This window comes from Echiichthys vipera (genome assembly GCF_963691815.1).
Source record: "Echiichthys vipera genome assembly, chromosome: 8".
Classification (NCBI taxonomy): domain Eukaryota; kingdom Metazoa; phylum Chordata; class Actinopteri; order Perciformes; family Trachinidae; genus Echiichthys; species Echiichthys vipera.
In genome coordinates, this window is record NC_139833.1 from 8,068,622 (window position 1) to 8,212,800 (window position 144,179).

Genomic DNA, 144,179 nt, shown 5'->3' on the forward strand with positions numbered 1-144,179 from the left:
CTAACCGCTGAATAACTGATGTCATTATGTCTCGCTGCTCGATGGTCTAAAAGAGGTGTGGAGCTGACAAAACAGTCTCATCTCAAGTGGCTGCTGTGGAGCTTTCAATCATATTACATCATCCTGTTTGACGGATGGAATTTTTTTTTCTGACAGTTCTTGCAACCGGTTGAGGTTTAATATCTGATTCATATGCGGTAGAAGAAGCCAGAATATGAATTTAATTTTAATGTGACTTGTAAAACTTTTTATTTAACGGGGGTTTCTAATAGAACATGTCTCCATGCTAATAATAATAATCTTTAAAATCACATTTTCTTACACTGTCTGACTGAATATTCCTGTATTCACCTTCTGTCTGGGAGTCTACGGTACTAACATTTGGCCCAGTTGATCCATGCCGTGCTTAAGCTCGATTTTCCCCCCTTCCCTCGTCCCCCGCGGGCCAGGCCCCGGCCTGCACTCACATCACTTCAAAAGTCCTATGTTGGTGATAGACAGGCCAAACATATCAACCAATCAGATCAAGGAAGCGTATGATATACTAACAGAGCGTCGAGGCAAAGTAAACAACATGTCGGTAAAGAATTTTTGCAGTTTGTGTGACGTGAATTTACGGATGAAAGGCACAATTTCAGGAGCCCGGTCCATATTCCAACCAAGAGAAAAAAGTGTTGTTAGATAGCTGTGCTCATCTCATCCAAGGAAGCTGCCATGTTGTTTACACTGAACAGTCCCTTCTCGTTGCGTCACACTTCGAGCAGCCTCAAAACCAACGCTGATTGGTTCCTTTGAAGCAAACTTCTCCAAATTATCTCTGCCGCAAGTTAAGAAAGAATGTCTTTATTCATGTAAGGGGAAATTACATTATTTCAATATTTTCTGGTATTATATTATTCATGTTACACACACACACACACACACACACACACACACATGCACAAACAGGACCTATATACATGCAATTAATTGAGAGATGTCAGAGCGAGGGGGCTGCCAATGCATCGGCGCCTCGAGCAGTGACCAGCCCACACTCCATTCATGGTCTAAACAGGGACCCGAATCGGCGACCCTACGGTTCCCAGCAGAGTCACCTATGGACTGAGCTACTGCCGCCCCAAGTCACCAGACTGATCTGCGAATAAAGTTCAAGGGATTGCCTACGTCATCACCCCTCGGAGTTTTAGTTTCGTCTAACTGTTTTTGAATGTTTTCATCTGACCAAATCTGCAGTAAACATTCCACCTGACCATCAGACCACCGCAAACCCTTTGGCAGAATTTTCTTTAAATGTCTGTTGCGGGGAACAGTTGCATATAAATAGTAGACCAGGGCCGTCGTCAGTGCTCCCGCTCGTGCGTGTGCAATCGTGCCGTGAAGAAGCCCACCTCTCTCTGCAAGGCTGTGGCCGGGAAGCGCGCCATGCCTAGGTTTTACTCACACTGGTCAAACGAACCAGACTTTAGCCGTAAATCGTGCTCGGGCACTGTATGAATAGTAAGTGTAAGTAGACGCTGGGACGCTCTGTTTTAGCGACTGTCTCTTTAAGCTCCTCGCTTAAAAAAAGCTCAGTCTGCTGTGATTGGTCAGCGTTTTGTTCCTGGTCCTCTGTATCTGCGCTCTCAGCATCTCTGCACCATCATATCAGCCGGGGAATGACTGCAACAGCACTCTAGCAGAACTTTCTTATTATAATGTAGTTGTGCATACTCTCATCGACATGATTGTATGATATACCAAAAGTTCTGCACAAAAATTCATATATCTCATGAAATACAATGTTCTATTTCTATATGGAGAAGTGGACCGCGACAGTTGAACTACATTTAGGAAACAAAAGATGACAGATTTAGGCACCAAAGCCACTTGTTAGGAGTAGGAAGAAAGTACTTCAGGTACACAAACAACGGTCCTTCAGGCTTAAACACCGGATTTCCTTCCTTGCTCCGGATTTAATTTAATGTAACGTAATGTAATAAATGTGTTATACACAACATTTTGAGTGCATTACTTTTTATAGTTATATGTACGAACAGTGGACGAGGACAGTCTGAGTTTCGACACCACAACAGTACAGACGTTCTTACAGCTGGTTTCAAAAGGCACAGTTTCTAAATAGGGACTGCATGCACTCCTCTGTGTTTGTTGTTGTTTCATTTACTTTCACCATATTTATACAGCACCTCTACCTGCTTTATAATCAAAAACAACTCCAACAATATGGGGCCTGTTAGGTTTTGTTCTCCAGTTTCACAGATTGAATATTCCCAGTGGAACGAGGATAAAATCATCAGCGTCCCCCCTTTATGTGCTTGAAGGTGTTTCTCTATTGCATGCCAGAAAAAAATATTGGGGAGAGAAAAAAAAAAGAGCAATTCATGTATTACCTCGTCTTTACAATCCAAAGCCAAAATGTATTGTGTCTGCAGGGCAACAGTGTTTGTGCGGGATAAGAAGCCTGCAGTACAAAGCCTATTTCATAATGAGTTCCAACATTGTCAATGGCTTCCCTTCACAAGAATACTTCTGCATTTTATCTCTGTTTACAAACAGTGCAACAACAGTGGTGTGAAAATCCAAATCGAACACGTCGCATTGTTGTGTGAGCGTGTGTTTGGACACAGGTCAGAGGAGGGGGGGGCGAGGTGAGGTTGGCGGGTTTACAATGGAAAGTTCATTTATTTAAAACACAAAGCAGAAAGAGGCCTTTACTGTACAGGAAGCGGGGAGTCGGGGAGGGGAGGAAACCGCTTGAAAACAAGGTGACGCCTACGGTACGTGACTCACTGACTGGACCTGACATACAGGCGGAGAAAAAAAGCAGAGCAGGGAGAAGAGAAGAAAGTCCTGAAACACTCCCGTTTGATGTTGTTCGCAGTAACAACTGTAGATCCAGGAACTGCCATCTCTAACTAGATTATTTCTCGCAATGCGATGGCGACCGCTTTGAAGATATCGTTTTATTTCAGGCCATAAATCAATTCGCAGACTCAATTGCGCTGCACCTTAACCTCTGAGAAAGTGAGGAAGACGATCACTGGGCTCCACTGTATTGTTTGTCTCAATTTAGGAGAGGTAGGTGAATTTCACTCTGGGGCCTCATGATGTGGATGACTTCAAGGTAAAAATGAAAGGGAATTCCAGGTTATATGTAATGCATGCAGGTCAGGTTGTGTCTCCGTTATCACTACTTCCTCACTCTGTGTTTTGTGGTAGCAGCCGCGCTCGAGGGGGTTCAGTTGAGTTCTGGCAGTAGACGCGTCCCTGATTTTAGTGCAGTCTGCAATGCCAATAGTGTTGCTCTTTGGATATTTTACAAATAAATAAAGGGAAAAAAATGAATACCCTAAACATTTGGATTACAGTTTTCTGTGTTTTTATTTGTACTAGAGACACGCTGCTTTAATTGGTTTTTGCTTTCATTTAAATTTTACATTTTCTCTGAGGGAGGTGTTTTTATTCTGGCTGTAGTGGCACCCCTGCTGCACAAGTACAAAGGAAATGGTGTGCTGTTGCTGAGGTCATGGACACTTTCCTCTCTCTGTTCTCCGTCTATCAGCAGGTGTTATGGGTTTGCAGTATTTCCTGAGCTGGAAAGTTATCCTGCTGCTTCTCTTGGGTAAGACCTTTTGTTTTATAACCACCATCTTAATGATTTATGTCTCAAAACATGCTTGAAACTACGAGAAGAAAACGAAATATTTCCAGCACCCTGGCACAAATGCTAGCTGTAATCTGCCCTTTGCATTAATGCCCACACTTCCTCCGTCTTTTGCCTATCAAGTTAGGACGTGTGATTAATACCTCTTGTTGTGAATGCACGGAGGCTTACAGTACCACGCTCTGTTTTGACACAGATTTTCTGATATTGATGTAGTTTGATGGATATCACATTAGTCATGGCTGTCATGCGCTATAAATCATCTCTTGATGTTGTTTGACAGAAAAAAAGCCATACATATTCATAATGTCGAGGATAGAGATGAAGTATTGTTTGTTTTATTAGCTTCCTGTTCTGCCCGCAAAATGCAAACTCTCCAAAAGCCAAAAGGTTCTAACTGATGAATATGAAATACTGTGGATCATTGAGTCATCGAAAAAAAGAAAGTCAAACTGAGGCACGTAAGCACAATTCTGATGCAATAACAAATGGTCTAATTTCCGTCCTCAGTGCCGTGTGGGCTCCAGGGTCTGTCAGTGCACATCCTCAATGAGGAACCTGTGCATGTAATGCCGGGTTCCAGTCTGGTTCTGAAAGCTCGGATAGAGCACGGACCCCTGGAAGAGGTCTCCGTGGTAACCTGGGAGCGGGGCCCCGAAACTGGAATCAACCCCAAGAGAGTGACGCTGGCCACGTGCCCCGGCAGAGGCTCAAAGTGTGCTGCTTCGAGGCCAAATGTCCATGTGAGCATGGAGCAGCAGGAGACAACACTTCAGATTAATGGATACAGCGAAGCGGACAGCGGTGTGTACGCTGTGACTGTGACGGATCACAAAGGGGCCAAGAACACTGCACTCTGCATCGTCAGGAAATATGGTACAGTGCGATACGCAGCATGTGAGGGAATTTATTGGGAAGTCTCTAAGAGGTCCCATATTGTGCTCATTTTCACATTCATACTTGTATTTTGGGTTTCAATTTTACGTGCTTTAATGTAAAAAACAACACATCTTTCCCACAGTGTTTGTCTGAATATACCTGTGTTCACCCTCTTTCTGATGCGTTCCATTGTGCTGCCTGTCTCTTGCTGACCTTGCACATACAGCAGCTGATTTATTGCGATAACACAAGATCACGCATAACTCGCATTCACATCACATGGGAATGTATCTTGTCCAGCTCCAAGTAACGTGTTTGTGCTGGGAGGAGCTCCTGGCAGTTGAGAGGGGAGCGGGGCTGACGACGACACAGGAGGGCTCCACTCGTTCAAAACAATAACAGCTCCTAAAGAGGTTAGCTTATATGCTACAACAGCATCAGTTTTATCAGAACTGGAGAGTTTTTCCTTCACTGAAAGTAGGAAACGGCACTGAAGGCCTTTCACGATGGAAAAGATGTTCTGTTTGATAGACCATGGTTCATCCAATCACCTGCTAGGTGTGTTTTGAAAGCGCCAGTCTTTTCCTGATCACTTTCTAATGACGCCTTCTGAGATGGTTGCGTGAAACAAACCATTTGAAGAGTCAGGTAAGTCTCATGCCCCCCCTCCTGAAAAAGTCTGCTCTGATTGGTCAGCATTTCCAGGTCTTCTATATCTGGGCTCTCTGTGTCTCTGCACTGTCATTGCAGCCGGGGAATGACATTGTAGCTCCACTTTCTACTAGTTGTGACATCACAACCTTACAGAAGTCCTGACGGGTCGTTTAAAGGCCCAGTTTCTGAATACGTGCTGTGTGCATTTCTCTAGATTGAGCGTTTAACAGTATTTTTTATAGCCCCTGAACCTGTTTTATAATAATAATTTAAAAAACATGGAACATGGAAATCTAACTTTACAATATGGGACCTTTAACATTACAGATATTGCTGAAATAATTAGTTGATTCTCCAATGAGTCAATTGATAGTTTTAATAATCAACTCGTGATTTTCAGTGCAAGTTCATTTTAAGGGATACAACACAATTATTAGCTGAATACAACAGAAGTACATTTTTCTGGTAATTCTGTTAAAAAATAAAGAGCCGAATGGATAATTAACCTTCAAGAGGTAGTTTATGTAGAAATGTGGTATTCTGTAAAACTCAAATATCTAATGGTATGAAAGCATTTTAAATGCCCATTAGCTGGCGGCCTTTCTAGTGTTTACTCCAACAATTACCAACAGATGAATGAATGTGTTTTAATTCACGCCAGCAGGCATTGTTTCCTTCTGATTGTGGATGTCTCATTTAATAATGAAACACTAACCAAATGAATTTGCCTATAGGCTTTGCTTGCTGGATCTTCCTTTTGTCTCTGGGATTCTGGATGATTCCGGCGTTGTTGTAGATTTCTTTTAGTAGTAGTTTTTTTTTCTCAAAGCTTCGGCGCTTTTACGCTCATCCGTCTGCTCTAACACCATCAATTCATCAGCTTCCCTCTGCTCTACATCTGCTCTCCTGCTCTCTCTTCCAGGACTCTCCATCATCTCATTCCCAGACATTATGACTCATTCTCCGGTGTCATGATTGTGTCTGAAACTGAGCCAGTTCCTCCTGACAGCAATAAACGTCTCTCATGAGTCTTTGTCTAACACCTTCTTGGACAGCCATGTGCCATCATTCTTATTTTATAACAGAGGGATGCGCCCTGCTTTTACCTTCGTCCTTATTTCCTCTTTTTACTCTTGACCTCACCTTCTCTCTTCTGTATTTACAGAGGCAGTGCACCACGTCTCGGTGAGCATCAACGTGTCTCACTCCTCGCTGGTTTGTGGCGAGGCCTGGGGCACGGACCCACACTTCAGCTGGCTCCATGAGAGACTCGCCATCACCACGACTGTCGGAAGAGTCTCCAATGATGGAACTACACTGTTTGTGACCAAGACTCCCATCTGTGGCCACTACACCTGCATGGTCAGCAACAAGCTGGGCCACAGTTCTGCCACCTACACTGCAGGTACTAGACATCGTTCAATTAAATTCAATCCAAAAAACTTTATTTGTCCCCGGGGGGCAATTCAGGGCACACAGAGCAGCAAATAACGACAGTGCAACTATACAAAAACATTTTAACCTAACACAAGAATAAAGTGTAAAAGAAGAATAAGTGTCAGGATGTTAGTGTGTTAGTACAGGTTAGATACGGAGAACATCGTCGGCGTGAGATGTAGAAAGACATGCGTGTATCAGATGTAAGCAGACATGTGAACGGGTGTATATGATGTAAACAATGTAAACATGCAGGAGACTGTTAAAACAGGTATGAACAGAACTGTAGTGCAGAAAAGATATAAGTGGACAGTGATCGGATTCAGATGTGGTCAGACATGATACATGTGTGTAATGAGCAGACGTAACAGAACTATAGTGCAGTAATAGAGTATAAATAAAATGTATAACTATAAGCTATGTGTAGATACTAAATAATAATAATAATAATAATAATAATAATATCATCTGTTCTTTTACAATAACAAAGGAAGAAAAACTGATTTTAGAAATGTACTGCTAGGGCAGTTTGGAATAACAAAGCTTTATTTAACTTACTTAAATCTGTTCTAATCAATATTTTTGTATTAGAAATTAACTTATGATTAAAGATAACACAAAGGCTCATTTGAAGTGACAAACCCCCAACTTTTAAATGTCTCTCTGCTCTAACAACCCTGTCTACTTAAAGATACATTTCCATAGAAATAAATTGTGTTCTCACAGTTATGTTTTAACTTATTTTTTGAATTACTTTTGTTTCAACACAGGCGCAGGTTGGGAAACATGGTTAACATTGAGATTGAAACGAAACTACTTGGTTAAGTTGGGAAAAGATCATGGTTTGCTTTCAAATAAGTCTAAGTTACATTAGTAAATTATGTACATTATGTCCACGACGCAAGTAAATGTACATTATTAAGTCAACTTAAGTACATTTTGAGGTACTTACTTTACTTAAGTATCTCTATTTTATTCGTCTTCCATGCAAATAAATTTCGGAATAAAATTGTGCTTTTTACTCAGTTTTTCTAATGTGGCATCTCATGCATCGTTATGGATTAAACTAACCAGCTGTCTGTAGCCGTGAGTAGTACAATATACTCAAGTTTGACCGGGTTACAAAATTACAAATACCGCACATCCCTGAATATATCAATAATAATGACTGAGTGATATAACAATACAACACTTAAAGAAAGATATTCTGCAATAATAAACTTTGCGTTTCGATGGACTAAGTACATTTTCCTGATAATACTTTTCATTAGCCTCAGAAAAATGTTTGAATGCAAGACTTTGACTTGAACTTTTACTTTCATAAAGAACCTAAATATGCATTTCACCACTAAAGATTATAACATCATTATAGTAGTTGATGCGTATTTGTTGATTGGACTAACTTCTTATTTAAAGTCAGCTCTTTGTGTTGCGTCATGGATATTCAGAATCAGCTTTGTGTATACCGTGCCTTGTGTCTATCGTGAGCTGTGTCCTGATTGCACTTTGGTCTGTGTACTGTATCACCGGTGGTGTTTCAGTGATAAAGGATTTTCCACAGTGGGATCAGTAAATTACTACCTCCACTATACTGTTGCCGCTGCTGTTGCTAAACAAGCGAGACAATTCTCCGTATCTGCCAAGAGGTGTGATGATCATAAGACAGGCAGGGAGGACTACTCCTGTTAGCTCCTGCCGTTTCACTCAGTTTAGTAACTTTGCAGACTTGCAAGGGACCTTTCTGGCCTTTTAGGGCAGACAATGTCAGATGATGTTTTTTGTGTTTTGTTATTTTTTCCCCGGCTGACAGCACCTTGTGAGACAGAGGGCAGAGGGACAACAGCGGCTGTAGTGTGTCTTCTCCTACTCCTGCTACTGTTTGGAGGAGTGCTGGCATTTCTGCTGTGGAGGTACAGTAATGTACACAGACACTGGCAGACACAGACACAAATCTCATTTCAGGGGCTGTGCTCTGATAATAAAGCCATACGCAGACAAAAAATAACACACTGGTAGAAGCTGCTATAAAGAACAAAAAAACAACTAAGGGTACAAGATGAAAACAGACCAATTCTGTACAGCTAGCAAGTGACACACATGAGGCATGACAGGCCACGCCGTGTCTGCTGACAAAACCATTGTCATGTTTACTCGAGCCAGTGTTTCGGTTTGTCACTGCTGTTTGATCTAAATTGGACACTTGTTTTTTTCAGGCGACACAGGCACAGAAACAGAGGGGAGAGGCTGCACGAACATTTGGATGACACAATCTAAAAAAGGCCCACAATACACTTCTGTTACTTCAGAATGGAGAACAGGAAGTGGACTGGACTTGTGAGACTGGAACTTCCTGTCCGGTGAGCAGTATGACCTTATAGTGCATTGGAACAATGTGACGAGTGAACTGCCTGCTGGCAAATAAAAAAAATATATCTAAAAATGGATATTCAGCTTGAAGTGCCAGCAATGTCTTACACTGCCTCCTGCTGGGCTGCACCTGGCACTGTGTATTTGAATATGTAATCATTTTTGTAAGCTTTATCAGCTGTGCACTGTATTGAAATGTGCCTTCAAATGTAGCCTTCTTAATAAAATCCCTTCAAAGAATGTGACAAACCTTTCTTAATGCCCTCATCTATTAAAAAACTCTTTCAACAGAGAGAAGACAGTAGATGAGGAAACAGAATTGCATAACATAATTCAATGACAGAGATTAGGAATCAGAAGAAGATGAGATGTAAACAAGAATAAGACCATATTGAAAAAAATCAACAAGTCAGCTGTATTCATAAAAGTACATCTTAGCTGTCAAATTATTCACATTGTCCCTCATGCTGGGAAGTCACAGGTGAGTGTTATCAAGCCCCTGTCAAGTCTGGCCTACAATCTAGAAAGTGCAGTGGGCTATTTTTTTTAATCCATTAGTGTATTTGTCAGGGACAGTGCAAAAGAATATGCGTTGAATAAGATCGTTTATCATTACCCAAAGTTAAACTGAGCACCTAGGGACTTTTGACTTCAGCTCTGGTCCTGAGGTCCGTCCTGTTTTTATTCGTACAAATTTCTGTGCATAGCCTTTGGTAGAATTTGGTATGTTCCTGTTCATGACAACACTTTGTCGTACAATTGCCAATGCCAGAAAACATAATTCAATTCAATTCAATTCAATTTTATTTATAGTGCCAAATCATAACAAAAGTTCTCTCAGGACACTTTACAGAGTAGGTATAGACCACACTCAGACACATAGAACCAATAATTCCCCCGTAGAGTACGGTGGCAACAAAAACCTTCACTATAACAGGCAGGAACGTCAGACAGACCCAGCTCTGTGGAGGACGCACATCTGTCTGCACCGGTTGGGGAGGAAGAAAAGGAGAGAGAAAGAGAGAGAAAAGACGGACAGATGGACAGAGAGAGACAAAGACAGACACAAAGACAGAGACAGACACACTTCCAGTAACTATAATAATATCTATAGTAATGTGAATATGACTTATATGTTATGGCAGTTAATACAGCAGAAGAGTAGAAACAAGCACAGCAAACAAAGTGTTATAACCAAGTATAACCATGTATCAGTGTAATGGACAGCAAAATGCATGCGAACGTTTACAAAATACTTACAAGGAAAGAAATATTAAACTGGAATTTGATTATATATATATGTATAAAAAGATTGTATCCAACAAAAGGTGACAGTTAGGGTTAGGCATGAAAAACACTTAGGCCCTAATTTGACCGCAAAAAAAACACTTATTTAGCCAACAAAACAACAACTTTAGCATGAAAAACACTTGGTTAGGATATGAAAAAAGGCCATGGATTGGTTAAGTATGGATGGGAATTGAACTCCCACTCCCCTGGCATAAAAACCCTGTGTCCTGAGTGTTTTAGAAGCCAGCCACCACCTTTAACCGTCCTCCAATCATTGAGATTTCAGTTTAATATGTTTCCACTGTGGATTCAACTTCACAGTGATTTATCTTCTGGGATGCCTGATACTTTCTGTTTTGTTAAAGTCCTCCTGGGGTTCATCCAGAATCTGAAAAGTGTGTGTGAAAGATAACACTCTGAATACACAACCATCCACACTGGCTGTGTTAACTTTCACAGTACACCCATCGCACCACATAAATGAACCCTCTAACCCCCAGCAGTGTTATGGCTCTGCTGCAATGTGTTCACATTGGACCACATGTTGAAAAGTGGATCAGAGGAGCCAGAGGTGAAATGCAGGGCATGTTATATTGGGAGTGGGAGGAAAAAGCAATTGAACATCTGCCATGAAAGTTTAGGCGTGCCTCTGAGAGTTTTCATCTTCAGATAGTTTCCAGCTTCTATGACGGTTATCTGAAATATATCAAAGAAGAGACAATCCATTTGCAGCAACAAAACTCCTCAATTTTAGACCTTATAACTAATACAAGAAGAGTAGATACAGCTTATGGCTCCCTGAGGCTAAGTCCCGAGGGGGAAAAGACAATGATGAAATAATATGAAAATGGATTGAAAGCTGTAGGAGCAATAGATGTGGAATACAAATCAGTGACGACTAAAGACAGACTGTTTGAGTTTATATGCACCATATACGTATATGCATCTATATATGAAGCAATTGTCAGCTGCATGCACGTCTATACAGTTGCAAATGTGGAAAATATATAAAAACATTCTGTGTGCAGAACATCCCTCTGAGGAGCACTTTTGACAGTATAAGCATCAAAGAAGGGCGGATTTGTGCCAAAATCCCCCGTCACAAACCCATTAGCAGTGTTCCCATTGTATTGTTGGTCTACCCTGTGCCCTGTTGCCTTCACATGCAGAGGAGATGGAGGTGCATGTGAGGCTAAAGCTGCAAGCGACGGAGCCTCCTCTGAAGCTGGCCCAAGGTGGATACACAAAAGCTTCATTGTTGTCTAAAAACGGGTAAAAACGCATCCACGAGGTACAACATCGCACTCGGTTCTCCTTCTTTGTGATGAACACGACCACTGCAGTTTATTTTGAGTCAGTCCATCATCCACCATCCTGCTGTTGTTTAACAGAGCACTAAATCCATGGCTGTTATCTATTCATGGCCCAATTTAAAGATCCACAGAGAGGGTAGTGAGAAACAGACTAATTTGTTGTTTTTGGTCTTTTCATGGGATTTGTTGACAATAAGGTCAGAAACATAAAATGTCAAGTCTACAATTGAACTGTGTTTCTTGCAAAAGTTTCATCAGTAGACCCATGAAAGTAGCTGAATTATCTTCACTTCATGCCAGATTGGAGCCGTCTGCAGAGAAAAGGTCAAAAATATCAACTCCACTGAGCTGCTGTTGTAAAAGAGAGAAAGAGAGAAAGTCTACAGCTGTGTTAGCAGCTGTGTGAGGCTCTACGCACAAAGCTAAGACAGTAAATATTGGTATCGTTTACCATCTTAGTTCAGTATGTTGGCCTGGCAACATTTAGGGAATACTAAACGAGTGATAGGAAATGTCCCACATAAACCAAACCTGAAATTCAGACCTGATGACACCATAACTGTGCCATGTGACTAAATAACACTGGAGATTTAATTAAAGGCAAGCCACAAGATTAAAAGTCTAGGGTCCTATCGCCTCTCTATAATGCAATTCCCCCCCCCCCTTCACTATCAAGTGTTCAAGTGTGTATATACTCCAGTTAATGCTTAATTCCCATTGTGAATATGAAAACATTTCTTCAATCCTATCTAAATTTATGAATTTATGATTTATGATCAGTCAGATTTTTTTTTCAACCTGTCACAAAATGTATCTCCTCTCTAAAATGCACAAATATTGTCCTACCACCAAGTGTTTTAATTTATTAGTTCTCCAGATTGTGGCTAATAATCTTGGTCAATGTGGAACGTGAAAGGGTATACGAAGCATTTACCATTTGCCATGAAAAACGTATCCATCTCATCTCATCTCATCTTCGGCCTCTTATCCGGGGTCGGGTCGCGGGGGCAGCATCTTTAGCAGGGGACCCCAAACTTCCCTTTCCTGGGCCACATTAACCAGCTCTAACTGGGGGATCCCAAGGCGTTCCCAGGCCAGTGTGGAGATCTAATCTCTCACCCTAGTCCTGGGTCTTCCCCGAGGCCTCCTCCCAGCTGGACGTGCCTGGAACACCTCCCTAGGGAGGGGCCCAGGGGGCATCCTTACTAGATGCCCGAACCACCTCAACTGGCTCCTATCCCCAGTCCATTATATACAAATGATGCCCTACCACCAGGAGTTTTATTTTGTATTTATTTCAGTTGATGCTTAATAATCCTGGTGAATATGGAGAAGTTTCTTTCCTTTCTATCAAAGGTTATGAGGAGATACATATTCTGTCCACCTGTTTTTCAACCTGCCGGAAAATGTCTCCCTTCTCTTGGGTCTGCTACACTAAGCATCCCGTCCATTACACACACAACGATGCCCTACCACCAGACATTTTCTTCTGTGTATACATCGGATTATACCTCATAATGTTGGTGAAGTTTCAATAACCATCTATTTAACACTGGGGTGGACCTTTTTTAAACGCATGCCTTTTGCAATTTAACACTGAAGAGGGGCCAGGGCTGAATTTTTATTTTTTATATTTAAAAGCTAAACCAAATTCAAGCAAACAAAAGAAAAATCCTGTGATTTACGTAATGTTACACAAAAGATTATGCTGTTATGTTTGTCATTACACAGCCTACGCACATGCCTCTTGATCAGAGTAAAACAACATTTAAATAAAATAAGAATACAACATAATTGAGGCTATTAAACCTGGACTGCTACATATCCAATGTGTAATACTGTTGAATAGGCCTACACTCTTCACTCACACATATATTCTTGTATGTATAGTAGTACATGTTGTACATGTTGTATATTTTTTGTTTATGTCACTGTATCTTACATCTTATTCTCGTTCTATGTCATTTTCGTCTTTATATGACTCGTGCTTTTATTGCTGAGTTGACCCATCCTCTTGTCCAATACATTTTATTGTACTGTTGACCCTTTGTTAACCTACATACGACTAATAAAATAAAACTGAAGACACTGACAGATATTGAGGCCTGAAAAATGGCTTGGAAGAACCAACTGTCCGTCCTAGTTCACACAGTCCATAAAATAGAAAAGACTGTCTGCTGATCCCTGGCAGATCAATAATATCTTATCACCATCTCTGCCCTCAGTCGCACACGCACACACATACGCGCACACACGCACACACACACACTGATTCATAGATTCAGATTCTTGTTTGTGGCGTGCATTGTTCTCTGGCGCTGTACGGAGCAGTGCACTGATTCATGACACATCCATGAGAAACATCAGTGACCGGTCTTCCCTCTGTTGACCCCCGATTATTCAACGTCTCTGTGTAAATGTGCATTGCAGCCATGTTACTCTTATCACAGCTGCATTTCCTTGCAAGAACTATACGTATTCATGTTTGTAGATAAAGGGAGCAGCGAAGGACTAACAAAAGGAGAATGGGTGGTCTGGTGTGATTAGAGAAAAATGTGGCCAGCTATTTATAGTCAGAGACTCAGGGTTTCATAATCTTAAGCATGTTGTTCGGAGCTCCTTAGTTCTTAAAGCATAGTTTGACATTTAGGGAGATGTATTTGCTTCCTTGCCGAGATAAGAAGCTTGATACCTCTCATAACTAGGGTAAATATTAAGCTATGGGAGACAGTTAGCTTAGCATAGCAGAAAGGCTGAAAATGGGTCAACAGCAAACATGGCTCTGCCCGTAACAAACTGTATAACTGCAATAACTGCTTTACATTTTATACCATTTTTGCACTTCAGGTTTGTACAGAGATCTCCACACTGGCCTGGGAACGCCTCAGGATCCCCCAGTTAGAGCTGGTTAATGTGGCCCGGGAAAGGGAAGTTTGGGGTCCCCTGCTAAAGCTGCTGCCCCCGAGACCCGACCCCAGATAAGAGGATGAAGATGAAATGAGATGGGATAAAACAAACAAGAAAAGGGAGGGAGCTTTAGAGGTGCTGTTCGGTTAAAAGTCACTTGGTCAGAACTGTAGGGCCGGGCATGATTTTAACAGTGTTTTTAAAGTAAGCAATATACCAAGAGGATTCTTCTTTGATACCTTTTTTTTATCTACTTTATCCAATATCCATCATGTGGATAGAAGCATTCAGTTGTGTAAAATGCCATAAATCCTTTAAATTCCATTTTATTTTTATTGCACATCTAAAACAGCGTGAGCTGAGCAAAGTGCTTTTCAAATGTAATTAAACCGTGTAAAAATATGTCAACACCACCACCATATACCCATTTACCCAGGCAGAGATACGATCAATGACTTAATAAACAACCATCGTAAAATTATAAAAGGCCGGATAGTAGTGGCATTTTAATTACATTCAAAAGCCGAAGAAAATAGGTGGGTGAAGGACTCAGTAGACATGAATTATGTAGGATGATAATGTTTTTCCCTTCTAGATCTGAATGCTAGTATCGTTTGGGTTTCGTTCGATACCACAAAAAGATATCAAGTACCCATACCCAGCCTAGTTAGGACCCCTCAGCGCCAAGTTTATAATTCTCTGGGTATCCATTTTCCAACTTTTCAACATGCAGGGTAGGGTTAGGCTCAGAGGACAAAACTCATTTGTTAGGGGAAGGGACAGGTTGTGGTTTGGGTTGAAATAAGAATGTTTGTTATTCATTCATTCATTCATTCATCTTCCACCGCTTATCCCGGGGTCGGGGTCGCGGGGGTGTTGGAGCCGATCCCAGCTGACATCGGGTGTGAGGCGGGGTACACCCTGGATAGGACGGCAGTCTATCACAGGGCACATAGAGACGTACAGAGACAGACAACCATTCACACCTACGGGCAATTTTAGACTCAACACCTGCATGTCTTTGGATTATGGGAGGAAACCGGAGAACCCGGAGAAAATCCACGCAGACACGGGGAGAACATGCAAACTCCTCACAGAAAGGCCCAGGCCGGGATGCGAACCTGTAACCTTCTTGCTGTGAGGCGACAATTGATGTTAATTAACGTTAATCCAGTTAACGTTCACTTTTGGTTTCCCAAAGGACGGATTTGATGTGTTGAGAGAGAGAACGGTTTGGGTAGGTCAGTAGATTTTCTTAAAGCTGGACAGAATTGAGTAGTTGGCTAGTTGGTAGTAGTGGTTTCCATGAGCGAGAGAGTTTTTTTGTCCATCCATCCATCAATCCATCCATCCATCGTTGAATGCGCTCAAATATCACACTTTAAAAGTAAGTTTGCTGCATATTAAAAGTGACTGACTTAGGGGGGAAAAATGACTCAACCAAGTTGTAATAAACTGAAATTACATTTACTTTTGACGGCCGTAACACCAGTCATTGCACGTCAAACTGAGCTTTCTGAGTTTAGTGCCCTGTCAGTCAGTCTCAGTCAAATTGGAGGGTATTGGAATATAGTGTACATTTTTGTAGGTGGAAACTCCTCTTATGCTCCATTGGACATAAATCTCCCAACACTGCCAGCTGCAGCCATATATTTATATGGACAGACAGAGTGCTATAAATCCTCTCCATCTTCTTCCATAAGTGATAAGATTACAGATAAGATAACATTTTTGCTCTCAGTTATTTAAAAATTCATGAAGTTGAAAGTGCATCAAATTAGATTTGTGTTACCTCATCACTTTCCAGAAACATTCTTTAAAAAGCCAAAATATTTACTCAGCAGATAGCTACTGTACATACAAAGATTGTGGTTTCGCCTATTCAATATCTATTGCTGACTGTGCCCAGCACACGCCAAGTCCTGTGCGAGGTTGGCCTTCTGGGTGTCTTTTGCAGGTTGACATCTGTGATAATTCCCTGTGCTACCGAGCGATTTGTCATCTGTGGGACGGAGGAGATAGGAAGTGTGCAGCCTGTGAGTCAAGTTGTTTTCCCCTGTATATCATCGCCCACCCTCCTGACAGAAGCGCCGGTGGAGGTTAGAGGTAAAATAAAACCGTCACACACAAAAAATACAGCGCTCAAATAAAGACGTCAAACATCCTGCGATGTTTGGGAAACCTGCCATCAAGCCTAATCGTGTCCACAAGTCTCCATCTACATGTCCAAACATCCCTCTGTCCTTCTGTGCTTTTTCCAATTCAGCCCTCATCGTGACTTATCTCTGGCGTCACTACATACACACACACACACAGACGCACACTTTACATCCTATTGTGCTTATTTTCCATGAGCCCTGACAGAGGACACAGCACCTCATACCTTCCTAATCAGACCAGACTTTTCTCTTGGTGAAGTGCTCCCACTCCTGGTGAGAGGTAAAACTGCAGGGGATGTTGTTCATCCAGGCTAGTGATGGTTATGAACCAACAAGACAGAAGACAGATGTACCTCATATTCACTAAATTCTGTACATATCCTCATTTAAAAATGAGCAACCATGACACCGAATCACAGGCCTGGTGAGCTCTGAAAGTTCCTCATTCCAGCTCTTAACATAGTCCAGTACTATGCACAGTACTACAAGACTTAACTGCAAAACTATCCTTTCAGACTAATAATGATCATTTTAATTAAAAGACTAATTTTGTTGTAGTTAATTCTGATTGTTCTTCGGTCTTTCTTTCTTGTAAGCCTGATCTCAATCAGATTTCCTCGTGCAATCATCAAACTTGTTTACTGGGTCCTCTCAGAGCCGCTCTCGTGACAAAAGCCTCTTCGCTGAATTTCAAACCCACGTTCTGTTTTGATTGTGAAGCCACAAACTGTCACTTTAATGCGGTTTGCTATACTGCATTTTCGTGAGGGCTCATCCATATGTTCCCATAGTTCTATTTTTGTATATAAATATAAAACATTGTACAAAGAGATAAAGGCTTTACACCTCAAATTGTAAATGAAGAGAGATGAGATGGATGATTCAGCCACTGTGGACATGTCTGTCTAAAGTAAAGTTTGCCCATAAATTTGAGGGTGTAAGTTTCAGGGAGTGTAACATCAGTTAGCTATAAACTGTAGGTGGGTTTCAACAAAATGACCCGGGGAAACATGATACATTGACTGAGGGGGGAAAAGCACTGCAGAGAACATAAAACCTTTTGAAAGGTCTCCTAAATAAGTCATATTAAGAGGTATCGAGGTGGGGAACAGGGGGTTTGTGGATATGAAAGTTGCTGCAGTTTAGCTGTTGCTCAGATGAAACTGCTACATTTTAAAAACATGCAAGTTGTGGCTTAGCTGGACCTGCTCCGAACCACAGCTGAACTAGTTGGATGTTAAATGACGGAGCGATCATTCTGCACAAAAGACATCATTTACAGATTTTGTGTATAATGCCTAACTTTCCTTTTGGTAAAAGATACCCTATGTTATTGTTTTTTTCCCCAAGATGAAAATCAACAACCTTGGATGTTTTTTGTTCATTTTTAAAGGGAGAAAATGGACAAGCAGAAACGGCGAGCACACCAAAAATAAAGCTACAGCAAAGAAAGACACAGCCTTGCGCAGGGCACCCCAACTCCTTTCCCCCAGATTCTTCCTTTTATAGCTGCAAGGTCAAGGTGTTTCAGATGCAGCCAATCATCGTTAGCGCTTCAAGGAAACCTGCAGAGAGCAAGAAAAAAAAGATATCAAATGAACAACAGCAAAACTGGCACTGGTAACAAGCTTTAATGAGAAAGATAAAACAGTAAATGGAAAGAATATGTAGCTGTTGGTCCCATTCACCTCCTCTGTATGAGATAACTGTGCAGTTCAGGCCGTGGCTATCAGCCCTGTTTGTACATTCAGTTGTCTTGTTTCTCGTTATACAAATGGAGATTCAGAGCTGCATTAACACTGACACATATTTGCAGTTGGTATTTATTTTCATTCGAATTAGAAAGCATTTATGTAGCTGGTAATTTCATAATGTGTTGGCTGCCTGAGTTGCTGCTGCATCAATATTTCACTTTCCAAAATGATATAATGTGGCAGGGGAGAACAAACATGACAGGTCCCCCCACACGGCGTGAAACACAAACAAACCTCAGCCTCAGGAATTATTGAATTGACAGACCTAAGAAATAATAGAAACCCGGTTCCAAAACAGCATCAGGGCTTGGCTGGGATTTGCATTTCACTCCTACTTTGATGAGGGTGGTGGATGAATTCCAGCCTGACCTATATATTATGCTGTTTTACAAAACAAACTGTTTGAACAAGTTATCAAAAAAATGCCAGAGTGGCTGTGAGAGCTGACAAACTAATGTTTATTTCATTTGATATACTGTATAAAATAGCGATAATTTGGGTTTTTTAAAGTGAAATTCTTGCGTAAAATCCTCCCAGGCTCTTTTTAGGCAAATAATCTTCCAGACAATTTCTTTCGTGTATGAACTACTAACGGAGAAATCCGGGACAGGCGCTAGCAGCCACTAACAGACAAATGCGGCTAACATGGATTAGCTCGGGGCGGCAAGTTGAACACATTAAAACAGCTTTTTTAACCACTTATAAGGCTCATGATGTCGTTATATTAACGACATCTGGAACTCATACTTTATATTAACGTACCCAAATCACATGTGTTATATTAACCCCTTCCTTTCCCTGGACACTTTAACTTGCACATTACCACCTGCACTGGTCATACAAATACAGTCACTTATATTTCATGTATATAATTCAATGCCACATGTTTAGTCTTGCTTGTGTTCATGTTTATATTTATGTAGGCACTGTCAAATCAAGTCAAATTTCTTGCAATGAAAATTGTCTGGCAATAAACCTGATTCTGATTCTGATTCTGAAACCTCTGCAGTAGCATGAAAAGAGTCCTTACGCATTAAACGAAGCAAACGACGTAGTTGGTGAACCCAGTGGTTTATATTTGGAGTTAATATTATTTTAATTGTATTTTTTGTCTTCTCAGGTTGTTGCTCTAGATTCAGGGTTAGAGTTTAACCCAAGCCTGACCTTAACCCTACTCATCTTATGCCTAGCTTTGCTCATGTGTGCGAATATGCAACTGCACTGTGACTCTTTATTAGACAAAAGTCAGAGTGGAAAATCTGATCTGACACCACTGACTGGCCTGAAGCCCTTCACCGCGCAGTGCGTTTTCTGTTCCATGTGATTAAGTGGTCATTAAACATTTAACAGTGGATTTAGTCACAGCACTGCTGTTCCATTATCACTGTTACAGCGAGGAACTGTAGCAGCTGCATTTAGGGCCACAGAGGGACGCCTGGTAGACTAGGCAGTGGATCTGCCTTATTTAAATGATGTGCAGAAATGAACACCATGCTTTTGTCAGCTAGATGTTGCTGGGTGCAGGGGGGATTGAGCTGTTTATGACAGTTAGGAAGTGAACATAATCAGTGTTGAGCTCAACCCTGCAGAGAATCTGGTTTCTCACAGAGCATCCATCTCTCCATGTTTTTAATGATAGGGAGTGTTGCTGCTCAGCAATGATCATTTGCTGTTGGTTATTGTTCTCTCATTACGCTGCGCTGCAACTTAATGCGACCCTATTTTCTTTTTCTGAATGAATGATGAATGACTTATACTGATACGAGAGTGGCCAGAATATTACAGTCATAATGCTAAATTTTAAAGCTGCAGTCTAACAGATGGTGTTGACTCGTATTTTGAATGTTTTCAACTCTCTGGCCCCTCCCCCTCTACCCCCAAGCTCCTCAGCTCCCTCCCATTGAGTGCCATTCAGTGCGTGTGCACCAGATTCCTGTGAACGCGCCCACGTCTTCTCTCATAGATAAACACCATGGGGTACACGGAGGTAGGCTGGGTAACTTACTCATAGATAGCAAATGGTAATGTCATTTAGCGTAAGGCAAGTTTATTTGTATAGCACAATTCAACAACAAGGTAATTCAAAGTGCTTTGCATAAAACATTAAAAGCAACACATAACACATAAAACATGTGAATTAAAACACATGAAAGGTCATTTAAAACATATAAAACATGGTTACAGTTACAGAAGTGACAGTGCAGTTTACTGAAAAGCAGCGTATGCCTAGCTTAAGGCGTGTGCCTGTGATATTGTTACATGCGCAAGCGGGGAGGTCGGATCTGTGGCGCGTGCACCAACTGTGAACTGCGCTGAGTGGACAGGATGATACGGGCGCGGTGGATTTTTGCAAAACACGTAGAGGTGCGTTTTTTTTCTTTCTAAAACCGGATGATTTATGTTGGTCTATCGGAGCATAGAACAAAGAGGCTTCAGTGAATACGATCTAAAAAATGTCGCAGACTGCGACTTTAATAAACTATATACAATATGCAATTGACTAATTCTGACAGAGCACCATTTAAGCACAAAATGTAATGATGATAGAAAGAAAACAAGAGCCAACAGACTGTGACCAAACTGGGATTGCTGAATTTAAAATAAATAAAATAAATAAATATATTCTAGTGATTTCTTTTCCCAGTTACTGTAAAGGAGTCCAATAAGTGAGGTCTGAGGTTATACTTAGCATGTGTGCTAGTATATGAGGAGCTCTTTTCCAAAACGCTATAAATCCATTTTAATAGTTTTCAGGAAAATTAAATTTTTTACCCAGACCCACACATTTGGTTAATATTCAGTGTATCTTGTCAAAATGGTTTATTGGCTCAGTCTGAACATGTTGAACGGACGGACGAAACAAAAAACTCTCCCTCTTCAGAGCGCCGCCATGTTGGATCACATAGAACGCTCACTGAATTCTGATTGGTCGAGAGGACATATCGCATTTAGGCTAAAAATAGGTTTGACGCTGGTCGCGGTTTGGAAAGGAACTGCATCTTGAGACCATTTTAAACAAGGAAATAAAGCGATTTGGCAGAAACATTGATGAAGCAGTGAAAAGGTTCTGTATACAGCAAAGTGGCATGACACACTCATTTTTTTTTTATTTGGCTTTTATCCCGTTTTGGAAAAGACCTCTTCATATAAACAAGCGCACATGCATTGGGGCTTTAAAAGAACAAATAAATAAGACAAATAAAATACAGTACTTATCGACTAATAAGTGTGAATTTCAGAATCGGCATGCACTCAGTCTCTGTTCTTCCTTTGGTCTTTGTGATAAAACTAAAGCATACGACATTAACAGTTTGTTAAACCTGTGCACATATAAAACAGATTGAAAGTGCTTTTATTGATTCAAACATCACTGTTTTTCCTTATTTCTTTAAAGGCAACTTTGCACATTTTAAAAGCGCCACACACACTCACACAGGTGTTTCAGTTACTGTGGCTGATCGAGCCTCTGCTCAGACGGCCCCCGTTGGGAGCTTTGTTGGAAATTCTCTGAATTTTCTTCTCCGTTTATTGACAAAAATAACATAAGTATAATTTATAAGAATGAACAGGTGCAACAAAGTGTTCAGAGAGGGGAGGAAGGATGGTTTTTTTAGACACATACACAGTCAAAGAGGTCTAATCAGGCAGAATAAGTGACAACACCTGTGTTCACCACAGCTGTGTAGAGGAACTTGATAAGCTCCCACTACTCCTCAGGTAGACTCTACTCCTTTCTACCCCACACATCACATACGTGGACACTTGTTAGGGAAAACTGCTTGCGAACTGGAGTCGGACGCTACAAAGCATCAATGAGGAAGTGGGGCCTGGCGGACAGAGCAGCGTGTGAGTGTGGGGAGCCTGAGCCGACCGCTGAGCACATAATCACCACCCGTCCCTCTGTATAAACCACCCTCAGAGGCCGGACTCTTAGATGTGGGACCTGAGATGTGAACGTGGCTAAATTCTACTGAGCTGGACCTTTGATGACGACACACAAAAGGAGACGAAGAAGTGAAAACTGCTCTCCAGGGCAAAGTTGTTTGTGTTTAGGTGCTTGAGCGTGTAGTGAAACCTCTGCAATATGTGTTTATCTGACTTAAAAGTAATTTTACATATCTTGATTTTATGTTGAACCACAGAGTTCCAACAAACAAATGCAAAAATGACAAGAAACCTTTAAAAGATGAATTTTTTGACCATACTCTTCATGTGGCAATCCTTTAAGAAATAAAGATATCAGATGGAGCCACTGACAACATACCGTGTATCCTATTAAGGCGTTGTTCTTCCCTGCTCAGGGATGTTGATGTCAGTCGAGTGGATAGTTTGTTCGCCATTTTAGTCATTTCAGATGTGCCCTGTGTTTAGTGCTAAGAAGCAAATGTTAGCATGCCAACACGAAGACATTATCAGTGTGTCCTGGAGTGTTGATTCTGTGCCCGATCAGGCCTGACCTGACGCCTTGGGTTCAGGCCGGGCTGTAGTTTTTCAAAATTCCTCCGGTCTTGAATCGAGATGGGCTCATGCAAATTTCCTGGATATTTATTCAACACACATATAAAAAGCAGTGGAAAATCTGTATACTGGGGTTTTAAAATTAACTTTTTATCAACCAGCCACGACTCTTCAAATTTTACCAGCCACTCAATTGATTGCCATTGTTTTTTGTCAGATGAGTGAAGCAAATCTACTAGCCACTAACATATTTTATTATTTATTGTTTTCACAATTTCAAAACATTCATAAAAATTACCTAAAAAAGACAAATACTAGACTGTGCAGGAAGAGGAATAAACCCCTAGAGGGCCTTTTTGAATCCTCCACCAAAAAAACAATTCACAAAGTTATTGAGGTTTCAAAATGCACAAAATGCAGAAAATAATAGAAGTAATGGTAAACTTACTGTATGGCAAAATGAGTTTGGTAGCAACAAGAAAGAACAAAAATAATTTCCATTAAAAAAAAAAAAACCCTGTGTAATATGTAAGGGAGTGTATGAATGTTACTTGCATTTGGCAGGAAAATGGTGCCTATTCTGTGCCCTGCATGGATCATATCCCCAAACAGTGACCTTGGCCTTTATTTACCTCTACTACAGGAAGTAACAGGTCTTTATTTGAAGCCAGCTTGTATTAGCTGCTTTGTTTCTAATTCCCTCTGTTTGAATATGAACTATCGTGATTGGTCATATTTTAATATGAAGCCTCCTTGTTTGCCCTTTTAGATTTACTGCATTACTGGTTATGCAAACTCAACACTTCCTGTAGACAACAAAGTACTAAAAAAACATGCTTATATTGTTGAATTTAAATTGAAGCTTTGAAAAGCATTATGCTTAGTCAGCTTGCATATAATAACTGCCACCAGGAGTACTCACCATTGTTTTTTCCCCAGCCATAATTTGATTCAGGACTAATTAACTATAAATAACAGGCTCAGTGTGACAAACCTCAGCCTAAATCAATCAATATCTGCGTTTTGTTGTTGTTATTGTCACTGCTGCTATTGAGTGCAGTCCTTAATAGTTGGCTACTTTTTAGGTATTTCTCATAACCTGTAACATTTCCTGCAATTTCACTTCATGCAAACAATCAAAAAACATTTGATTTTCCAATCACTCAAGACAACCAAGGTAAAGCAAAGCATTTTATTGCAAGTATTAGTCAAAGATACACTTCAAACTGAAGCAAAGCAACACTAAAAGGCCAACAACCTAGAAGAGAGAGTTACAAAAGAAAGAGACATTTTAAAACCGAGAGGAATAGAGCTGTTGGTACAACAGAGCCTTAGCGACATACAGAGAGGCTGAGACATGGATCATCTGGTGGCGAAGGTTCACTGTTGAACGTATACATCCGTTTGCTGGTGCATCACTCAGAGGTATCAAGAGTCCAAGATCTTTAGTTTGAAATATGACCGACACAAGAGTGATGCTACATTGAGAAAAAAACAAAAAAACAATTGGACATAAATCATTTTAAACCCTTGGCCACTGTCAAATATCTGTCTTCAAAACCATAGACAAGGGAAAAACGGCACCACGAGCCTAATCTCTTGTGCAATATTTGGTTCAAAGTCATTATTGGAATGCTAATGGGATGAAAACAGGTGGAACATCGGATAGCCATGGTAAACATTACAGTAAACATGTATTTAACCATTTGGTTTAAAAGGACAGAGGGCCTTTACTTTGGGACAGGGTTGACAACACTCAAAAGCTCCATGTCTCTGATCCTCCAATGAGGTGAGGGGAGAACTAACAACAAGAAAGAATAATGACAATAATAATAATCATTACAACGCAGTTCATCCTTGGTTCCTTATACAGGCACAGGTTTCTGTAATCCAGCACTCTGGGAACCTCCTGGTTCCTGTCAGGCCCGGGTCAAACTGAATCGGAAGATAGTTCTTTGGGTTTGCAATAAACGACAATACGATAACCAATAGGCTTAAGTGTATAAAAGTCAAATTAGCAAATGTTTTGAGTGTTTATGATGCTATCTGAGGCCATAAGCACTGTTGATCAGGTTGAAACAAAAGCCAAGAATTGTTTCCAAATGCAGTTTGACCCGGACCTCGTTTCTATTCTGACATCAGTACAAACGGGATCTTTGAAAGCTTACACTTCGTTCGTACGTCAGAGTTCAGTAAGTTCTGTAGCAATGTTAGTGGTTTTAAATGAGAAGAGATGAGGATGCCAGGTTGGGGAATCGGGGCAGATCAAGAACGTAGGCTTGTTTTCTCGGTAGGCCACCCGACACGGGCATCGGAAAGTCACACAGAAATCGGACCGTTACGTAAGAACGCACTTAAGGCTGAGGCATGTCTTTTGTTGTGGAATGACACCTGTTCCTGCTGTAAAATCGTATCACGCAAGGAAAACAAAAAATGGACAGGAGACAATTTAAGAGGAAAGAAGTGAAGGTAAAATTTTTACCATGATCTAAAGAATTTAGACTTTCCAACTTCTTCCCCTCTGCTTTCTATGTTTTCATTTTTACACCACTCCACCTGCCCTTTTTACCGGCTCGGAGAGATTACATGGCTAACGTACCAGCGTGGGATTAAAATTGAGAAAGAAAAGGAAAAATTCAGCTTTTTGACACTCTGGTCAGTGTGTTTCAGAAATGGTTCCCTTCGTCAGAGATGAGCTGCAACATGTGGGGGTTGGCGTTTGGCCTTCTCGGGTGGTAGAAGAAGAGCGGAGGGTAAAGAATATAAAGAAAAGCAGGAGGTAGAGTTGACCTGTAAATATCGCCGGGTCAAACCCACCTCTTCCCTTTCCTCCACCTCGCACCCCCCTCCATATTGTTGTGCTTGCGTGTCTCGGAGAATAAGGCATCAACATGGAGGGGGAGGGGCTAAAGGCCTCATCCTCCTGGCATCATCCTCCCCCGCCATGCTGCGATGTGATGCGGAGACTCCAGCCGCTCGAATGCGCTCTCAATAAATACACCATAAAATATTCCGCATATATATATTTCATATACAAATTTAAAGAACGACACATTTAAATAGGACAACAAAATAAAAGTCGGCTCAAGAACAATCTTTCAAAATCGGATAAGTGTTAAGACAAAACAGAGAATATTTTTTTTTACAGTTATACTTACTTTGACTCTAAAATAGTTACCGTATAAGAATATCGCAATCAGGCATTACTCAAGCATTATATGTCATAATAAAAGCAATTTGCAGTTTTCTTCCATGTAGTATAACATATGCAGCATACCAAGGTAAGTGAGGTGCAGTGTTTTTTGAGATCTCTTGTAATAGAAAGATTTCACCCCCTGGACTGAAAAGGTACCCACAGAACTACAGACCACCCTTTAGGTTTTCAGTCAAACCCTACTGGCTCAAGACAGGGATACTGCTGGGCACGCGTTCCCTCCATCAGAGGCAAGACACATGGCAGGGCATTGCACTAAGATGAAAGAATGCCATGGGCTGCTACTAGGGCTGGGCATCGTGAGAGAAGTTTCAATACTGACACTGGTTCGGTTCATTTCATCTCTATATCTGCTGTAAAATGACACTATACTTCAATTTGCAACAGACTAAAGTATTTTCAGTCTTCCATGCTTTTTCAAGAAGTTTTCTAACCCATCGTATGTTGCTTTTCTTAGTAAAAATGCCCTTCAAGAAGAAAACCTTGATTTCTCAGTGCAAGAATTTACTAGAATCCTCTGGATTGCTTTCTTTTTCTAAGTTGGAGATGCTTCAAAAATGTTGATGCCAAAAGTCTGGGAGGTACTGATATCATGTTGTGACACCCAGCCCTATCTGTAACAAAGTGTCAAGTGGCAACTCCAGAGGGAAAACCACCACCACCCCGGAGCAGGCTGACTCAACCGAGCCACCAACAAAGTCACGAGCGCGTGAGGCACACTTTTAATGACCGACCGCTTTGTTTGGTAACACACATCCCTTCGACTCGTATACACTTGAGGTTTGGATCCTCTCCACCTCCTCTGGAGGAGGAAGAGGACTGGAGGGACTAAGATAGAAACCTCTTGGCTGTGTGTCTGAGTGAGAGTGGCAGTCTCTAAAGTGCTGTGCTATGTTTGTCATTTGTGGGCTGGGCTGTGTCGCACCACGCTAGTGTCTACGCTATAACCCCAACCCGCCCCCCACCCACCCAAACGCACATTCCACTGTACTGTACCAACGACACCATTGGTCCAAGACACTAAATGCACTAGGAAGCGAAAAGCTCAACCACAACCATATACTTGGTATATATTCTATTTCTATGTAGGCTTAATGTCTAAATACATGAAACAGAGTTTGCATTGCCATCTCTAAAAAGACAAACGTGTACAGTGAGTGTGTGTTAATGCAGACTTTCCTGCACTGCAATGTGTTCTTGACAAGGAGATTCTATTTCTTTGATTTATACATCTTTCAATTTACAGCACCATCAAGAGGAAAGGCACTTTCTGTGGACTTGTTCTCACTCTGTTGCTACCTTCCACTGCAAAGAGAGCAACCAAAATCAGTGACATTGATCAATTACTCAAAATGGAAAACATCTTTACTTCCAGTTGAAAACAAAGGGAGACGTTGACCTTTTTGGATTGAATTTAGCTATTTTTCTTCAGACAGCTCTCACTTTGCGGGTACCATGTTTGTTCTTCAGCTTCCATTAAAAAGACCTGCCTGTATTGTTAGCCATGCTAATTGAAAGCCAAAGGCCACAGCTAGCTGTAAGCTGTGAGTGCCTTTTCACTTCAATCAAGTCTAACAAGTCATTTTAATAGAACAGGAAGGACAAACAGGTCTGTTCCCTTTCTGTGTAACAAAGATGTCTGTTGAAGACAAATTGACCAATTAAGTAATGTCTTCGTATCCCTTCAAGCGCTCACTTCCACAGGCCCCCGATTGGTCATGTTAGGTCACTTCTCTACGAGCTGATATTTGCAAAGCAGAGCGGATGACATTTCAGTTGTGAGCAACACATCTGCTATGTAAACATGTGTTCAACTGCCCTCAAGAGTGTAGTTTATCCACAAACTGAACATCCATTACCGACAGCAGAGATAGTGAGTTATAAACAGATTCCAATTCTCGCAAATCAACCTTCATACTTGTTCAACTTCCAAGTAAACGGCTGCATAAAGTTGTCGTTGATCAGCTTTGACTCCATCTGAATCGCACATACTTGAATAAGTAACAGAACCCACTGTATCTTACTGAGCAGACTCCACTATTGTCCTTTAACCCTAAACGTTCTCACGCCTCCCAGGGGGATCGGATCGTACGGTCGTGGAATGTAGTCCTCTGGCACAGGGGAGTAAATGTTCGGAAGCAAAAGGGAAAGAGCAACAATAAGATTACAGGCTTTGTCACACCACAGATTTACCGGGAGGGTAACTCTTTGTATTTGTGAGCACATGAAGAGGCTCGGGTAAGGAGAGGAGTTTGAAGAAAAGCAACAGAGGTTGCAATCTGTCGTAAATCCCCCGAGGCTTAAACACGAAAGAATGGAGAACTACTACCCCTTGTTACGATCTTCTGTCCTTGAAATGGATCAACAACACTTTCAAAACCACTTGCCCGTTCCTTTTTCACTCTCCCTCCTGATAAGGAGAAGTCATCAGCACCAGTTGAAGAAAACCAGAGAACATTCGAGAGCAGACACTCTGCTCAATACATCGCCGTACTCTTCTTCTGTGACGACTACGTACCGCTTGTCGTCACAATAGGTCCTAATACAAAGCCTTTTGGAGTAGTTTGTAATACTTTCTTGAGATTCTCTCCTCTACGACAAAACTCAGACTGTACGAGCATTTACACAATCAAAAGGAGAGTAATGAGCATTCAACATCTTGCAGCTTTTTTTTTCCAAACATCAAAGCAAGAGGCGGTTTAAGTCCACATCCCTATCAATAACAGTATGACAGTCCAAACACACGTCACAAGTTTCAACAACCCCACCACTGTTCACACATAAACTATACGTCACACAGTGACACAGGAACAAGTCAACAGTCTATTGCAATAATTAAAACTTTGTTATTCTACCTTTTTAACCGTTACTTATCATGATACATTTATTACTAAGATTAACAATTCGACTACATTTTTTTCTGTTAGCAAAAATAAGTGGTGTGCATTACATAATTTAAAATGTACAAATATACTTTCGATCTGGCTTTTAAAAAGGCTTTCAGACACTGGTGAAATCATGAAGGCTCAAACCCACCGGCTTCCACACTGGAAGGCTAGCCTGCGAAAGGCAGCAGCAGACGCAGGACCCTACATTATAGCTCACTGTCCGAGGGAACATCGGCCATTGTACCGTTTACAGGTTCTCAACGCTGATCATATCTACCGATTGAAATCCTAAATCTCCCTCAAACCTTAGCAGTGGGACCTTCTCCTTCCCTGAAGCGGGTAAGGTTTACTGTTTTCCTTCTACTTCTCCCTTCCCACCTGCTCATCCAGAGTCACATAGAGAGATCAAGCATCAGATTCTAATTCAAACAGAGTAGCACCACACCTGTGTTCAGTCCCCAAACACAGCTTCTTTTAGTGCAGATAACTTTTAAAAACACCCCCCCGACGAGCTTCAGCGGCACACAGGAGCTTAGTTGTGACTACAATCTTGGTGCACATTTCGTATCAGCAGCCAGCTGTACCTCTGCTGCAAATTCTGGTCATTAACTTAACTCCTCGGCATTGTTCTGAAGTAAGTCAAAACTATGGGCCGGTTTCATGGACAGGAATTAAACCCCAGTCCTGGACTCGTGATTTCTACAGAAAGATACAGTTAAAGAATACGTTTATGACTTCTGACTCCTTGCCCATGAAACCCGGCCTTTTAGGTACAAACACACTTTAGCAGCAGCTGATCCATGTCTGGTGAGGATTAAGCAAGAAAGACGACTCAGCCCGCTTTGCTTGAACGCTGCTCCGAAGCAAAGCAAACAGCTAAAACTGCTGTGTAGGCGACAATAAATATATTGATCTTAGGATGATTTAAATGAGATGTATAGAAAAGTCAGAAGAATAAGAGGCATCGGGTGAAACTTTCTTGCTTTTAACCATCTTCTGCTGTCCATTTGTTGGAATATGCTTTTTGATTATTTTACCCCACTGAAATAGGATCTTATGCAGCTTTTGACCATTTAACACTTAACTTCCACCAGGCACTTGAATACTACCTCTTTATGGCCCTCACACTCTTACTTTGTCACTCTTAGGAATTAAGAAAATCAGCCTCATTAGCAAACTGATGATCAGGAATTCTGAAATTATGCCTATTGATGATAAAGTAGTCTCACACCACAGAGGCGCATAAAATCCTTCGATTCAAGTAAAAGCATGAAAATCACCAAAACCGCAGTTGCACCATTTATGCCCAACAACAAGGGCAAACTCCTAACACATGCTGATCAATCGTCTCGCAGAGGAGCAAGACATGAAAGTGCCTAACAAGTGGCAAACTGTTCTCCTTTCGAGGACACTCACTCTCGGATGAAATGTCTAACTGTTCTTTTGGATCATTGAAGTCCCCTAAAATCCACTTCCCTTCGTTCAACTGATTATTGCACTAGAGGAAACCATCAACGTGATCTCTATTTAACCTCTGTCTCAAACTCAAGAGAGAGAAATGTGAGATAAAGCACTGAGGGAAATGAATGCATGACTACTAAGATTAAAAACAAAAGCTTACATAATTTAAATGATTAAAAAAAAAGTCATACTCATAAAATGTTTCACATGATGTAGAAGAAAAATAACAACCAGAATCAAATAACAGTGTTATACTTTAAATAAAATTCATAGATGGCTGCAATTGATACATCAGCCAATATAAACTGCCCGTTTAAATGTGACAGCTGACTGCTAAAGATAAATCAAAACTGATCTGAAACCTTACAAGACAACAACTTGTTGTTGTGACTTTAAAGGGGCATTTATACCTCGTCGCCAACAGGTGGCAGTGTGCTCAAAAGAACATGTGTTGCTCCATACAAGAAATTGGTGATTTCACACACTAGCGAAAAGTGATGGAACAGAGGAAACGAGAGGAAATAGGGAAAATTAAAAGTGGCAACTGGGAGGACCTCTGGTCCATGAAACAACTATATTCCAATAGAACAATTCCAGTAGACCCTTCCTTCTCTGCTCCCACATTTGAAACACTGGGGAGAGTCGATCGAATGTAAAAGTGCTGCTGCTCAAACTGACTTGAGGTACTCTAGATGGCAAAGGAGCAGATTAGTAGAATATAAAGAGAGACTGTGCCAAAGGAAGGGAAAAGTAAAAACAAACAACAAAAACACCCACTAGGCCACAAGTAAAGGAGACAGGGAGGAACAGATAGGAGGGGCAACGAAAGGGGGCCTGATGAGGGTAAAAATAAACTAGTTGGCTGGTTTAATATTGCATAATAGTGCTGAGTTTCTCTCTTGTTTGTTTTTAAAGCAGCGTTTACATCCTCAGTCCAGTGTGGAGGTGCCACCTCCCCTCCCTGCTCCTTGCTTTCCTCTGCACAGTGTCAGGTCCGGATTGACTAGGCGTGTGTGGGTTTGGGGGACTTGCACTTATGAGGACTCCTTGACTGGCAAGCCAGGTGCGCATGATTATGTCTGTGTGTGTTTGTGTGTGTGTAAAGGGTGGCAATGGTTGGGGAGGCTTGGTGTAGCTCATGCGAAGTACATGGTCCTCAGGGTGTCGTGGTGAATCTGAACAGCTTTGGCCAGCGCCTGGGGGTCCCGGCCGTTACTCTGTCCGGACACATGGCTGCCCTCAGCACTGCAGAAGGGAGAAGAGGACTAGTTATGATTGATGACAGATAATAATGGCATGAATGTAGGAAAATTGGGCACATTCTGCAAGTAATCAATCATCATAACACTTCTCAGACCTCACAGTTCAAGACCTTGACATCCACAGTCAAGAGAAGAGACTCCGTTCCCCTTTCTCACCTGTCATGTTCTTTGTCCACCAGATGGTAGCGGGCACGGAAGGCCACCAGGTGGGCGTAGTAGGCTGGCGCAGGGATGGAGACTGAGCGGGTACAGCGCACGTAGGTGTGGCACAACTGGTAGGTGAGCAGCTGGAACTCGTCAGCGGTAAAACAATTGTCGTCCCACAGTACATGGTAGTGGGAGGGCCGACTGGTGCCCTGGGAGAAGGGTATTAAGTGACACATTTGTACAATTAGATTCACATTTAATAAAATAACACAATTGCCATTTAAACATTGTCAATAGGAGTTTGCTTTGGTGGACTCAGACACCTCAGACATGATATAACTACACTAAGACATTAAACAAATGGTAAAATAAATAAATAAATAAAACAAGCATATAAAGATGCTATCAGTACCACAAACCAACTATGAAGCATACTGCTGCATGGATACTATAACAGTGTCTTCTAGACAACACTCATAAGAGCAGAATGAGATTTGGAGTAAAAGTGCTGTTGCAGAACCTCCCTGTCCTAGTTAAAGTGTAATATATTTTCAGTCTTTTAAAAAAAAGAGGAAGATAAAAAAGATGATTAGCCGGAAGACAGAAGTCTTGCAGAATCTTGTGTCCCATTTTCTATGGCATAATGGTACATTGCAGTAAGGGATGCTCGCTCCTGGCATATGATTTTTGATGCAGTTGGCACAACATTATCAACTCGGAGGGATCTTACTTCAGATAATTACAGGAAAGTGAAAAAATGGGGAGTGTTTCCTCTTTACTCTTGCAGACATTTTTTTCTGAATCCTGTTTATCTTCTATCTGCGAGAATGCTCTGCGAGAAAGGCACACAGTCTTTAGACTTAAGATTTTAGTGAAGGACAGTGTGATGAAATACTGCGGACAAAGGTAGCAGCCAGGGCAAAGAAGACAAGAGGTTGGTCTGACCTGTATTCCAGCGTGACTGCAGAGGTAAAAGTCAAACTCGTAGGGATGTGTGATGTCCGTGTCCACGGTAGTACCAGCAGGAATGTTTCCACTACGTCCAACCTGAAAACAACAAAGTTAAGGTCCATTAGTCCCTTCGAACGTCCATGACTGTTTTTTTTTCTTTCACATTTCACCATTAAAACAAAAACAACTAGAACAGTAAATGGAAGATGCAGAAAAAGAGCAGTGGAAAACAACGCTTTTAAAGAACTACATTATTTCAGGAGGAAACATTTTAATCACTGGAAAAATAACTAGTTGATGGTCTGAGCCAGGCAAAGGTTTACCAAGTGCTTCCCAATCAACCCATTAAAAGCCTAATGCTCTAGAGAGCCTAATGCTCTGCTCTGAAAATAAGGTTGTTACTAACAGAATCTTACTCTAGGGGCCTTGAGTGCCACTCCAGAGCTCTGGAGCTCTCAGTTTGCATTGGGCCCTAATGCGTTAATCGAATGCAATTACAGGGGTTAGGAGGGTGAGCAGTCCAATTGACAGAAAAGGTAATTAAGGAAGCCCATTTCCAGTGCTTAATGTGCTGCCACAGCGCATAAAAAGAATATGGACTAACACATAACACACTGTACTGGCTGTAATGGGTACCATCGCTGTCACACTTAAAGAGAGTAGGTGTGCTTCTGTTTGTGTGTTAGGGGGGACTCACTCTCTCATTCCGGTCGGCACAGAATAGGCGTGTGTGGTGGCGTTTTTGCACAACAATGTAGGTGATGCCTGGCTGGTACTCCTTCTCCAGGCTGATACAGGCCTCACGGATGGCCAGCAGCTCATAATACAGCACCTGAGGATGGAAAAAAGCATTTTTAGAAACTACCCTTGAGAAAAACTCTGTCAACATTATCCTTCATACGCTGTACATTATATATGTCCCTATCTATGTGTCATTTTTATGGTGTCCTATTATATATGGATAATATAGATGTTTATCTGTGCTTCTCTTTAAGTCTACTGTGCAACTAATCATATTAACTTTGTAGTTCAAATGCAAGAAAACTTGGGAATGATGTCGTCCATTGCCAAAGTGTTTTTTCATTAAATCATCAGTGAGATAAATATAGAAAATTATATAAAGAATTAAATATTAACTCAAATACACTCGCATATTTTGATTTTGAGTTGAAGTGAATTTGAACTTGGAGGCAAAACTACCCAAACTTACCATCTCCATCTATAACATGTAAACTCTGACCCATTAAACAGAGTTTACTCTGTTTAATGGGTCAGAGTTTACTCTGTTTAATGGGTGACCCATTAAAACATTTTTTAAGTCAGGCTCAACAGAATTTTGGCTGGTGTACAATCGTTTCATGAGCGAAAGTGAGATCTGACCTGTCTGAACTGGCCTTCTGAAACTCCATCCCTGTAGAAAATGATTCTGGTGGGCTTGTAGCGGGTGGACTTGTAGAACTGGATGAGCAATTCCCGCACCATGGAGGCCAGGTCCTGGATGACTTCCTGCCTGGGCCTCTGGACCCGCACCGTGGCACAGTACCTGCTGGGGTGGGCGTCCATACTGCCTACAACCTGGAAGAGGAGGGGGAGGAGCAGAAGAAGGAGTGAGTTAGCGGGGATGGTGACAGATCGCAAGTGGAGAGGGAGGAATAAAGGAGGAAGAAAGAAAGAGGAAAAATCAGATAGAAATGTCAATCAAATGAAGAAGAAACTCACTGCAGCTATTGAAGGTTTCTTCCCATCTCCAGCAGGTGGATGTGTAACATCTGCTCCCAAGAAGATAACTGGCTGCTGAAACACTGATGGTCTATTGACATAACAAAGACATGGATTAGTATAGGTGACGTAACAAGATTCCTTCCATGGTATCATGTTTGTTACTATGTTGTTCGTTTTCTTTTGATGGGACCAATAGTCATATTCTGACACAAAAAAGCAATAGTTTAATTTTCCAAGCTACATGCCATTTAAAATCAGCATCACTACAGCAGAGCCATATTTAATATAATATAATAATACCTTTATTTATGTATATAGCACCTTTAAACACAGAGTTTACGAAGAAGAACGTGATACTCAGAAGACATAACAAGAGAAAGCCAAACAAAAGCAACACAAAATTAACTATAAACAAATAAAAGCAATAAAAGACATAATCTATATATCTATATGGGGTCAACACTTCTGGTATACAGCTTGGGGCCAGACCCAGAGATGCTGTAAAAGTGATCAGTAAAATCTTAAAATCAATTCTAAAATCAAACATGGAGCCAATGGACATAAGCCAGGATTGAGTTGATGTGATGCAGTCTGTTGAAACCAGTAGGAAAATAAGCCTAGCTGCTGCATTCTGGACTGTATCTACATATGAGGAGAAGGAGAGCACGACTGACCGTTGGTGAGGCACCAGGATGTTGTTGATGCCTCCCAGCTTCACATTGATCTTGAGGCAGAGGTTGGAGAGGGTCTGAGGTGACGTCTTCACCACGTTCTTCACCTGGACGCACTGCGTGGCCATGCCCAGGAGGGTGTCTCCCACACGCTTTACCTCCGCTATGGGGGGTTACACAAAGTAAGCATAAAAAAATAAATAAATCGTATAATTATTTGAATTAAAGAATAAGTCATCCTCGCAAAAGTAGCAGAGACATTATAATGTTAATGTAGGTTCTCAGAATTTAGAAAAAGCCGTGTACTACAGTACTCGACTTATGATCAGCAGTTCAGTATAAAAGATACAACAGAGCAGTCATATATCAAACAATAGGTACGTACAGTCTGAAAAATATACAAAGATAGAAAATATAATAAAAAATGAAAAGAATATTTTTTGACAAGAGCTTGAAGTACATTCTCAAGATGGTTCTTTCATTGACATACATTTGAGAGGATATTGCACCAGCACTCAGTCCCAGAAAAACCTTAACCACAATCATATCTCTGGGCACTAATATAATATTTATTTTGAGCAGTTTCCGAACCATAGACAGGAGTTTTTCCCGGCAGAATGACAATGATGAGCTGCAGTCCGGCGTAGGTGTTTTTCAGGTGTCTGAACATGGGCTCCACGCTGTCCGCTCCCTGGGCGTATTTACAGAAACATGGCTGGCCCTGGATGGGCATCCCAGCGTCCTTAGAGATCTTACGCAGCTGATCTGTGAAACCCCTAAAAGTCATTTGAAACAGAAATGAATAATTCATGCGAGATTACAGTCTACGGAGGCAAAAACATACAAATAAAACAATCTCTACCATTATAGATTAAAGGGATAGTTCAGATCTTTGAAGTGGGGTTGTATGAGGTATTCATCCGTTGTCAGTGTATTTCCTACAGTCGGCACACCCCAGGTTTGGGGAAACAGGGAGGAAGACAGGCATGGAAGGTAAGCAATTTACCGCTGCGGATGGGGGTAACCTCATGTTGAATTTTAACCACCTTAACGCACCACTAATGACCTTAGCCTTTTTAAATCGAAGCTGAAGACACACTTTTTAGATTGGCATTTAACTCTGACTTGGGTAGTTCTATGCTCTTATTTTTGCCTGTGTGCACTTTAGAGAGCCTTTAACACCCTGCAGTACTAGTAGCACCTCTCTTGTGTTTTCCTGCAGCAATGTAGCACTTTCTTGAGTTTTTATGTATTGTTGTTATGTATTGTTTTATTCGTTTGATGTAAAGCACTTTGGTTAACATCTCGCTATTGTAAAAGTCTATACAAATAAAATTTGATTGATTGATTGAGTTGCTGGTAAACTTAAACAAGGCTGTCTAACGGCACGGCAGATTAAGACTTAAATCTGAATTTAGATTACACATAAACAATGACACTGATTTTTCTAGGAGGCTAAATTACATTAAGGGGCTACCATCATACGACCCCACTTCAAATAATTCAAACCATCCCTTTAATGAGAAAGGCAAAATAGATGGGATAGTGATTTAAATAGTAATCTTACAAACGTATTTTTAACGTTCATGGATATATTTAAGTGATTATCATCACAGCACACACAGCAAAATCTCAGAAAAAGCACTTTTGAAAACAATAATCATACTTTAGTATTTCTTCCCGACACTGCCTCTGTGTGGCAAAGCAGGCGATGGCCCACATCTTAATCTCCACCCCGGTGTGGAACTGCTTCCCCCTCATGTCCCACACGCCGTGGCTGGGCGTGGCTACAGTGCGGTTCTGAAACAACATTGCAGTCTCACCACATGTACTCGTGATTATGTGGGCAAACACTCACATTCATACTGTTCATACAGACTCACGCTTGAACACGCAGTGTGCACTCATACACAAACACACATTTACTTTCTGAAAACCCACAGAACCCACATACACTGTTCATCCATACCAAAATGTATTACCACTCATTGTCATACATAAACTCACACTTTGAAAAGAAAAGAAACATGACAGTCATGCAAGCATGCATGCAAAAAATACTTTGTGATCAATGAAACATTTAATTTTCAGGTCAAATAACACATCTCTTAAAGTTGAGTTTCATGCAAAGGCATTATGATGCCCTGTGTGATTGAATCTACAGTATTTAAGATGCCATTCAGTGAGTGCATCGTGCACAATGGTGTCATCGTTCTCACTAATACACACATCCAAATGTATCATAGTAATCAAATCAGATTGTACTGAACTCAGCTGCTAGGCATTTAACCACAGCCAGGATGTATGATCACACCACACCTATTTTAGCCTTGTTACACTGGCTCCTTGTTTGTTTTAGGATTGATTTTGAGATCTCATCTTGTGCATCACCTTTAAGGTTTTTCATGACCTGACTCCAGATTATAGTTAGACCTCTTGATCTCTTATGAGCCTTTGCATAGTTTGAGTTCCTCAGGCAGTGGTCGTCTGACTTTGCCAGAGTCCAGGCTGAACACTAAATGGACCAGGTCCTTTTCATTCAGGCCCTGAGGCTCTGAAATGACCTGTCTGATAAAATAAGGCTGCCTGAGTCTGTGTCTTCTTCTAAATCTCTTCTAAAAAGGTACTTTCACTGGAAAGCATATCCGGATTTTATCCGAGCTGCTTGACTTTAATTTCAATTTCTTGTCTATGATTTTAAATTTGGCCCTTTATGTATTTTATTACATGTTTCTCTCTGTGAAGCATTTTGTTTTGATAAGGGCTCTATAGATAAAGTTTATTATAATTCTTCTCCTTAGAGAAGCTAAACAGACTTGTTAATCCGCACTGTGGTTCAGTCTCTGTAAAATGCTTCTTTATGCAATTTTTGGAAACCTCTTCAACCCACCTCTTTTTGACTTCATCAAGGATGCTGGCAATCACTATTACAGTATGATTTGCATATTCAAAATGTAAAATATCCTTTGTCAAAGAGAAAAATTATTTTCCTGATTAAAAATATTCAAAATTATTGTTATTTCAGGTGGAATAAAGTTTGCACTACTGAGACTCAACCACAGAAAAAGCCAAAAAGACTGACACCATGAAGTACAAACAGAAGCCAGTGAGTTAGTTCCCCTTAGAGACGGTGGAATAAAGGCTGAGGAAGGGGAGAGCGTGTCAGACAAACAGATAGAATGGGCGTGATTTAAAGGAAGGGTACCATAAAGTGCTCTGTGCTCACCCTGCCGCCGTATTGCAGCATGGGGGCGGGTAGCACTCGCCCCGTCACATGGGCCATCTCGTCGCGCACCTTGAACTGGAATTCCTGCACAAAAGGGTCTGCCTCGTAGTTGGCACTGCGCACCTGCCGGGAGAGGGGGCGGGAAAATTAGACACAGGGTCAGGCCACAGTAGCAAATGACGGCAGGAGTAAAGACCATTGCAGTATTGTACAGGTTTTAATTTTCAACCTTCATAAGATGGTGAAGAAGCTGATGATCTGGGCTGATCATGCAGCCTGGGCTTGCACCTGACTACCATTCAATTTTCCTTCTGGCATCATATCCAAATGCATTATAGAATTCATTATGCAGTTCTGACAGACACAGCTTATCTACTTGTTTTGTCCTGTGCTGTCTCTCAACCTCTGCTATCCCACCCACACTGCTCTGTCAGTTTCAAGCGACTGTGTGCATCTAAATGAAAACACCCCCAATGGTGCTGTCTGTCTACAATGATTTCCTGTAAGCAAGTCCAGTCATTTTGCTCCGGAGGGAAGAGATAAGGAGACGTGGTTTAATAAGGTAACAGCAGGAACTAAATGTGCATTGCTAATCTGATGGTGGTCAGAGGCAGTGTGCAGTCCGGCAGTCTTTCCATAAACACCGCGCCACAGACACTGTAGCAGCCCCACGCACATTAAAACCATTACAACTCTGGTATTTTGTTGACCCTAGGTAGGCCTGCCTTGTAATTGCCAAATGCAATGGACAAGCATGCACACATGCCTCTGTTATACAATATGAGAATCTGGGAGAGGTGATTACAAAACAAGCAATTTGATATCAAGATGAGCAGCATGGCAACCGAGTGTGGACAACATTAGCAACACCGCAGCCTTCCAGGCAGTGCTGTTTCTTGACTGCGTCCACACCCGCCTACTTTAACATTAGAGCCCCAAAAATGGCCTTCAACCATGTACGGTATAACCTAAACCTAACCACTTGAATGATGGTGCATGCTAATAAACAAGATGTTTTGCCTAGTAGACACATTTCACTGAGAAAATCCAACAGTAAATGATGCACTAACACTTTTTATTTTTGTGTTGTCTAGCGATTTTTTCACCACCAGCAAGAAAATACTTTCCATAACAGTAACAAAGAGTGATAGGAGAGCTCTTGGTCCAACTCACCAGTCTGCTGATCTCTTCCTGCCTGTCAGGTGCAGAGCGAGCTGTGGCTTTTATCATAGTGGAGGTCTGATTATCTGTCAGCTTCTTGATGCACCGTTGACCAGCTACAATGTTACACACCTTCAAGGAAAAAAAAGGCAAACATTTAATAACTTAAGTTATTAATTCGCCAGCAAAGGATGCTTTTTTCATATTTTGAGCTGTGTTTAAATTGAAACCCAATAAAAAAGAAATAAAATAGAGAAACGGCAACTTGTTTTCTCTCACCTCCAGGGGCAGGTAAGTGTGCTTTTGCTCCTGGCCCACTTGTAGACAGGGCAAATGTGGATACTTAAGCTGCAGGTTATACTTCTCTCGGAAGTACTGGGCTACAGTGCGCTCTACAGTCTGACCATTTTCCAACTGTAGAGGGAATCTGCAGAGAAAAGACCACCTCATGTCAAAACACAGACCACTACTGAATTAAGATTGTGGTTTTTTTAATAGCACCCTTAGGATACCAATAGCTGATTAAGAAATATTCTAATTGATCAATAGAGGTTGAAGCTGTGTGAAGCTGGATCAGTTCAATATTTTTGTTTGCTTTATATGTTCACAATATAAAACTATGTATGAGAGCAGTGATGCACACTGTTCTGCTATAGATTCAAATGTATTACATTGTCTATCATATCTTAAAAAAGACTTGTTTTACTCCCTTTAATGTACTTTAAGTGTTCACTGGCAGAGACAGAGTCTGATTGGGGGCAAAACAATTATGACTGGAACAACAAAATACGATTTGTAACTAGTGGCACTGGAATACACTTTGGTCATCTCTCATATTTATAACAGTATTGTGAGGTAAGGATGGTGAAGGTTGGACTTCCCTGGACAGAAAAGTGCCCGTTTCAGCATGCATGTACTGGACTACTGGATTGAATAGAAAACAAACAGTGACTGACTTATAAATAAACTCTTTTTCCAGTTTATAAAAATCTAATACAACAGTGCTGCAACTATATTTGCCTTCATTAAGGTTATAATCTTCAATTGTTTTTGTGTTGAGGTATTGATAACCTAATTTATTGATACTGTTGTATTACGCTGCATTTAAGTCAATAACCATTTATAAAATCAAAGCCATAGTACGCATTATCAACAATTTAAAAGTGCGTAGCTATCTATTATCAAACCTCACAGTCTTTATTAATATCATTATCATTACCATAGGTATGGACATCCTTTTTTGATGTTAATATGGTGATGTATTATTTAAAGTATAATACACAGCAAGGTATTCTATTGTGAATTGTTGAGACTCTGGAAGCACTGAGGATTAGCAACCACACACAATGGCTACTTCACTAATGGATGACTAATGCTGACCACATAGTTGTAAGATGAGTCAGCTATCATCTGGTTTGTTTGGTGGTGAATTGGTGATCACATCCTGTGGCCTGTGCTACCCGCCCGCAACATCCCATCCACACACCCCGCCCAAAGTCCCCTGTTCCCTCCCTCGCCCTCCTGGAGGCTGACTCACGTTTGATGGCTGGCAGGCCGACGGGTCACGTTGCAGACGCGGTACTTCCTCCGCATGGTTCCACAGTGCGTCACCTCTACCTTCAAACCTGGTGAATAATAGAAAGTGTTGGCAGCATTCAGAATGTGTCTGTGTGTAAATGGCCCCGACATGTACTCTCCCTGTTCCTGCTCAAACTCCCCCTCTCCCACACACGTAACACACTTTTTATTCATTTGATGGAACACTTTCTCACATGCTGGCACACTTTACACTTCTGTCTTCACCTTTGATTTCTTTGGTGAATTTGACCCGGTGCGAATCTGTGAGAGGCCGAGGCTGCTCGTCTATGTTGTGGATGTCCAGCACTTCACACATGAACTGGATGACTGGCTGAGCCTTGTAGAAGGCGGTGGCAGACACTGCAAGATGAAGCAGATAAAGAGTCATTTAATATTTCTTTTTAAACTGTCTCACATTGTGTGTGTGTGTGTGTGTGTGTGTGTGTGTGTGTGTGTGTGTGTGTGTGTGTGTGTGTGTGTGTGTGTGTGTGTGTGTGTGTGTGTGTGTGTGTGTGTGTGTGTGTGTGTGCGCCATCCAGGCTTGTGAGATGTGTCTGCCAGCTTGCTTCAGGACTGTAAGTAGAGACTCAGAGGTTCTAATGAAATTGTTACTATCTACACAAGATAAGGTATTTTGGCATGAAACCTGCAATTTTGATTTCAGTATCTGGTATCTTAAATACAGGTCTGGCATTGTAATAAAAAAACCTTGAAAATCAGTTGAAAATAAATCTGTAATTTAATTTAATAGTGGATAGATGTCCTGCCTCAATCGACATACACATACTGACACACACACCAGATTAATTGTAAGCCTGTGGATATTCTCATTTGTCCAGGTCATCGTTATCCCCAAAGAAATTTAATTTAATCGCAACTGGACTTGTCTAGGAAGACGTTTCACCTCTCAGCCAAGAGGCTTCATCAGTTAATTTACGCATCTGACCAGGCTGTGACTGGTCCAGTAAAAATCCACAGACACAAGGATCACAATTATACTAATCAGAGCCACAATGCAAACTCAGTTTAAATCAGTGTATTACACAATGAGCTACACTCGGCATCCAGAAATGTATTTTAAATGGTTGTCCAAAAGGTCCAAATAATGTTCCCCAGCAGATACAGTCCAAAGTTAAAAAAAAAAAAACGCTTTTCTGTTTCAAGCACAACAAAATAAAGAAAGAATTTCTCTTTTTGTTGTTTTTTGTTTATTTCTTTTTAGTTGTTTTTTGTAGGAGTGAATCATCTTCTCAAACAAAATTAATAAAGGATCTCTGATAAGTTTCCATTTAGTTTTTCCCGTTAGGAGTGAAGCCTCTTCCCAAATAATTTAACAAACAATCGTTGAACAAGTGAATCTCCAAACTGTCAAGAGTTTTCTGAGTTTTGTGAAAACGCAACCATGTAGAGTCAGAATTGACATGCCGCTGTGCAAATAAGTTAATAACATAAGGCTATTTAGTTGGTTTACTAAAAGGACAAGGTAAAGAGATGTTCTATAGGAAAGGGATCCTTAAATGACTCCTGTTGGGATCTGACACTTTTCAGGAAATACAATTAACTTGACTTTCAAGGGGGGCGGGGGTGGCGTTGTGGGGGCAGGCGCCCCCCTAATATAATGGTAGAGGAAACACTGAAGTCTGTGTGGAGATTCTCCCATTGTCAAACATAGGCAGGTTCAATTTATTTCTGATGTAATACTTTCTCTCAATAAATGCAAAGACTGAGGCGCTGAGAAGGTGGGTGCAACAGCAGGTCAAAACATTCAGAAACTTTGAGGAAACAAGAATAGGTAAAATAAAAAGAAATTCAAAAATGCAAAGACAGAGATGAACAGCGTGGGTGAGTGCTGAGAATGTTGTTGATGAATAATCTGACTCAGCTGCTGTGATGTAAGAAATCGCTCTCTGACGCGGCGTTTGATGAAAGCACTGCATGCGCACATCCACGAGGCAGCGTCTACACTGTAGACACTTTCTTTCACCTCTGGTTTGCATCCTTGAGTCTTTCACCACCAACAGGAAGTGACATCACTCCTTTAAGTCCTCTCCGCACATTGTGATGTAATTTCTGTGGAAGTTTGAGTCATTCTTGCAAATGTAAAATTGAAAAGGTCTCATTCTCTGTAAATACAGTTATACGCGCTATTGATCAACCCTTGATACCGAGCGTGGGAAGCAGTGTTTGTTCATGCAGATGTGTTAGATATGCTGAATAGTTTGCATTTCCAGTACACAATACCATGCAGAAGAGCTGGAAAAGAAATACGTTGCAAAAACTTGGAGTCCTAGTTTGTTATTGGAGAGCAGACAAGAGACTTGAGCCGACCAATTGACTCTGAAGGATAATGGGCGGGAAAATTAGACAAAGAGAGAATCGGAGAGACGAGAGGGAAAGATTCAAATAAAGACAGAGGCATCAAAGACTTGGAGAAAAACAAAAGCTGTCTCAAGGAAATGCTGCACAGTGCTACCCTCCTGACCCAGGCAACACCCACCAGTCTCACTCATGCCGACACAACCACACACACAGCTGCCCTGTCTCCACAGCAACCGACTAGTCAGTTCCCATCACAAACACACGCACACACACACACATGCACAGTGTGCGTGCAAATGGGAGAACACATTCTCCCTCTACCTTTGTGCCAGTTATATTCCTCAACTAAGTGAGTTTGTCCTGACAATAATCCATTGTTAAAGACAATTACCATACATCTTTTTTAACTTTTCCATTTGTTTCCTAAAAACTGGTTCTCAGCCGAAGCGGAACTGGCTCTGTTCTGTCAAAGTGGTCGACAACTAAACAATGAGTGATGTCAGAGAAGGAACAATGCCATCACCATGTAAAGCTAAAACTAATTTAACAGCCTTTACAAGTTATGTAAGCAGCAAGTATAGTTCAGGGTTTAACTCTCGAACTGAAAATAAAAAGCAAATATATCTGGTGGTTTCACTTGACCCTGTAGGTATGCTGCTTCATAAAAAGATGACTGGCTTACTATACACAGTACTTCAGCCTGGCTGATGATGTAGCAGCCTTGAAAGTATCCTTCAGATCTTGTTCAGCTCCAACGAGATTGCTTTCCAATGAGCTTAATATCATCATGTTAGATTTATGTTAAATACTATTACATTTCCTCAAACATAACACTGTTGAAAGTAAACTCCCCATGCACAAATGTCTAAACAGCCTGTATCACAGAGGCTCCCTGGCATTCTAATTTATCTGTTTATTAATGAAAAATAAAAACCCCAGATGTGAAAGAGGAACAAAGAAACAATTTCTGTGAGACTGTGTAAGACAAGAAATGTTTTCAAACAAAGGTTGAATAACAAAGAAAATAGTATCTAATAGTAATAATTGATCATATGTCAATAATTTGAAATATGAAAAGCTGTATTAGCAAAAATATTTTTTACTGTGTGTGAGGCAGAAGGCAATAAAAAACAGCTTTTATGTTTACATTGTTGTAGCTGTGAGGCTGCATTGAAGCCCTGAAGGTGCCGTCACAGCAAAATAAATGCAAAGTAGAATTTAGCTCTCACCATCAATATTAAGCATCATCTTCCACATGGCAGGGCGCACAGATTGATGGAAACCAAACCAAACCTCCCTCCCACCTCCAAGGGGATGGTCATAACCCTCTGGAGCCGAGAAGAAGGATCGACCCACCGGAGTGTACCTAGACGAGGAAAAGGCGCAATTATAGGAAAAAAAAGGGGAGAGATTGAAAGAATGAAAGATAATGGGGAGATTTAGACAATCAAAGATTGTGAAGATGACACAGAGGAGAACATGGGGCAAGTAAGGAAGGGCGGATGAAAGGAGACAGGAAATGTAAGATCAGTTCCAACATCCTGAACCGTGAATGTAGGTCAATATGTGTTTAAACAGTGTCACTTTCAGCCGCTCTTCAATATGGCATGAAACTACGTGAGTGAAATAGGAAGGTGGTGACACTGCCTGGGCCCATCCACCTCTTATTACTCTGCCCAGGAGACGCATTAATAATCCTACATGGGCTCCATTTTTCTTGGTGAATCCTGGACTGAAAAATCCTGATGCCATTGCGAAGCAATAACGGGCCCCTGGTGGCTGCGCACAGGGGCTAAATGAAAGGTGTCGATATAACCACTTTTTAATAATGCTGTGAAAAAGATTTTTATTAAGGCACTGCTGATATTGTGTCCGACTGTGCTCTTGCTGGGGCTTAGGAAAGTGATATTGAGTGGAAGATGGTACGAGGTCAAGTACGGGGCTACGTGAGAGTCTATATAAGCTGTGTTTGATTTCCGTTGGGATCAGTGAGCCGATATTGGTGCCACTATGACAAAACAAATATAAAGTATTTACTATAAGTATCAGAGGGATCATTTTTACAATGTGTTCTCTATCTTTTGACTTTATGTGTGCTGACTGAAAATTAAGGTGGGGAGATAAGGGAAGGACTGGATCTGCTGTTAAAGACTTTTAAAGATCATTCTTAATCATTATAATAATTATAGGAATGCAGCTGCCAATAAAAGAGTGAACCAAGAAGTCTGAACCTGAAGAAAACAAACAAAAACATCAGCGAGCTCACTTCATGGAGGGTAGGTGTCGCAGCACCACATCCACTGCATGCACGGGGTTGGTACTGATGGGCTTGTCCAGTTCAAGGGGCTCAGGCATGCTGCGGCCAGTCAGCACTTCGTGGAGCATGTGCCAGCTGACCAGAGACACAAACTTGATGGAAACTTTGAAGGGCCGATCTTTCCCTCCCTCACCTGGTAGAGTGACATCCAGGTCCACCTGTTAAGGAGGGGGGCAGAGTGCATTCAGAATGGTGGTTCTTAAAATTTGTGTCGGCATGTGTGTATGCATGGGCATGTGTGACATACTGCAGGTATGTTTTAGTTCAGGTAATGCCGCAAACTGTTGAGGTTGTCTGTACGTACACTAGATGTCACACTTGGTTTACATTGTTGTGCTGAAGAGACATGTCTGTGTGTCTGAGTGATTTATCCAGCTCACCCCTGCAGGTGCCACGGGCAGTGGGTTGGCTGTGTACAGGCTCCTCTTTCCATCGTAGACTGGCCTGCGATCTCCAAAGATTGTCACCTTAAAGTGCTGCACCATTGAATCAACAACCTCCCTGCACAAGATACACACACAAACACAAAGTGAGTTCCAGTGATACTGTAGGCAGTAAAATGCTGACATGTTTAAGACTTCACAAACACTAAATCAGGAATTATCAAACAAATCATTATTGAGACTACCTCCGTAACAAAGGTCAAAGATTTATCCCAAACTATATCTAATGTGTCCATCAACAATTTGATTTTGGCAACTCTCCAAAACCATGTGTATTCACTCACTGCAAGATGCACAATGTTGGATCAGTTAAAAGCAATTTCTAAATGTAAAAACTGTGAAAAAGGTGTAGAAGAAGTTTGAAAGTTATTATTTCAGAGGGTCCAGCCTACCTGTTTACTCGCCGGGGGCACTTGTCAGGCTTGATGTCCACCTCGTAGAGGTAGACATCCATCTTGGGGATCTCCACCTGGAAACAGTTGGCCAGCAACTTGATGGGCTTCCCCATGGTGCCATAGCCAGGCCGCCGAGGCATGGCGAAAAGGGACTGGGCCCCAACGGCTCCTGAGAGGAGAATAAGAAGAAAACTTAAGTGTACATCTGAGTCAGGTCATCAAAATCAACAACTCTCCCATGATGAAATAACACAGGAAAGTAAACACTGACACGTGCATGAGCATTTGAAGGCACGTCAACTATAAAACACAAGGACATACACGTAAAACAAACGTACCATACAGCACCTTAATCGGGAAGTACATACTTGTTTGGAAAATTATGCAGTTTTAATGGCAATAAAATATATTTATGATGCAAGATAAATGTTTGCAATGAGGCGATACAGCAACTAATACAATGGCTGAATAACGTGACTTTGTCAGAATGGATTTCCACTAAAAACCATTTCATTTCATTGTTGCGGCAGTAAAAACCACAGCCCTCTAAGATGACAGACGTGAAAATGACTCTAATATTGTGGAGACAATTTTCTTGGTATTTGTTGATGATAGGATTTTACTATTGGAGGACCAGCAGGCAAACATCAATGCATAATGATTAACCTAAAAAAAAAAAATAACTGCAACACATTTGCTTTTGGAATTGTTCTACAACAGGGCACAATTAATGACTGTTAACAGTGTGTACTGCTGCTCAAAATAGAAAACGTGTCTACATACTAGGTTACACAATTCTCACATTTGTTCTTAAAACAAAATGGTACCATTGTGCATGTACACACACACTCACGCAAAGTCCATGAGCTGTCTTAGACATGAGTCACTTTGATCCAGAAACAGTGAGTTCTGTTCATGTGCCACACTCATGTCAGTGCTATTTTGGGGTCTGCTGAGGCTTGCCTTCCACAACACACTTGACAAAACAACAGTTTTGCTGATGTGCTAATACAATGTTTGGATGACGCTATCATAAGTTACGCAATAACCATCTTTACTCAAAAACTCATGAGATGAGACTCATCCGTTTGCTGTGCAAATGTTATTTTGTTTATGACCCCTCCAACCCACGCAGCATCTTTTTCTAGTTTAACTCGACTGTCTCATTCCATCTCCACAGCCACTCTGCTGCCGCTGGCTCTCTATAGTCTCTACTTAAAAAGTGCCCCAAATGTGTCATTGATAAATGAGAGTCATGGTTGAGTGTGATTCATCGCCGATTTGACTCATAGGCTGTGTGTGGGTGATGTTGGGGTTGAGGGCCCGGCTGAGGGGGAAGTTCATAAAAACCTCCCCACAACAGAACAGAAACCTTCTGTGAGGTGGCAGCAGACAACATAAGCAATCCTGTTTGTTTACAGTCAGGCTCTGGAAGTGTGTACGTTCAGTCCCACTCTCTTTTTCTGTTCCTCTTCTAGGCTGTGAAGTGGAGGCTAACAGGGTTGATGGAGGGTGAAGACCTCATGTTTGAAATAGCCTGCTGGGATAAAATAATGAAAAAGAGAGGGAAGTCTGGAATTCCTGCCACGGCTGTCCCTTTCGCACAAAACCAAGCACACACACTTTTGTAATGTTAATGCCAATGGGGCCTCAGTGAAACTTGTGAGGTAAGCCTAATTTCACACATGCAGAGGGAAAAAAGAGGGAAGACAGATATTCTGGTAAATCTTCATTAAGTCTACAGAAATAAACTTGTCTACCACGGATTGTGATCTGTCCTGATTCAGTCCCCCAGAGCTCACTCAAGGAGCCCTTGATACAAATTTCAAGAGGGTCCGCGGTCACGGAGCATGTTTTTCTGATAGTCCTGGTAAAGTCAGCGAGTAGTAAGAGGAGGAGGATAGCAGGGAGTGGCATGGATTAGAGAGTGGGCCGGGTGGGTGTTTTCCGGCTTTCATCTGCCTCTCAGAACTGGCCTCCAGTCAGCATGAGTCACAGAGCCACCATGGGCGGAGAAGCACACACTGGAGCATCCTTGAGTCCAGGCTTTTGGATTCAGTCATGGATTCATTATAGTAGCAGGGTCTTACAGTGAGAAAAAAACGCACGCAGCCAGTTGGTTTGGTTTGAATATGAAGCTGACACACAGACATTTGAAAATAGCATGATAGAATATATTTATTTTCTATATTACACACGGTTTTTCGAAAACAGATGCCAACTGCTATAAATTCACAAACAAATTATTCCTGACGCATTTAAATTTCCAGGGCCAGACCTCCAAAAAAAGGCTCCGATTGCACAGACAAACCTGTGACACAGATTAACCTGCAAAAACAAATTGGACCTTACGATCTCCACGCACATGGCAGGCAACATTCTGTGATAGTGAAGATCAACGAGGTCACACAGATGTGTTCTGCAGCATTTTCTGAATAGCTAATCTGACCCTGATCATTCAGCGACACATCAGATCCCTCTTATCTGCCCTCCTTGGAAACCGTGTGTCTCTGTTCCCTCTGTAAACAGACACAACAAATGTGCTTGTCCACAGGCAGGAGCGAGGGGGTCAGTGAGGGATTAGAGGTTAATTGTATAGCAAAGAGAACAGACTACTTCAGTGTCAAACTTCCACAGATTTGATTGGGTTTGTCCAAACATTACCCACTGCTACCAGCAATTAAAGGGAACTCATTAAGTGATTAATGAAAACTGAATGTTTGCGACCTGAGTGCAGTGTTATTGTTTTGTGATGACTAAGACCTTGAAGGTCAAAATGAACAGTCTCTGGGATTGTTGGGTGTGTGGGAAGCCGTACAACCCCTGACACACAAAAAAGACTCCTTCAAGAGTTTACAGGAACATCCGAATTCTGCAAGACTAAACACAGAATACAGATCAAGAACTCGTCAGGGATACATTGACCTCAGCTATTGGTAGATGAGCTGATGCGTTTCAGAAATAGTGAAAACTCCACCGCAAATCTACAGACACATCAAAGGCGTATTGACTCTTTGCAGAGTGAGTGCAAGAGTTCAAGGAAACCTTCACTTCATGAGTTGAAAAATGCCCCGTAGAGTGTGTGTGTGCATGCGTTTTCAGAAAATTACAGGAAGGACACGCTTTAACAGAAAGGAGAGAGTAGATTTGAATCATCTCCCTTTGCTCATTTCCTGAGCATGTACACTCAGAGGGCGAGGGACAACAAAAGGAGGGCAAACCCTTCTTCAACATGAATACAGTTTACTCCATTAGTCTATTTTAGTGAGAGGTGGATGGAAATTACCTCTCAAGCCTTGGTCCTATTGCATCATGCAGAAAAAGCAGCTTAAGCGTCCTCGTTACCCTTTAATGTGCAAGAAACCATTCATTCTACAATTCACGTCTGGTGCTGGCTCATCATTATGTAATATGATAATGGCATTTTAAAACATCAGATGTAAAGTATAGTTCTTTCAAGTAAACCAGATATTAGTAAGAGTAGCAATAAAATGAAATATTTTAATGTTTTCAATATTCTACAAACTTTATGGGGATATGCTGACTAAGATCTATGTTTTAATATGCTTGAACCCTGCGGGCTTGAAGGGGCTTTTAAATATTGGTAGTTTCCTCTTCCAAACAGCCGCTGTGGTCAGCTTGAATTTATGTCACATACACTGCACTTCAATAGCAACATGGTTTCATGGCAGAAATACAGTATTAAAACATCCCAAGAAACTCCCTAAATACTTCTACAAGTCCTGCAACCTAACCAACTTTCCTGCTGTCCAGCAGCATGTTCCAAACACTCATATTTCTGCCATTTCTTTGCTGAGCACACAGCTTCAGTTTGCTGCTTGTGCACTGGGCTGATTTAGTGTGTCGCCTGGGCGGTTAGCTGGCAAGTACTTTTGGACATATTGCTCAACTTTTTGCGGGTGAATCAATTTTACACAAGTCAACTGGCTAGGTGAAGAGTTGCTGGCGCCTTTTACAATTTTAGCAAACCACAAACGTCTGAGATACACAACATACTAATGAGGGTTAGAAATGCTTTTTCAGTGCAGACTGTAACTCACAGCTTATTGATGTTTAGTATCTAAATGTTTATGAATTGTTCAAATTGGTGCAGCTCTGGTTGAGTGATTAAAAGTCTCAATCTCTTCTCTAAGATTCATTCTTTATCAGTCATATAAAAGGACCAAAAACATCAAAATCCACATGCAAATCTTTGGAATGCAGCGCTAGTAACATTACATAAGTTGTTAGTGTTTTTTTGTATCAATGGAAAATGTGTAGCGATCACAAGAGTTGAGTTACATTTATTAATTGTAAACTAAGCTGTGTTATGCCATCCAGTAAGTGAAGCACCAGTTCTGCTACAGCACAATTATGCACATGAATAAATGAAATAAATATTATAACACAACAATAATTGTGATGTCTTTCTTAGCATATGAATATTTCGCAGAAACATCTCAGCAATGTGAACTCGTTCCACTCTGCAGCTTTGCTTCACAACACAGTCACACTGTACATAGTGGGCTGAGAGCCAGCAAAACTGGATACTGAGAAGCTAGGCTGACATCCAGCGCCTGCAAAACCCCTCAGCCACATCCCCCCAGTACACAAACGTCCACGCTGCTAACGAGAGCACATGTCCACACACTGTATATACAGGCCCACACACCAACACACACACAATACAGCTGTTGTGTTCCTAATCCAGAGAGGCCTGAGCCGTAGGAACAGGGCGAGTGCTCAGTGGCGAGGCACAATGGCGTCAGTCACAGCAGGCAGGACCTAGAAACACGCACACATGCACAGACGTACACAGAAAGAATGATAACTGGGGAGGAAGAATTGATGCACGTCACACGTGGTCAAACTCCTCCCTCCTGTTTCCCTCATCAACCGGTTTCATTTGGCACCCATGGGAGTCGATGCCACTCTCTGCCACAGGTAAAAACCACAAGGCAGCCGCATACTGACAGGCTGACGGGGTCCTGGTAAGTCACAACAACATGCAACAATTTTGAGTGATAGAGTGCATGTACAAGAATGAAGCGAGCAAAGGACAGTATATGACTGAGAGATATTTTCAGAGAGCAGGAGTGAAGTGTGTGTGTGTGTGTGTGTCTGTCTGTCTGTGTGTGCGAGGGAAAGGTGTGAATACACTGAAGTGAGAAGATGTTCTGACTCGGAGGCATAATGGAAGGCCACACAGTCTTACCGACACAGGTAGGGGATACACACACACACACATGCACACGCACACGCACACACAGGCACACACACACACAGTATATTCATGCTCACAAAGTACTAGCTCTGTTAAACTGACCCAGAGATTCTACTCAGGCAGGTTAAATGGAGCCTTCTGTGCTCTCAGTCTTGCTAGTCCGGCCTTAATGGAACAGTGGACAAGGGCCAGGGGCTGTTGAATTTTTATGTTGACTTTGGCAGGATGCAAATGAATTTGAGGGTTTACACGCTGTCTAATAAATTACTTAGAACCAGAACAATAATGCTTATTATTACAACTGTAAGGTCAACGTCTTAATGAGAATTTCTTACTTGCATTAGTTAGCCCAAGTCAGAAAATTACGGAGGTTTTGAAGGTATCTGCTGCTGACACTACAGTCACATCCTGATATAACGGAGTCTAATTTGTCATGCTCGTCACACTGAAAAATTAACATCAATATGTATTTCCAGACACAATGTCCCTGTTTCTCTGGACAGTCCTCACCCCTGGCTGTATACAGTTTTCATTGGGACTGTTTTACATGTGAGAAATTGCCTCAGCAATAGTTTGATTTGAGATGATTTTTACAGACTTTTTATTACAAGCATATACAAAGGGGTCTACAATCTGATTGGAGGAGAGACAATCTGAATTAAGAGACCGACAGATCTGTGTGGAACGACCTCTAAACTTCACAGAAGCAACTTCTTCTGCAGCTTGAAATTGAATGGTTTTGACAAAACTGAGCAGTGTACTCAATGCATGGTAAGGTGCATTAAGGTTTTGACAGATTCATGACAGGAGCCTCTTAAATGTCTCCCTACGGTCTTTTTTGTTGCTGTTAAAACAGGGCTACATGTTTAATAACAATCAATTGAGAAACATTGAAGTCAAACTCTTCAATAATATATAACAATACTAATGATAAAGGAATATATTCTTTTTGTTATGTGACAGGAAACAAATAACTGATTGTCCCTTTAAATGTGGAAAGTAGATGCTGCCGAATTTTATTTTAACAAACATAATTTCAAGGCTGTATGGAATAATTAAGAGATACTTGACATCTTTCTTTCTGCCAGCGATAAGCAGACACTGAGACACAGACTTCCCCTTCCAAGTCCCTCTCTTCCTGTCCATAAGCTCTCCCTAAAATGAGCCCCTTGCAGTTCCCCCAAAAAACAGATCCCAGGAAGGGGAAAAGCAGGAGGAGGAGGTGGAAAAGAAGTGTGGTCTGGCTGCTCTGGCTTCTAATCTCTGTGACACATCACAACCTCCAGCCTCCCTCTTCCTCCTCCTCATCCCCTCCCTTCTCCTACACACGCCCTCCATTCCTTCCCTTTTCCCTATCTCTACCCCGCCAAATTAAGTAAGAGTTTACTGTCTGCCCCACACTCTGACATCAGCATGTCCGCCAGAGTTACCTCTACTACACCAGCCCATGACTAAGACTTTCAAGGGAACCTGAGAAATTCATCAAATATATGACACGGGGCTACACGATTCCCAATACTATAAAATACAGAAACCGCATTTAGACAGCATGTACTTGTTGGTATTTACTGTGTTCCAACTAAGTAAAAGTACGCTGAAAATACTCAGCTGAAACGCACACTTTTCTTCATATATAAGGAACACGTACATATACTGTAGGTAAGGTCAGTAAGCAGAAAAATAACAAGAACGATGATGCATCAGCGGAGATTCAACATCAAGCTGCACCTGCCCAGGTTCAATCCTGGTTCATGTGGTAATAAAACCAGCAGGCACTTCTGGTTCAACAGCAAAATAAATGAGGACGGCAAAAGGGGATATGTACTGTTATATTATCTGCATCTCCCTGTTGAACTACATCCTTCTGATTGATAGAATATTACTGCCAACATTAGCCAGATGTTAATCATAAAATATGATCTGAAGGGAAAACAGTATAACGCATGACAAATATCTAAGAAAGGGTCATTGGACGGGTAATTCATTTTCTTCAGTACAATAAAGGCTCGGGTAAATCTTTCTTTAATACAATGAGCCTAGAGAGCAACGGCAAACGGAATTCTCCATAGAAACCTACAACAATATGCCAGTGATTAGCCTTACGGAGGTCTGCGGTTGAGGATGGGGGTTGTCTATTGTCAACGGGCCGCTTGAATAGACTGAGTATTATGGGGAGAGACTGCAAATCAAGTGCTAAGTCCTCCCTCAAAGTGGACCCCACTGTCTGGACAAAATCCACAGAGAACCGGCCTACAAGGAGAATGACAGAGAGGACAGAGTTTCCCACTGAGGCACACAGAGGGAAATAGAGGCAGTAACCAAGGACGGGAAAAGGGGGGGTGGTAAATGTCTGTGAATCAAAAAAAGAGCGGGAAGCACAGGAGTGTGAGAAAGAAGCGGGGAAAGAAATGGGGAGAGAGACTGGCTGAGTAAGACATCATCGGGACAAACAAATAGAAAGTACGCCAATTTTCATGTCCTCAAAAAACAAACAAAGAGACATTACCATCCATTAAACTTGTACCGTTCCACTTAAGTGTTAGCCAAACCACTAGAGCTGAGTCATCTCCAGCCAACTGAAATCCCACCTGGTTACAAAGTGTAGTTCGACAGGGACGGGAGCCCCCCTCGCTGTACTGTCTGTCATTTGTCGTCCAGTAAGCTGCATCTCTCAGTATGCATTGTATGTTTATGTGTACAGACGTTGCCACCAATGGAAAGAGTTTCTATGATAAAAAAAAAAAAAAGCTAAGCAAAATAACCTTGTACAGGCGACACGTCACAGGTTTCCCATCCTTAAAGCTCAGTCATGGGCGATGATGTAATTCAATCAATAGTTTGACATTTTCAGACGTAATCTAAATTAAGCCCATAATTTGACATGTTTGACCAGTTCTGACATTGCAGCTCAGCTATAATGCAACATCACATCAATATCAAGTGACAAACTGTTTGTGGGCATACTGCAGGGTTAGCACATCTAAATTGATTTGATTTGCTTAAGGCTTGAGAGCCTTGCACTCATTATATCCCTCGTGCTAAGCTCTCCAGAGCCATGGCTTCAATGCCACATGTGCTGCTGCTGCTGCTGCTGCTCGGACTGCTACCGGGGAGAAGAGCGACTGTCAGTTTCTCGGAGGGCTGTGTAATATATTTGCATTTTCTCACACGACTCTCTGGTCCACTCACTGACTGATGGCGTGCCCCCTTTTAATCATTCAACCAGGCATAGTACTCACTGGTTGGCCTGTGGTGGACAGTCATTTGTAATTATGAACAAACAAAAATAATATCAAGGCCCTGCAAGGAGCTACATGGACAAGCCACAAAGTCCTATAAAACAGCATGCCTCTGTCTGATTGCATTATTGCATAAATGTCTTTAAGTAAAAGTACCAAGCACACTCTTTAATACATGCAAGACTGGCTAACAAACTGCTCTCAGACTGCTGTGAAATGCTTTGCTGCAAGCAAACACCAATACAATCATGGTGAGTCTCCAGATCTGTTTTTATGGCGTCAACACTAATTGAGGAGCTTAAGAGTTAAGGTAGAAGATGACACAACTCAAGTAAATGTAGAATTATCAGAAGTTGGAAGTAAAACATACACAAACACACACACACACACACACACACACACACTTTAATATAGTTCAGAGTATACTATAGGCTTATTTTACACACCTGCCCAAACACTGACACAAAACTACCAGTCTGTTTGGCTTCACTGGAGGTGCTTGGTTACTAGGAAAACACCCCTCGTTCCCTTATGCTACCAACATTGGGAAGTGTCCTAACGGAGAGAGGCAGAGATGTTTTTAATTGAGACAGTAGGCAGCAGAGAGGGATCTCCTCTAGAGGAGGAGGGGGGCTGGGCTAAGAAGCTGCTGTATCATGTGTCACTGGCTAATCAAGAGTACCTGGCATTCGGTTTACGGTCACATAAGTGGAAAGCTTCCGTTACACTTGAGCCAAAGGCAGGCAGTTCGGACTGTTTAACTGCCACTACGACCAAAAAAGGAAGAGTTTACCGGCCATGACTTAGACAATTTTACCACCTGGACTAGACATGAATTTGCAAGGTTACATGAAGTTACTGCTGCAGATGAACACGCTTAGTAACACGGTTTTGCAATTATTTAACCCAGGCTGGTGTGTAAAAAAAACTGAATATGTAAACTTAAACTTTGCAGGTTAAAGTTGCAGCTAATTTGTTTTAAAGACAACTGGGTCCTGCCATTGTTCTTATGAAAAACACAGCCTTTAAGGAATTAGAAAACAGCATTGGCTAAATTTTTAGCCACAAAACACAGGCTGCAAAACACAGGATATATCTCAGGACTGTATATTGTGAGAAAAGGATACTACTAAATATGTTGAGGTGAGTCTGGGGCCACAAGGTGACCTGGGGGTCTTGAAATGACAGAGTATGAGCAGGGCAATGTCACAAGTTTTCAGATGACTAGCCAGGCTAGGTTTAAGCTGAACACAACATATCATTCTGCACTAGTATGACTAAAACTATTAAATAAATAGTGTAGGTGTCTTCCTCATAATGCAGGGGAATACCAGCCTCAACCTCTGCATAGTTTGATGGTGCCCACACACACCTGGCTGATGATGCGAGGGTCTTTACACTGAGTGAGACAGAAAACTAACTCCTCTGTTCCCTTGGGGAATGACTAATAAATTGATTACAAATAGCGAAATCTTCTACTTTTCAGTTCAAAGAAGTTTAATTCAGTCTTGCATGACGGGGAGTTTTATTAACCAGCTCAATTGTGACTCATGTTTAGACGAAAAAAAAACAGAAGAGGCTGGTTACAGTTAGAGTTAACACCTAGAAGCCCCAACCAGGGCTGTCAAGCCCCGCTGAAACATCCTCCATCACCCCGGTGTGTCATCTGTACTAGCTAATGCAACCCCAGGGAAATGTTACTTCCAGTGACACATGTACTGTAAAATAGTTGTTAACAACATTAATAATATTAATATTAATAATAATAATAATAACTATTTATATGGCACCTAAAAACAAAAGTTTACAGGGTGTTTTGACAGCAAGAACCAGGCAAAAGCACATAGAAATCAATCCACATACACACATCAACAAAGCAATATAGAGATAGGACACCATTACTGGAGAATGAAAACAACAAATAATTAATTTTAAAAAAGCAGACAAGGTAAAAATACAGTAAAGAGGCAATACATAAATAGATCAAATAAATAAAAAGCAAGTCTATAAAAGAGTCTTTTAAGAAGTGATTTAAAATAAGTCACTGATATAGGAAGCCTTAGATCCTAGATAACAACTAAGTCAAAAGAGAGGTTGTCGCATAATTTACCTGTAGTTCCGATTTCCATTCATGAGGTCTCTGTCCGGATCACTACCCGGATCACAGTACTCAACCGTCTGGGACTCTTCCTCCGTTCAACCCGGTGTCTCCTTCGGCAGAGCACCGCCTCTGGCCGAGTGTCCTGGTCTCTGCTAGCTCCAATCAACAGGGGCCCTTCGGTACGGTCGTTTTTCGCCGGCCAGGGGGGGGGGTGGTCTTCGGCGCCCCCCGTTTCCGCACAGAGCAAACGGTCAACGTATCCAAGCGGATTTCACTGCCTCGGCGAAAGCTACTAGTTGCTCAAGGCGAAGCTGTGGCAGTGGAAACCAGCTAGTTAGCCAAGTTAGCTCGTAGGAAAGTGACAGGACCGGAGGAGGGGAACTGTCAGGATATCATCACAGCGGGGTCACTGAGTCCCGATGAATTCCTGCCGACACACGAGCATCAACAGACACGACATGAATTAGTGTCTAAATGCAGCGTCAGAGGGAGCAGCTAACAGTAATGAGCTAACTGGTTAGCTCGGCTGTTGGATAGTTGGAATTCTGACAGACGACGGTTACTTTTTATCGCGTTAAAAACAGCCGCTGCACACGGCCCCGTTTCCCCGGCAACACATCTCATCGACGTCGTCTTCTGTAAGTTTGTATCCCGGTGCCGAAATAAGAAGCTGTCAAACACCGGGGCAGCGTCCGCCGGTAACTGTCGGGGTTTCCAGTCCGGTTGACAGATCAACTCTGCGGGGCTTCGGCAAAGCCAGCTAAATATGGTGAAGTTGCCTTTCTGACACCGACAGGAAGAGGTGGGCTCTGCCCCCAGACGTCAGGCGAATCAACCCCGCCTTCACCGAAAGGTAACCCTATGTTGGATTTTTAATTTTTTTAAGAAATCAAAATTTAGGGAAAATATTATTTTTTATGACAAGAATGATGTATATTTTTTAACCTATTCCTTTTATATGAAAAACTCTTCATTCACAAATGCAAATGGACTCAAAAGAAACCATGAAAACAACAATTTAAAATACAATTTGGACATAATTATATATTGAAACATTACTTTTATTTGTAAAGCCCGACATATTTTGTCTTTAATGTTTTTATTTTTGTTATGATACCCTTTTGTATTGTATATGTTCGTCTTGTCTATTTCTGTATTTGTTTTGTGTGAAAATAATTGTATGGTTAAAGCATGATAAAATAAAGATGAGTAAATAACCTAAAAGATAAAATATACATTGTTTTTATACAATTGACTGTGAATTATTTGCTACATTTGTTTTATCACTTCAATTTCACGGCTACATCTTTGCAGTAGCTCAGTCTATAGGTGACTTGGCTGGGAACCGTAGGGTCGCTGGTTCATAGAGACTTCCCTGTGTGGACCATGAATGGAGCGTGGACTGGTGGCTGGAGAGGTGCCAGTTCATCTCCTGGGCACTGCCGAGATGCTGTTGAGCAAGGCACCTAACCCAACTGCTCAGGGCGCTGGTCACTGGCAGCCCCCTCGCTCTAACATCTCTCCTTAATTGCATGTATAGGTCCTGTCTGTGCATGTGTGTATTTCAGGCCTGTGTGTGTAACATGATTAATAATAAGAGTGAAAAAATTCAATTTCCCCGTTGCGCAATAAATAAAGTAATTCTTCTTCTTCTAATGTAAAATGTGTAAGTTCCATTTCTTTTTTCTGTCCTTACTTCTTTCGTTTTTGAGTGTATTATAGTTAAAGTTATAACCAAGAGAGGAGGTAAAAAAAAAACAGGAGTAATAAAAAACAATTTTATTTTCTTTAAAAATAACCTGCCCCAACAGAGTTCCCATACTATCACATACAGAGCCAAAATAATATGCTTCCATGTCCTTTCATTCAAATCTATCGGGAAGTGCTATGACAAGGACTGTTCTTGATCAGTGGCTTCAATATTGCTTAGTCAGACAGTGAGGCTGTGTGGAGAGGAGTGGACTCTCAGGTGTCCACATGATGCATTTCACAGGGTGACTGCCATTTCGTCTCCCCCCTTTGCAAGGTGCTTTGTGGCTTCAGTGAGTGAAGAACTGCATCTGGTTTCAGTGGTACTGGGAAATGCCCCCAGACTGATTTTTCTTTTCTTTTTTTCTTTTTTTAGCACAGATGGAGGGGTAAAACACTGGCCCCAACTGTGAAAGGCCTGGCAACTGGTGAGCCAAAATACATAACAGGTTAATATTATATATTTTATATATACAAATCACCTTGGACACAACGTAGGATCAGTAAAACGGTGTACAAAGGCATTTTGATTATGCTAGTTAATAAACATGATTTAGAAATCATCTGATCCCTCTTTTGATCCCGTTCGACTCAAAGGGGGCTCCGACCATCAGACGAGATTTGAGGCGCTTAAGGGGCAACTGAGGTGGAATTTTGAGACCGTCTCCACAGTGCCCTCTTGAGGATACACTCTGACACTAGTCACAATATTCACAATAATAATGACAAAGAAAAATGCAGTCTTTATAACCATTACACAATCGAGGCAAAACGACTGACAGGCAGTGGTGAGCGCAAAGGCTCCTACCTCTAAGGAAACCAAAATAAGGTGGCTCAGAATATCCAGTCATAAAAAATAATTACATGCATTTTTTTTTCCATAAACCCAGAAAGTGACTAGATGTATAGGCAGGGCATATTAAGTAGTAGTAATAGTGGCCCACCCTCTCCAATGTAGCAATCCCCTATCTGTGCCGCCCATGCACACAGAGCACCAATGGGAATTGGCTAACACAAGGTAGGGGATTGGGGCAGGGGGTGCTGCAGGTGTGCGATGTCAAAAGTGAGAATAGACAGCAAGGAGAGAAGAAGGGATGATGGGAAGTGTGATGAGGGATAGCTTGGACTGGAGGGGGATAAGGGGACAAGTGCATTTGAAGAGGTTGGTCTCTACATGCTAAGAGAGAGACGGAGAGGGCAGATGTGTGTGTGCTTCTGCTGTTCAGGCTGTGAGTTGTAAATGCCTGCAGAGGGAAGAGCTTTGTGTAAAAATGGGGATAGGTGTGTGTGTGTATGCGTACGCAAAGAAGTTTGCAGTTGGAAGTTTAGAGTGCACTGCGTGTCTTCAATCTCCACTGATACATGTTGGAATGTGCAGAATGATCGGAGCAAGGTCAACTGCCGAATGAGAGTTCAGCTTTGCAGCACCTAAGTGATCACAGACTTTATATTTGCCTGCATTCAAATCTACAGGAGTAGATTGACCTTGCCTATTGCCTTAGTTACCTATTTGTTTTGAAAGCTATGCAGGTATGAGAACTTCAAACTAGTCTGTGTCAACCCTCAGGACAGACAAGTCTCACCATTCTGAAGTAAGACAAATCAATAAGTAAATTAAAAAAAAAAAAGTGCCTCGTAAACCCTAACAGAGCAATGCATACAGAAACACAAGAGTATCTTCCTGTTTAAGTGCCCCTTTTCCATTGGTTGGCATCACTTTTGGCTGGTTAATAATGCTGGTTTAGGTGCATGGGGTGCAAGTATATTTGATACACTCTATGCAAATGGTCCCTCTATTGTTACGCTAAGCTTGCATCTATAGGCTAAATCTCTAAGGGACTGACCAACCAGCTCAGAGAGTGCGGCAGGACTTCGCTCCTGTATCTACGATATGCTACACCTGCTCTTTCTGTCTCTGCTAATGTCAAGACCAGAGGGCTAGCCTCACATGTACTAACAAACTCTTATGTGCAGGACTGGTGGCACCTATATGCTAACACTAAGTGCTAATGTACCATACCTCAGACTCCTCAAAAGCAGTTTAAAAAAATAACATTATTCAAAAACATTAAAAACATGAATGTAGTTCATGACAGCAATAAAATGATACGTGTAAGTGTGCGTGCCCAGTACCACCCCTCTGGAGGATCCCCATACTAAGGGGCTTGGAACACTGGCATCCGGCATTCGGACTGGTGAAGAGGCAGCATCGTGGTGGCAGTTAAAAAAGTTTGTCTTTTCGTCGCCTATTTTCCTCCCATCCATATTGCATACTTACATACACAGGAGTGTGAGGGTAGCGTACAATACAATTACATGATAATACCCATGTTTAAAAATTCGACATAAAAAGAGCAATCGTCCTGGTAAAGTAAAAACAACAAAATGACAATAATAATAATAATAATAATAATATTCATAACCGTTTGAGTGCATGAGGCTGTAGAGTCTGCCTGGGTTTTACAGGTGAAGGGCTTTATGTTTCTTGGATTTTGGCAAATGACTGGCAGGTCTGTGGAGTATGCGTGGTGGGCAATCATTGGGAATAAGGGATAGGGATGAGGTGGTGGTGGTGGTGGGCCGTATGCCCACTCAGGTAGAAATGAGGTGGGAGGGGTCGATGGTGGTGGTTGGTGTAGCTCAGGCGAAGTACATGGTCCTCAGGGTGTCGTGGTGAATCTGAACAGCTTTAGCCAACGCCTGGGGGTCCCGACCGTTGCTTTGACCAGACACATGGCTGCCCTCTCCACTGCAGAGAGATGACAGGGAGAGAAGTTAGAACAAAAACACCGAAACTGGACAATTTTTATCTCCAAGTCAGCTTTTAAGAACTTTATTAGGGACATTATTACCCAACATTCCCTGTCTGCTGCTTACTGTCGTATTGACTGTCGTCTGATGCATGTGTGCTAGACTGCATGTCATTCATGTAATGCTCGTTGTATGTAGCCTGTATGTTGGTAATGTGTGCTACTGTCTTTTAACCTTTGACATATCTTTTAAGCCCCTACCCCTCCCCCAAGAGGCTTTGCCTTTTGCCAGGCCGCCATTGTAAATAAGATGTTTTTCTTAATGACTTGCCTGGTTACATAAAGGTTAAATAAAAAAAATATATGTGTATATAATTAAAAAATAAAGGTTGTGCTTCATATGTGGTTATCAGAATACAGTCACTCAAACTCGGGGACCAAACCCGACATGGGGTCACTTCATATGCAGACAGACTGATTTCACTGTACTTAATGTTTACTTTATGTGTGATAAGGAAAGTAAATGTTTCAAAGATATCACTGCTTCTAAGGACAGAATAGAGAACAAGGCCCTTGTCAGACTTCAATTTACATTACAAGACTCAAAATATCTTATTGTTTTGGTTCCTGAGAATTTTAAGGAACCAAAAACCACATCACAAGCGATCAGTGTTTGAGAAACCCCGTGTTTCATCGTTCATAACCTCCCTAACCTGTCATGTTCTTTGTCCACCAGGTGGTAGCGAGCACGGAAGGCCACGAGACGAGCATAGTAGGCTGGCGCAGGGATGGAGACTGAGCGGGTACAGCGCACGTAAGTGTGGCACAACTGGTAAGTTAGAATCTGCAACTCATCAGCCGTGAACCGATTGTCGTCCCATAAGACATAGTAATGAGACGGCCGGCTGGTACCCTGGAGGCAGAGAGAAGGCAATGTGAGATGTAGGGTTTTAGGGGCAAAGGCATTCAGTCTTAATAATCTCCTGCGGGATTTGAAGAATTTACACATTCTGTTTTTATCATCATACCTGTATGCCCGCATGGCTGCACAGGTAGAAGTCAAACTCAAAGGGATGAGTGATGCTGGTGTCCACTGTAGTTCCTGCAGGGATATTCCCACTCTTCCCAATCTATCAACAAAAAAAACACACAAGAGGATTATTATTAGACATATGAAAACAAGTAACTATAGGAGAGAACATATTTTAAATATATGTGTTAGAAAAGAGAAAGCACACCCTTTCAGACTTGTCAGCACAGAAGAGGCGTGTGTGGTGGCGTTTCTGCACCACAATGTAAGTGATGCCTGGCTGATAGTCTTTCTCCAACTTGATGCACGCATCTCTGATGGCCAGGAGCTCGTAGTGGAGAATCTACACACCAGAACATTATTTATAAGCATTCACTGTGATATAATCAATTTTATGGTTAAAATGCACTTTGCCAGCATCAGGATAATCCCAAAACTGAGCTAAACCATCAAAGGAATACCATAAGTTTCAAGTGCCATAACGTCGTATTACCTGCGGCAACTGTCCCTCAGGAACTCCATCTCTGTAGAAAATGATCCTGGTGGGCTTGAACCTTGTCGACTTGTAGAACTGAATTAACAGCTCTCGCACCATGTAAGACAAATCTTCAATGATCTCCTGCCTGGGCCTCTGGACTCGCACTGTGGCACAGTATCTGCTGGGATGAGCATCCATACTGCCTACCACCTGTAAGAGAGGGGAGTGACAGAGATGAATACGGCACCTTCAAGGTGAGTGATTTTATTGCTTTCGGTAACACATATTCAAAAGTATATTGGGTATTATACAGTATATAAGGTGCTTTGCATAAAGACATCCATCACATGTGAAATGATGGAGAAACTTCAAAAAGAAAATCATGCTAGTGTACTACATCTTAATCCACTGTTTCACCCCCAATGTGTGTATTTGTATGTTACCACCCCCTAGTGGCCGCTAATGGGAAGTGTGGGAGGCTCAACATTAACTTTTTATTTTTTTTCCCTCAAATTCTTCCACTGCACTGTCTACAATCATACTCGCTCACCAGATTTCTCCTCAAGTCAGGAGGAACAAGACAGAGCCACTCTTCCTCTCCCATCCTCTGTGTGTGTGACACAAGCGTTTGTCATAATTGCTAGGCAACAACACAGCCAACCACAGCTGAGCTGAGGTCAAGGGCGGACTGGGGTTGACGTCATTTCCTTTTTGAATGTGAGTCAGTGTTGAGCCATTTGTTTCCCTGCATGCTTCACTAACTCCTCACTTACGACTGTCTTTTTCTTTGTTCGGCCGCGTTTGTGGCGTATCAAAGTCCAAACTAAAAGTCAGACTGCAGACTCTCATGAAATGGACTTTCCAAGCTGGGCATTTACCGCCAATTTACTGTATCAGAGCACAAATCACTTCTATCATCCTTCAAACTAAATTGCTTGTTAGGTGTTATGAAATGTATGAACTGCCTGAGAGTAGACAAAATGTATTAAAGCTTAAAATAAGGCTGTAGCTAATACAGTGAATGATTTAACCAAAACAAATTACAAATGCCCATCCCAAGTGACCGTAAGGGGATGAAACCATCTCATCAATCCAGCAGTAAAAAAAAACATTTCTATTGTGCATTCATGTTATCATAACAGTCAAACTGATAATGAATACTCACATATGAGCAGAATGTAATGTCGTTTGCTCTACAGTGTTATGATTAACTTTTCATCTGTGCTCTTCTGCCTCAAACATACTATTCATAACTGTGAGACACTTCTCTTACCAGCATGGCTGTGCGCCATGGTCACCTAGTGCCACTGTCACCAAGCAACCGCGACCATGTGTGTGTTTGCTTTTCCTTGACATCTTGAGGTCATTTGCATTATTTACATGACCTTGATGTTTTTTTTTATTTGTTTGCCTTTAAAAAGAAGTGACCCTGCCAACTAAGCATCTGGACTTCAGAGAAGCCTACCTCCACTGTGGCACATAACAACACCTTTTCAATTTATAGAGCTATAAATAAATAGATAACATATGGCTTTGAAAATGATTGAAAAAGAGAGAGCTGCTGTGTCAACGGCCACAACCTGCGTGACATTCATGCATATTCATTCTGTAAAATGTAAAGATGAATTGTTGCAATCTATAAAAGTGGCAGTTCAAGCTGCTGGCTCTGATAACTGATATGTTTGATGATTGTAGGCCGTCTCTATTAGAACACAATTAACAATGGATGTGATTTGTACTTTTGTGAAGGTGGACACATGACAGAGGGTGAAGGGTGGGGGGCAGTGAGAGCAAACTGCTTCTCTGTACTTAGATTATAAAAATGTAACATTACCTCTGTGTGTGTGTGTGTGTGTGTGTGTGTGTGTGTGTGTGTGTGTGTGTGTGTGTGTGTGTGTGTGTGTGTGTGTGTGTGTGTGTGTGTGTGTGTGTGAGAGAGTGTGTGTGTGCGCGTGTGTGCATGTGTCTGTTGGTCTCTGTGTATTTGGGTCAGACATTGAGTCATTTCATAACTTGTTTCTCCACAGCCTATGGTCTTTAAACTAAACTACTTAATCTATCATCTATCTATCTTTTTTTAATTAATCAAGTAATATTTTAGTCTCTAAATAACAAGAAATACAGAGAAATACCCTTCACAAGTAACCAGAGCCAAAAGCTCTCCAGTGTCCCTCACACGTCCAGATTTGACAAGTGACCTGACTTTGCGTGGCGTGCAGTAATTGCCCATTGCCTTCCTTTTCCTGAGACTGTGTGTTCAAGGTCGGCCGGTATTGTTTAATGGAGGCATTATATCACAGACTTACAGCAGTAATGGAGGGCTTCTTGCCATCTCCAGCAGGGGGGTGTGTGACGTCTGCTCCCAGGAAGATAACCGGCTGCTGAAACACTGCTGACCTGAGAGTGCGAACGGAGGAGGAGGAGATGCAGATTACACTTGCTGGTAAAGGCAGTGCAGTGTTGTTTCTGATCAGTTGTATTACCATCACAGGCTGAAATACTGAGATGGGTCATTATATGATTTGTTATACAACAGACTTGAAATAGTGTGCCACAGTATTTTTTTTAACACTCTGACAGTTTCCCAGTATATTAATTACAGTATATTTCTGCATGACTGGGCCTTATTTTAAGTTTAAGTGGTGTGTTATGCTGTCAGGAGTACATAGAATATAAAAACAGGGTGTTTAGTGGTGTAATTTTGTAAATGTATAATTATTTGTGCTACAAAGTGTTGTGTGCCTTGGTGTTTTGTCCTGTTAAAGAGAGTTAGATGTGGGTTATTCATTGTTGTGTTAAAGTTAGAACCATTATTAGGAAGAGTATTCAGGCAATAGGGAACCCCTCAGAATACTCACAGCTTTCCCTGACCAAAGAGCTCAAACAATATTTAGAAGTTATAGAAATTGTTTCAGCTATATCACACAGGAAATTAAAACTGGCATACCGATTCATCCTGTATACTGCCTAGCACTAGCTTTGAATACTTTAATTGTAACGTGTAAATTGTTTGGAAACCTAAACAATACAAAACTTGCATCTTAGATGGTAATATTAAAAGGAGCCACTTTCATAACTATGAAATAAACCTTATAATTCTATGGTTAAACAGTGTCATATGGAAAAACTGCAATCCCAGATCGCTTATGGACAGCACTAACCAGTGGAAGTAGTCTGGCAAGAATAGGTTACACAACCGTCAAACACCTGTTTATATATGTGACAGAAGTATTATTAAAATTCTAACAGTTGTCCTCCTGCCATAAATGTACACAACTCATTCATTAGCAGCCCGAACAAAAGCTCACCGTTGGTGAGGCACCAGGATGTTGTTGATGCCTCCCAGCTTCACATTGATCTTGAGGCAGAGGTTAGAGAGGGTCTGAGGGGACGTCTTCACCACGTTCTTCACCTGGACACACTGCGTGGCCATGCCCAGGAGGGTGTCTCCCACACGCTTTACCTCCGCTGAATGGGACAGTTTGGAAACGGGACATCAAGAACACCGTGATACTAAAGGACTAAGGTAGCATTTTTGTCACGTTCAGTTTTTAAACAATATGTCTTGGTGTCTCCCGATGATGCCAAACAGAGTGTATATCCAAGAAATAAAATAGGGCAGCCTACCGTAGACAGGAGTTTTTCCCGGAAGAATGACGATGATGAGCTGAAGTCCAGAGTAGGTGTTCTTCAGGTGTCTGAACATGGGCTCCACGCTGTCCGCTCCCTGGGCGTATTTACAGAAACATGGCTGGCCCTGGATGGGCATCCCAGCGTCCTTAGAGATCTTACGCAGCTGGTCTGTGAAGTTCCTGAAAAGAAACCAGCGTAGTTGAGTCAAAATTCAGCAGGATAAGGCTTTTCATACTTTACTATCGCCTTGGGGCTGTATCCCTGCCCTGTAAGTATTATTGATTGTGTTTTAAAGAAATTAATCGCTGTGGTTGAGACGTCAAATGTAGCCTAAATATGGCATTGTGGATCCGCATTTTTTTTCTCTTTGCTAACAGCTCACTTCTAACGACGTGCCATTATTAAACAGCCAAATAAAGATATGGGGAAAATGATCAAATTCCTGCCAAAAAAATGTATTCCCACTGTTACCACTCTTTAGTACTTACTTGAGCACCTCTTCTCTGCACTGTTTCTGGGGGGCAAAGCAAGCAATGGCCCACACTTTGATCTCAATGCCGTTATAAAACTGCTTCCCCCTCATGTCCCAGACTCCCTGGTTGGGGGTTGCTATGGCACGATTCTGTGAAAGAGAGGATCAGAGGAGGTACAGTTTTAACCACATCAGGTCAGAGCTACTGCACAATTATGTAAAGTACTGTGAGTGGAAAAATGCTCCTGCCAACGTAATAACAAATGAACCATGTATTACCCGTCCTCCGTACTGCAGGATAGGGGCTGGAAGCACTCTGCCCGTCACCTCAGCCATGTCGTCTTTCACTTTGATCCCAAACTCCTGGATGTACGGGTCCAGGTTGAAGTTAGCATTCTTCATCTGTGGAGATTAAAAGACGGTCCATCATATCTCACGGTCTCCGTTCCTTACAATATAAATCACTGGGTCATACATTCTTACACACTGCTGTTACATCAGTGTGGGTGACTCACGCTGGTTATCACCCGTTATCGCTACAACTCACCAGCCTGCTGATCTCCTCTTGTCTGTCGGGTGCAGAGCGAGCTGTGGCTTTGATCATAGTAGAGGTCTGATTATCTGTCAGTTTCTTGATGCACCGTTGACCCGCTACAATGTTGCACACCTGGAACGAGTAAATCAGTCATTACGTCATTAAGGTGTGAACATTCACACACTATTCATGGATGTATCTCAAAATAGTTTGAAGTCATCGTACATGGTGTTGTTAAATATGTACGCTCTTTATGGGTTGAACATATAAATGATAAAAGTGTGTCCTTTCTCACCTCCAGAGGCAGGTAGGTGTGCTTCTGCTCCTGCCCCACCTGTAGACAGGGCAGGTGAGGGTATTTTAGCTGCAGGTTGTACTTCTGCTTGAAGTACTGGGCCACTGTACATTCTACTGTCTGCCCACTTTCGAGCTGGAGGGGAAACCTGGTGGAAAAGACAAGGAACATGAACTACTGTGTGACTGATGTGGTAGAAAGACAAAGAAGTTGAACCCATTTTTCGAGTGGATACAGCTCTGCATGGTCATGAGTTTGTGGCACGAATATGTTTAAGTGTATATTTAGGCCTTTTTCCAAATCTAGCATTTTCCGGATATGCCAGTATTATTCCGGTTTTATGAGAATTCTCTGGACATGTATGCAGGACATTCAGAATATGCGTCTAAATTGGGGTTTTAACTGCAGTTTGCGCCAGTTTACTGCTTAGGTTCAGCTCTGTGCATTGCTATGGTTGCTGTACACAAAGCAGCTAGCAAAGTTTGCAAGGCTGGGGTAGAGATGTATGCCCAAAAAGAAAAGTCCAAATTTCTGGTCGGAGAAATTATAAAAGACTTGGATATCAACAGGTTTTGGGATATTCGCAAACATCACAACACCGACTTTTTCAAGAAGGAGCTTGAAGGAATGAAAGAGGGAGAATTTGTATATTTCACCACCTGTGGAAACAATTTGTACGGCTGCAATGTTGCAATGCATCACTGACCAGCCTCTGATTGGCTGATTCTTCCGGGTTGATATTAAAATGTTACACAATCAAATCTTATCAGACTCCGAAGTAACAGATTAAACTTGCTAACTCAGTTTGACCGAGGGCCTTAAACAGGTCAACATTAAATAGCGAAATGAAGAATAAGTAATTGTTACTTCCCCTTTGTTTTTGTTTTCAGTTTTGATGGGTTATCCATGGATAAAATCCTGATGAATACTTGTTTATATAGGAGGAACATTTTATATAAGAGGAACATTTTCTACTATACAATGAAGGGTTCCCACAGCTGAAACTTCCCAGGGGATCGAACCTGCGTCGGCAGGAACTACAGATTAATATAGTTCCTCTAAGAGAGTTCCAGGTGCAAAGAAAGGGACAAAAATGAGTCCGATAAATAGAGACTGTGGGAGAGGCTGTTGAGAGGGCCAGTGAGCGACAGAGCGAACATTTATGCAAAAAATAATTAATCACAAAACACTTTGTGATTAAGGCTTTCTGGAGTTTTCAGTATCCTTGTCTGCCGCTGCTTGTCTCCTTTTCAATCACTCATTAATTTCATTCAGAACATCAGAACCCTTCAGCAGTAACTACAGAGAACAACAGTTTGCCCATGTGTGAAAAATGAGAGAGGCCACCGACGTTTTTTAATCAGTCACTGTTCCAATTTGCCTTATCTCCATGGTTCTTCAGATGTGTTGGTAACATAAAGACTAATGTGATAAGGAGAATTTATAGCTCTAAGCTTAGTTCCTGAAACGTGTTCATGTGGCTCCTTAGTACCTGGTACTATTTGGTTGAAACAAGCTACAAAATGACAGATTATTCAAATCCAAAGTGCCAATTTGGCGATATCCAAAATAATAATGTAAATGTATGCATAAAAGATTTTAAAAAACAGGTGTATGTGTAATGTTTTCAATACTGTCTGCATATTTACGTTTGGTGGCTGGCAGGTCGTCGGGTGACATTGCATACACGATACTTCCTCTTCATTTGGCCGCAGTGGGTCACCTCCACCTTCAGGCCTGGTAATGTCAACGATAAGTGGTGTAAACAAGCAAGAACACACACAGACACAGAAAGACGGGCATGGAAATGTTGCTGCTAACATATGGCAGTAACTTATGTATAAGGTTTAGGGAGTTTAGGTCTCGAAAGGCACTGCCAACTGTGAGCAAACATTTTTTCATGTCTTGAAGGTGTGCATTTTCTTGCTGAAGGCTTCTCATCATGGTGCGTTTGGGAGGCACTATCCCATTGGCCGGAAGCTCACCTTTAATCTCCTTGGTGAAGCGTACCCTTTGCGAGTCAGTGAGAGTCTTAGGCTGCTCGTCGATATTGCGAATGTCCAAAACTTCACACATGAACTCAATTACAGGCTGGGCTTTGTAGAAGGCCGTGGCAGACACTAGAGGGAGACACAGAGCGAGTCCATACGGGTCAGAACAGAGCAACTTTACAAACGATGCATGGACATCCACAACTTTATGCCACTATTTAGGACATTTACCACAGGAACCAAATTAATGTTACAAGCAGCCAGAAGAAGCTTATATTTATGATATCAGAATTATAAATCATGTAATGTTTGGTGCTTCAAAGCATCTTTTGTCCCAGAGTAAATTTAATTTTTACCCCACGTTTCTGCCCAGTCATGCAATGTCAGTAAAAAAAATGAGATCACTGACTGACTACAGACTCTCACTACAGTCAGACTACAGTCACTTCAGTGACTCACCATCAATGTTAAGCATCATCTTCCACATGGCGGGGCGCACAGACTGGTGGAAGCCAAACCAGACTTCCCTCCCCCCACCCAGTGGGTGGTAGTACCCTTCAGGTGGGGAGAAAAATGAACGGCCCACTGGAGTGTACCTAATTGGAGGAGTTGAAAATGATGAATGTGCAAAAAGACTTGGTTTAATTCAAAGCATGACCTCAGCGTGACTTCATATCCAGTAAAATAGTCGTCTCATGTAGGAGGTTCAATAATTAGTCAACAGGATGGGAGTTATAAAGGAACTGTGATGTATTTGTCTGGAACAGACCAAAAAAGGGGAACATTATCACTGAAGTGACTACTTTTTCACAAACTGTGGCTTTTTGTGTAGTCCCCTTTTGACCATCTGCAGGTCAAGTCCTCAAGCCAGTTATCGTTATTCTCCTGCTCAGCATTGTTCAGAGGACACTTTCACACAGGTCTCAGCTAACAACTTCTGTTTAGTGACTCTGACCCCTGGAGCTATGATGCTCTGGTGCATGTGAATGGAACAACCCAGTAAACCCTGCTATGCTGCATGGTTATAACGTCAACCTAGCAACAGGACTTTCCAATCTGCTTTTAAGATGTACATGTATCTAACTCTCTCTACAGGAGTAGGGGTGTTGCAGTATGTGTGTGTATGTGTGTATGTGTCTGTACTGGTGTAAAAGAAAGGGGTCGTATGGTGTACCTCATAGAGGCCAGGTGGCGCATGGCCACATCCAGGGCTTGAACCGAGTCGAGGGGGACCTGCAGCCGACCGCTGACCAGAGTCTCCTGCAGCAGGCGCCATGACACTTTGGCCAGCCAACGGATGGACACCTTGAAGATTCGGTCTTTACCCTCACCTGGGATGGTTACCTCAAAATCCACCTGGAGAAATGGAGGACAGAAAGGATAGAAACAGAGAGGAGAGGTAAAGAACAGGGCTGCAGAAGGAGACTATTTTGTACAGGATCCATTATTCAAGAAGTATTTTTTTTACACTGTAGCGGTGGTTCAAAAACACCTTGCCTACTATACATCACTTACAAGAAGCCAGCTTATAGCCTAGTTACAGAGTGCTCAATGTATTTATGCTAAGCTAACTAGCTTTGACCTTACATTGACTGGACAGATACAAAAAAGCAAGAAAGCGAAAAGGGCCCTATTGCTTTGAGATTAGAAATAACAGACAGCAGAATTATTTGTACTCAAATACACATTAAAACTAGAAGTCTCCAACTGCATAGTAACAATGTTCTATAAAAGAGTAGGTGTTTGTGCTTGTTGTGAATACTGGGATAGACATATGTGCTCTCCAGGAGACAGATAGCACTTTCTATTCAGTGTTTGATATATAACCCTTCCTCTCCTAGACTGGAACTCCCATTCCAATGGGGCTTGAGACTGTATTGATCCCTGAGGAGAAATGAGTTTGTGATGATGGCATGGTGTACCGGTGTAAAGCAAAAACCACTTCAAACATCTACCTTCTCACTCCCAATAGGAAGTGCTAGCACCGTGTAGATGTTCTTCTTGCCATCATACACTGGCTTCCTGTCGCCAAAGAGCTGGGGCTTGAAGTGTTGTACCATGTATTCCACCACCTCCCTGTAGGAAGTGACACACATAAATGCAGTATGTGATTAACATTCACCAGAAACGAGAAAAGAGACCCCCGTTCTGCCAATTAAACCCATCGCCTGATCAGGATGCTCTATTGTGATCGGGAGGGGGGGGGGGGGCAGTTCTCATGATGATAGAATATTGATCAAGCAGGATGCAGCTGTTGGGTGCAATATCTCATGGTCACAGGGGGAGAAGCAAGGACAAAAAGAGCCAGGGTGTGGGCGGGGGGCCACCTTTCAATGCACGGTGCCTTGGCCTTCATATAAGTGTGGGGGATGAGGAGTTGTTCTGAAAAGAGAAGGTCAGAGGGCTTGACCTTTGCATGCCTTCTTGGAACCTTTGTCTCGAACCCTAAAACCAAAAGAGACCCTCTCTGGATGTTGGAGAAGCTGGTAACATGCAACTTTCAGGGATACTTCTTTAGGATTTCAGGTTTTCTGAGCAAACAGCTGTTCAATTACAAACAGCAGATTACAGATGTGCTCATTTGTTTCTGTGCATAGCCTTGTTAACTGGGAAGACAATTAAGCTCAAGGGCTTTCCGAGTCTTGTCTTTCTGCTGAGGTCTTCAAGGATTTGAAAGATTGCTTGTTCAATCAAAAACATAATGTTAGATTAGGCCAAGTCAGGGCTGGTTTAATATACAGATATGAATACTGTCAAGTTATCATTCAGAATCAGAATCAGAAATACTTCAAGCATCTGAGGGGGAAATCAAAATATTAATTTCTTTCAGTTTTTGAGAAGAGTAATAACAGAAATGTGTGCTGTTTGGAAACAGGGTAAAAAACAAACAGGAAGACAATCTAGATTCTCAAAACGACAAGAAAAGATAATAGTGAGGAATAATACAGTTAATTAACACTTCTAAAGTCTCACGGCTGCCCCATGTTTGTATAATAGCATCAGGCTTCAAAATAGCCCGATGACATTTTTGTCCATAAACAAAAATAAAAGATTGATGGTTCTCCAAAGGGCCCGAGGCTTTTAGTCAGCCACACTGGGACAGTAAACAGTGAGTGCATGGAATGGGCCAAGTCACTGACAAAGGGGCAAGTTAGCCTTTATGCATTATATTCCTGCGGCTACTGTGATACCTGACATGTCTCCACGCAAATAACTGTGTAACAGGAAAATCAATCATATCTTGTTGACAGCCATATCATAGAGTGACATAACAATGTAAGTAAAGGGAAAATGGCAGAGTTTCCCCCAGTGTATTGAAAGTCTGGTGGCCCAATGGGTCTAAACATCTGGAAATTAACCAAAATCTATTTTAAGACGTCTTTTAAACTAGTTACAGTGGAACAGCTTGGTTGGGCACTTGGAAGTAGTCATATGTTCACGTCTCCGGTCAGCTTTCAGCACTGATTTCATTCATGTGTGGCCCTGTGGAATCTGTTGAAGCTTTTTTAAGTTCTCAAATTTGTAATTTCAATTTTTTATCACAAAAACTATAGGGCCCTACGTTTTACTAGGTAGGGCCCTGCGTTTTACTAGGTAGGGCCCTGCGTTTTACTAGGTAGAGCCCTACGTTTTACTAGGTAGGGCCCTACGTTTTACTAGGTAGGGCCCTACGTTTAAGTAGGTAGGGCCCTACGTTTTACTAGGTAGGGCCCTACGTTTAAGTAGGTAGGGCCCCAGGTAGGTAATGTTGCAGTCAGTCTGTCGATGGCCACTGTCAAAAAAGACACTTGCAGCCAGGCCTATCAACTTTTTTGGGGGGAAGCCCTGCACGCCTTCATAGAAACATCGGTATTGTGTGCCAAAGGCAGAGAAGACAGGTCTTCTTTTTAAAGGAACTGGTTCTCTGGTGAGCTATGACAAACATCTGCAAGGCAGACAGACATTTCACCCTTGGATGTTGTCATTAATGTGTATGTACTGTTTGTGGCTTGGATTAAAATAATAAATGTGACCAGTTAAAACTGTCTAGAGATAAGCAGTTACTTTTTTTAAACTAATAGTGAAGCTTGCCTCTTTACAATGAGTACAATACCTTTGAATGACTTCTATTGTAAACTTTTTGCTCCTGTGTTTTATTACAGCACTGATTGAAAAGCCTATAACAGTATGTTTAATTTATCCAATGATATCTTCTCAAATCAAAGATTTTGTATTTAGACACAACCAATTTCATTTATCCTGCATCAGAAGGCAAAATATTCAGTTACGCAGTACGGGGGCTTCTTCAAGCACACTCTGCAGCATAAACACTACCCATGGTGAAAGGGTCACTTAAGTTAGATTCCTTTGACTCCACCATCTGTCCAGTCCAGTGACTCGGACGCAGCTACTGCAGGAGGAGAAAGCTTCCTACCTGTGCATATTTAAGTGCTTAATTTATGTATGATTCGGCACAGATGTATGGATTTTTCTCACATTGCTTTTTGCCCTTCAAGTTGATGAGGAGTCGCATTAGATGGGATTTTCACAGAGGCTTTGCCTTCATTATAAAGCAACAGATATAATGTCATCTGAAGGAAATACAGTTCATACCAGATGTCTACTTGATCTGCATTTCAAATATTCAAATTTTCCTACATAACATACAGTAGCTGCATGACGCAAACATAACACACATTAAAGCGAGTAAGACAAATCAAACATTTGAATCCCAGTTGCATTGTTCATGTTGAGAGTAGCTGTAGTTGCTGCCTCCTAAAAGACCGGCAACACATTGATTACAACTGACTGTGACTTTCATTATCCAATTTCAAACTGACTGCAGACATTTCAGCTGCTTGTTGACTTCTTAAAACGCATGGCTTGCTGCCACATGTTAATAATTGTTTATTACACATGACATCTGAAGTAGTGATCTTTCAGATTAATGTATGAGATCAAAGACAAGACAAACAAGAGACACTGTGACTGTGATCAGATAAAGGCACATCCACGGCCTATTACCTGTTGACTCTCCGTGGGCACTTGTCGGGCTTGATGTCCACCTCGTAGTGAAAGACATCCATCTTTGGGATCTCCACCTCGAAGTAGTTGGCCAGCAGCTTGATGGGCTTGCCCACGGTACCCATGCCTGGCCGGCGGGGGGCATGGAACACCTGCTGCAGGGGTGGGGGGAAGGCCCCCATGGGCACTGGACAGACAGGGGATAGGGAGCCATCGACAAGGACAGGTGACAGAGGGGAGGAGGTCCGGAGCAAACAGGATAGGAAGGAGGAAAGTGGATGGGCAAAGAGCAACAGCGAGGGCAGAAGAGGAAATCACAGCAGAGGAAGGGAAAAACAGACACACATAGGATAAAGAACGGTTGAGAGAGGAGGTGGAAAAGGAAGCAGTTGTGAGCAGCAGAGGACAGGGCAAAGAGGGCGAGAAATGTGGCAGAAGCCGCGAAGGAAGCGTGGGCAGGGGCCAGGAGAGCGTGATGGGTGCACACCAGAGTCAGTGGCAGGAACAGGAAAGAGGAGAGGGAAAATAGGAAAAGGGAGAAACAATGTAAATGGAACAGTTAAGCAGCAAAATGTGCATTTGGGGGCATGGAAATGGATAGAGGTATGTTAATTAAGTGGTAAGATAAAGGGCGATGGAGGAGGATATTGGCATGGTATAAGGAAAAGGAGGAGGAAAAACCAGATTAGGTCAAATGAGGATTGACGAGGGAGAGGAGGGTAAAGAGAAATTAGGGAGGGGGAAGAAAACATATAAATTAGACTTTTTTTTATGTAGTTGGTGTAAGTTATATGATAAAGTGTGATCTGAAGATATTTATCACATGAACTTTCAAATCTCTGCCCTATGATTACCAACAATGAAGATAACCAATGGACAGAACAATATTTTGAAGATGTCACAGAGGGCTCTCGGAGCGCATGATGGCATTTTCCGCTATTATCTGACATTTTATATACCAACTGATTCATGATTTAATTGAGAAAATCATTTACAGATTATATTAATAGCAAAAAATAATCATAAATTACCTTTAACATATTTTGGCACTTTCAAAATAGGTCTAATTTGCGAACATTTATATTGTATACTCTAGGCACAGTATTTCACTGGCAGAAGTAGTAATAAGTAATCCACAGCCTCACACTGACTCTGATCAGTGTCCATTAGGGCTGAGTTTTTATATAAAAATATTCCCAGGTACCATGTGAAACAAGAAGACCTAAGGAATCCATTGCAAGGCGGTTCAATAACTCTCCAAAGTTAGGCTACATTTTGGCAAGGGAAAAACTGGCATGGCCATTTTCAAAGGGGTCCCTTGACCTCCAACCTCAAGATCTAGTTTTATAACTGAAATATCTCCCAAATACAATAGATATCAAATCAAATTGGGGACCTGTGAATCGCATCGATTCGGAAAATTGCTGGCGATACCCAGCCCTCGTGTCCAAACTAGCATCATGTCTTAAAAACAAGTCTGAGCCGGTCAGGAGGTCTAATACAGAGGGGGTCCTCTACTGGGTGCTAGATGTGAAGCTAGCTGTGACTCCTGCCTGAGAGGGGCCCAGTGCTTTAACCTCTTGGTCCCCAGAGAACAGCCCTCCTCCACCACAACAAAGACCCCAGCTGCCCTGCTCCTCCGTCTCACACACACACGCACACGCATGCACACACACAAATACGCGAACATGTACAACAGAGGGAGCGCCCTTGCTATGGCGAACCCACACCCTGATACACACAAACACAGGGGGCCCCCTCTACATTCCCAGCCTCACCATGGAGACACCACGGCAACACAGCATTGTCATGGATATCAGGGGACCTGTGTGTGTGTGTGTGTGTGTGTGTGTGTGTGTGTGTGTGTGTGTGTGTGTGTAGGGCTGTTGGAGGAGACGGGAGGAGGCAGGGTGCTGCTGTGGTCAGAATGGGGAGACCTCAGCCTTTTGGGTCCTGCACTGAGCATGTTCCCAAGGCGCCTGTGTATCCCAAATTGGAAAAGCCCTGCTTTTAATAGCTGCTATGGAAATCCTTGGGTCAAACAAACCACACAATCATACGTTCATTAAGACTTGGAGGAAGCGTGGCATTAGCCATGAAACGCAGAAAGATGCTCTGCTCAGTGTGTGTGTGTAGGTGTGTGAGTGTGTGTGTCTTGTCTAGAATCACACCTCACTACATCACACCTGACAAACACCATAAACACAGACACCAGACATGTGTCGTCCACACTCTATGTGCAAGAGAGCATGTATGTGTGTGAACACACAAGTGTCTAGAGTGAGTTGTGACCGTTGCACACTCACACAATGACACACACTTCGCCCTCGTGCCAGTGAAGGCAGATGGTGAGAAGCGGAGCCAGCCCTTTCACATATCCCAAGACAATAGCAGACTTTTCCCGGGCAGTGAGACTTAAAGCAGAGCTTTGGTGCTGCATCATAACAGACACTCACTATTTACAGTCTTGTCTTAACAATGACGTAACCAGAAATACGCCGGTGTCACATGGGTAATTACTGCTTTACAGTCATGTCTAGGGGAACAGGTACATTTTTGCACAGTTTATTTTACTTCATTAATAGCCAATTGGCAAATTTGCCCATTTTATGATCCTTTGGTGAGATCTGCAGTACAAGAAAGTTTAAACACATTTTCAAGCTCACAGTACTAGATGGCTGTAACAGCAGTTCTCACGGGTAGCTAATGATAAAGGATGAGTGCTACTGGGCTTATAAAAGTATACAATGAAATTGAGAAATTACATTGCAATTTAATGATCCCTTAAAATCTAAAAATAGGGATCAGTAGCTGATGTTTAGTAGGAGACCTTGCCCTCATCAGGAGATCACAACAGCGGACCAAGTACATGACTGAAAAGGAACAGCCAATTATGCATCAATTGTTTTGGCCAAACTATTTGGCGCTCTCAATAATTGGCTGTTGAACATGGGCTGAACATGGCAGCAATCAGCTCAATCTCAGAAAATAGCACATTGAATAATCACACTTCAAAACACAAAAGCAGACTTTGCGATGAGGGGCCCCCGGGGACCCTTCCCCCAATCCTAAAAAAATAAAAACAAGCCCATTCAACTGAGATTCGGCGTCGGGATTGGCAACATAATTTTAATCTCAGACCCCCTTGTACAAATAAAGAAGACCTCAAAAGAGGGTTCAGAGATAGTTAACGGGGCCTATGAGTTCACAACGCCACCTCCATTCAACATATAAAGCGTGCTTTCCAAAAGTACAAGACAGATCCGAGGCTGGATTATAAATGCCAGAGTTCAAAGCTGTCCCCAATAGGTGGACTTCAGACCTAGCTATAAAGTAAAACACTTCCTAGTATGTGCTTGAATTTGCTGCCTCCACACCTCAGTGCCACCCAAGAAAACCTCTAAATAAAGATCATCACTGGAACTGATAAGCCCTAGCTGTAAACTTGAAACAGGCAGCGCAAAATCCCACATACAAAGGCAATGCACATGCTTCTCAGTCTTCCCAAGTCTAAAAATAAAGTTGTGTCAACTCTTCACTGCAGGTGCACAGATATCACAATGTAGGATTATTTTTGCTCCAACATAAATAATTCATCTGTCTCTGCAGATGTTGGGCCTCTGTCCCTAATGTGCGCAGGTGATGAATGTGGTGTTAAACCCCTATTTAGACAATAACTGACATAAACCTGTCAGTGAACAGGGGAGGCTGGTCTGCTGGGTGGCGTGCAGCCAGCTGCTGCTGCTGCTGCCGCTGCCGCCGCTGCTGCCTCTGCTGCTGCTGGAAGGCGGGCTTCACCTCGTCCCTCCTCACCCACTTTCCCACGACCTCCCTGCCCCCGTGCATGGCTGAGGATATTCAGTCAGCGCTCCAAAAGCCTCAGTCTATATAGCTACAAATGTGGGTAAATAATAATAACGTTATCTACATAGTGATGTGCATGCATTCTGCAAGAGAGCCCGATCCATCTCCCACTCTCTCTTCCGCCGCCTCCTCCTGCATCCCCCTGACGCTAAGGCCAGGCTACGGTGCCCCGTTTTTACCAACTGCAGGATAACTCGGGTATCCGAATTGATAACATGTAAAAACCACCACAGTTAAAAAAAGAAAAACCTACCAGCGCCAGACGGTCCCGGCTCCATCCCATTCACTTAGCCGCGCTGGTACAAGGTATCTTGTCCGGGGTGTTTTGGCCAAACCGCCGGCCCCTTCAGGCTGGAAGCGTCTCAGACTTCCAGCCCCCCCCTCTCGGCGTGTAGTCTTCTCCTCTCTCGGTGTACCCCCGCCCCCTAGCCCCTACCAGAACCCCCCCAGACCCGCAGAGGAGTTGAGGCTAACGGCGGTAGCGGCTAGTTGCCGTGTCTGCCCGTTGACCCTGGAGGTAGTAACGGTGAAAGCTGGCGGCCGGTGCTGTCTTATTTCTGACCGCTCTTCCTCCGCGGGGACGGTGCGGTCCCTCCCAGGGCGCCGTGATTTTGGGGCCGAATGTCCGCGGCAGATGTGACTCCTCGTCGGTCTTGTTGTGCTCCTGCTCACCGTTTAAGCAGGATTCTCCAGCGGAACAAAAAAAAGGGCCAGCCCCTCACCCCCCAAAATCTGAAACTTCTTCTTTGCCATTAGAAAGTGCAAAGGAACTGTTGATGAACTTGCTGTCACACCCCAGAGGCTGAAGACGGAACTGCACTGCAGACATGCAAATCACAGGGTCTGAGCCAGGCTCTCCAGACTCTGATGAAGACATTAGCAAAATGAGTAATATTTAATAATAATTGGTATTATTATGAAAATAATAAGAATCTCCTGGGCACTACCGAGGTGCTGTTGAGCAAGGCACTGAACTCCTAACTGCTCGGGGCACTGGTCACTGGCAGCCCCCTCGCATCTCTCCTTAATTGCATGTATAGGTCCTGGTTGTGCATGTGTGTATTTCAGGCCTGTGTGTAACATGTATAATAATAAGAGTGAAAAAATTGAATTTCCCCTTGTGGGATAAAAATAAAGCAATTCTTCGAAAGGACACTTTTCAAGATTCAAGAAGCTTTATTTATTTATCCCGAGGGAAATTATTGTGCAACAGTTTCAATACAAAGATGGGGAAGGATCAGAGTAACAATAAGCATAAAAACATAAATCAAATCAGAATAAAGCTAACGTAAAATAAATCAAACAATTAACTAAATGTGACAGAATACAGCAGACATTGTGTGACACGTAGGTAAATACAGTATACAACAATACGCAGCGAGCAGTTTAGCAGCATATTAAGATAAAATAAGTACAAACTAAATAAGTGATAAGGAGCCATACGTAATAACAGTGAACTAAGTTATAGTACAACTAAATAAAGTGATGCAGTGATAATATAAAGGGATATAAGTGATATAAAGTGACATTTGCTCAGGACACAGTGTCTCCACTGTTCCTTACCTGACCTGTAGATGAATTATAGAGTTTGATGGCCACAGGAAGAAAAGTCTTCCTCCGGCGTTCAGTGTTACACCGGGGGGGAATGAGTCTGTGGCTGAAGGTGCTTCTGCTGGAGGTCAGCAGCTGGTGGAGAGGGTGAGTGCTGTTGTCCAGGATGCTGTGCCGTTTCAAAAACAGTAAAAATGACAAATGAATAATAACACAAAATGAAATTAACAGATAATAAGGTACAAAAGACAGTGAAAAGACCATCAAATAAATAAACAAAAATAAGAAAATAGATAAACCAGGGTATAAACACACATCACACAGAAATGTTGCTTGTGATATTTTATTATAGATACTTTGTCACTTTTTGTCCAGAAATTTGAGAGATTTTAGATAATTCTTGAATAGTATTTGGAAAGGGATGACATAGGGGATAGTTTTTGTTACCTGACGTCTGTGAAAAATAAGATGTGCCTTATAAAATCTACAAGTTAACAATAAATTCAGTATTATACGTATTACGGGGGAATTGTTGGGTCTGTGTAAATCATAAATAAGTCATTGAGTGTGGCTTTTACCTAGTCTGTAAAGTGTCCTTAGATAACTTTGGTTATGATTTGGCACTATGAATAAAATTGAATTGAATTGAGGTGGTTCAGGATCATCTAAGGATGCCCCCTGGGCGCCTCCCTAGGGAGGTGTTCCAGGCACGTCCAGCTGGGAGGAGGCCTCGGGGAAGACCCAGGACCAGGTGGAGAGATTATATCTCCACACTGGCCTGGGAACGCCTCGGGATCCCCCAGTTAGAGCTGGTTAATGTGGCCCGGGAAAGGGAAGTTTGGGGTCCCCTGCTAAAGCTGCTACCCCCGCGACAAGACCCCGGATAAGCGGTTGAAGATGAGATGAGATGAGATGGATTGAATTGAATTTCTCATGCTCAAAATACAGAATTACATTTCTACACTCAATTATAATTTTACAGTTTAATATAATAAACTATAACTATAAATATAATATCTGCTGTGACATTCAAGTCCAAAACAAAAGGAAGCAGAATTTAAACAATTACAGAATAAATGTGTCAAATATTCTGCTTCATTGTTGCAGAAAGCACGCGCACGCACGCACGCACAGTTCACACCTGTCCCATCCACATCGTTTGCAAATCTACCGACACGTGACAGGAAGTCGTCACCGCGCCGTGACGTCACTTTACTCCAACGCGGAAGAGGTCGTCATCGTAAAAGCTGTGAGTTGGAAGGTCCGTGAGATGTGCTAACGTTTGAGTCGTTTAACGGTAAAACAACGGGTAATTTAAAAGTCTGAATGAACGAAGCCGTTTCCTTGAACAGCGGGTGTTTTCTGGACCAAGTGTGACTCGGTGTGTGTGTTTTTGTAGCCTCAACGGTTCAGGTCCGGCAGTTACCGTAAAATCAATCACTGCCTGTATAAAAGAAAGATTAAAAAACCCATAACTGACAAGTTCGTTAGACATTCAGACACTATTTCTGCCATTTTGGTCGTTGATAATGTTTAGTACAGGGTGGGTTAAAAGTTCGACATCAAAAACGTGTTTAAAACATTTTTAATCTATTTTTTTAGACCGTTTAAAGCCTGAAAATGTCGTGGATAAGAGAAGGCGACTTAAACCTGCTTGAGAAGATTTCAGCCAATATCCTGAAGGTAAGCCTGAATTATATTAATATTCTTGTGTAACGTTTATCTCTCAACTTTTCTCTAAAAAAGCAAAATAGTAAAACGACGTTTGAAACCCGCCAGAAGGTCTTTAACACCCTAACATACACATAAACACACAAACTTCTTTATAATAACAGGCATACATGGGGCATTTGTTTAGTCTTCTTGCTAAAACTGTGAGGGGAATGCCCCTCATTAAAAATGCCAGTGTGGAATAAAACGAAAACCTGCATATTAAGATAATTATGAATAAACAGAGTCTGGGGTAGTTTAGAGGTGTGCCTCCATGTTTATTTACAGTCAGATCAAAAGACATTTTGGCATTCAGTCTGCACAAAAACATGTATTGCTTCAAAGCACACAATGCTACATGCTGCATACTAGTAAAAGAAAAACAAAAAAACAGTCCCATCTTAATCCATAGCCCAGGGGTAGGCAATTCTGGTGTTGTGCCGTATTCAGCACCCCTGCCGTGAAATGCACCCCCTGGCATTATAGGTGATATTCTGGATCAGAAGGCTGTTGTTTCCACCTAAAGGAGTAGCTTATATACAGTTAACCCAATTAAAAGCACATTTTTGAACCTATGAATTGCAAGAAAAGCTGGGATTATATTTAGGAAACGCTGAGTCAAATACATTCAACTTGCTCAAAAGATCCATTTCATTCATTTTGTAATTATGGCTGCAGTTTATTTCCACAGAACATACAAAAAGGTGTTGTTTTGTGTTCGCTATTATCCAAGTTTGTGATTTTAAACTCTTTCAAATAGATTAAAGACTGTAAGTAACCAATGTTCTGACCGTTGTGGGCTACCTGTTTTTATGGGTATATAAACTACTCCTATAGGTGGAAACAACAGCCTTCTGATCCAGAATATCACCTATAAATATCACCTATAATGGGAGGGGGTGCATTTCACGGCAGGGGTGCTGAATACGACACAACACCGGTCCTCGAGGGCCACTGTCCTTCATGTTTTAGGTTTCACCCTACCCTAACACACCTGAGTCTAACAATAATCAAAGTGTGACAAGCATCAGCTACTAGATAACGAGCAAATCATCAGAATCAGGTGTGTTAGAGCAGAGAAACCCAAAACATGCAGGACAGTGGCTCTCCAGGACCAGAATTGCCTACTCCTGCCATAGACCGACAGGAAATAGGAAAAGGCAGTGATACACCAGCGTTGTGTTTTTCCACAATCTTTAAACACTCTTCTGAGGAAATAATCAATTCACTGCACAATAAAAAAAATTTGACTAATGTCTCAAACTGTGAGACACTTTTTTTTTTTACACATCTGAACAAAGATAGTAGCCTAGCTGGAAATTAAATATCCTTGCTCAACCTGTATCACAAGTAACGACGTGAAACAATGTTTTTTTTAAAAGGTAATGAGTGTTAACTCTAATCTTGCGTTTTATTTTTTTTATTTCCTTGTGTCATATGAAACGTGTAGGGATATTGCTGTCTTTTTATCATGCTGCACACGATATATAGACAACATTTCTTTCACCCAGGTGGTCAGAACAGACGAACTGCATGGGTGTTTAATATTTGAGTGGCATTAACTAAAGCTACTTTAGCACCACTGAAGGGCTGCTACTCTTTTTCTTTTTCAATGAATCATTTGCTTTACACGGCGGCAAAAAATAGTGTAAAATGCTCGTATCAGTTTCCAAGATCTCCAGCTGACGTCTTTAAATAGCTTTTTGTCAAAAATTGAAAAAAAACAGTAACCTTTTCCTCAGATTTCAACAGCATCTTACAATCTTCATCAGCGGATGGAGACTGTTCGTACATTGTGCGCTGACACATTTGAAAAAGCTCTGAAAAAAAGCTTGCGAGCGGAGTTAATACTGTTTCTTTAATATATTATTTCTGAGGTCAAGAATGCAACTTATTAGAAAATAGAACCAGAGAATAACTTATCACATTTGTTTCCTTAATAGGTTTTCATTGATTGATCGTTTCAGCACTGACTGACTGAATGAATGAATGCTTTATTTCAAACATGTGAAAAATAAATTACACTTGAAGCACTAGTTATTAAAACCCTTTGTATGTTTGAAAAGGAGTAGGAAGAAGCATTGGCTTATTAATTCCTACCCCTTCTCCACTTAGTACCTAGTACTATAGTTTTTTTTGTTTTGTTTTTAATACGCTCAACAAAACAAACAATAATCAACAAAAGACAATAACCGCTTGTGTAAAAATAAATAAATGACAAGTATGGCAAAATGTGAGAACCCTAGTGTTTGTCATACCCCTCTTCTTCCCTGTACCTTGTAAACACCACCCGTTTGTAACATTACTTAATGTCTCTGTCACTATAACCCAAATCTCTCTTGACTCCCCTGATCTGCATTGTGTCTCCCAGGCTGGACCCATGCCTAAACATGTGGCCTTCATCATGGATGGTAACCGTCGCTTTGCACGTAAGAAAAACATGGAGCGCCAGGAAGGGCACATGCAGGGCTTCAACAAGCTCGCAGAGGTGAGGTTGCTTTGGGACTAAAGCAAGTCTTCTTAAACACACCGGGCATAAAATATATGTTGCTCATGTATGTGTAACCTACTCTCCTTTCCACACCAGACATTACGTTGGTGTAAGCATCTGAACATCCAAGAGGTTACGGTGTACGCCTTCAGTATCGAGAACTTCAAGCGCACCAAAAACGAGGTGGATGGGCTGATGGAGCTGGCTAAGCAGAAGTTTGAAAAGCTGTTGGAGGAACGGTAAGTTTTAACTGAAGGGTTTGAAACCGTTTTTCACTCTGCTGTGGAACCAAACGCAGTGACCTGCTGTGTAGTTAAAGTTAATTAAGTGTCTTTGAGAGACTGATACATACATTATTTCAGATTCAGTCTTTGTAAAAGTAAACAGGGCTTTAGATTGGTAGTGAGGAGCCAGCATTTAACTTTTAACATGCTTTTAAATCAGCTTGGTTCACACTTGCATTTAAAAACATCTACACTGAGGAAATATTGGATTTTTCTTTTCTTACTACCACATAAGTTGACAGCACCGAAACAAAAACAACCTGCCTCTGCACGGGTCATTGAGCAAGATATACTGTGGACTGATTCCAGAAAAGCCAAGAGAAAGAAATGCTGATTTAAAATAGGAGTCCACACAATCAGTTATTTTCATGGCTATTTTGGTTGACACTGACTTTTCGCTCCTGTAGATTTAGCCTCTAATTAAACTGTTACTGTGTAGATGTCCAAAAACACTTATTTAAACCAATCAACAACTACCTTAGAGAAAGTTAAAGTGCACGAATCCGCAGTTCCACTAAGATGTTGGCCCAAGAAAAATTTAATCTCAATTTACCAAATTTTTCAGAATGTTTTTCCACAACAAGGAATATTTTACAGATTACTCTTGTCATTAGGATGTCTCTGGTTTTGAAATCCTTGAAAGTTTGTGAAATTCATTCATTCATCTTCAACCGCTTGTCCCTGTCGGGGTCGCTGGAGCCGATCCCAGCTGACATCGGCATGAGGCGGGGTACACCCTGGACAGGACGCCAGTCTATCACAGGGCACATAGAGACAAACAGAGACAGACAACCATTCACACCTACGGGCAATTTTAGAATCATCATTTAGGAGGGAGGAAACCGGCGCAGACACGGGAGAACATGCAAACTCCACACAGAAGGGCCCCAGCTTGGATGCGAACCTGGAACCTTCTCGCTGTGAGGCGACAGTGCAGAAGAAAAATCAAGGCCTTTTTAAAGTTTTTTTGAAAATTGACATGAATAGACAAGGGTCATTGAAAGTGCTTCAATTAATATATTGTCTGCAAAAATATAAACCGAAGTTATTTGGATCTTTTTTTAGCTTCATGTTGGTGAATAGTCTGTTTTCCACTGTCTGCGCGTGTGCCTCCAGCAGTTGTCATTGTTTCCGGCATAAGCCTGCTAGTTCTCATTTTTGAAATCCTTAGCGTTGTAACAGTAATTTAAGCTGGATCTGTGTCTGAAATCAGCTGTTTTGGATCCTTGAATCTGAGTGAAATAGGCCTTAAAAAGTCCTCAAAAGCCCTCGAATTTGATGTTAAAGAAGCTGTCGAACCCCTATATATATATATATATATATATATATATATATATCTCTCTCTTGTAACAAGTCGATCACTATGGTTCCTCATTGTAAACATAGAGTCTGTAAATGCTCTCAGGAAGACATTGTGGTCTTGGAGGCAATTCTGAAAATACTGTTCTGTTAAAAGCACAGCGAGGTTGATAGAATTACATGTTTCCCTACGGCAGTAACACTGTCCAAAATAAATCATCATTGTATGAAAACCAACACTCGACAAACCAGCTTTGCACAAGACATTGTACTGCAGACTGCTCCAGGGAAACTGTACGCGCTGCCGCCGACTCAGTGGAAATTCCTACACGTAGGGAGCTTTGTGTATTTCTGGGTGTGGAACGCAGATAGACACGTTTAAGCAGCCTTGTCTAAACGGAGGTCTTCTTCTTGTCCCTGTTGTTCTTCATGCGTGCTCCCCGGGGACAAATAACGTTTTTTTTTTAATTGTGATTGTTCTACACCTCTCTTGTAGGGACAACCTGGAGAAGCACGGTGTGTGTATCCGGGTGCTGGGCGACTTGAATATGCTGCCACTCGACCTTCAGCAGCTTATTGCCAAAGCTGTGGTCACAACCAAGGCCCACAATAAGTACGTGTTTTATTCATTTGTCTGTCTGCTTCTATGATCCAACCTCATCATTAGTGACCCAGCTTTACCACCACACACATAGATGTTACATTTTCCACTTTAAATCACCACAGATGTACAAATGCTTGCTTTGCAGATGTTTCCTGAATGTGTGCTTTGCCTACACATCGAGATATGAAATCACCAATGCGGTCAGAGAAATGGCTTGGGGTGTGGAGCAGGGCCTGATCAAAGCAAGGTAAAAAGAAAATTGGCAAAGACAATACGGAGTTGATCTTGTTGATATGCTTCCCACATCTATGATGCTACATAGAGTATAAAAAGAAAAGCTCTAACAAGCTGCGTTTGTGTTCTGTCATGCCCAGTGATGTTTCAGAGGCGTTGCTGAGTGAGTGTTTGTACAGCAGTAATTCTCCCAACCCTGATCTGCTCATCCGCACCTCCGGAGAAGTGCGACTCAGCGACTTCCTTCTTTGGCAGGTGAGGATGAAAATGACAGTATGGGCAAATTAATGAAGATGATAGTTGTCGCGCTGAGAGATCTCACTTTCAAATATGAAACCCGTAAAGTAAGGTTGGAGATATGAATTCCCAGTCTTGGTTTCGTGTTCGGTTAACGTTCATAAAATTATCGGAGGGGTTGTACAGCAAAGTGCGCTGAACATACCCAGGGTTTCTTTGAATGACCTGCATCAGCAAATATGAAACTCGCAGTTAAATGGAACCACGAAGCTCACTTAAGAGTTAATTTGTCATGCCAAGGTTTCCGCTTTAGTTTCAATGCATGGTCTCATAAAGAGGGAGTGTATTGTGTCATTTGACTCAACCTTTGGATAGATCAAGGGCTGCATTTTTCACTCAAGAGGAGCAGATCATTAATTAACTCCTGTGACCAGCTTAAGAGTATAACAACAGCAAGGGGTAACACAGTCGCACATCATAACGCTAGGGAGGTGTGCTGGCAAAAAAAAGCAAATTTCCTGAATTGCCCCCCGGGGACAAATAAAGTTTTTTGAATTTTTTTTTAATTGAAAAGATTCTGCACCTTGTCTAAAAATAACTATGCCAAATGCTAAATTGTTCTTCATTAATCCCAATCAAGTGATGATAACTTAGACTTTGACATAGACTTCTCTTTATTGATCCTTTCGGGGTGACTCCCGCAAGGAAATTGAGTTTCCAGCAACTTACAAAAAACACAAGGGAGGTATAAAAAAAATACGGTGTAAGATAACCAATGAACTCTTAGCTAAACAAATACAGCAACAACAATAAACAGTGAGCAATACACTCTTAGTCGTATATATACTGTATTTTTTTATTTATTTGGCTTTTATCTCGTTTTGGAAAAGAGCTCTTCATATATATGAGGAAGATGTAAGAATGCAGGTCAAATAAAATTCACAGAAAATTAAATCAGACAAGTTAAATGTAGAGGAAATGCATGAGATAAAATATGTATGACTGTACAGTATATGACAGAAATGAGCAGCGAGATTAAATGATTGCACTTGAGTGGTGGATACAGTTATTGCACAAAAAATAATAATTATAAGAAGACAAGTGTCCAGGTATGTGGTAGTAGATTATTAATTGCACAGTGAATGGCTCCATCTCCTTCTGCTACACTTTTTTTCAAAATGCAAAAAAGTCCAAACTGCCTTATTTTATATTTCATGGTGTAAACCACCACACTGGACGTAACTCCATAACCTTTAGTGAATATGTTTTCAGTGAGGGAGCAGCAAGTAGATTTGCCGATGCAGAGCAGAGAGGGAGGGCGGGCTGGGGTGTGAGGTTTAATCATGTCCTGGATGTAAGCTGGGCCTGATCCATTAGTAGCACAATAAGCAAGTGCTTGTGTCTTGAAACGGATGCGAGCAGCTACAGGAAGCCAGTGAAGGGGAGCGGAGGAGCAGTGTAGTGAGAGAACTTAGGTAGGTTGAAGACCAGTGGAGCCGCTGCATTCTGGATGAGCTGCAGGGGTCGAATGGCACAGACAGACCAGCAAGGAGGGAGTTAGTCAAGGCGTGGGATGACAAGAGCCTGGACCAGAACCTGTGTGGCCTTCTGGGTCTATGTTGTGCAACACTCATTAATTTATCTTCAACGCTTGTCCCTGTCGGGGTCGCGGGGGGCTGGAGCCGATCCCAGCTATTATACATATATACAGGTACGGACATATCATCAATACGTCCGTACCTAAAACGACATATCATATATAGGGGATGATGGTACGAAATTTGCTAACATTGTTAGTAGGCTAATATAAACATAACTTGATACGCTACACATCTTCTTTTTTTTAGCTATGTAGTTTATGCCAGTGTACAACTCAAGTGTATTCCAATATGGATAGCGAAACCTCATCATACTAAAAAGGCCTATTTCTGGTATTTTATTTAGTTAGTACTTGGTAGACCTACTATTTCTAATAGATATATGAATAAAACAATAATAAACAGTTAGTTATATTCAAGATAGTGCTATCTTGAATATAACTAACTGTTTATTACTGTTTCGGGACAGGGAAGTAAAACTAATATTTCTTTTTTCTTTAGATGGTATTTTGGCACATTTTAGTCAGAGAATTTAAATTTTTTTAATACAAAGAATAAAAACATCCCTTTGCTTGATTCAAACCGTTAATACAGTATATACAATTGTTATTTCGGCTCATTTAAATACATATATAAAACATATGCCAACTAAGTATATCTGCTAACTATCGAGCCATAGAAACCATGGATAATAAAAAAAATACAAAAATATTGGACTCTTAAAGAATAAGAGGCTTCGTCTGTTCGAGACTCGCTCGTGCTTGGCGCTCGGGCATTTCTACATCCGGTAAATCCTCCCGCGTTCACGAGAAGCAACAATGGCGGCGGCGTCCTCAGGGGAGCCTGCGCTACTGAGCGGCTTTCCATAGGAATGAATGGGGCGCCATGTTTGGTACGCTGCCGGTTCCTTTTCCCATGTCCGTCAGAACCAGAATCGGAAACACTTTAATAATCCCAAGGGGGGAATTGTTTCCAGGCGTTGAATCAAACCACGGCGGCCGCCATCTTACTATTCTGTTGACAAAAAGCAGCTATCTTATTGGTGGAGCACGATCACGTGTCGAGCCGTGCAACCGCCAAAATATCATTACGCTCTAAAGAAACTAGTTCTGCATAAAACATAAACGCATAAATTATCGACTGGAATTTCCGCGACATTTTTGTTATTTTGTAACTCAGCATGAATCGATCTTTTTTTTATGAACTAAAGATTGTGTATATATCAGACTGCAGGGCGGAAAACATTTTCTAAAAGACTTGGTGGTCCACCTTGTGGCCTAAGAGGGATATTCAAATCATGGTTCAAATAGGTCTAGTTGATAAGATAAGGAAGAGAGGACAAGAGGAAAATACAACAAGTAATAATGCAGATAAAAATGTAATGATATGTTTAAGAGAAAAGACTGCAGCAATGATGAAACGGAAAACGTACCAGGTAAAGTCTGCAGAACAATACCCAAGGAAGATGATCAAGTTCAGAGCCAGAGTGAGGAGTCACAAAGTCAGCAGAGAGAAATGACAGCTGCAGGATCTTCAGAAACAAGTACAGCAGGTGGTAATCATGAGGCGAGGCCTACTGCTTACCCCTCAATAAGGAAAAAAGAACAATACGAGCAGTTCAGGGGGGGAAATGATTGATTGTATGCTAAAACTGGAACACTTGGCTGTACCCCATGCCGAGAAGTGAAAGATCTCGGTCTCATGGCATCCCTGATCCCATGGCAACTGATGCAGGGGCACAAAAGAGTGATACTAGTGTGATTAAAAAGTACTAGAGTGATAAGAAGTTCTAGTGAATGCTTGATGAGTAGACTATAATGAATAATTAAGTGTATTTTTCTGTGCACTGCACGCAAACTATGGGTCAGTATGATAGCACCGGCAAGAAATAAACTACTTTCACCCCTGAGTACACCCCACTGCAAGAGCTGTGAATATGTGACTTTGTGCTGATTTTAGCATTTTGGGTAGAGTTACATTTTATAGGTCATTGCGTTTGGAACGGTACACGTGCTTTTACCACCTGGAAAAATGTGAGGCGTGTCAGTCGGGCGCTCTCTGGGTGTTTGTACGCGTATAAACCGTATGAGTATGCCTGCAAGTCGTAATGCTGTTTTTATTAGGTCAACTAAATGTACCACACAATTTAATTTAGTCTGTGATCATGTTTTATGTTTGTTATTTTAAAGGCCTCGCTAGGCACGGGCATTGGGAATTAGCAGTAGCTATAAATGCTGTGATACACTGCATTGGTTAATTGTTGTGCAACTTCCCGTGTATAGTGTATCTGTCCCTATCAAACATTAAAATGAAAAACAATAATGCAAATCATGCATGTTCAGATCGTAGGAGTTCTCGAAGGAACAAAGGCAATTTGTTTTCACACACCAATTTTTATATTTTTTATGCCTATAACAACAAAGAACTATCCACCAAATTAGGGTGAAAGCTTTTTATGATAGAAAGTATTAAACAAATAGACATTAGACTGAATGTCAAACACTTAACAGCTTGTCCTTTGTCTTCCACTCTGCAGACATCCCACTCCTGCCTAGTGTTTCAGTCCGTGCTGTGGCCTGAGTACTCGTTCTGGAACCTGTGTGAAGCCATTGTCCAATATCAATTAAATTACAAATCCATTCAGGTAAAGCAAGGCGCAGTTTGTTTGTTGTCACAGGTAGTCATTGGATGGGCTATACAGGGAGACTGGCAAAAATAATAAGAACATCTTGGTATACAGTGGCCTTACAGAAAACACAGGTTTGAAGACGACCATAATGTTTGTTTTTTTGTGACCCTGCCAAAGGTTTTGACGCAGCTGTCCTCCTCTGTCATTTTGGAGGCTGTGGAGTTATTAAGCAAATATCCAGATATGCGTCTTTTCTCTCAATGTAGGTGAAGATTTGTGTGTGACTTCAGTCGCCCATGCAGTCTCCTGTCTTTGCCATACAACAACAAATTATTTTTTAGGGAGCACTCACACTTTCCTTCCGTACCGGGCCAAAACAGGTTTTACTGATAAAGCCTAGTTCGTTTGACCAGTGTGAGTGCAACCGCTCCGCACCTAGCTGCGGCCAGCTGGCCGTCCACGGCCCGTTTGAGAGAGGTGGGCTTTTGTAAAGCGTGTTTGCAGATGTACGAGCACGAGGCCTACGGTGGCGTCATTTTATGTGTGCCTGTTCGGGGGACAAGTACCCTAAAGCCCGGGGCACGGTACGGGCGGTGTGAGTGCGCCCTTAGGTTTGCCCTGGCCATGTTTAACAATTTCCCAGTGTTTACAAGTGGTGTACCAGAAATGTAGGCAGACAGATCTTAGGCATACAGACACAGAGTCTATTTAGCCTCCTTGAACCTCAGTAGGTTGCCATATATTTACAAATGTTGCTATCAGAGCTCTATTAAAATTGAACTACACTCCAAGAATTGCTACACAGATGAGACCAATCTCACGTCACTCACACAACGATGTAATGTGGCAAAGGCAAGACACATCACAAATCACAAGAATTCAAATGCAGGAAAACTGTTTTGGCAAATGAGAAGTCACTGGTCCCAGGCATAATTGTGAATATTATTGGAAAAATAATTACTGGGATATTTGCCATCACCAAATATTGCCTCCAAAATGTTTCATCATTCTCAGCAAGCGGCAAATGTTGGCAGCTTTATCAAATGTATCTTTGCTGCAGGATTGTTGTATTGTAAGATGTTTATATTGTGTTGTCCAATCACACGACACAGGTTATTCTGGTGCAAAAATGTATATCACAAAAAACAAATGAAAAAACATTACTTGTGTAGCAGAAAAGGCTGTGATAACCTTATGACCTCATCTTTATTACTTCAGTATTCAGTAAGTAATTATTTTTGGTGAGCATTACTTGGTAAAACAGTTTGTTGCCTCCATCTGTCACACAACACGTAACATCTTCTGTCTGTTGTCCATGTAATGACTATTGTGATTCCACTTTACATTGCTGTTACCAAAACAAAAAAGGATCTATTTCTTTTCAGTGGTAATAAGTTGAAGCAAGTCCTACCTATGCATGACTAATTGGAATTTGTGTTGCATTATAGAAAGCCAGAGACTTCCATCGAGAGCACCAGGCCTTACAGCAGCTCGAGGCGGATCGCGCCTGTGTAGCAGAGCACCTGCAGCATCATGGGAATGGAAAGCCCGCCGACACGCAGAGAAGACAGGAGGCCCTGCTGCACTACACCACCTGCAGGGAAGAACGGATTCAGGACTTCCTAGAAGCACTGAAGCACAAGAGAGACTCTTTCTTTAGTGACTTATGGGGCGACGGCGTCGTGGCCTAAGAAGCGTTCGAAGAATAAACCCCATGTTGAAGTGGGGATGAAACCTCTCCCGTCCTCTTCCCAAAAGGGCTTCTGTGGAAACAGGAAGAGTGAACAGTGACTGGGAATGGTTTCATTGTGTTACTGATTTGTACAAGAAGAGAGGGCAATTTTACCCCTATGGGGCTGTAGAATAATTGATATTTATGATTGTAGACTTTGAAACAAAAGTCTAATGTGTGGAAACGACTGGTCAAGATGTAGTTAAGTAATTGTGCAAATTGTCAAATGCATGCCATTGATTGGAAGATCAGATTACATGAGCGAAAGCCAGGGATCCTGTGTTTTTGGAGAAGTTCCCAAAGCATCCGTCCACATAAATCTAAGTGAGTACAGCTTTGCATTTCTGTTGTGGCCCAAAGAAAGTGTTGTTTGTTGAGTGTGATGTTGATGACATAACTAGATTTTGACCAGCTTTCTTAAACAGAATAAAGCAATTACTGTACGTCAGATGAGAAAATGATGTACGATTCAGTGCTTTGTACTCGTATACCACTCAGTCTGGTTTTCAATCTGTTAGCATTTAATTGTGACTCTGCATCTCAGGGGAAACCCTTTTACTGTATTTGGTTTCCCATCAGTTACTGAGGCCTTTCTACAACTGGGAAGCGTTCAGCCCACACATCAACTAAACCTTTAAGTCCTAGTAACTGTTGGATAAGTATTGAACCTCTCCTCTGATTGACAAGGTAAATACTGTTTAAATTAGGAAATGATTGCGTACATTAAATCAAAAAGTATGTAGTTGCTATTCTGTTTAAAAGTAAATATCTAGCTAGTAGTGTAGTGTTGTTGTGCATATAAAGGTGGGTAAACTATGACTCCCAGTCAGCAATCATAACACAAGTAAAGAAACGGTAATATTTTTCACATTGTTTGTTGTTTTTTTGTTAATTTGGGAATAACAGAAGAATGAATAAGTCTCAACCTTCAGTTGTATCAACTACTTATGCTTAAGTTTATTCACGTCCAAACTGCAGCTACATCTTAAGCCACTTACTACAATTAGGTATTTGAATTCCCTCCCATAGGAAATATTATTGTTAATAAATAACTTAGAAAGATATTAAAAGCTATATATGTTTTAATAATACACCCACTGGGTGTTTCGGGGGGTACAGAATGGAAGTGTTGCTTTTCCATAAAAATAAAAAAGATTTAGCCTGAATTACTATAGGTTTTTTTTAGGGGTTGGATAATGACTTTCTGTCACCTTCTGTTTACATTGTTCCAGCCGATAGCGAGCGACATTGCGGGTTGCCAGAGTTGTCTGTTGTTTGGTGCAGCTACTGTAGGCTGGCACTGGTGAAATGGAGTTTGCCAATCCTGCAGCAGCTTCGGAGCCTCAGCGAAGGGGGCGTTATTTGTCCTATTTGTCCTAGCACCTGAGTTACCGCAGACGGGCAAAAACCAGAGTCAGTATAGACCAAGCACTCAGTCAATGGACTGAGATAAAGGAGTTCAGCCGCATTAAAACGCACGCCCAAATGGCTACGTTTCTCCTCAATTGGTAAGCTAACGTTCATGTTTACTTAGCCATAACGGCTAATGGTTACTGTCAATCAAACTCCTCTGTAATACTTGTTTTTAATGGAGCGATTTGCCAGAGGGGACGGGTTCAAACAGACTCCGTCTGACGAACATGGCAACGCGACTGCTGGAATTATTGTCTGTTGTTGCGACTACGGTCCTGAGACACTAGATGGTGGTGTTTCACTCATTCTCCATTTTCAACCTTTAAGTAAAAGTAGTAATCATACCACATGTAATATAAATGCTCTTTTTCGAGTTATATCGTCTATGGTTATATCGCACAAGTATTGCCCTCATTTAGATTATTATGTTCATCAGATAAATGATTGTAGTATCACTGATGCATTTACAAGTAAGAGGCATTTTGATGGGCGGCACTGTGGTGTGGTGGTTAGCACTGTCGCCTCACAAAGTTTAAATCCCGGCTGGGACCCTTCTGTGTGGAGTTTACATGTTCTCCCCGTGTCTGCGTGGGTTTTCTCCAGGTTCTCTGGTTTCCTCCCACAGTCCAAAGACATGCACAGGTTAAGTTTATTGATGACTCTAAATTGCCCGTAGGTGTGAATGGTTGTCTGTCTCTGTTCGTCTCTATGTGCCCTGCGATAGACTGCCGTCCTGTTCAGGGTGGACCCCTCCTCCCACGCGATGTCAGCTGGGGTCGGCTCCAGCCCCCAGCGACCCCGATGGGGACAAGCGGTTGAATATGGATGGATGTGTGGAGCTTATTATAACTATATACTGTTGGATAGTTTATAACATTGCATCAAATTATTTTACTTATCTCCTGTTTTGTATAACAATGTTTGATGCTACAACTTTTGTACCTTTCGTACAGAAGCAAGATGCTAAATGTAGGAGTAATTAACCGTGTGGCATTGCTACTTTAACTTGACAGACTTATGGTCGCGGGTACAAGCGGCCGAAATGGGTTTTCTCAGGAGGGGGGCTGGAGTCTCCCTTAGAGAGAGGGTGAGAAGTTCAGCATTCGTGAGGAACTCGGAGTAGAGCCGCTGCTCCTTTGCGTTGAAAGGAGCCAGTTGAGGTGGTTCAGGATCATCTAGTAAGGATGCCCCCTGGGCGCCTCCCTAGGGAGGTGTTCCAGGCACGTCCAGCTGGGAGGAGGCCTCGGGGAAGACCCAGGACCAGGTGGAGAGATTATATCTCCACACTGGCCTGGGAACGCCTCGGGACCCCCCAGTTAGAGCTGGTTAATGTGGCCCGGGAAAGGGAAGTTTGGGGTCCCCTGCTAAAGCTGCAGCCCCCGTGACCCGACCCCGGATAAGATGAGATGAGAGACTTATGGTTTATGAAGGGCCTGGATGTGACGACCTTATCCAATGAGAAACCTGGGGTACAGCGCCTCCCCGCGGCCCTGCTGAGTATTTTCCAATATTTGCCTCCTGCCTCTTTAACAAAGGGGCGGCGTCGTGGACCACGTGACGCATTTGCATCCAATGACAAACATGGAAACACAAAACTGGTTGGAACCGGTTTCGTTCTTATATTTCAGCGTATGAAACTACAAAAACATTCGTTTGCATTATACATTCGCCATTTTACACAGCGACCGCTCAGTTGTCGAGTGTTAATCTCTCCAGGAGGAAAAAAAACACAACAACAACAACGTTTTACAGTTTTTCTGTGAGCTCTCTGTTCATATCCTTATCAACAAACATGGGCAAATCGAAGGTAAGATTATTTTATTTTTAATTATTTAATTTTAACCGTGCACTGGGCTCGTGTTGTTAAACCCGAGGTGACCGTTAAGTTGCGTTTGATATGCGCATCAGAGGAACGTCATCATCGCTAACAAATGGTGCAGCCATGGCGGTCCGACGGCGGGGACCTGGGCGGGCATCCTCCCATACGTCGAAAATACAAACTTTGCAGCGTAGTTAGTGGCGCTAAATGTATCCAAACGTGTGCAACGCTACAAATAATATAAACACAATGAGGTTTGCACGCCCTGCGTCAAAGCTCTTTGACATGTGCAGCCGTTGACATCCCGCTGTCTTGTCTTTTCCCCCCCTTTAGGCAGCAGGTTGGGGTTGGGGGGGGGGGGGGTGGGGGGTCTTGACAGGTTACAGAAACCCCACTTACATGGCGTAAATGTGAACTAGCTGTCCAAATAAAACACATGCATAAGTCGTGATCTACCGATTTAACCGTGCAGGGAGCGGTTGACAAAATAAAAAAAAGCCCAACTTGCAGATTTTTGAGGAAGGAGTTGGGGGAGGGGAGGTCGCGTTTATTTTGCTGTTTTGATTTAGGGGGGAAAGTAAGGCTCGCTCGTGCATGTTGTTTAATAAAAAACAAAAAAACAGGTTTGATGTTTTCGTCATCCAGTTTAAATTCAATCAACGTTTGGGCTTAAAATATCTAAGTCAGCTGACATTCCTTATAACGTCACACTCGCGCGCATCGGTGAATTAACAAATGTAAAAAAAAAAAAAATAAATAAAAATGTCCTCAATGATGCATATTTGTTTTATTCTGGTTAATTTTGCATGTTGCAAATACAAATCCTGCAGTTTTCTTGGTTAAATAAAAGATATATTTGGCTTTAAAATTAATAATTTAAAAAAAAAGGCGGTTTTATTTATGAAATATAATCTGAAATGTCATTTTGCCTTTGTTTCATTTGCATCATCCGCGGGTTTGCGTTTGCCTTTATTACACTGCGGTGGTTAACGTCGCAGATTAGCAAAGTACGTAATAATCTTATCAGTGTCCCAACAGCTGCCTGTCGGCGCGCATTGATACAAAACAAAGGAAGCTGTCAGGGCGCCAACGCGGTGTCATGGTGACAAGACAGACCGAGTTTGAATTCAAATATGCGCGGGAAGTTCTTTGTGTCATCCCAATTTCTCTCTTCACCAGTCTTTGGATTTTCAATTCAATTTTATTTACAGTGCCAAATCATAACAAAAGTTATCCTAGGACACTTTACAGAGTAGGTTAAGTACATTTACTGAATTCATTTAAAAATAAATATATATAAAGCAGATTTGGTACATTGACTAAATTAATTTAAAAATAAATAAAAAGCAGATTTAGTACATTGACTAAATTAATTTAAAAATAAATAAAAAGCAGATTTGGTATATTGACTAAATTAATTTAAAAATAAATAAATATAAAGCAGATTTAGTACATTTACTGAATTCATTTAAAAATAAATAAAAAGCAGATTTTGTACATTGACTAAATTAATTTAAAAATAAATATAAAGCATATTTAGTACATTGACTGAATTAATTTAAAAATAAATAAAAAGCAGATTTAGTTCATGGACTAACTTAATTTAAAAATAAGTGAATAAAAAGTAGATTTAGTGCATTGATTAAATTAAAAAATAAATAAATAAAAAGTAGATTTAGTGCATTGATTAAATTAATGTAAAAAAAATATTAAAAAGTAGATTTAGTACATTGACTAAGTTAAATTAAAAACAAATAAAGAGTAGATTTAGTGTATTGACTAAATCAATTTAAAAATAAATAAATAAAAAGTAGATTTTGTACATTAATTAAATTCAAAATAAATAAAAAGTAGATTTGTATTGAGTGTTTCATTTCTCTGCCACTACAAGATCATGTCTGCAGAAATATTCATACTGTTTTTTAGGATTATAATGTTATTTGAGTTGTTCTTTTTACAAAACTTGTATTCAAATTTTAATGTGTTTTTTCTATTTTTTGTCTTTCAGGCACCTGCCACCACTGAGGTTTGAAACATGAATATTGCAAGAGCATTACACAACATTTCAATAGACGAATAGCTGAGATTTGTCGTTAAATGTTTGTGTTTTTTCTGTTTTAAGTCGTTTTAACAGGACATGCTGTGAATATCATGTTTAGTTAGGGTGATGTGTTAAACGGGCAAGTGAGTTACATTTGCAATAATTACTGAATATCTTTTCCTCCTCTCTCAATAGCGAAGAACTTCCAGCCGGCTGGCTTTGGTAAGATCCTTACAAACACAATCAATCATTATAAACGGCTGCTTTTTTGCTTTGTGATTATTCTCGTTTGTCATCCAGAATTTGTGTTGGGTGTTTTTTTGGAGATTTGTTATTTCAATATTAAACAGAGGGTCTATTTTTAAGAGATAGTCACAGAACTAATAACATGCCCCATGTCCCCAGCCACTGCTCCTCTGTGTAATCTACTGGTGCGTGATATTTAAAATGTTTTCTTTGTTTTGCAGAAACCCAAATCTGCGGAGACTAAGAAAAAAGCTGCTCCAAAAGTAAGAAACTAATAACACAGACCGTCTTTATGCTGAATGTCACATGTGAAACTGAGTCACGGCCTTGAGTTCCTTGAAGGGAAATCAAGTGTGGCCTAGTTTCAGGAAAATGCATCTTTTTGAGCAATAATTTAGATGTCTTAGTACGCTTGATTTTCTTCATTATTCTTAAACATGTGATAATTGTGATCTAGTTGAAGAGCTCTAATCTGTTAGTAATCAATTGGCATGTTTGTTTGTTTGTTTGTTTTCTATAGAAAGCAGCCAAACCAAAGAAGACCAAAGTAGCTGAAAATGGGAACAAGGCTGAGGTTTGTAAGAGTTTACACAACACCATTGTTTTGCAGGTCATTTGTGTCCTTAACTAATAAAAAATGAATGTGAGCAAATTAACAGAACACACCGTCTTTAATCTATGTATAAGATGTAGACAAATATAGTGATGTTTATCCAAAGTATGTAAAGAGTGTGATCAGCTAACAATAAGGAATGAATTCAGTATTTACAAGTTTCTCAATTACAAAAAAACAGCTACAAGCATCCCACAAAATATGCATTTAACTTAATTAGAACACAAATGACTAATTCAGGTATTATTTTGAGGGTATAAGAGTTGTATAACATGTGTTCCTAATACTGAAGTGCGGATCTCTGGATAATATTTATCTGCACATGAGCAGGATTGTGAGCAAAACCTATAGTAATAAAATAGAAAAAGACACTGCCTATCAAATGATGGTTTGGAAAATCTAAACAGGGTGCCTTTATTTTCACATTCTCCATTTATACATCTTGAATAAAGTTTTAGAAGTCTGAAGTTGTGGTTTCTCGGTGCACGTATCGTTTGTCACATAACGCGCTCGTTTCTCACTTTCTGTCCCCAGGAGCCAAAAGCCGAAGCCACTGAAGCCAAATGAATAACGGTCGATGTGCTCACTCTGTGTACTTGGTGATTGTACAGTTTTAAATAAGTATTTTTTACCAAGTTTTATATTACAAATGTCATTTATAGGTTTGTTTTGGGCTTGCACTTGATGTAACAAAAGTTTGTCACATGCATATCCATTTTATATCCATTTAAAAAATAAGATTACCGTCCATATCCTGTAGACGTGGCATTTTTAGTTTGTCTAATCCTGTTCTTGTTTTTTTATTTAAACTGCTGAGTAACAGATATTCTCCAACAAGTTGGACTCTGAATCTAATTTTAAACCTTATGAGGCAGCTAAAGCATACTGTTAAAATTTGAGGGAGAATAGGAAGTTGTCCTTTTACCTCCTTGTATTTTAATGTTAAACTAATAAGAAATTGCTTACCAAATGTTTTTGAAGCACTGTATGTTGACATGAACTCGTCAGTCAGTAAAAACACCACGGAAAAATACTGTTATTAGGTCAAAGATTGATACATCCCAACCACACGTTTGATGTGAACCCGGTCATCTGATGAAAAGTCCTGTTAAGTTATGTTGATGTTCTGACTAAAGCTTTTCTGACTTAAATGGTTGATCTAAATGTTCTTGAATAAAAATGTCTTCTTGGCGTTACGTTGTTGTGTGATATGAAAGCCTCGTCTAAGAAACAGCAACCGTGTACGGAGCTATGACTCTTATACACAGTGGCCCTGTGGAGTTCGTACAGCAGGTTTCAAACAGTGATCTTAGCTGACGACTGTAATCCCCACACTGATTGCCGGCTCCGCCATCTTGGCATGACATCCATTTTAAGATCATTATCACCCAACAAATATGTTTCCTCTTAACCCCCTTATCAGTTGATATATTTTGGTGTAACTTTAACCTTAAATAGGTTTCTTCTAGATTCAAGAAGCTTTATTTATCCAGAGGGAAATTATAACAGAACATTATTAACAGTTTCAATACAAAGATGGGAAAGAATCAGAGTAACAATAAGCCAACATAAAATAAATCAAACAATTAGCTAGATGTGACAGAAAGCAACAGACATTGTGGTTAAACGTAGGTATATACAATATACAACAATACGCACTGTGCAGTTTAGCAGCATGTTGAAATAAAATAATTACTAACTAAATAAGTGTAGCAGCATTTCTTCCTGAACTAAATTACAGTACAACTAAATGACTTAGGTGTACTTGACTGGTGTTGACTTGAAATGAAAAGCTAGAACTTTTTGGGATATATATATATAAATTCCTCACTAAATAAAGGCAAAACCCTTAGCATTAAACTCCTAAAGAAGTCCTGCATGTGAAACATCACTTTGGGGATGATGCAACCTGCTACTTAATGGTTTTATTTTTAATTATCTGAATTGACCTTTTGTACAAGTAGGATGCTCTGATTGTTGTTTGTTCAGGTGATTTTGGGGTATTACATCTAGATATATAGACAAGTGATGCTGAAGTGCAATGTGAAATAATGTATAAAGTTGCACAAAATTGAAATATTCAGGTGTAAATAAGTCCAAAATAATCAGCACTTGAGTTTAAAGTGCATTGTGGCTCTTGAGAACAGTGTCTTGCTCCGTGGCACCAGTAGAGGGAAGTGTTGCATCACTGCACATACTTTATTTCAGTGTGTGTGTGTGTGTGTGTGTGTGTCTCCCCCCTCAGCATGTGAAAGTCGGTCAAATATGACGCGTTTTGTTTGGAAACCTTTCACCGGGCTGCTCACATTGATAAGAGGGCTGCTGTTTTATAGTTTATTTGTGTTTAACGTCCTAGAATCAGCAGTGACAATAAGGTTCAAAGTGTGGGTCAAATATAACGTTGTAAATAAAAAGATAATACATATAGCCTTCATAGTTTACAGTAAATCATGGGAAAGTAGGCTACAGGTCAGAGTACAATGCAGGACACACTGTTAAGGATCTTTCAAGATATCCTCAACTCTTTGTAAATATTGTTTGAAAGCTGTAAGCAATCAAAAAACTTTGAACAGTGGGAAATATTACAAAAGAAGTCCCATAATTCATGCTATTTTAAATGTATATACTTTCCTTCTTATATGCTATTTAATTCCCTTCTCTATTTAATCTGTGATGTGTGTTTTACATTGGATTGTTGACAAAGTTGTATAAAAGTATTCAATTCTCCTGTTTCATTCTAGTTGGGTTTTAAGCTATAATTTTAAACTACCTGTAGTTTTTATTAAAACTCAACACAAGGTCCACTTAAGCAGCTGTGTCTGGAGCTTTTGATCACATCTCATGTTTGTGCTGTATACAAATAGCTTATTTACCACAGCTTTAAGGTGCTGGGAAAACATGAAAGTGTACCTTCAAATGCTTGAATAGGACTTGGAAAAGTTGTCGGAGTCCATGTTGAGGATCAGTCAGGGCGACTGAAGCAACACCCTCCGTCCTGTCGGTTGGGGTCAGTGGTTTCCTTCCTAAACCGGGAGAGAAAGGATGATGCCCGGCACATTCTGTAGAGTTAACACATGCTTGAGATCAGTTAGCTGTTATGTCCCTCCCTGTGGGGTAAAGTCAGGGGTAAGCAGATGACACCAGGAGCATGTCACGGGTCACACAGGCAGGGAGGGGGCTGCGGAAACACATACCTGGCACTGCATTAATACATTGGATGGTATTAAACTGACGATCGATGTAGTTCTGTGAATATTCTCACTTGTCCAGGTCATCGTTATCCTCAAAGCAATGTCAGTCAAAAGCAACTGGACTTGGTTATTTCTCTAGGAAGACGTTTCACCTCTCATCCAAGAGGCTTCATCAGTTCATGTACACATCTGACCAGGCTGGGACTGGATCAGGACCAGGCTGGGACTGGTCCAACTAACTGTTGTCGAGATCTAAGTATTTAACCTCTCACAAGGCCGATGATGTCACTGGAACCCTTTGTGCTCCAAGTGCCACGCCTGTCGTTAGAGTGGCAGTCGTTGGTGGGAAGTTGGTTTGGACTTCGTTAGTGCTCTATTGAGTCTGAACGACAGTTGTTAGAGTCACAGGAGGACGTTTGTGAACAGTTGTTCTTTGAGGTTAGATTGTTGAATCTCCTGAAGGGATGAAAGGGCTGCATTGTAAATTGGAGATAAGTGGTGTCTCAGACCTCCTCCTCTGTTTAGCAATTGTTTCTCTACTTTTGCATAGATGCCTTCTTTTACTCCTCCTTCAAACCATTGATTTATGTCAGTATAAAGAGATGTGCTCACGCCACCTTTCCCCCTGATTTATGCAGAACGACATAACACAAAACAGTGCGTATGTCTCTCTTCTATATGGAGGAAACCATCCTTTTTTCTCCCATCTTAAGAAGTCCACTGACCACCATCAATACAGAATTAGATGACCCAAAGTAATCGACTATGAGGCTCACAAAGGAGAGCTAGTGCTGACAACGGACAAACCCCTCTAAATGCTGATCCACAGTTTATCTGTCTGGTTTTAATTTAACCGTCAGCCTCTAGAGGATGAGACATTTTCAAGCAGGAATCGGTTTATTTATTTATTTTGAGCAATCATGGATGAGAGGTTAATACTAATGTGAGCATCTATACATTTCCATGACAACTGCAAGATCCATTGGTTGAAGATCAAACATACAAAGGGTTTTAATGACTAGTGCTTCAAATGTAATATATTGTTCACGTTTGAAATAAAGCATTCATTCATTCATGATGCAAGTACGAACAGGCTTAAACCCCGTAGTAAGATTGTTTGTCAACTGCTATTTTCATGGTCGAGAATGCACTTTGTTATGCAGAATATATATATTCTGACAACGTTAAAGACTTCTAGCCCATATTGGCTTGAAAACTGAGCTTTGAAGAAGTTGTTTTTACGCCAGCATGGATGAGAAAGAACTTAAAAAGTGCCCAGAAAAAATGAAAAGTGGAACATTTAGATGATTGTGTCAACTGGCCGGGCAACTCCATGGATGAGAGGTAAATGCTGATTTGAGCATCTTTAGATTTCCATGACAACTGCAAGATCCATTGGTTGATGATCAAACATACAAAGGGTTTTAATGACTAGTGCTTCAAGTGTAACATAGTTTTCACGTTTGAAATAAAGCATTCATCCATTCATTCATTCATGATGCAAGTACGAACAGGCTTAGACCCCGTAGTAAGATTGTTTGTCAACTGCTATTTTCAAGGTCGAGAATGCACTTTGTTATACAGAATATATATATTCTGACAACGTTAAAGGCTTCTAGCCCATATTGGCTTGAAAACTGAGATTTGAAGAAGTTGTTTTTACGCCAGCATGGATGAGAAAGAACTTAAAAAGTGCCCAGAGAAAATGAAAAGTAGAACATTTAGATGATTGTGTCACCTGGCCGGGCAACTCCATGGAGGAGAGGTAAATGCTGATTTGAGCATCTTTACATTTCCATGACAACTGCAAGATCCATTGGTTGATGATCAAACATACAAAGGGTTTTAATGACTAGTGCTTCAAGTGTAATATATTTTTTACGCTTTAAAATAAAGCATTCATTCATGATGAAAGTAAGAACAGGCAGGAAGTTGTTTTTACGCCGGCATGGATGAGAAAGAACTTAAAGTGCCCAGAGAAAATGAAAAGTGGAACATTTAGGTGAATGTGTCACCTCCATCTGAGGGAAATGAAAGCCACAGAAAATCTACTAAAGTGGACTGCTTAAAGATTGCTAAAATTTCAATCTCAAGTGATGCAACCACACCATTGCCTCTGAACATGCTCCAACAATCATTCCTGCAGACCTGCCATTATAATGCTCATTCTCCTCCTAGAGCATGCACAAGCCAAGCAAACAAACAAAAGCTCGACCCACCTTAAGCTCTCTTGTTTTCCACACCTGCTGTGACTATTCAGGACTTTTAATTTTAATTACAATTTAACAAATGCTTTTTATTGAAGCCACATTCCCAAAGTGACATGCTCCACGTGCTGCTGGTATTTCACGGACCAACAAAAATAAACATACAGGAAAAAAGACAAAATGTACCAGCAATGCCCAGCACACGAGCACAAAACATGGACGAGCCCATTTCTCCCCGACGTGGGGGTCTATGTGCTTCACATGCACAGTGACATGCCTTGTATGTGCTGCAGGACTCAGAGTGCCCCACCCCCCTCCTGCCCATGTAGAACATGCCCAGGCCTCCTATAAAGACTTTACATTGTGGACACGCTGTACTATCCGACCCGACGCAGGCAGAGAGACCCCCCCAAAACCGTCCGAAACCCCCGGTGCAGCTGCAGGTGAGCACTTTCTAATTGATACTTTTTAAATAAATATCAACGTAAAAACTAGCAAAGAAGTAACCGGTGAGGAACAGCACACACACAGCTGGTTTTGCAACGCTTACCAGAAAAAGGGGAAAGTATCCCTTTGTCACTGTGTGGGGACGTGTCGTGTTTGTCAGCTGTAAATGTCTTTTTCATTTAAAACTTTAAACTTTTCGGTCATGCAGAGGTTTTAAAAGGAAATAAACCCGTCAAAAATGTTGCTTTCTGTGGTTTCTGGACCGAAATACATGAGGAAATGTTGGTGTTGAAACTTTAGGATTTGAACGCACCTCAAATGTAAAGCTGCGTTTAAAGACCACAAGGAAAATTCCGTTTTCAAAGGTAGAAAATGGGTTTATTTGACTGGGACCCAGTTAAGGAAGCCTAAGCATCTATTGCACTGAAGATGTTTCATTGGACATCTTGTCCATTTCTATTTGGCACTGTGTCTCTTCACATGGCACTAATACTGTAGCTGAAAATGTCCATTATGTCCAACACTTTCTGTCTGCTTTGGCTCTTTAATGAGCTAAATGTCTAAAACAAACTTTTGTTTTGTAAGAAAATCCTGTAAATATTAAAGCCTATTTCTACTGATGTGTAAATAAAATCTGTGTTCAGTGTGCCTGTATGGCCACTTGGTGCCTGTCTGACCTTTTTATGTGGCCTCTCTGAGCGCTTGTAATGTCATCTGTACATTTTGTACCCTGGCATAGACCTGGAGGGCTTTCTGCTTCTGTGTTTTCTTGCAACTGCAGCCAGTTTGAGCTTTGAGTGAAAAGCTGCAGTCGAAACTGGTTTTGGATGAAGATTTTTGAATTATTTGTTTGTTTGTTTGTTTGGTCAGCTGTTGCAGTCTGGTTGGATCTGAGTCTGGACTTTTGGGTCACTTTCCCCTCCTTGATTAGATTCACACTCATGTGTCAGTTTTTCGGCTGGCTTTTAACAGCGGGTGGGCAATCGGTGTATCTTAATGCTAATTCACAAGCTCGGCTCATTTAACTGACAAAGCCTCATTTGTTTCAATGTGGTGTTCTCCCAAACTTTTTGGTTGGGGCTGAACTGGAGGCTGTGTATGTCTTGGTTAGTCTTGCATTGCTGGATCTGCATTGTGCTGTGTCAGCGCTGGAGAACTGCAAGAAGAGTCTGGCTGCATGAGTTAACATTCTGGGCTGGGGGGGGGGCGCTCTGGCCTGTTGGTATTTCTTTACACTAATCACAACCCTCTTGGGCGGCGCTAAGCCCCACATGCATCCACAGTGTCCTTCCAAAATAGATCGTGTAGATGGCAGAAGTGGAAAAGGCTGCCGGCTGAAATAGGCAGCCAATGGCAGGCTTTATCCCAAAATCCACATCCGGTGAGTCAGACTACACCTTGAGTTCATTGCAAGATGATTTGACCTCTCTTGAGCATCCCCCCCTTTTTTTTAAGCACTCCTTAACTAGCCAGAAGAAAAGCAGTTTGTACACCAAATACCTGCATCGGCTCGTTCCAGCCACACACACTGAAGCTTGTGATGAAATAAACAACCCAAAGGCGCTTTTTACATGGATGCATCATGAGGGGAACATGTCTTGTATTTTGAGAGCTGAACGGGTTAGTGGATCAAAAGTAATTTGATGATCTAATAATTGTTTAGCACAAGAAATACGTCATAATCTCTGAACTTGAGTCAGGCTTTTTTTTAACAGTTACTGACTAAAACATTAATCATAGAAACAATGGATTATTGAAATAATCGGTAGTTGCAGCCCTAATGATTTTGTCACAACAATGTTTTGGCGTCTTCAGATCTTGACAAGTATTAAGTCTTTTTGTGAGTTTGAAAATGATTTTGGGAGGATTGACTTTGATTTCAGTCAGTAGCTGCAACATCACATCACAAAAGCGTGTGCCCATAAGAACAGCAACACCACTATGTTGACACACAGAAGCCATGGCAACAGTCATGTACATGCCATAGAAATTAATGTGGCAGGTTCCCAGACGGTGGAGCGGAGCGATTGCACCACTAGACATGTTGCTGATGATGTCATCCTGAACTGCTGTTGCCCGGCAGGAGATTTGTATTTTGTCGATAGTTGTGCTGCAGCTTCTGATGCATCGGTCTTTCACACAGCTGTTGTCTACGCTCACTCACAAGAGATCTCCCCCTCGCCCCTCACCCATTCTCACCCTGGGTTTACATGGTGATGGGAGGGCGGGACTAATACGAGGAAGAAGGGAGTGCTGATGACATTTCATTGGTTGTTTGGTGTTGAGTACACAGTGTACCCGGTAAATGTCTAAAGGCCCGGTGCACGCTGGTTGACATCCTCCCTGGTTTTATTTTTAAAAATATCCATGAGAGAGATGAAGTTAATGACTTTAGGCCCAAATCCTCTTGTTTTCACAGCCTTTCCTGATTGAGAGACATTTTTTTCCAATTACTGCATTTTTTTTCTTCTATAAATCACACTCTGATCAGTTTTGTATCAGTGAAAATCATTTTAATTTGAGATAAGTTGCCAGAAAGCAATTGTCAGTCCATAATGACTAAGCGTACATTGAGGCTGTCTGCAGCTGGTGTTTAAAACACGTGGGAAACGCCCTCACTTTTATGTTCAGCCTCAGGTAAACCCGAATAGTTGACAGGTGATTCACCTGGACTCCTGCCGAAGCATGTAGTGAAGAGAACCACTCCTAAATGCTGAGTAAAATATGTCAGACTGGTGACTAATGATTCTTGATCCCTATAGTCGATTAGATGATCTTGATGTGATATGCTACAAATGGTTGAAACTCCACAAGGAACTGGAAAACATGCAGAATATTAACCTGACCAGCTCATTTTCAAATTGGCAATAAGTCCCCCAATAATCTGTATTAAAACCACAGAGTCCTACAACTCCCATAATACACCTCAATAGCATCTTTTATTAGACGTACCATTCAAACCCAACCCCTCCAGTTTGCTAAAATCGTATTCAAAAGTGCTGGCTAGGTTTCATTTTTATGACCACATTAACATTTCTACATTGATTTAAAAAAAAAAACATCACCAGCAACATCAAATGCCGATCTGCTCTCCCAAATGGGCTTTTCTGACTTTGCTGTGATAGTTGCCTGAAAAAGAGCGACGGTTGCAGAATCAGCTCCTTTCTGGAAAGTTCAACCAGAAGTAGCATCTTTGACTGTCCATGATTTATGGCAATAAGTCTGCATCACCATTAGACTGATAATTATCTCTGGGTAATGGTTTCCTAATGTGCCATCCCCCAAAATTACGAAAAGCAGGTAACATCTTAGACACATTATGGCGTCTTTACTTGTCTAGTAAGTATAAAACCACCTAAAAGTTACTTTGTATCAGATTATCATAGAGTTTCCCAGTCACATCCCACGTTTTGACTTAATCTCTTAATCATAGTGCGGTAAAGACTTCCAAAATTGATCTTCCTTTTTGTTAATGTTACTTAATTACTGTAACAATGCAATTATAATCCCAGAAAACTCCTTGTTGGTGTGGATCAATGTCAATTTGTAGGCAATGTTTTGACTTTGAGCCACATTCTTGTGGTGTTTGTTCAAGGTGTGCGCTTCACTGTATCCCAATATCCAGATAATACTTTGTGATGCTGTATAGCAGCACTTGGAGCAAAGAACCAAATGGATGTTGTTCAAAAGCTCATTAGGAAAGAAGCTAGAATTGCGTGATGCAAACATTGGGTTGTCGCAGTCGTTCAACGATCCATGGAGAGTAACTGCAACTATTTGTTCAGTGAAATGGAAACCGGTTATGTAACACAGACGGCCACTGGTGCACAAATAAAATGAAATGTTCATAAAAGAGGAATTTAGAGGTTTGATGGGTTCTTAAAGGACAGTCCTGAGGTCTTTGACATTTAATTCCTGCTCCAGTATGGGATTAAATGGACACATCAGGCTGGTTATGTAACTTGCTTTGACATGCATGCTGCTCTTAGAACACACTGTCATTCAGTGTTGTTGTCGTTTGTATTGTTCTTATTTACCTTTGCGAAATGAGCAAAACATATGCCAGTTCACAAAGGGCTTTTCTGGTTTTGGAAGGAAGTGGGAAGGGGTGTGTTTGGAAAAGCGTCCCACTGAGAGTAATGCATTTCGACAGCGTGTATGTGTCTGAAAGTGGGCGTGTGCTGAAGGCAAGCCCGCAGATCTGGTTGGGTGAGAGCGTGGCTGTATTTAAAAAGGCGCAGCACAGAAGCTCTCACTGGTTCAAGTTCTTCACTCTGGTTTGGATCTTCAGCGTGGCTGGGAAGAAGAAGATCCCGCCGGACAGCTTCCGGCTTTTCTTTTGCCATCAGAGATCTGGAAAGTGATGAATCCAAACCTGTTTGGTCACGAATAAGACCCAACGATTCACGCAAGGAGCAACTTTGGAAGCTCGGATCACACTTCTTTTTCTTGCAAGGGGTGTAACTCTAACCAGGTTGGCACATTAATGGTTCACATATGTTTTGCCTGCTGCTCCTTACCTTCCCTGGAACCTTGAGCACAAATGCATTTAGAAGTCCCAGCTGACTGTGACGTCCCTTGTTTATGAAGCTAATACCTTCTGTGTTGTGTCTTGTAATGCACAACCTCTTGGGCTTCATATATTTTTTCTGGGATGCTTTTTCAGTTCACCCTTTCCACATCCTTGCAACAGTAAAGAGGATCCAGTTTAGGTTTAAAGTGGTGCTTTTGCATTATTCTTTGTGGAGAAACTCAGTTTTACAGATGTCGATGAGTGTTGGTCAACTAAGAATCGGCGACAGCTCTAATCCAATTTGTACAGTTTACAAATGTTTAATCTCGACTTCCCCCGTTGGGTACTTTTTATCCTCAAGTCATGGTTTGGATGGACATCAAACCGTCCATATGCTTTTTCGTCTGTACTCTTTCTCAACAATTGGTTTCCAATAATTGTGTGAAACACTACTTTCTCTTCATCAATAGCACATGTTTGTGAATTACTTAAATTGTTCCTTTTCATTGCTGCGTCAGTTCATGGCGCAGCATCAATAGAAGCTCTGTTGCTTTGAATAAAACAAGATCATTGAATAAAAGAGGGGTTTTAGGGGCGTTTCCGGGTGATTATAGGTCAGATTTTAAAATGATTATACATGCACTTATATGTTGGGTTTCTCTGCATGGCGATCACATTGGGTCGTTTTGTGCCATGGCTGCAGGCGAGAGATGTTCCTCTTCCTCATGCATGGATCAGATGGTTTTCATTTATGTGCAAATCAATGGCAACGCTATCTTCCTCTTTTGGCAGCAGGACTCAAAAACTCTATTAAAAGTTTGGCAATGGAAGTAGATTGTACGAAATGCTTCTGAAGTTGAGTAACTCATTGATACTAAGTTTACTTTTACTTAACTCCCAGTCATTTCTGGTGGATATTTTTTTTGCCAGCCATATTTCTGTGTCGGTAATTTATCGTTTGGTAACTTGCATGTATCTGCAAATTCCTGTGCAGTCGTTTAGTGAATTCTCCATTTTTCTCTGCAGGGCTTTTCAGGGCCACCCCAGCTCTCCCCTCCACTCCGACCTACCTCACACCACATCAGCAGACATGATCATCAGACTGGGCAGACTGACACCTGGATACTTCCGCCTCCTGCAGGTATGTTCAGCTTCTCCACAGTGTAAAGATAGTGGATGGGATATACTGTGCATACTCTATTTGAAAAGTGTGTCTGAGGAAAATGCCGGATGATTTACACTGCGCGTTATCTCTTCTCTCTACCGAGCCATCTGTAGGAGTAATGTGGAGTTTAAGTTTTCGCTGAAGAGCTTCACAGGCTTCATTTTCACTCTTTACCAATTGTCTTTTAGCCGTCAACATGTACATCACAGTTTGCCTCTATAGGCATTAACACTGGTTCTAATCTGAACTGCTTTCAGACGAGGGGCCCGGTGCTGTTCTGTGAACCACAATCCGCTTTCATCACCAGTATAATTAGGGGTGACACTAATCGTGATATGATTTCCTCTCCATTTCTTTTGTTCCCCCCCTGCTGTCATCATAATCCACTCATCAGTAGTGTCACTCCATATGTCTCCACAATTGTGAAGAGTCTTTGTTCGCTTATTTACACTAACTCAGAAACAAAGGCTGTCCCCTTGTATGGCTTTACGTTGACTCAAAAGCTCAACAGACCGGAGAAAAGTGACTGGCTCTTACATAAGATTCGACACATGGGCGCAACAGTAAATTTTGTCTTTGTTCAGCAGTTACAGTGGAGATTGTGCTACCAGGGGCTGCTGCTCTGTGGCTATAAACTTCCACTGTCAACACAGACAACTCTTTGACAAAGATCCCGACACGGTTCGACTTTGTTTGCCATTTTTAAATTTGTGTTTCACAGCAACATTTCCTCAGACTATCAAATTCACACAATTGCAAAGACCGGCACACTTGTGCAGCAATACCAAGGGCTGATTTGTCATCAATACAACATCATGTATATGAGGAAATGTCACAGTAATATATCCCCTGGAAAAAAAAAATCAGTTCAAACTAATTGGCATGAACCAAAGACTTGAGCGCCTGCGAAAGTTCTTCAATGAAAAGTGAGAATGATAAATAGTTTGCATTAAATAAAACAATCAGTGTGTTCCATTGGCTTCAAAAACATTACCACTAGCATTCTTCCAACAGCCTACTGTGTATGCATACGTTCTTTAAATGAAGGGGGCTGTTTTGGAGTGTGGGCAGCTGTCTCCGATGCCTGAGCTTTTAAAATGCTGACATTCCTATCTCTCTGACCTGGGCCCTGCAGGGTCCTCGAGAGCAAGCAAGAGCTGTACTTTTAGAAACACACACACAGAGTAGGGCGTGGTCCTGTGTAGGTTTTCTCTACAACACTAGCGGTTCAATTTTGGGTGCATCATTTGCTCCTTTTTTATACTCTACTGCTTTGTGCACAGAACATTGTGTTCCCACATCACTGAAAATGCTCCCCCTCCCTAAATGTTTAATAACTGTTAGGTCACATGGCAAAAGGCTGTGAAGTTGCAGATGTTTGCACTAAGATTCTTCTCCCTTTAAAATACCAATGTGTTTGACTGTTTGCTCTTTTTTTTTTTTTTTGCCAATCAGCCTTCAGCGTCTTTGTTGACAAGAAACATGTTTTGAATGGCTCCTTGTTTCCAGTGGCTGACCTCTGACCTTTGTCCTGTTTGTGTTTGTCTTTGCAGAGGCAGGTCGCTGGTGAGGTGCAGACGCAGCCTCAAGACCGTGCTGTCAACCAGATTGCCATGATGCTGGCCATCATGGGCCTGAGTATGTCCTACTACAGTGCCAAACAGATGACAGAGAAGGTCCAGTCCCAGCCCGGGCCCTGAAGAGACTTGACTGCTCTGACCGTGGAGCTAATGGACGAGCCAATGAGAAGTGAAGGAGTTGGAGCGGGGGGGCGATGCAGAGACACAGCAGTGTCTTCCAGCACCTCACTTTTCTCACCAGTCATTGTCAATTTCTGGGATCCCTCACTCACCATGTGCAGAGACTTCAGGGCTGCTGCTACGTGTTTTCTATACTTTGTTGTCTGGACCGTGAGGGGTTTGTGGGGATGGCTCACTTGAGGTTTTAGATAAGACTGGTATTTATGGACTGGTTTGGGCGGGTGGCAAAAACGAGCTGACTGCCAGCTGGGTCTGACCATTAGTCGTTACAAAGGTACATTCTAGCAAGATGATGTCAAAACCGTTCTGAGCTACAAAAAGGGGGGGGGGGAAAACTTGTATAACTGTGAATTCTGCCAGTGCTCAAAGCCGGCTCCAAGTAGGGTTCAATAAGAACAGTAATGCCTTGTTTAAGAGAGGCTGACTGCAGTTGAGATGTACCTTGTAACGAAGTGATGATGGGCCCAGAACACGGTAAAAGGGGATGAATTATAAGCTCTACTTGCCTTTTTTCTTTTTGTCACGAGAACCTTGCAGAGCCTTGTGAACAGATAAGAAAGCTGTAATCACAAACTGTCAATGTGTACTTGTGAAATGCATCTGTCAGGTGTCCGATTCAGTGAATATTTGCACAAAAGTGCAGAAACGTTTTGTTTTTTTAACTGCTACAATAGATCTGCAAAGGGACTGTGTTCACTACCTTTTTTATGGTGTCCCCCCTTCTGTGGTTTGATGAAGTCCTGTTGATAACGTGACCTTAATAAGCACCCTGGTTAAGAACCCTTCATGCAATATCTACTACATGTCAATGCAAACATTTAACTTTACTCCGCACTGCATGGGTGTGCAGACTTTTAATCCGAGCAAAATGAGTCTGTGTTTTTATTGATGAATGTATAACTTTCTTTTGTAATGATTTAATAAAGCTGTGAATATTTTGAATGAGATGTACAGTGGATATTTAACGCTGTCGCAGATGATCAAAAACGTTCTCTACAACCTAAAACTGTCGTTGAGTTTGAACAGTAACTTTGTTGATGCTGGAGGCTGCAGAGCTGCAGTATGTCTTGTACCAGAGAATCTGTGGCGGTGTGCTTTCTGCACACGCAAGCCCAAATATATAGTGAATTTGCAAAAATTTGGTTGTGTTGGAAGCTTATGCAAATAAAAACATGAGGAATAAGATCATGCTGTATAAGGACAACATTCTCATCAAGGACTTTAGGTCCGAGTACACCTTCAACGTTAAGTTTTTTTTTTTTTAATATACTTGGATAACCGACTGTTCTGAGAACAACATAAGGATGGAAGTTGAAAAGATGGAGGACATTCAGTTGTAGCAATGAAAATTCTCCACGTGATAGACATTAAGTAAGTAATGGGATGATGAAAAAGATCAGATAATGAGCTGATTGTTGCCATTTTTCACTTCGCAGGAGTATTTATGGAACATTTTTCAGGTTTTACAGACTCAGTCCTCAGTAAAAAAGGGTTTATCGGTGAGGGAGAACTTAAGCACCTGATTCCTTATGTTACCATGCAACACAGGTTTCAGGCAGATTGGTGAATGCGTATCTGCACGTCCTCCCTTTTTTCTTTTGAAGGGCGTGGAGTTTAGAAAGTGCGCATGCCTGTTCACTGTCTGATGTGATGCCCTGTGACAGGCTGAGACCTCGTTGGGCGCCACGTGCCCCCTCTGCCCACGCCACAAGCTCCTCCCTGTTTCCCTCCCCCTCGCACATCACTGGGCAAAAACCTCACTTTGCCGTCTCAGGGATGCTCTGCTCAGGACACAACCCTTAACGGCGGGCGTCCATTGGCTAACCGGCGATGCGTCACCGAAATCGGCCTGGTTCTGAGCCACAGAGACAAAAGGATGGGGGGTCGTGGGTGACGAGGATCATTATTTGGAACAGAAGTGGGGGCTCCCTTCCCTTTGTCTTTATATTTTGTTTGTAACATTTAACGGATGCTCACAAAAGGACGTGAGAATACACTCGTGGCCTTAACAGTCAAATCCAAGTGTTCTGTAGATGAGATGGTTTGACGTTTGTAAAAGATTATTCAGTGATGGGTGGAATTCTGCGCTGCAGGTGACGAGACACTAACACGACTGCGAGGCTCATTCTCGGGTGACTGTCACCTTTATTTTCACAATCTAACAAGAGCAACTGAGAAATATGCTCAACTTGTGTGTGCATGATAAATCTATATGCAGTGGGAGAGCCTGCTGCTCCTGTATGTATCATATTGTATGCTAGATAGGATTCATTCTTGACAGGCTGTATAATAATGAAGAACTATTGTAAATTAGAAGCATTTGACACTTTCTTTACTGTACTGTATGTATCCCTTTTTATTGGGGATGAAGTATTTGAGCCTTGCAAGGCATTTCCCTCCCACCTGTGAACATATTTCATGTTTTGCTGATGCGTTTTGTTCAATAAAGACATTAAGAAATAATATTTGCTCTGTGTTTTTATGAACTAATGTCATGTGTATACTGCACACACACTAATTATTCCATAGGTGTCATCATCCTAGCCACTGTATATTCAGGGTTGGGTCAAGAAACCTTGTGGCCCTTGGCTATGAGCATTTGAGGCCCCTGTTTGGTCTATTTCAAACTGACATGTTATATCACCATGTTAATTACTGTGAACCACAAAAGGACAAGTTCCGTGAGGAGCTCGGAGTAGAGCCGCTGCTCCTTTGCGTTGAAAGGAGCCAGTTGAGGTGGTTCGGGCATCTAGTAAGGGTGCCCCCCGGCTCGCCTCCCTATGGAGGTGTTCCAGGCACGTCCAGCTGGGAGGAGGCATCGGGGAAGACCCAGGACCAGGTGGAGAGATTATATCTCCACACTGGCCTGGGAACACCTCAGGATCCCCCAGTTAGAGCTGGTTAATGTGGCCCGGGAAAGGGAAGTTTGGGGTCCCCTGCTAAAGCTGCTGCCCCCGCAACCCGACCCCGGATAAGAGGTTGAAGATGAGATGAGAGACAAAAGGACAAGATTACGTCTATCTTACAAGAACAAGAACATTAGAGAAGCAAAAGGAAAACACCGGAAAGGTTATTTTAAAGTTAGCTGAGTGTTAACGAGAGAGCTTATTTTGCTAGTCGCCCTGGGCTGCTTCACTGTTGTTTTCATTGTCAGTTATATTTAAATATGTAGTACATTTTTGGCCTCTTGAGTATTTGTTGGCTGTCTTTAGCAGTCGTTTTTTGTACGTTTCTGAGCCCCACTTTAGTGTTTAGCTGCAATCATCTTGATAGCAAGTGTCAATTGGTGTGAGCCATAACGCAGGACATTCTCCCAGGAATGCATCTAAGGATAAATAACTTGTTTATATAAGGGGCTAATGGTGCACATTTTCAGATAGTCTTTCCTGGATGGTATTCATAGTGTTGCACTTTGGTTGTTCACACACAAAATGACAGATGTAGTTGTATGATGAACAAAAAAAAAGAGCAGAAAATTTTAACCCCTGGCTTCTTTCTCACCTCAAGAACAATGACCGATCATGGCAAGAATGTCAGATTGTCATTTATGAGAAGTTCCATATATACTCAGACACAGGCCTCCTAATTTTAACGTGGGGAAGTTGTAGGGGAGGGGATTTCTGGAGCTGTTTGAACATCCAACAAGCAGCTCAAATAAAGGATGTTTGCAGCTCGACATTCTGTATATTGAACTCGTCAGACACGATCAGGGTGGAGCTGCTGTAGAGACACATTGTCAGTTAGTGCACATTAAACAGTTTATTGGAATCATTAAGAGGCACATGTGAGAATGTAAATCACAGATCTCAGTCCTGTTTATGTGCACAGACCACATCGGGTCATATCTCAGCATCCCTGGCAGAGTCAGGCTGAGGAGACGGCAGCATGCACGTGCGTGACTGGAGCATGTGCCGGACGGAGGTTCACTATCGGGTGCTCTCTGCCCGGGGCAGATGGCAGAGAACACAGCGTCTCTCAGCTCACAGACACCCCCGCCCTGCAGCACAATCAGCAGCATCCGCTTTTATCTACGGCCACATCAAAGCCTGCAAAAAATAGACCTTTATTCTAATAACTAAAAATCTATTTTCAGTGAAATTTGTTTTGTTTTTGAATCGTTTTTAGTGGCTGTAGGAAAACTGCCATGCCCAGAAAACAAATCAGTAAAATGAAAGTTGCTAAATAAGTTAACCTGGAAATTAAAAGGTTGTATTTTATAGATTTATTGTTAGCGCTCCTATGGATCAGCCCTTTAAACTTGCCAGGTCAGTGATGTAGGACGCCTTGTTCTGTCTCTTAATCTCACTTTTTTTTTCTATCTCCCTACGGCTCCATTTTCATTAGGATTTACTGAAAAGCAGCTTATCTCTGGACTCATAGGGCTGTTTGTTTCTCTATTTATGGAGCTCAAAGGCTTTCCCACTGGGTTTATCATCATTTTACTTAATGATTGTTGATAGTTGATTTCATCAATTTTAAACAAATATAACAGGAAAGAAAAATGTGCGGCAATATTTAGCAATTATAAAACTGATTATGATTATTACATTCATTTGGAACATGTAGATTTTGCACTGCATTTGCCTGATAGCTGGATTATTAAACTGTTTAATGTGACAACAATGTAGTATCACTTATTCTGTGAATGTGTGTTGAATATGCTGAAGTACAATTCTAAGACTCTTAGACATGATTTACATGTACACATTTTGATTTGGACACTTCTTTGAACCTTTTTTCCCTCTGATTCTCATGAAGTATTTTAGCCATGCTAGCTTAGCGATGGCAATGTTGATCGTTGGTTGGTCGATCCACCTCGAAACATCGTGCTGATGATGTTTCTATCTGCCTCAGCTCAGTGGTGGTCCTGCTGCCGTGGTCCTGCATGTCGCTTCCTATTCTGACGCTGCTATTATCACTATTACTCATATATCATTAGTCTTATAAATTATAAAATTTGTAGCCATAAAACATTATCAGTAATTTATCTCATTGTATTACAGCTGTTAGTACCACCACTCATCATTGATCATATTTACCACCATAATTATCATCGTTGTCATATTCTGTCACCTTAGCTGTGCTTGTTTCTACTGTTCTGCTGTATTAACTGCCATAACATAGAAGTCATATTCACATTACTATAGATCATTTTATTACTATATGTTACTTTTGTGGTTGCATGCATCTCTGGGAATGTCTGTCTGTCTGTTAACTTTCTTCCTACTCAACCGGTGCAGACAGATGTCCGTCCTCCACAGAGCTGGGTCTGTCTGACGTCCCTGTCTGTAATAGGGAAGGTTTTCGTTGACACCGTACTCTACGGGGGAATTGTTGGGTCTATGTTAATGTTAAATAAGTCATAGAGTGTGGTCTTTACCTACTCTGTAAAGTTTCCTGAGATAACTTTTGTTATGATTTGGCACTATAAAAAAAATTGAATTGAATTGAATTGAATTGAATTGTCTGTCTGTCTTTGTGTCCTTTTCTCTCTCCTTTTCTCCCCAACCATTGAAGACAGATGGCTGTTAGCTGGGTCTGTTTGACGTTCCTGCCTGTTAAAATGAGATTGCTGTTGCTACTCATGGGGAACTGGTCTATGTAAACCACAAATAAGTCATAGAGTGTGGTCTTTACCTACTCTATATGCGTAAAATGTCTTGAGATAACTTTTTTTACGATTTCGCACTATAACTAGAATTTGATTGAATTGAATTGCAGTGATAAAACGTAAGTGTTAGCAACATGCTAAACCAAGATCATTATAAACATTGTTAGCGTTGTCATTGTGAGCATGTTAGCATTATTGTTCACTCTAAATCAAGTCCCTCCTGATTGAACTAATATCCGCTCGTCTTTCCACACGCCACCAGGAAACACATGGAGGGACTGAAGGAGGAAGCGGTGACTTAGTAAACCACAACTATTCTGCACCATCACGCAACTATGCCTGCACTGTCATGCAAAATCATATGATGCAACAATCTACGCTATCTATTATGACTGTTGGATGTCATCTTTGCTTTGCTGGTAAGGCATCAAAAATGGGAAGCAGCAGCCTACTAGACCAAAACCAATAAAGGAACAACTTGACACAATAAATGAAAAGATTATTGCTTTATCAGTCTGCGACAGCGATATGTAAAAGCGAGCATCTGAACAACTCTGTTTGTCTTGAATCAAGTCTGTAAATGTACATTTTCTTACAATAATTGAGCAACTGTTGATTTCTCATCACGTTTCAGTAGTTCCCATTTTAATTCAGTTTATTTGAATCCACATAACACCTTCAGCAGCTGTGCGTAAAATAACAACCGTCAAAAAGTGATACAATGACGGAAACACTTTCCCACTGTAGTGAAACATGAGTCCAAACTGCCTCAGTACTCTCTGGATTCATTTATCCCTTTTTAAAATCACTCTCAGTTCAGACCACTTTTCTTTGCTCATGAAAGCCTGAGAATGTTGTTTCAGCACCCCACATGGTTTTCATGGGCACATTTTTTTGCTGAGCCGCCGTATGAGAGGAGCAGGGACAGTGAGCTGCTGATTTCCTGTCTATATTGGTGGGGAATGTTTGTAAGAATACCAGCGGCTGTGGGAGCCAGAGCTGGGAATGGACCATGGTTTGGGAATTATAGACTCTCTGTTTTCTAAAGAAGGTTTCCCTGGGCAAACATATTTTCAGTCTCGAGGGAGCGCTCTGTTTGAGAGATTCAAGTTTTGCCATTTAATGAATTTATACGTCAAAAGTTTGTGTGCAGTTTTCTGTTACTATATACTCCATTCAAAATATGTGTTCTCTCTTCGTTCCATTTTACTTTAAACTATCCAGTATTCACACTGTTTCTCCACAGCAATGCTTTACAAATGTTTGTCACTCTGAGGGAAGGAGTGTCTTATTAGGAACAGATGATCACCATGCCTACCTACATGTCATTAGCAGACCTTGACATGCATCGTATGACACATATACCTTCAGGGCGTGACCTACTTTCTGAGTGTAAACGGGGCTCATTTAAGTTGTGACATGACACAAAACTCACTTGCACTCATCTGCAACAATACTTTCAAATAAGTCTTTATGAAATTAAACAAAGGTTTTTCTCAGTTTAGAAAAAAATGCGCCAGTCAAAACGAGAAATAACTAAATATATTTACAGTCCCTTTCACACATGCACTGCAAACCTGAAGTTATCTCGACATTACCCAGCGCAGCTCAGACTGAGCCCATGTGTGAATAGAGCAGGTCATTGTCCAGGGAATTCACAGCGAGCGGCCGTGTTGATGACGTGGCTTTTGCGGAACAGAAGAAAACAAACGTCTAAGGGTGAAGAAGAAGGGTGAATTACACGAAGACAAGAAGAAGAAATGTCTTATTGGAGAGACGATGGCATTCGAGGACCTGTGTGGATATGGGCTGACACCCAAAATCATCAGACAAATTCAAGGAAAAGCAAGAGGCGTGATTGTTTATGACCTGCACGCTTTTAAGGGCTCCTGCAAGTTGTCTACTCATTCACTGAGATTATTATACTAATATTTAATGACATTAATAATGAAAGCTGCAAGCAGCGATGCCCCGGCTCTCACATCTCACATCCGGGCTCATACAGGCGTAGCCCCGCATTTCTGCGACCCTCGGCCACCACGTATTAAAACTTTTTCCTTACTTCCTGTGTCCCATGTGTGGCGCCACAGAGCACACACACTTTGTGTACATCTGCATCAAGTGCAGAACACACATCGAAAATTTGTAGTTATTAGTTACTAGTTATGATCTGAAATATGTGCAGAATGGAACACTTGATGTAAGGACATCGTCTCTGTGTTTTAGATAGGGGATACATTACCAATGGACAAAAACACGTGAGGAAACATTTTCCTTTATTGTTTATTTCACAGCCGTAGATTTAGGGCGGGACCTGCTCAGCACAGTGTTCCACTATGAAACCAGACCATGCAGTTGCCTTATGGGAGCAATTATGGGTTAAATGTCTTGCTCAATGGTAAGGCGAAGATATTGCTTTCTAATTCTAAGTCTCTACGCAGTTTTCTTCCCAGTAGGTCGCGGAATTTGAACCAGCAATCGTGTGCATATAAGATATACAGTGTAAACTTTGTTACTTTGTGTTTCTTTGACTCCATGCAGATTTTCATTGATTTAGAGTCACACATCGTTGGGCTTGTAACTGCTGAGTGAGGGTAAACAAAGCTAGGCCCTGCACTAAACACACTACCCTACTACAACCATATTTTGTCCCCGTGTCAGCACTATGGCCTGCTTATACCTGCATCTTTTTGGACTTTTATATGTTTACGTACTCAAATGTTTATTTAGTGTCCATAGTGGATTCAAAAGCATGCTGCGACTTGACATTAAACAAATGTCTCGTTTGCTGCTCGCACGTGTTGCTCATGTCCAAATGAAGCACCCGTTGCCCTGTTTACTGCTATCTCTATCTACACCCCTTTCCCCCATTTCCTCTCCTGTCACTGCTGTGTCTGTAACTCATTCAGCACCCGATACTTTTCCATGAACATCACTAGCTGTTCCAGAGGTCAACACCCAAGACGCTATAAAGAGGGTTGATTGACAGCTATTGCTTTCTAATCCGCTCATCACACCCCTCTGTCCCCCTGAATACCCTCATCTGATCTTCCCCTGGCAGCAGCCCCTTTTCCTTCTTCACTGATACAAATAAATTTCTAACTTTGGAGGGAACATTAGAAGACAGGTGTGAGTGGATATCTGAGAGACCTCGTGGCACATGGCGCTTCATGTGGATGCTGATCGTAAACTATGCAACTGCATCTAGTTTGAACCGCCGGGACACTCGCCATTAGATAATTTACTGCCACCGCAGTCCTCGTAAACTTTGTTCTGGACCCGAGTGGCTCCTCGTTGGTCAAAAGAGCTGTCCGTTCACTGGTCTATTGAGAACGAAGCTCGCGGATTGGTGAGGATGAGAGGAGGCAGTTGTGCGTGCTCCATGGCAGCAGCACATATTAAAGTTGGATGGGAGGTTGTTATTGGAGGTTGTTGAGGTCATTTGGCTCTGTTGCATAACACGGTTCACGGGCTCTCAGTGTCATGTATGTACGCTAACATGCACAAGTATGCACACATGTACCTTCTCAATGCCTTCCCTTCATAGATACTGTTTGTAGCATGGAGCACTGAGGTTCATTACACTCATCAGTGCTCCTGGTTTGCTAGGGCTGGCTCGTCTGCATTGTCCTTAGACTTAATAACTGGCATGTCCTAATGCAATTCTCCCACTGCTTCTTTCATATTTGTCTAAATGTATCCATTTGAATAATGCTGGAAGCTACCTCTACACTCTGTGACATATACGTGACTCACTTTCTATCCCAAAGTCCGTCTTGAAATGGGGAAAGGGACTTTTTGGTGTGTTGCCCCTGCCACTTGGAATCTGTGTCACCATCTTAGCTTGTTTCCTGTTTCATTTTGAAGTTCTTTCCTCTTGTGCCATGTCTTGGGTCACTTCCTTCCTGTGTTTCCCCCTGGCTCTACCCTGCATGTCTTCCCTTGTACACCTGTTTTGTGTTAAATTTTGTTAGTCCCCTGTTTTCTCCCCTGTCAATCATCTCCTTGTCTAATCTGTCTCTCATTCCCCTCAGCTGAGCTTAAGCTGCACTTCATCCCCTCGTCAGTTAGGTTTGTATTTAAGTCATGATTTCCAGTTTTTGAATGAGATATCTGCCCATGTGTGATCCAGATGATGACCTTGATGAGTCTTTATTTTTTGCATACTCATTCTGTGACTGGAAATGTTTTCGACTGTAAATGTATGTTTGAAAGTTTGTTTAATGTGCTGCTGCCGTCTTGTCCAGGACACTCTTGTATAGGAGATATTGAATGTCAATGAGGCTTTTTCTTATTAAATAAAAAAATGCATTTGTATAACACAACATAGCTTGCTCATGTTTGCATTAACAATGTGTGCTACATTACAGTAAGTTCTGTGCCTCTGCGATATTCTTCGTCTTTGTTGTGTGCTGTTACTGAGCATGCTCAGTGTGGTGGTCTTCTGTTACACTGCTCTGAGGGTTTTTAGAAAGTCAACTGTTAGAGTTAAAGTCAACATCTCAAGGCCTCTCATCATTACAACTTTTTAGTGTAGGTGACGTGAACTGTCTGTATATGCTGAGTCTACATGTGCTTCTGTGTACTCAATTCTTTTGCGTTTACCATATCTGTGCATATGGAGCCATGTGAACGTCTGAGTCCATCTCTACAACATAGTTTCTCTGTGAGCCGTACGAGTGTTCTCTCCTTGGTTGTGCACATGAAACTCCTGTGGCGTGAAACTGCAGCAGGCCCGCTGTTGGAGAAATGCCTCCAGCCGCGCAGTAAAAACATGCTCGTAAGCGCTTCACAGCCGGTTTGAACAGGTTAAATCCTGGAGAAAAAAGGATCCTTACACGAGTGCACAGAGGAGCACCTCCTTGAAAAGAGCTCCTGGAGGGGCCTCAAGGTACCTTTTGACTGTAAATAAACTCAGCACACATGTAACCACGCAAACACACATGTGAGTGCAAAGGTGTCATTTGTCCCTGCTTACCTGTAAACTTGTGTGACCCCAGACCACTTAAATACTCCACCTTAAAGTGTACGGTGTGCTTTAGAAAATGTCAGCAATGTTTGTTTTAAGATTTATAGCAATGATGGTCTAAAACATTTCAACACCTCTCTCCAACAGCCGGTCTTTATATATCTTTATATCATCCCCAGGTCAACTGGAGGTTCACCTGCTGCGCCCCGGGACTCTCCTAAACACACTCACGGTGGTTCTTGTGTTTTGACTTTATGTGTGTTATTAAAGCACAAAGTTTATTTATTTGAGCCTCAAGAAAAAGAGACATTTAATATGTTTGATTTAGATTTTTCGACTAAAAGTAGAACTATGATCCATTTATCTGTTGTGTTTTCAAGTCCTAATGCTTTTAAAAATATCTTTAAAGACAAAGAGAAGCAGTAACAGAAGAAACAAGCCTCCTCATCTTAAGCTTGACCTTTATTGTTGTATTTATTCTTCTCCTATTGTCAACGTTGGCTAACTCTCATGAGAAACAAGAGCACAACAGGTTTGCTTGAGCCGATTCAAACTAGTCGGTGGACTCGTCCATCCTTTCTTTGATTTAATCACCTGAGCTACACCCCAGTGTTTCCAGTCAGTCCCTGGAACGCTTCACTGACTTTTCACTATGACCTGTTTTTAGAATGATAACATGTGTAAGGAGACGTTTTGTTTGTTTGTGTGTGTGTGTGTGTGTGTGTGTGCGTGTGTGTGTGTGTGTGTGTGTGTGTGTGTGTGTGTGTGTGTGTGTGTGTGTGTGTGTGTGTGTGTGTGTGTGTGTGTGTGTGTGTGTTCAAAGACAACACAGAGGTCAAGACTCAAGAAACTCTGTCAGCCTGCAGCTCAGAACAAAGACTTGATAAATGCTGATGGATAATGGACAAAAGATGCAGTGGAACCTCAAGACAATGAGATGTGTAATAAAACAGTATATACAGTAGTGTCCCTGAGTGTAGGTGAAAAGAAAAGTTGTGACTAGTAACCTCAAAAGTTCTTATATAAAACCCGAGTCTGAAGCCAAGATGCTGATGGAAACACAACAGTAAAATCCTGTTTTGGGAGGTAAAAGGAGCCTTGAATGGGCATTTTATTGTGCGTTACACAACAGTTGGCACTATAGGAAGCGCCTGCGCCAGAACACACACATCTGCAGGGCCTCGTAAATCATGAGAAGAACATAATGGGACGTGCGATGTGTTTGTGCAACGTGCACAGCGTTTTTGTTTTTTAAAACATGCATGGGTGTACACAAAGAGATAAAAAACCCACATGCATGAACACAAGTGCAGAAGTCACTTTGGTGGGCTTACAAAAAAATCCACATGTGATGTTTGATTTGGAGATTTCAGGTCACCACGCCTTCAACATTTGCATTGGAAGACTTGTTTTTATTTGCATAAACAAAATGCATCGGGTTCAACTTTCCCCTGACTCCCCATGACATCCCTTTAACAAACCAAATAAATAACAAAAGGTGCCCGTGTTGTTACCCTATTCCTAATCCCACAGTGGGGAATATTTATTTGCTGTACTCCCCCAATAGGTCACTTATTTATGGACATTCGGTTGAAGAGATAAATGTTTGATTAAGACTGATAGTAATCTGGTGATGAAACATGGTAAGAATGATCAAAACATGATTAATATGAAATTATGAGATTATTTATTGTGACTTTTGTTTATTTCTTGTAAAAAATACTTTGAAGTTTTACCTCTTCAGACGTCTAACACTTGCTCAGATGAAACATCAGGGCGTTAGAGGAGAAAACCAGTTTGTGAGTGAGCTAAAGACGCTGAATTTAACCTGTGAGGAGGAGTGATAAGCACCCTCATGTCTGTTTGAATATGAGGCTACTGCCAGCATCCACTTAGCCTGGCATCCAACATCAGCAACACACAGAGAGACAATAAAAAACAGATCAACACTTTCCAAATAAGTTTGTGTCAAAATGTGTGAATTATTTCTTCAGGCAGTCTGTTCCAACGTGTGGGTGCCCTAATGGAGAAAGCACGAGTCTGGCCCCTAATAAACAAGTGTCTTGCTAACTGGCTTTATATTTACCATGCAAATATATCAGCTAACCATCATGCCAGGCCAGAGTCTGGCCATTTCTCTCCTCACACACGTACACACACCTTGACAATACAGCCTTTATTTGGAAATGCTGTTTTTTTCTGCTTTGAAGGGGGTTCCCCGTGTGTGTGTGTGTGTGTGCGTGTGTGTCCGTCTACAGTATATGTGTGTTTTTCTTGTATGCAGACTATTCAAGGGCTTTCCCCTACTAAAAGCCCAATTGAGTGGAGAGAGTGCAGCTATATGACCCCTATCTCTCCTGCCATCCTTCACTTCCCTCAGAGACTTTTATAGTTTTATGTATTTGTCCAGTGCTGCCAATTACCAACCACTTTTGCCAAGGCACATGCACAGACGATCACAGACACACACACACACACACACACACACACACACACACACACACACACACACACACACACACACACACACACACACACACACACACACACACACACACACACAGGTCAACTGTCTTTGTCCAATCCAAGTCACAGCGGGAGTTCGAAAAACAGGCTCTCAAATGTACGGGCCTCATGAGGACACCAGTGGACGTGAGCGGGTGAAGGACATGACAACATTCTGTAAAAAGGGAGCTGAGAAGGAGGACGAGCACACATGTGAGTTGGTCCTTGACTCATGATTAGCAGCAGGTGTGATGTATAATGGAGGAAGATCTCCTGATTCACCTGCACTGATCTCAGAGTGTTTATAGAGCCGCTGCGGTGCATGTGCACTTCACACGGATGACGACCTATTGGTATTTTGCTCACCAACATTAATGAATTCATAGGAACAATAGGCAGTGGTGGAATCTAACTATGTACATTTATTCAAGTACATTTTCTTACTACTTGTATCCCCATTTTCTGCTACTTTTTAGAGGCAAAATTGACTTTTTATCCTCTTTACTTATTTGATAGAACTACTTGTTACTTTGGAGAGTAACTTTTTACACACAAGCCATATCATAAAGCACAGTAAAATAAAATATAATGCATGTAGATTAAAATTAGCCAACAGCATATAAAGAAGTCAAAATGAGCTCCGCCCTGACTAACTACATTGAAAGGCTGCCTTCACGTGTAGATTTGTTGGTGGAAAGTTACTGAGCACATGCACTTTTTACTCCACAACACTTATTTTAAAGCTGTTACTTTGTGCATTAACGTTTGACGAACAAAGATCAATTTAATTTCACCTTAAATATGAAATGACCTGGACAACAAGTAAATAAAGTAGTTCAAATTAGCTCTGCCTCGGCCAGCTACAACATCCAAATGCTACTTGCACATTAAAGCTTGAGTCATAAAAATAATAAGTGTCAGAAGGGTCCTTTTTTTTCATAATTAGTACTTTTACTTCTGAAACTTTAAGTATATTTTGCTGATAATACTGAATGCCTTCTTTTTTCAAGTATTTTGCACAAAATTAAAAAATGCAGGACAGTTTCATTGCTACTTTTACGTGAACAAAGGATCTAATTACTAACAGGAAACCTGTGATGATGCAAAAATCATGTGTGATTTAACATTTCATATGGATTATTAGAGGTGATGTCAGCCCATAAATTGACACTACAAGCTGCTCGGTATGCCAACACCAGTGCAAAGCTCAGTTCACTGAATAATAATCCACTCACTCACTCATCTTCAACCGCTTGAGTGAATAATAATTATGTCTGTTTATCACTCATGTAACAATGGGTTCTTCTAATTGCTTTAGTTACATTCTCACTGCTGGTCTAGATTTGTTTACCGTGTGAGAAGTCGGCAAAGACTCCCACCCTCCTCCTTCCACACCCCCACATACTGCTTCATGCTACTGGCTTGTACATAAGAGGTTGAACCGATTTGCTACAGCCATCTTCCCTTTTGTCCACCATATTAGTTTTCTCGAAACCTTCATCGTCGTTATTTCTCTCCACCTATGCTTATTTGCTTACACATTCAAAACGCACAGATGAAGTTTGATAGGTGGTCCGACAGCTGTTGATCTGTCAGGTGACTTTGAACAGACTTGCATGTCAACACTGTGGCACGTGTGCATGTATATGATAAACAAGATGTATTTTCACACTGTGTTCTCTGTACATTCTGTTCTATGACTCTGGAGCACAGCCCTGGAGCGAGGGATTGTTTCACTGTCACCCCCTAGTGGTTACAAAAGGGAGTCAAGGCTAATAAAACCACACCAAAAAAAGGATGCATCACATGCATATGATGCTCATGCAGATATGGACTCATGCAACTGCAGATATGAATATGGACTTGGGTTCATATTAACAGTGGAAATGAAGGACGTGTTTGTCAGCACCAAATAAAAATCGTAAAATCATCCCAGGATTCGTTTTCTTTTGTCTTTCCAGTTGTCATTAGAGCCTCTAAACACCCACACAGGTGTTTTCAGTTCTTCTCGTTGATTAGACCCTTTGCTTTAATTGGTAGATGTCAGTCAATCACAGTATACACGCCCACACAGTCCTGAGGAGAGGTCTAATCCTCCAGATTAACTGAAAACACCTGTGTGGGTGTTCAGAGCCATTAACAGTCATGCAGAGGATGCACTGAGAACATGTAGATCAATCAGTTTCAAACAAAACCATCCTGGGCTAATATAGCTGAGCAGGGTGGTGTTAACATGTGCGGTCTCCATTCTCTGCCAGTTTCTGGAGTGACACTTTAAACCCTCTGTGCAAGAGGAAAAGCAAAACGGTAAATACTCAATGAAACATTCAAATATAAATAGTTTATATACTGCACGGATAATATCAAGACATGACAGACTGCTGTGTGACAAATGCGCTGACCCAAACTCACAGAGACATGTGGATTCAAACAACAACACATCTGTGCTGGATACTGCAGGACAAAACTAAAACAGTAACAGAAACAGAGGACAGTATCATAACGGCAATAAAACCAAGCTTTAGTGTAAAGAAACATCAAATAAAATAAAACCAAACACTGTTACAACAATTAGGATTACTTCAGCAACTGCATGCATACAGTAATACATATATATGATCAGTGAAGCGTTACATTGTTTCTCCTTTTAGCTTTGCACTTCCTTTAAAGCTCCGTCTGCTACAATGACATGTTGTCCATTATATACCCGTATATCCTTCACTTTATAACTGCATTAGCAGATTGTTATGTAATAATAAAGTTATGTTTATAGCGCTCACACATTTTGAAAGATTAACAACTGATGCTTCCTCACAACATCCAAACCAGATGTTCAGCACTGTAAAGGACTCTTGAGCCACCTTGTGGTTATCTGAGGCTATTACCTGCAAGTACAAGGTCTTCTTTTTACTTGCTTTTTATCTGGAAGACATCTGATAGACAGTAACTAAGTATACTCCCTCAGTTATGGTACTTAAGTACAACTTTAAGGTACATGTACTTTACATCAATATTTTAATTTACTGCTATTTTCTACTGCTCTACAACAAAATTGTGTTGTTTTTACTCCACAAAATGTATTTCACAGATAGTTTTGTGTGTATATGTAGTATAGCTACTAGATACTTTACACATTAAGACTGCATGTGTACAAAAACTATATAAAATAATTTAGATTAGCTTCCCCTTGGCCAGCAACAACATCCTTTATACATGTTATTGCATCAATAATAAGAATAATACAAGATATGCAATAACATAACACTCTGAAAGAGGCCATTCTGACATAGTTGTAAGTATATTTAATTGCTAATATTTTACCCAAAGAAGATCTGAATACTACTTCCACCACTGTCTGCAGCTCAGTCTGTGACCTCTAAGCACTTTGAGTCTGCCTTGTGTATGAAAAGTGCTATACAAATAAAGCTGCCTTGCCTTGCCTTGCCTAGTGAAAGGTGAGATCATAATATGCAAAAACATGTGTGCACTTTAAATACAGAGTTAGTGAGACCTTGTTAACTATCAAATATTATCTTTTTGATGCAAAAGTTCTGTGGGGCATAATGTTCTAATGTAACTGCATGTTTATTTTAATAATACAGTCCTCAGTGACACATCTTCTATCATTTGAAAGTTGTATAATATAATACTTTTTGCATTAATACCAAGACATGTAGGTCCTGAAAGAAGCCGTGCTGCCTCCACAACAATCCCCTGCCCCTGTGTGGTGTGTTAACGTGGGTAAATACTTGGGTGTGTCCTTTCCACTCTGAAACATGAGCTGCTGCGGCCACAACCAAACTGGCTGCTCTTCAAATAACATCCATCGGTCTGTGCGCAGAGATGTGTCGTCCATAGAACTGCATTCATAATTCACGGTGGTCTTATGGATATGCCCGACCTTACAGCTTCATTACTATCCGACTGTATGGTAATCAAAACCAGGAAGAGGAAAGATAGGACGAGTTAGATCACATTTCTCTGATTGATTATCATCAAGGCAACTCAGGATAGTCCTGCATCCTGCTGCCATAGTTAGTATAAAGTTTACGTAGTGCTTTGATCAGTGCTAAAAGAGATAGCTGAGGCGTGATAATGTAAAACTGAATTGTTTCTTATGCGAATAAGCAAATCCGAGTGTAATTCCGTCTGCATTGTCATGGGTGGCTGGTGAAACTCGATCAGTCATCAAAGCTTTATACATTGCCTTTATCTACACGACACTCGCCGGCCCTCTCAGGTTACCAAGCAACCAGTCACCAAAAAAACCTTCCCCTGTCCTACCTGAAACTGATTGGTGTTTGACTTATATGCTGCAGCAACCAATGAGAGCAGGAGGAGGAGGACTTGCGAGGAAGTGGCCAGGTAACAGTGGAGTTGAATGGTGACATGATATAAACATGACATGTTTGCAAAAAATAAACTGCAGAACTGCATGAACGAGCTCATTCAAAAGGAATGATGACAGATGAGGCTACGAGTAATTAAGTAAAAAAAAGTCAAGTCACTGAGATGCTGCAGCATAAAAAGTGTGTGTGTGTGTGTGTGTGTGTGTGTGTGTGTGTGTGTGTGTGTGTGTGTGTGTGTGTGTGTGTGTGTGTGTGTGTGTGTGTGTGTGTGTGTGTGTGTGTGTGTGTGTGTGTGTGTGTGTGTGTGTGTGTGTGTGTGTGTGTGTGTGTGTGTGTGTGTGTGTGTGTGTGTGTGTGTGTGTGTGTCAACCAACACTGGCTGACAATGGACCTCTGCCTGAAAGAGACCCTCTGAAATATGCATGAGGAAATCCACACCTGTTTCCAGGTAACCGAGGCAGGGATTCTGAACCGTGACGCTGAATTTAGTGTGTGTGTGTATGTATGTACACCTGCGTGGGTGCACGCACGAACAGCACAGCTTCCTAGCTTTTACCTGTTCAGACACTCTGTGGGGACGAAAGCTGCTGTCAACTCTGTTGGCTTGACGAGACAGACATAATCTGAGCAGGAGATACGCCATGAAACAGTGCGGACCTCGGTGCTGAACAGGCTCCCTGAGCTACTGAGAACTTTTATGCATAGAAACAGGTCAAAGCTGGCCCAAGTGAGAGGAGCTGAAGCTGGACGCGTAGACTCGGTGGAGGGTGGACCACAGAGGCGTAAAGAGGTCTTCAAAGGTCTCGCCCTGAGCGTTGAGTATCTGTTTGTGCAAGAATGAATCCAATGTGGAAGATATACAAGAGCAAAGTGCTGAAAACTCTTAACCCTGAGTATGAGGAGGACACTGCTGAAGAGGTACAGAAGTTACAACTTTCTACTGATTCACACAGATACTGTAGATTCAAGTGTCTGAAAGTGGTGTTTGGTATTTAAGTCAGAAGGTTTTGGTCATTTTTCATTCATCTCAGGGTCAGATGAGCTTTCCAGGCTGTTTTTGTGTTCTGTGCAAAAGGAACTTTAAGGCAGAAGTTAGGCCTTAAATACTTCCTCTTGTGTATTTTGGCCATTTTGACTCTACCATCTGAATTATTAACCGATAACATTGTTAAAATTGGCGTGCAGGTCTTCTGTTTCCAGCGTCAAAGATGAAATCCAGTAGCAGATGTGTTCACAGCACCAATAAAGCAGCTTATAACTGACGTACAGTACATCAAGGCAACATTACAAGGAATGTAATCAGTGCGGAAGAGTAACTAAGTATCACATTTAAGTAGTTTGATAGGAATAGAATTTCTACTTCATGCTTTTTTTATGCTTCCGCTTCACTACATTTCAGAGGGAAATATTATACTTTTGAAGCCTCATTACTTCTATCTATGCACTTAACCTACTAGTTACTTTTCAGATTAAGATTTTCTGTTGATGATGTTATAAAACACAACACTTATTGAAGATTAAACCATTGTTTCCCAATCTTTTTGGCTGGACACACATTTCCTCTCGTAAGTTTCTCAGATGGCTTCATTTGAATATTTGTTTGGGGACCATTGTGGTAAAAGTAGCCAATATTTCACCAAAAATGAGAGAAAATATGATAAAAAGTCCAATAAATGGATGCACATTTGTGTAGCTGATCATTTGTTTGTCATCTTCCCTGCTTCGTTAATCATCTTACAATGCCCCAGATATATTTTTCCCCCCCTCTGACTGTAGTTAACTCCCAAAGTGTTTATCAAGTGATTACAATTAGGTCCATCTCCATCTGCTACCAAAGGGAAAAGGCTATAATAAGAATCATTTTTCTCAAATAGGAATTTTAACACCAGACTTTTACTTGTACTGGAGTATTTAACATTGCTGTATTTTAACTTCAGTATCTGACCACATCCACTTCTTCTTCTACTTCCTCTGTTTTTTATGGCCTCATTGCGACACATGTACTCCATCCAAGCTTTGGTACCAACGAAACAGACACATTGTTGCATTGACCCAGATCTCCGGAGGACTCAGAAACTCGATCCTGGACAGGACCTGAACAAACGGATTAGTTGGCATTCCACTGGCTGACTGACATAGACGGACGAGACAGATAGTCATGGCCTCAGCTCAAGGAGTGCTCAGACCAGCCCGCTCGGACAGCTTCGAACTGTGGTCTCTCTCCATACCAGGGCATCTACAGGGATGACACCGAACACTGTGTGTGTTTGGACAGATATTTTCCATCAGGAGGGATGTGCAGAGCAGATATTTGAGTCGACAATGCTCCACGCCTGTGAAACATGAGACAACTAAAGTGCATCACTTTGACCTCATGTCAAAACATATACTAATGTGGAAATACAATTCAAATAATGTCTAACGCTGCCAGCACCTCAGGTTCCAGCAACCAATGTATTTTTATGATTTATACCTTTTAGGTTTTGCTCTGGGTTTTCTACAAGTTGTAGTGTCCACATTATGCACTAGATGGCGACTATTGTTCACAAATCCTGTGCATCTGCTGTGTGGACAGGTAAGGGAACATCCATTTTGTCTTTTTTCTGCTGTTGCAGGTCACAGAGGTGGAGAATGACATGAGTCCTGTACAGGAGGATGAGGGACCCAACGCTGTATCCCAGCTGGCCAAGAAAGTATGTGAACATTGACGGCTGTAGTCTAAAGTTTGGTGTTAAACGTACCACACATCTTCCGTGTTGTGTCAGTAATGAGCAATATTACAATAAGTTGTTGTAAAACCATTCCAAAAGTTTTCCTCTACAAGATTCAGAGGACCATTGTTCCAGCTGATCCTCTGAAACCACCTAAATGTATACCTACTTTGACCTTTGACCCTGTTTGTGTGGTTGGTTGTGTGCTCAGATGCAGGGGGCCGGGACTAAAAGCTGGAACAGGCTATCATCTCTCTTCAACAAAGACGATGAACACCAGCTCCTAGAGGAGACTGAGAGCCCGCCAGTCGCAGACCAGTGAGTGGGAACCTTTGTCTTTTGCTAACATCTGTCCTCTTTCTGCCCCGACAGATGTTGTTTTTGCACCTTGTGGGTTTGTGTCGGTAAAATAGGACTGGTTGTGGAATTATAGGCATCGTTTTATAGTTTACATGTGAGATATTGAGAGTTTAAGGAAGCCCAAATAATGTTGCAGATGAAGTTAAACTATAGTAGCAGAATTTAGCTCACTAGCTGAATGACAAATCGCAGGACTGAGGCTTTGATTTGGTGTGCATCTGGAGAAAATTTGGTTAAAAAGTCAACGTTTCATAAACTTCAAGCTTATATATGACTATTGCAATCACAGCATCTACTGTAGATTACTATATTGAAAGCAGTTGTTCAACATTTTGTCCACGTTTAGTCCACTAAATATGAACATACAGCCAGTAACCTAGCAAAAAAACAACATATTAGCTTAGCTTAGCATGAAGACTAGAAACAGCGTTGTCCAAAGGCAACAATGTCCGTCTTCAGAGCAGTTCTGCCTCTAAGAAATGTTTGTTTGATTTAAAACTGCTATCTGCTTCCTATCAGCACTAGAATAAAATCTAAATTCAGAAAACTTAGGTCACAATGGTGAATTCCAAACCAAAGCACCCACCGATATGTGACTGACTCCAAAAGTTAATCCCTATACTTTCCTAAAGTTCCTCCCTCTACTCTCTACTTTCTCTCAATTCTCAGTCCACTTGCAGTAAAGCCGGAGGAGCCTCCTCGACCCACTAAGCGCACAGCATTCTGGGATAGCTTTGCGGCCAACTGGGCTGCCAAGAAACAGGCGGATGCTGCGGCCGCGGCTGCTGCAGCAAACGAGGCAGCAGCAGGTCAGGGTGAGGAGGGGGCGACAGAGGCCGCAGGGGAGGAGAGCCCGGATGGGCAGATAGCTCAGGGAGAGGAGAGTGAAGGAGGAGGAGGAGGAGGAGGAGGAGGAGGACGGAGCAGCAGCAGCAACAACAGCTTCTCCAAATACGTCTCCCTGGGAGGCGGGAACGAGGAAGCATCCTTTAAGTGGAACTTTGTCACCAGCAAGCTGGCAGAGCTGAAGGCCAAGGGCAACTAGCTGCTCATGATGAATGGATCTGGAGAATATAAACAATATGATGAAGGGGTTAGATGTAGGAGTGGGGAGGAAGTTTAGGAGGAGGCTATATTTTACACAGGAAACTAAACTATACAGCTATTGTAGAAGTCCCTTTTTTTTATAAACTATTGAACACATGCGCCGTCATATATGTCCTTGCACAAAATCACACATCACAATGAACAAAAAAAAGTTACAATAAACCTTTACCTTGCCCTGTTATAGGCCCACAGACTCCTAGCACGCAAATAGAAAATAGTAAAATAAGAATAAAAAGTTCTTTGTTAAATTTTTCAAGAGCAAGGCATTTTATTAAGCACAATGTCATATTTCAAATTAGATCTGCTATGTCACTGGGAGACACAAAGTTAGATCCTAGGAATATACTAATACATACTTTATGTATGCTATCAGAATAAAATGTTTACTTCATAAAGGGGACTTCTAAAATTGCTTGTACTAAAAGAGAGTTATGTGAATTCATAAAAGTCTTGATTATTACTTTGATGAGTCAGGAGTATGATGCATGTCTGCCCACAGAGCTAATAAAATAGTAGTCTCCATACCATCTTGAGATGCAGCATGTAGTTGACAGTGTAGCAGGTGATCGGAGGTAAACGCGACAGATTTACACTTTATCCAGTGTTGAGTTTGGTGTAAATGCTGCTCAATACAGTCCGCTTTCTAGCGCTTGTATGGTGATATCTCCGTTCCCAAAGAGATTTTTAAACCACAAAAAGGCGCCTTCACACCTGTCAGCAAACTTGATCTAATCTGTAGTTTAGCAAAAACCAGATTAAGAGATTAAAGGCAGTGATAGCTGGATTAGTTGAGGATTATCTCACTTAACCTGCGCGGAGGGCAGGGGATTTCAGTGAGGAGATTTGGCAGTGCGGCATAACTATTACATAATATAAGCATTTTTAAACCACTTTTTCTCTCTTTGGACATCAGGAAGGGGAAATGTGCTGCAATCATCTGAAACGTGTGAAACATGAATGTGTGTGTGTGTGTGTGTGTGTGTGTGTGTGTGTGTCGGTGTGTGTGGTGAGCAACTGACATGACGATTTAACCAACTTCCATTTTTTCTGATTGCGACTGAGACCGTGCAACGTGTGAGTTGTTAACATTCCTTATTTTGTGACATGAAAGAAACAAGGCTATATAATTTATTCCAGATTTAGGTTTTTGTCTTGTTGTATGTTTTGTTCTGTGTTGTTTTCTGGTATGCTGTATAATAAAGTCTACTGCACTTAAAGTCCTGGCAAAGTGAATGAGCAAATGCAATTTTGAAAATGTAATTGTAAAACATGCTTTCATCAAGGTACAAGACGGCGTGATGGACCCACAAGACAAATGTAGACGAACGTTTTTGCATGGTGAGGTGGTGAGAGACTGTACCTGAGATGTTTTTACGCAGCTTTAATCCGTAGATTCTTTTCCGACAGGTGTAACTTTAACAAGATGGAACATGTATGTGAAATCAGACAAGAATTATAATTAATATCATTACAGTGAGACAGACTAATGGACCGTCTTGTTTAAAGCCTGATCACAACTCAGTGATTGTGACCTACGATCTGGCTTCATCCCCTCAGCATGTGTTTTGTTCTTGCAGACAACAAAGAGAGCTGGTTCTGATTAATGGTTGAAATGGTGACGGACACAGCAGGCCAGCTCAACTTAACCAGTATGAGAGACCAGAGAGTTGTTCAAACATCAGGGGGGAGTGTTTCAAAAAGTATATTTTTATGACTGCTGATGTGGGTATGTTTCAATCACAGTGAGTGAATTGAAATGCTTCATTGTAACATATTTGCTTTGCTTCTTGACATATAGCACATATTTAAAAAACATAGATGAGTTTTACCTGAAAATCTTGATTCTTGTTTTCAAAAGGTCTTCATTAAATTTTGTTTAATGAGTCACAAACAGCAGGAGTGCTAACAGTGATATATTTGATTTGGCTTTTCTTGTCCCCACGTCGCACTAAAACATCTTGGAAATATCGAGGGCTGAGAACCAGAGGGGCGTAAGTGACATCATGGATGAAAACTATTATTATTTTTTTTAATTTGTATTAAAGCGCTCAGATTGATGAGCTGTTCTTGCTGCCAACAGTACACATGTGAAGTCTAAACCAATCCAGAGATATTAATCAAAAAAAGATCCTGACCCTGAACACACTGAAGTATTTGGGGCCAGAAGGGTGTAAGTGCACTTCAGGAAATAATGTCAAAATATTGTTTATTAACTATATTGTTAACCACGTTTCTAAAGTTTTAATGGTGACTTTTTGTCCAAATGGTACTTACGCCCCTCTGGTTCTCACCCCTCAATACATTAGTGGCTGTACTGACCCTAAACCTTTGTCATTTTCAGTCTTAATCCTGTTTCTGTTCATCGGTTCATGCCCAGAGCCTCTGAGGGTCAAATGTATTGCACCTGTGCTGGTTGACTCCTCAGGCTTTAAAGGAGTAAAGGTGGAGCAGGAGAGTGAAACCAGCTTCCTGCACACACCAAGTCATCTTTGTTCTTTTGAAGCTACTTTTAAATGTGTGTTAAATGTGTGTTAATAACCTATTTGTAGGTTTTGTGGTGTTTCGTTTAGATTGTTTTGGTAGTTTCGGAGGACATGTGCACTTTGCTTTTCTTGAGTTTGGTGTGTGTCTCTGTTTCCCTTTTGTCTGTCTGTGTTGGCTCCTTAAAACAAGTTTAAATTGTGACAAAATCAACAGAAACACCAGAGCGTGATCTTGATCGGTTGATCGGTTGTTCCTCTGACCAGCAGGGGGCTCCCCTTACCTTCTGTAAGAAGAATACAGTATTTGTATTTGTGTTCTGTCTTTTACAGCTTGTCTCTCTGTCCTCCTTTATAGTAGAGACAAAAATATGATAAATTCACTCTTGATAGCACACTGAGCTCTCTTTTCAGTCTCCCGCTTTATTCCCTGTGTTTTTTTCCCTGATCTACACCCATTTCCTCTCTCACTGTGCAGCATTTCCGCAGATACAAAACTGTTTCCTTTTCAATTTTAGGAGCCTTTGTTGACATTTCCATTTGAATTTGACACTACACCCCAATAAAAGGTAAGTATTACGTGAGCAAATGCACCCAAAGCTCGAGTTCATGCTTTTTATAGCTGACCAGCCTCCATTATATCCATGCACTTCCAGTGTCAGTCAGATTTCACTGCTGTCGATGTGGATCCTGTGAAGTTCAGTGAGTCTCAGTAGTTTTGTCCAGACTTCCACAGTTGTCAGCCTTAGTTTGATTCAGAGCAGATCTTCCCCCTCCACTCACAACTCAGTGACTTGCTCAGCTTCTTGGATATATTTATGTAACTCGCCCAGTTTCTGTCAGAAAGCATAAAAAAGCCTGGGAGGTAAATTAATTCCACAAAAGCTGATTTTCATCACAGGAGTGGCTTGCTTGGGAGAAAGCCGACAAACGCTGCCGGCTACTTGATGCTTGTGTGCAGTGCTGAGGTCCATATATTTTTTGACACCCAAGTGAGCAACACTCAGCCGAGATGGGGTTTGTAGAGCATGAAAGCATCAGAAACTGTGTATGAGAAGTCTGTCATGTTTTGAGTAACACAAATGTATCTTTGATGAGCTGCTTCTATCATCAGTGAAACACATTGTTTTGTTTCTCTTCATGTGAAGAGATAAAATAAAACCAAATACAAGTACTCATCTCAGCAGTTTTTCACGTACTTGTACTATATTTTTTATCACGCTGAAATGCTCCATAGAGTTGAGGGGAAGTGTAGAGTCAGGTGATAAGTTAATCGGTACGAGCAACTGTTTCATTTCACATCATTCAGACCATAAAAATTTCAATTAATGCATCTGGATTTTGCTGTTGAGCCACAATTAAAACAGACAATCAAGTTTGATTCCAGGTGGCAAAAAAAAGACCGTTTTCTGGATGAAAATTAGCATTCAAATTTAATAGTTATGCTCAGGATGCCTATTAACTTCTAACTGTTTCACATTGACCAAACCTTTTTGCAAGAGCATCATTGCTGCATCCAGGGCTTAGCACCCCCCCCCAAGAAAGAAACAGTCCGAAGCGTTTTTCCCCTACACCAGAATGTCAGCGCATGCAGCCAAACCATACTCCAGCAAGACTAGTGAAATGGCGGACACAGAGAGTTTGCTGATCAAGTGGGGAGTCAGGACGGTCAAGGATCACACGCCCCGGTGCTGGATTGAGTTGCTACAGCGGCTAACAGAAGGTCTGTCCCCATGCAGAACTGCTGTCCGCTCTTCTTCCAGCGAAGTAGTCTCCTAATGGCCGGTGAGGTGGAAGGACCACGGGGTGCGCTGGCTAGCTGAATCTTGTCTCATTTGTGGTCTGATAAAAAGTAAAATCATCAAATTCAGTGTGTCATATGTCTATTTTCCATACAGCTTCCCATGGGAACGTAGCTGCCGAGGTCAAGGCTTTCATCATTCAGAAGTGGGTGAGGTTTCATCTATGGTCAGTTGTAAAAACTATAGACACGGGCTAAATGTCTCATCTCATCTCATCTCATCTCATCTCATCTTCATCCGCTTATCCGGGGTCGGGTCGCGGGGGCAGCAGCTTTAGCAGAGGTCCCCAAACTTCCCTTTCCCGGGCCACATTAACCAGCTCTAACTGGGGGATCCTGAGGCGTTCCCAGGCCAGTGTGGAGATATAATCTCTCCACCTAGTCCTGGGCTAAATGTTACACAGAATAATTTTTCAAAAAGTGTCTTTAGCATTTAAAAAAATGCTTAACAGGGCCAAACTGTCATCTTCTGTGTGGTGTGTTCCCTTCTTAAAGGACCAGCCATACCTGGTTAGACCTCATCTCATGCAGGACTGTGTAAAACTGTACTTCATTGACATCTGACTTATGGTGCAGACACACTGAAATTTACTCACATGGTGCGGTTGTTAGCATCGGCGAGAGGAAATAGCGTGGGTTTGTAAACACAGCCTGCAGGAGCTAGCACGGCCTGCAGGGTGAAAGCAGCAGTCCACAGATTTCTACAGTGTTTTTTTTTAACTGTTCTTATTTCCGTCACTGTCCTCGAACTCATTACAGCCAAAAAAACAACAATTTTTTTCCAGCAAATGTGTTTCGCCACATTCCACAGAGATGAACAGGAAGGGAAACTCCTTAATGCACTCACGCTCCCACAGACACACACTCCCCCAAAAGTGTCAGGCAAAATTTGTCTTTTGAAACAGGTGCATACATCACCCTGTCTCTCTAAACCAGTGGCCTTTGCCATTTGGCTCACTTTTGGCACTCAAAACACAAGATCCAGCCCCCCCCCCCACACACACACACACCCCTGCACGTAAAAACATTCAGACGTGGTACTTTCTTTTTTCTGCTGATGAATAGCGATGACTAAACTACTTCACACCTTGCCTTGGGCTCTGTTCCAAACACTGTAATTACTTCAAACAAAAGCAGCCCACAAAGCTTTTTATTTCTCTCTGCTGCCTCATCTGGAGATGGTTAGAGAAGATTGTCTTTGGAGGTGAGATTACCTTTGTGGTTATGATGATATGCAGAAATAATACTATTATTAACTATTATGATTAATACTATTAATCATGGCAACAGGTTAATGCTGCAAAGGTGTTCTGGCTTTTCTATCATATATTTCAAGTTAAGTGCACAACTTTAAACACGCTAAAATACACAAGAGCATTAAAATTAGATTTGTAGTATACATAGATGCTTTCCACATCCTTTAGGGAAATTTGGTTATCCACAAAACTTGTTTATTTGTTGCTGAAAAGAAGAAAGAAAAGACATCACATGAGGTCAGTGGGACCATTTTAGAGACACGGTGCAGAATGATGAATTCGGGTCAAGCTACCATGTGATTATGTTGTAAGTTGAAGTTGTATTTCCAGCGTCTGTCCCTTCTTGACTCCTCTTGGCCAACTCGAGTCGTACATTATGCAGCCGAAGTGTCCGGATTGTGCCAGGATTGGGAAAGTCCGTCGTCAAGATTACAGCTCACAGTCTCGAGTTTGTTAAACTTATGAAATAGCATCAGTCGGTGGGCAACATCTATTAAAATAAAACGTCTTTACATCGTCGTCCTCCAGCTTGTTTTGTCTGTAAAATCCGAGATCAGAAGTGAGATGGGGAGATTTTCTGGAAAACAAGAAAGGTGATATTCGACTTCACACCTCTCACACACATTTTTCACATAAAACCCCCCACAGACAGACAGACATGTCTGGTAGCACTCAGGTATGACGACTGCGTCTCAACAGACACGGTGACTCACATACTTACATCTGGAAACAGACCTGCGGGTGCAAAGATGTACACACAAACACTCTGTCTGAAGATTTCTCACCTACAACTGCCACACCTGCTTCAGGCAAAAATGTGGTAACTAGTCTGTGGAAAGCATTCACACACAAACACATACAGTGCAGTCTGAAAATACGAGGGAACGACAGACTATGTAATTGTTTTGTCTCCCTTACAGCACGTTGGACTTGAAATGAGAAAAAAATCCCTGTAAAATGATTCTAGGAATACAAATCAATGTTCTTCTTAACTTGCCAAGTCAGCTGATCTCAATTAAACTGAACATTTCACCTGCTAAACAAAAACAAAAGTTTCTCAAAATGCAAAAAGAAGTGAAGATGGCAGCAGTACTGGGCTGTTAGAGCAGCACAACGCAACAAGATAGCTATTGATATGAATTGAGAGGTCACTGTCAGCCTGGACCTTTCTGTGTGGAGTTTGCATGTTCTCCCTGTGTCTGCGTGGGTTTTCTCCGGGTACTCCAGTTTCCTCCCACAATCCAAAGACGTGCACGTGTTAGGTTAATTGATGACTCTTAATTGCCCTTAGGTGTGAATGGTTGTCTGTCTCTGTTCGTCTCTATGTGCCCCGTGATAGACTGGCGTCCTGTCCAGGGTGTACCCCGCCTCACGCCCGATGTCAGCTGGGATCGGCTCCAGCCCCCGACCCCGGGATAAGCGGTTGAAGATGAATGAATGAATGAAGTTTGGTATAAATCCCACGCGGGGTCGTACCCATATCCGCAGTAGGTCTCTAAGGTGAACAACCTCTGGGATGTTAGATCAAGGTAGACTTCTCAGCACAGTAAATGCAATTTTCCTACTGCTTACAGACCTGCACCTAAGACATAAATATTGTACATGTGATCTCATACAGTCTCAACATGCAACAGGCTATTCCTGACATCTAATCCTGAGGAAAAAAACAAACTTGTGGAGCTTCTTGTTTGTGCTATGGAGCAATGTTTTTGTGTAATGTATTTCCATGTCTTTTTTTCTTTATTGTAAAGCATGTCGAGGTGATAAATAAATAAAGTGAAATGTTTACAAGGCTCAATCCACAGAGAAATGCACACAGTGCGTATTCTGAAACTGTCTCTGAACGAGTCGTCAGGGCCTCTGTACGTTGTGATGTCACAACTACACTATATATAGGTAGAAAGTGCTGCTACAGTGCCGTTACAGTCATTCCCCGGCTGCAGATGTGGAAGACCTGGAAACACGGTCCAATCAGAGCAGACTGGGCTTTTTCTGGAGGGGCCTTAAAGAGACAGGGGCTAAAACAGAGAGTTTCAGACAGAGGGTGAATACAGGTATATTTAGACAGACAGAATGAAAAAGATAAAGTGTATTTAATATGATAAACATGTTCTAATAAAACACAAATATACAAATGAACCTCCCTTTAAGAGTGGGTCCATTATGTTTAAAAAAAATGTGACAATGCACCGACATAGACAAGGTAGGAAAAGACTGCTGGACCGGCAAAAATGTATGTAAATAATGTAGATTTTTTATTTTTAAACTTCTAAAAATTTGCTTTACCACTGTTTTATGCAGAGAGATAAGTGTTTTGTGTAACATTTTAATTAGACAATGTGTTTTGGTGAGTAACAGTGAATGCAAAAAACTCCCCAGGGCTGATTCAACATGGCTCCTAGACTTATCTTGAATAGTCTTATTTGCTTCCATTCTAATACTAAGCTCAACATCATTAACTGGGCTACATGTAGTATTTCAAAGCTTTATCCATTTGTGTTGTAAATCATTACATCTAGTAGAGTTAACAAGCAATTCACCCACAGAATATGAAATATCCCCAGGCGCTGCTAAACTTCTTCTTTATTACAGTCATTACACTAATGTCCTGAATGTAGCGCGGTCACATCTGAGTGACTGGACGTTTTGGAGTTACTGCACAGAGGTCATATTTTCAGGCGGGGGAGTGTGAGAGATTAGCTGTAACTTTGCACCAGACAACACTCTGATAGTTTTATCAGCTAAAAGCAGGAGATCCCCAAAACAAACACGTCGCCGAAGCAGTCGCCAGGATTAATCTCCAGTGTTTGCAGTAATACGTCTGCGGAGATAAGAAGGGGGCAATTTGATTTCTTTTTCTTTCTTTTTTTTTAGCAAGTCTAACTGTGCTGGGTTATTATGACCTCTGTCTCGCAACCTGTGGCCTTGTTAAGCCTCGAGAGATAATGTGCGGATCCCTGTGAAAGTCGGGTTTAATTTAATGAAACGCTTGTCACTCGGACACAGGATGTTTAATCCTCAAATATGTTGCTAGTTTGAAGTTACAAAGCTTAAAATATGTCTCAACGACCACACATAATGCTTATTAATTGTCAGTGAATATGTTTGAGAGTTTTCCATAAAATGTGAATAAAATCAGTGTTTTGTTGCTTTTTGAAAGGAAAAGCAAGCGTAAGTGGAATGGCTCTAGAGCCTCTGAAAGGTTTTATAGTGTTTTAAAGCACAATGGAGGCTTGAAGGTGAATTATGGAAGGTGGAGGACCCCCGATCCTCAATCCCTCATCTCGTGTTAAGGAGGTTCTCACAGGGCGTTTCATCCTTCTAATCTACAGGCTCAATCTCAGTTTTGTGTTCTCGTGGCTCTTTAGGAACGGATTTGGGACCCCCTTTGATAAGTAAACCTGCCTCCTGTACCCCCTCTTTTTCCCAGAAGAGGGGTAATCTCTCTGCTAAACCACCCCCTCTGGCTATCGAAAACACAAATACGCACAGGCACAGGCACGCAAACACAGAAACACACACACAAACACCCCCACACCCCCACCCCCACCCATCATCTATCCCCATCGCTGTTGAAATCGGATCACCCACCTCCAAATGTAGGTCTGCGTCTGTCTGCTGTAAATAGATTGATTTTTCTACAGCTATTGACACTCTAACAAGAGCTCAGGGCTTAACGGATTGTCCTATGACCGCAAGTCAATACATTTTCCTTTCCAATATGTGTGTGTTTTTGCCCAGTTCACGTTTGTATGTGTTGGTTGTATTGATTGTATTGATAGGGGCAACCTACCCAGAGGAGCGCTGAGCCCGTAGAATATGAGCCTTGGTATTTCCATACATGACACAGAAAATATAACTGAGCAGCTGAGATGTTTCTGACTCCGAAATTATAGTTTGTAGAGTTATTTTTAAGGGAGCGATATGCCAGAAGGTTACAGTTCTTCATCAATCAAACTGCTTTTCAAAGCTGGATTGTCAGGCTGCTACTGGTCGTCATGGTCGCTCCGACAATAAAAGTGGTGGCGTGCGCGTGATATCTTTACGTTGTGTATTCTCGTATCATAGTTGCTGGAATGCTAATCGATTCTTTAGCCTTCCACAGAGTCTCTGTCCGGATCAAGTTACTGTTGCTACAGCTGTTAAGGGTCGTTGTTCTTTGCTTTTGCTCCCGACCTGCAGCTACAACCTCTAAGCTTAAACACACACACACACAGAAACACACACATATACGCACACAGAGCTCA

At 41.5% G+C, this 144,179-nt stretch overlaps 5 protein-coding genes and 1 long non-coding RNA gene across 9 annotated transcripts; 4 read left to right on the top strand and 2 right to left on the bottom strand.

Annotated features, from left to right (window-relative positions):
* The first annotated feature begins 2,852 nt into the window (after positions 1-2,852).
* Positions 2,853-9,221, top strand: LOC310950817 (uncharacterized protein). 2 transcript variants are annotated; one of them, XM_083918814.1, is made up of 6 exons: positions 2,853-3,121; positions 3,560-3,619; positions 4,172-4,537; positions 6,360-6,599; positions 8,442-8,541; positions 8,845-9,221. In XM_083918814.1, exons 2-6 carry the CDS (start codon positions 3,568-3,570, stop codon positions 8,903-8,905), a joined length of 819 nt encoding a protein of 272 aa, XP_083774940.1. In that variant the 5' UTR covers positions 2,853-3,121; positions 3,560-3,567; the 3' UTR covers positions 8,906-9,221. The 2 variants fall into 2 exon arrangements, with proteins under 2 accessions (XP_083774940.1, XP_083774939.1); XM_083918813.1 differs by having other exon boundaries at positions 2,853-3,075.
* A 20,551-nt stretch (positions 9,222-29,772) lies between these two features.
* Positions 29,773-57,996, bottom strand: ago3a (argonaute RISC catalytic component 3a). Its single transcript, XM_083918091.1, has 19 exons — positions 57,208-57,996; positions 46,632-46,803; positions 46,177-46,297; positions 45,746-45,954; positions 44,709-44,845; positions 41,386-41,520; positions 41,120-41,207; positions 39,862-40,009; positions 39,595-39,714; positions 38,422-38,544; positions 36,862-36,995; positions 35,787-35,971; positions 35,199-35,358; positions 34,522-34,612; positions 34,183-34,377; positions 33,500-33,634; positions 32,797-32,898; positions 31,861-32,060; positions 29,773-31,687 (listed from the first exon to the last, which is right to left on the bottom strand). The coding sequence occupies exons 1-19, from the start codon at positions 57,224-57,226 to the stop codon at positions 31,579-31,581; spliced, it is 2,583 nt and encodes an 860-aa protein (XP_083774217.1). The 5' UTR covers positions 57,227-57,996; the 3' UTR covers positions 29,773-31,578.
* A 3,579-nt stretch (positions 57,997-61,575) lies between these two features.
* ago1 (argonaute RISC component 1) lies at positions 61,576-79,359 on the bottom strand. Its single transcript, XM_083918090.1, has 19 exons — positions 79,253-79,359; positions 75,136-75,322; positions 72,087-72,207; positions 71,306-71,487; positions 70,591-70,727; positions 70,126-70,260; positions 69,790-69,877; positions 68,141-68,288; positions 67,858-67,977; positions 67,590-67,712; positions 67,327-67,460; positions 66,833-67,017; positions 66,514-66,673; positions 65,512-65,602; positions 63,221-63,415; positions 62,936-63,070; positions 62,726-62,827; positions 62,411-62,610; positions 61,576-61,696 (listed from the first exon to the last, which is right to left on the bottom strand). The coding sequence occupies exons 1-19, from the start codon at positions 79,275-79,277 to the stop codon at positions 61,588-61,590; spliced, it is 2,577 nt and encodes an 858-aa protein (XP_083774216.1). The 5' UTR covers positions 79,278-79,359; the 3' UTR covers positions 61,576-61,587.
* A 2,424-nt stretch (positions 79,360-81,783) lies between these two features.
* On the top strand, positions 81,784-93,820 carry dhdds (dehydrodolichyl diphosphate synthase). Of its 2 annotated transcripts, none has more exons than XM_083919035.1 (9): positions 81,784-81,811; positions 82,153-82,233; positions 84,632-84,748; positions 84,848-84,990; positions 86,831-86,947; positions 87,084-87,185; positions 87,313-87,427; positions 91,544-91,651; positions 93,085-93,820. In XM_083919035.1, the coding sequence occupies exons 2-9, from the start codon at positions 82,171-82,173 to the stop codon at positions 93,325-93,327; spliced, it is 1,008 nt and encodes a 335-aa protein (XP_083775161.1). In that variant the 5' UTR covers positions 81,784-81,811; positions 82,153-82,170; the 3' UTR covers positions 93,328-93,820. The 2 variants fall into 2 exon arrangements, with proteins under 2 accessions (XP_083775161.1, XP_083775160.1); XM_083919034.1 differs by having other exon boundaries at positions 81,807-81,931.
* Positions 93,821-96,387: 2,567 nt separating this feature from the next.
* LOC310950907 lies at positions 96,388-100,696 on the top strand. Its single transcript, XR_014593309.1, has 6 exons — positions 96,388-96,588; positions 98,609-98,626; positions 98,837-98,863; positions 99,109-99,150; positions 99,408-99,461; positions 100,035-100,696. It is a non-coding gene; the product is annotated as an uncharacterized lncRNA (long non-coding RNA).
* A 25,331-nt stretch (positions 100,697-126,027) lies between these two features.
* LOC310950483 (uncharacterized protein C1orf232) lies at positions 126,028-134,593 on the top strand (the record flags this gene model as incomplete). 2 transcript variants are annotated; one of them, XM_083918318.1, is made up of 4 exons in its annotated part: positions 126,028-126,081; positions 132,833-132,910; positions 133,140-133,246; positions 133,958-134,593. In XM_083918318.1, 3 exons carry the CDS (start codon positions 132,854-132,856, stop codon positions 134,331-134,333), a joined length of 540 nt encoding a protein of 179 aa, XP_083774444.1. In that variant the 3' UTR covers positions 134,334-134,593. The 2 variants fall into 2 exon arrangements, with proteins under 2 accessions (XP_083774444.1, XP_083774443.1); XM_083918317.1 differs by lacking the exon at positions 126,028-126,081 and adding an exon at positions 131,055-131,135.
* Between the last annotated feature and the right edge of the window lie 9,586 nt (positions 134,594-144,179).

Excerpts from the sequence above, each read along its gene's own strand:
- LOC310950817 (XM_083918814.1), top strand. The coding sequence starts at position 3,568 with ATGGGTTTGCAGTATTTCCTGAGCTGGAAAGTTATCCTGCTGCTTCTC. Across the intron at positions 3,620-4,171 it reads TATCCTGCTGCTTCTCTTGG|TGCCGTGTGGGCTCCAGGGT; the intron begins GTAAGACCTTTT and ends TTCCGTCCTCAG. Across the intron at positions 6,600-8,441 it reads TTCTGCCACCTACACTGCAG|CACCTTGTGAGACAGAGGGC; the intron begins GTACTAGACATC and ends CCCGGCTGACAG.
- ago3a (XM_083918091.1), bottom strand. Across the intron at positions 40,010-41,119 it reads CGGCCTGCCAGCCATCAAAC|ATTCCCTCTACAGTTGGAAA; the intron begins GTGAGTCAGCCT and ends TTTTCTCTGCAG. Across the intron at positions 38,545-39,594 it reads AGGAAGAGATCAGCAGACTG|GTGCGCAGTGCCAACTACGA; the intron begins GTGAGTTGGACC and ends CTCTCCCGGCAG.
- ago1 (XM_083918090.1), bottom strand. The coding sequence starts at position 79,277 with ATGGAGCCGGGACCGTCTGGCGCTG. Across the intron at positions 67,461-67,589 it reads TCCTGCAGTACGGAGGACGG|AATCGTGCCATAGCAACCCC; the intron begins GTAATACATGGT and ends TCTCTTTCACAG. Across the intron at positions 63,416-65,511 it reads AGAAGCCCTCCATTACTGCT|GTGGTAGGCAGTATGGATGC; the intron begins GTAAGTCTGTGA and ends CCTCTCTTACAG.
- dhdds (XM_083919035.1), top strand. The coding sequence starts at position 82,171 with ATGTCGTGGATAAGAGAAGGCGACTTAAACCTGCTTGAGAAGATTTCA. Across the intron at positions 84,749-84,847 it reads GCTTCAACAAGCTCGCAGAG|ACATTACGTTGGTGTAAGCA; the intron begins GTGAGGTTGCTT and ends TTTCCACACCAG. Across the intron at positions 91,652-93,084 it reads TAAATTACAAATCCATTCAG|AAAGCCAGAGACTTCCATCG; the intron begins GTAAAGCAAGGC and ends GTTGCATTATAG.